At 46.7% G+C, this 144,179-nt stretch overlaps 2 protein-coding genes across 2 annotated transcripts; one reads left to right on the plus strand and one right to left on the minus strand.

The window, feature by feature from the left end:
- The first annotated feature begins 18,321 nt into the window (after window positions 1-18,321).
- LOC142586129 (uncharacterized) lies at window positions 18,322-24,634 on the plus strand. The gene is given in 5 exon segments (XM_075697382.1): window positions 18,322-18,376; window positions 18,379-18,612; window positions 18,877-19,043; window positions 19,759-19,893; window positions 24,524-24,634. Coding segments are annotated over 5 exon segments (702 nt in total).
- Window positions 24,635-25,927: 1,293 nt separating this feature from the next.
- Window positions 25,928-87,450, minus strand: LOC142584162 (uncharacterized). Its single transcript, XM_075694331.1, has 5 exons — window positions 87,277-87,450; window positions 56,167-56,318; window positions 48,869-48,936; window positions 42,458-42,541; window positions 25,928-26,152 (listed from the first exon to the last, which is right to left on the minus strand). Exons 1-5 carry the CDS (start codon window positions 87,370-87,372, stop codon window positions 26,025-26,027), a joined length of 528 nt encoding a protein of 175 aa, XP_075550446.1. The 5' UTR covers window positions 87,373-87,450; the 3' UTR covers window positions 25,928-26,024.
- Window positions 87,451-144,179: the final 56,729 nt, after the last annotated feature.

Raw genomic sequence — 144,179 nt, forward strand, 5'->3', positions numbered from 1 at the left:
GCAACGCAGCCATGTTTACGCACTAACTTCACTCGAGGAGCGATTCAAGGTAGCTGCGAGGCTACCTTGAGATTCTCGAGTGAAGCGCTCGAGCTTTCCCTCACTCAAGGCGCGTTTCAAGTGGAGGGCGATTTGTGAAACGAGAAACCACCCTCAAGGAGCATTTGGAACGAAGGGTCAAGTGAAGGTGCGTTTGTGAATACGGGGGTCGGTCTCTGTATAAAGTGGCCCGATTCACTTATGTATGCGTAGTCGCAATCTGCGCAGGATATCTTGAAGACTATGCCAGGAAACGATTCTCTCGGAAGCCTGTCCTCACCGCCAACGAGTGCTTGGCTCAGCCTACACACAGGCACGTGCACCATTTCTACGTCATAATTGTGCAGAACGCGAGAGAAGGTTTCGCTTATCCCAGGAACGTAGGTATGACGCACGTTTTCTTGGCCGGGGAGTACCCGGTCGGACAGAATTGGACAGGCGGCGTTCCAATGCACTCAAAAAACATGTGGTATAGCCGCTTTTAATCAGCTTGTTAGTAAACGGGAACCAAACGGTGTTGGCGTACTCTAGAACCGGTCTTATAAGTGTTTTATATGCGAGTAACTTTGTTTCAGATGATGCTAGTTTAAGGCGTCTGTTAATTAAGGATGGCTGTCTTATTGCGGTTGATGCGATATTATCAACGGGAGAATCCCACCTGAAGTCAGATGTTAGTGTCACACCAACGTACTTATGCTCATGAACAGATGCAAGAGGAATGTTGTTAAGGGTGTACTGGAAGACTTATGTATGTTTTTTTCTGGTTATAGATAATAGAACGGACTTTTTTAGATTGATATCCATCTGCCAGTCCTTGCACCACTGGGAAACTGCTGGTATGGCGTTATTTAAAGTGCTATGGTCATCAAAGCAGTTAATATCCTTGAAAAGAACGCAGTCATCTGCAAAAAGTTTGATATTTTGTGAAGCTTATGCTGGTAAGTCATTAATAAAGATTAGGAATAATACTGGGGCTAAGATACTTTTTTGGAGTTGTCCTGATGTAACGTTAGTTGTCGCGGATCTCTCGTTCTTAATTTCAACATATTGTGTGCGATTACTAAGATAGCTTTTAATCCAATCAAGTATAGGGCCACTTCCCAAAGTTAGTTCTAGTTTTGCAAGAAGTTTAGTGTGTGACACGCGGTCAAATGCCTTCGAAATGTCTAACAATGCGAGCTCTATGTCTTTCTGGCTATCAATGCTCTTGGATATGTCATGTGTTAATTCAATTGGTCTCCCGAGGTACGCGAACACTGAACGATTACTTGAGCTAGGTATATACAATACCCTAGACGAACTCGTGGAGGCCCATAAAACAGCCCAACGTGAACGACTCTCCAGCACCGCAACTGGCAGGGTCATTCTAAGTAAACTCGGGCCGAATCTCGTTATGAATTCAGCAGGAAGAACAACAGTACTCCGTGCGGTCAAACGCCGTTTGGTTATAAAACAGTTACACATGAACATGCTCCCTGGGAGACACGACAAGAGGCGGTCTGCCAGAGCCAAGGCCCTTCAAGAAAGGTACAAAACCAACCAGCACACCGCTTATGTCGGTGCAGCAAAGCAAAATCACCAAACTTACGTAGTGAGCGTCGTGACAGGAGCGGGAAGTATCCTCAACGCCGCGACCATAAGAACAGTGTCCACCGTGGAAGCGGAAGAGACTGCCATTGCTTTGGCCATCATGAATCCCTCCGTGCAAACTATCATAAGCGACTCAAAAAGGGCAATAGTCAACTTTTCGAGAGGCAGAATAGGCGTCTGTGCAGCGCGACTCCTACGGGACTTTACAAATGAAAATACTGTAGAACTCGTATGGGTCCCTGCCCATTCGGGGAATCAAGGGAATGAGGAGGCGCACTGGGTAGCCCGAAGTCTAATCAACCGGGAGGTGTGCCCCTCAGACTCGGATGCCATGGATGAGGCACCGACGACATACCACGAGATAACAAACTACTACAAGCAAAAGAGGCGAATCTACCCGCCTCCAAACTCGAGCCTCACGCGAGAGGAAGCCTCAATCGTGCTTCGAATCCAAACTAAGTCTTTCCCCAGCCCACATTGGCTGGCCCTAATTACCGACGGGGAATGGGACCCAATATGTCAAAATTGCACAAATCAAGCATTGGCTACCCAGAATCTCATTCTTTGGGGGTGCGAGGGCTTATCCCCTCCCAGGTCGCTCCTGCCAGCTCCCTCACAACAGAGGTGGGAGTAGCTGCTCAGATGAAAAACGACAAAAAGCCCTCGTTGCCTGGGCCGAAAGGGTCGCTCCTCGTGAGGGGCCATCCTAGGACTCGGGCCTGCCAGATAACTGAGCAGAATCTCAATAAAGTTGTTACCACCACCACCACCGTTACGAAAGCCGTGCTGACAAGGGGTTAAGATATCATTTACTTTTAGATAAACATTTACATGTTTTAAATAATATGTTCTAATAACTTTCATACTGTGCTGGTTAATGATATGGGTCTGCAGTTTGAAGGATCAGATTTAGTTCCTAATTTGTGTATTGGTGTTATTTTGGCAGTTTTCCATTCTGTAGGAAGGGTGCAGGTGGATACGATTTGTTAAAAAGGAGGATTAGGAATTTTGCCATCCACTCGGCATATCAATGAAGGAATATGTTAGGGATGTTATCTGGCCCTGGTCCTTTTTTTGTCGAGATTTAGTAAAAGATTGAATGCTACTGTTTCTGTTATAATTAATACTTCCATCTTCACACAAGCGCCGCAGGTTACTCCTGGTAGTTATGCGTTATCAGATGTAAAAACGGTGCAGAAATAATTATTCAAAGAAGTCGCACCGTTTCTGTTATCCGCAGGACATGTCGGTCTTTCATCTTGTTTTTTTTTGTTTAAGTATCGCCAGAATTTTTCTGCAGCATTCTTTATAAAGTTGGGAAGTGTTTTTGTAAAATAGTGTGATTTGGCCTTCTTAATTTTTGTTTACAAATCGTCCATGATGCAAGTTATTTGTTGAGCAGTTCGTTGTGAGGGATGGGATTTTTTGTTTTTCTGCTTCGGCAAACTTTCCTTTTAGCATGAATAACGGTCCGAGTTATCCAGGGGTTATGTTTATGAGTTTTCCAAGTTTTCAAGGGGACGTAGTTACTGATGCAATATGACACACCGGACTTAAACTTGTGCCATAAAATTTCTGTCTGTGTTTCCATCATATGCGTGTTGAAGAATCACAACAGTTGAAACGACAGTGTATCAATGATGCTTGTATCATCAGCTCTGCTGTAGTCTCTATACGTTTTTGTTGGTTGTGAAGAGGGTTGCGAATCTTGATACGGCACCTCACACAATACTAGTTTGTGATCTGACAAGCCGGTTGACACTTCGAATTTAGCGTTATGGGTGGGGAAATGATTGATTAAAAATACTAGGTCTAAAATGTTAGAACTGGATCCTAGTACACGAGTGGGTTGAGTTATTATCAGGGTTAGGTTAAAGGAAGGCATCATATTAAAAAGAATACCTGCGCAAGGTGAACGTTGACGCAGTATGTGCGAGTTGATATCAGGGAGATTAAAGTCGCATAGTAATATGAGCTTGGTCCTCTTCACATGCTGCTGCATATGCACGTGCAATGCTTGCAGTACATTCAGATCAGTAGGACTACGGTAAATGCATCCAACAATGAAGGTGGTATTGGCAAAGCCAAGTTTGCAAAATACACTTTCAACCCCCTCAACTTAACGTACGGAATTTCCCTTTTTATCAAAATAGCAACGCCACCGCCTCGTGTTGGCGGATCTTTGCGAATAATGATGCAGTTTGGGGGATTAATTTTGAAGTCTTTGATGTCTTTGGTTAGCCAAGTCTCTGTTAATTTCTATAAATTCTGGTTCGAAAGCTATCAACATTGATTCGAGGGGCCAGAGCTTACTACTAAGACTTATTACTACTTATTGACGTAATATCAGCTGTGATGTACCAGATTTACTGCTAATTGCCCCTCGCGATCACCGTTCTACTGTTCTTGTTGAGCTCCACGACGCACCCGCTGCTGAATACCTTGGCTCGTCCCGCACTTACGGCAGAGTTCCACGTCACTTCTTCCGGTCAAACCTTTACCACTTTCTGCATCGTTACGCTGCGGCTTACAACCCCTTCCAGCCTCGAAAGAGGCCATGGCCGCAACCTGCTGGCCACCTTCATCCAATTGATGTCCCCACGAAGCCTTTCTTCCGTGTCGGCATGGACTTTCTTGGCCCCTTCCCCACATCCATAAAATCAAACAAATGAATAGCCGTTGCCGCAGGCTATGCGACGCGCTATGGCATTACACGTACCCTGTGCACCAGCTGTGCTGCAGATGTAGCAGGGTATTTACTTCACGACGTGATTCTTCACAGTGGCACGATATGGCAGCTTCTGAGAAATCGTGGCGGCTATTAGATGTCCCAGGTTGTCGAATACATACTTCGTTCCTGCTCCACCAAACACAAGAGCTCAACCGCATATTATCCACAAGCGCCTCAACGATTGAATCGCACCCTTACAGATATTATGTCGACATACGTTTCAGCAGATAATCACGGTTGGGACCGCACTTTGCCCTACTTCACATCTGCGTAATGTTCATCATGTCCAACACCATCTGTTTCTCGTCTTTCTACCTCTTGTTTGGACGCCATCCCTCTCTCTCTATTGACACCTTGCTACCGTCGGTGCCGCGACATGCCACTGAATACGCCCCTGACGCCATTGGTTGCGGTCGTGATTGCCTGTGATCAACTTACAGCGGCTTAGGCATCACAAAAAAACTCTATACGACAGTCGTCATCGCAGCCTTCATTTTCCTCCCGGGAATCTCTTTTTTCTGTAGACTTCAAGTCACCATTTTAGCCGGTGCAAAAAACAGCTGCCGCGCTATACCGAACCCTACCGAACATTGCGACGATTAGGTCAATAATATTACGAAATCACCCCTGGTGAAGACACGGCCGGAAGCTACGAGCTGACGTCGCCCACGTGTCCCGTTTAAAACTCCTCTGTTCATCTAGTTCGCTATCTTAACAAGCGCCGGAATGGCGCTCCTCTGTGGTTATGTTACGGGGGTTTGTTAAGTGCGCGCGAGAGGAAGACGAAGAGGAAGTCGTTGACTGTCTACCGGAACTGTGACCTATGCACCAGTCTGCGCTATTACCACTAACGCTTAGCTGTGAAATAGTTATACAAACATTTGTGCAAAAGCGTTCCCCGTCGTAGCAATACAATTTCTCCTTTCTCACTCCATTGTCAATGTGTCAGCGTCACACAGTCGTCGTCATGGCTCAATGCTCATGGGCGAGCTCTTCAAGTGAATGCCATAACAGAATGGGACGATATGGAAGTGTGTGGGACATAGCCGAATCAATGAAGTCTGAGAATCGCCACTACATGTGTGCAGGAGGCATTGGTCCATTGACATTCGCATTACCGCCGACATTCATCGTGAGATGAGTTGTGCTGCAATTTTTGTGCTGCAATTAAATGAAAAATACTTCTAACAGCGCTATCCACTTCTTCACTTTTGTGGTGGGTTTTTTGTTGTTATTCGCACTGCGTCAAGGGTGTCCGGACAAGAAGCATTAATCAGCGATGTGATGCGTTCTATGCATACTGTTGTCCGCCCTAAGTTATCTAAAACGCGGCTCTACATGGTAGCATGGCGGAGGTTTCGGGCTTAAGTAAACACTCTCTCAAGTTGGGAAAATGAAAACCAAGCGGTTTACTGGTTCTTGAACAAAACTTATTTTCACCTTTCATAAGCAAAAAGAGGAATAGGTCAAGAGTTTCCCAACGAGCGTCTGTATGATTCTCGTTTCCATTGCCCAGAGCACCTACGTTTCTCCGCACCGTCATTATACCAGCTCACTTTAAACCCACCCTTCTGGCGCCAGCCAGCCACACACAGGTCACACTCCACAAGGACGACAGCCAATCAAGACGCATAAACGACACTGTCGCAGACAGAATATTGGCCCGGTGATCCCCACCAAGTTCTAGCGGGCGAACAGGCGGCCATGAGGATGTGAGAGGAGATCTTTTACTTCCAACTGGTCTTTTCCGCTGCTTCTCAGTATAGGGCAGGAACCAGTACGCGGTGACTTTCTTCCGGGAAACCTCCATGAGCACTTCGCGTCCGATCCGCCCCCATCGGCGTGGCAGCTCTTTGTTCCATTTGTGGCAATTTTTCTCTGACGAGGGCAGCTCGCTGTGGGAGAATTAGAAGCGCTCAGTATTGTGCGGGAAATGTCCTCCGACTATCTTCCTAGCGTAGTTATTTCCTTCTACTCTTGCGCGCGACAAGCAGCATGTTGCCAACTGCAGTCATAACTGCTACCTCCCCCACCGAAATAGTGACGTAGGGTAGAAGTCACCGCTGCTACACGGAGAGACGACTTCCATTTCTGTGGTTGAACGCCAGAAACTCAGCGTCGGTTGCCACATTTTCCGGTATGCCGTCGGCTAGATCCTTCGAGCTGTCTCTGAAACTCTAACACGTGCGCAAGCAAGCACTCAGCCCCATTTGAACAAACTAGACCAAAAGAGGGATGACAATCAATATTTCTTCAGTAGCTGTTAGCGAAATACACAAACTCAAAACCATTTGGACTCGCTACTGCTAATAGACCGGACATGCTACCTTATGCACTTAAGCACCCATTCTCTTAGAAAAATAAAATGCAGTGCCCTTCCACTGTGAGAAAAAGATGACCAACGCAGCTGTGAATGTGGACTCCTTAAAGGGGCACTAAAGCGAAACAATAAATCTGTTTCGACGAATCAAGCATTGCTTGAGAACCCTGCAGGCAGTTATTTCAAAAACATGATGATGATGATAATAATAATAATAATAATAATAATAATAATAATAATAATAATAATAATAATAATAATAATAATAATAATAATAATAATTATAATCAGCCTGGTTACGCCCACTGCAGGGCAAAGGCCTCTCCCATACTTCTCCAACAAACCCGGTCATGTACTTATTGTGGCCATGTCGTCCCTGCAAACTTCGTAATCTCATCCGCCCACCTAACTTTCTGCCGCCCCCTGCTACGCTTCCCTTCCCTTGTAATCCACTCCGTAACCCTTAATGACCATCGGTTATCTTCCCTCCTCATTCATGTCCTGCCCACCCATGCCCATTTCTTTCTCTTGATTTGAACTAAGATGTCATTAACTCACGTTTGCTCCCTCACCCAATCTGCTCTTTTCTTATCCCTTAACGTTACACCTATCATTCTTCTTTCCATAGCTCGTTGCGTCATCCTCAATTTGAGTATAACCTTTTTCGCAAGTCTCCAGGTTTCTGCGCCGTTTGTGACTACTGGTAAGACACAGCTATTATACACTTTTCTCTTGAGGGATAATGGCAACGTGCTGTTCATGATCTGAGAATGCCTGCCAAACGCACCCCAGCCCATTCTTATTCTTCTGATTATTTCCGTCTCATGATCCGGATCCGCCATCACTACCTGCCCTAAATAGATTTATTCCCTTACCACTTCCAGTGCCTCGCTACCTATTGCAAATTGCTGTTCTCTTCCGAGGCTGTGAAACATTATTTTTGTTTTCTGCAGAATAATTTTCAGGCCCACTTTTCTGCTTTGCCTCTCCAGGTCAGTGAGCATGCATTGCAAATGGTCCCCTGAGTTACTAAACAAGGCAATATCATCAGCAAATCGCAAGTTACTAAGGTATTCTCCATTACCTTTTATCCCCAATTCTTCCCAATCCAGGTCTCTGAATACCTCCTGTAAACACGCTGTGAATAGCATTGGAGAGATCGTATCTCCCTGCCTGACGCCTTTCTTTATTGGGATTTTGTTGCTTTCTTTATGGAGGACTACGCTGGCTGCGGAGCCGCTATAGATATTATTCAGTATGTTTACATATGGCTCGTCTACACCCTGGTTCCGTAATGGCTCCATGATTGCTGAGGTTTCGACAGAATCAAATGCTTTCGCCATTCAATGAAAGCTATATATAAGGGTTGGTTATATTCCGCACATTTCTCTATCACCTGATTGGTAGTGTGAATATGGTCTATTGTTGAGTAGCCTTTACGGAATCCTGCCTGGTCCTTTACTTGAGAGAAGTCTAAGGTGTTGCTGATTCTATTTGCTATTACCTTAGTAAATAGTTTGTAGGCAACTGACAGTAAGCTGATCGGTCTATAATTTTTCAAGTCTTTGGCGTCCCGTTTCTTATGGATTAGGATTATGTTAGCGTTCTTCCAAGATTCCTTTACGCTCGAGGTCATGAGGCATTGCGTATACAGGGTGGCCAGTTGCTCTAGAACAATCTGTCCACCATTCATCAACAAATCTGCTGTTACCTGATCCTCCCCAGCTGCCTTCCCCCTATGCATATCTCCCAAGGCTTTCTTTACTTCTTGCGACGTTACCTGTGGGATTTCGAATTCCTCTAGACTATTTTCTATTTCATTATCGTCGTGGGTGCCACTGGTACTGTATAAATCTCTATAGAACTCCTCAGCCACTTGAACTTTCTCATCCATATTAGTATTGATATTGCCGGCTTTGTCTCTTAACGCATACCTCTGATTGTTGCCAATTCCTAGTTTCTTCTTCACTGCTTTTAGGCTTCCTTCTGTTCTGTTCAATTCTGTCCATATTATGCTTCCTTATGTCAGCTGCCTTACGCTTGTTAATTAACTTCGAAAGTTCTGCCAGTTCTATTCAAGCTGTAGGGTTAGAGGCGTTCTTACATTGGCGTTCCTTTATCAGATGTTTCGTCTCCTGCGACAGTTTACCGGTATCCTGCCTACTAATACTGAAACTATCATGGTCATATTCCAAGGCAAAATCATCCCTTTCTATGTCAACTACGACGGCTGTTCACATCGATGCCGCCCCTTCAGGCAGAAGGTAGAAGCCTGCACCCAGTGCCGCGGGATTGGTGATCGCCAGGACGTCTGCACTAATGCCACCGATACACTCTGCCCCAAGCGTGGAATGAAAGACGCACCCATGGACCACGAATGTGACTCGATATGTGTTGTGTGCAACGAACACCATCAAACCGGCTCCTCGCTGTGCAAACAAAGGTTCAAACCGCGCCCTACACGACCCAGGCATAAACAAGACACTCCACCCACCAATCAAACTCCAAGTCTCGACAGCACTCGCGACTCAAGCCGGCGGAGAAGTCGCAGCGAAAGCAAGGACCGCGAGCGTGGCTATGCAACCCAAGACGTCACCTGGCGAGCTCTATCAAAAAGCCCTACTCTCGCCAACTCCTCAAGCAACCCACCCTAGGTAAACTGGGCTAAGGTAGCCGCTTCCAGCTGCTCCTCAAACCAGATTGCTAATAATGAATCCTTTCATAAAGAAAATACAATTCTAAAAGCCGAAATTCAAAGACTTAAACTAGAACTCCAATGTCGTCACACCTCAACTTCAATCTATGAAGCCCCTCTCTCTAACACTACCCTTTCCACTCATCATCCATCAGCCCTACCTGAAACCTCTGCACACCGCCCCATGGACACTTGCGCCTCCACTGAACGGGAACCGCTTAACACTTAGCAAACGTAAAACTCCGAGCACTCCGCGATCAGAGGACACCCTGCACGAGGCATTCTTAAATTATAACGACAGGCTAACCGCTTTCGAGACTAAATTCCATAATATACTCACTTCAATTGAAAAGATCAATACAGATTACACAGCCAGGAATGAAAAACTCGACCAATTTATTGAATTCTTACAAGCATACATCCAACAAACTACAAGTTGGATAGCTGGAATCCCCGCGAATCATCCTAACATCCTGCTCGATCCGTCTCCCCACCAGCTCCGCCTAACAATGACCAATAACCCGAGAGGCTCCGAGTTTGAAGTGTGGCAGTGCAACTGTAGGTGTTTTGAAAAAAAAGAAAGCACACATCCACCAGTTTCTAGCCTCCTCTTCTAATCTCCACCCGCCATGGTTGCTCAGTGGCTATGGTGTTGGGCTGCTGAGCACGAGGTCGCGGGATCGAATCCCGGCCACGGCGGCCGCATTTCGATGGGGGCGAAATGCGAAAACACCCGTGTGCTTAGATTTAGGTGCACGTTAAAGAACCCCAGGTGGTCAAAATTTCCGGAGTCCTCCACTACGGCGTGCCTCATAATCAGAAGGTGGTTTTGGCACGTAAAACCCCAAATATCATCATCATCTTCTTCTAATCTCCCAGCTGTCATTGCGCTTCAGGAAACTCACGGACCAATCAGCTGCCCAGGTTATAATAGCTATCATACCAATAACATCTCCCGGCCCGATACGACAATCCTTATGCAAAACCACCTCACTGTCAATCACTCCCGATTCGACAGCGTCGATATAGAGCACGATTTCCTAGGAATTATTCCTCGCAAAAATAATGCATCTGGCCTCTACATTCCCTATATCTGTAGTCGTGTACAAGACAAACATCACTGCTTTGACTTCCTTTTCGCTCAAGCTATTGCGGCTGCCACCAACCAACCCTCCTAATTTTGGCAGATTTCAGCGCACCCAACCATTTTTGGGGTCCATCCATTTCTACTCCTAAGGGCAGAGCCCTAAGTATCCACATACAAGACCACAGACTCACATTACATAACGACAGTGATGCACCAACCAGGCTAGGCCGCAGCGTAGCTAAGGACAGCTACCCCGATCTTATGCTTACACACAGAATCTGACATGTCACATGGCACAACTCACAAGTTAACCTCGGTAGCGACCATTACATCATTAACATCGCACTACAAACACAAACCCTTTGCACCCAAACGCCTCAGCCTCACCAATTGGGACAGTTTTCGAGAGGCCCGCCAGATATCAGCTCCCACAAGCATTCAAGACATTACAGAATAGGTTCAGCAACTACACTCAGACGCCCAGATGCACCCTACCACCCTGCCCCCCGAAAGCGCTCTCACTACGGTTGATTGCAAGCTTCTAAACATGTGGGAAGCGAAACAGTCTCTTCTCAAGCGGTGGAAGAGGCAACGCTTCAACCGAAAACTAAGACTCAGAATTGCCAAATTAGTCCTCCAGAGCCAGGATTACGCCACACATCTGTCCTGCCAGCAGTGGGGCCAGGTATGTGAAAGCATGCATGCCAACTTCGACAACAAGCGCACATGACAGCTCTTGCGACACATATTAGACCCAACCACATCGCGCACACACACCAACCCCAGCATTAACAAACTGCTACATGCACACAAAAACAATCTCAATGAATTCTTCGACGAACTCCGCCAAAAACATCTGCCTCCCGCTCAGTAGTATGCCATGCCAAATTATAATGGCGAACCCAAGGAGCTACTTAGCGCCACTATCACGGAAGCAGAGGTTCGCCATGCCCTCGCCACCCTGCGCACAATGTCAGCACCAGGCCCCGACCTTATTAACAATAAAATACTCCACAATCTAGACGAAAACTCTGTCACAGCCATCACGGCGTACTTCAATCATTGCTTTGACAGTGGCACCCTCCCTCGTTCGTGGAAAGATGCCAGGGTAATTTTTATCCCAAAGCCAAACAAACCACCCAACACTTCTAAGCTCAGGCCTATATCACTAACCTCTTGTCTAGGTAAAATATTCGAACACGTCATCTTTAACCGACTCAGTAAATACATGGAAGACAACAATCTTTATCCATCACAAATGGTAGGTTTCCGAAAATCTCTCTCATGCCAAGATATCATGCTTCTAATGAAGCATGACATCATTACACCCAATAGTAGTCTAGATACGCAAGCAATTCTCAGTCTGGACCACCAAGGAGCCTTCAATAAGGTTTCACATTTCGCCATCCTCCTAGAGCTTAATCTCATTGGGGTTAGCCGAAAGACATAAGACTACATATGTACCTTCTTATCCAACCGTACCGAAACCACACGCATAGGCACAGATCAATCGCTTTCGTACACTTTAGGTAGCTACGGCATGCCCCAAGGCTCAGTGCTGTCCCCTTTTCTTTTTAATCTTTCTATGATGCCGATGTCGCAAGCATTGCGGTCTACTCCCGATCTCAAGTTTTCACTCTACGCCGATGAAATCACTCTTCGCTCCGATGGCGAGATTCAAGACACTCTACAGGCCGCAGCAGACGCCGTCGTGGCTCATGCTGGGGCTATGAATGTACTCCATACTCGCCTCAAAAATCTGAGCTGCTACTTCTGCCATCCCACCGGGAGCCGGAAAACACATGTCTAGTATACAGGTCATCCTAAACCACATCCCCGTTACTAGAGTGGACAGGCTCCAGGTGCTCGGTTTACACATTCAAAGCAACCGGCTCGACACATATACCCTCAAATACTCCACACAACAATCGATCACACCCTGCGCCTTCTAGGGCGAGTCTCCAATAAACATGGCGGATTAAAGGAGGCCGAACTTCTCTGCTTGATCCAGGCCTTCGTTATCAGTAAGATTACATTCGCAACACCATATCTACATTTGCTTAAATCGGAATCAGATAAAATCAACACTTTTAGGCAAAATATATAAATTCGCTCTGGGGATCCCCATACGTACCTCCACTGAAAGGCTAATGCTTACTAGAACTTTCAACACACTTACAGAACTCATAGAAGCCCACCTCACATCCAAATATAGCAGACTTTCTAACACCGCAACAGGTCGACACATTCTACAAACTCTGTCCATCATTCCTGCGCCCATCATCAAGACTAAATACACCATTCCACATCACACACACGAGAACCTCTGCAACCCCCTCCCCTTCCTAAAAACATACACCCTCAGCACCACAAACAGCGCAGGAGGCAGCGAGCAAAGGCTTTCCAAAATCATTTCTCCACCTAAAAAGACGTGATCTATGTTCACGCCGCCGAATATGGGAACAGAAATCATTACGCAATATCAGTCATTAACTCTCACGGCCAGATCGCTGCGGCCACCTCCATTCCTGGCTCTTCCTCGGAGGAGGCGGAGGAAGCAGCCATAGCCCTGGCCCTCACAATCCCAAATTCATCAGTTATCGTTAGCGACTCCAAAGCAGCCATACATAACTTCGGAGCGGGTAGGGTCTCTAAGCCAGCCCTTTCTCTCCTCTTGGCCCATCCTTTCCATCAAACTGTGGCATTACTCTGGACTCTCGCGCATGCGCGCCTTGCTGGAAACGAGGAGGCTCACGCCAGTGCCAGAGGATTTACAGTCCGGGCTCAGGCATCATATGTGTCGGACCTCTTCACTGAGGAGGCGCCGTTTACAGCGCGGGATCGACTTACCACGACATCTGCACACTACCGATTAGACCGCTTAAACTTTCCGCCACTCATGGGCAAATCCCCGCGTAGGTGTCGTAGGTGTGAAGTTCTGTGGCGACCGCTGCAGACTCACACTTTTCCGTCCCCTTACCTTCTCCACCACATTCATCCCGCCATTTACCTTTCTCCCTCTTGAAAATTCTGTGTCCCTCCCAAAGCAGACTTAAACCACATCATGTGGGGTGCCCTAAGCACCCCCTTCCCCATTTCCTCAGGCATTTATTATCTAGTGAGGAGCAGTGGGAGGCTGCCTTGCACAGCTCCAGGATCGATCTTCAGGAAGCCATCCTGGAGTGGGCTGACAGGATAAAGGAGGACTACTTCAAGCAGTTCCTCCCCCCACCCTCTATTCCATTGCCCCCTTCCCTTTAAAGAGGGATAAATAAAGATTTCATCATCATCATCATCTCACGAAAGCCTAGGTTTCGTCTTAGATAACGAACGGGATGTTAGTTACGGACGTCATCCTTCTGGCAGAGAACGGAACCTAGTCCTTGATCACTCATTTCATATTGTACTGAATTGCCGGTCAAAATCGGGAGCTCGCAATGCCCGGCGGCTAATCAATACAGCCTTCAGCCTAAAGAAGCCGTCTTCTTTCTTTTCATCCCAGACTGCATTTGTCAGTTCTGTCCCGCGGAGACCATCCGTAAGGGGGCTTGCCAAAGTTGAATAATCCCGGATGTATTCATTATATAATAGCCCGTGAGCCCCCAAAAAGCCCGAATGTCCGTCTTCGTTTTCATTCGAGGATAGTCTGCTACCGCTGATACTTTTCGACCTCACTAGGCTTTCCAAAATCTTAAGCTATAGGGTGACCTAGGTAGTCCACTGTCGCTCTTACAAGACAACACTTCTCGCTTTTTACTGTTAACCGAACTTGACGCTAGCGGCTGCGCACCGATCTAAGATGCACCAAAAGGTTCATTTATGAAGCATAAAACTTCGATGTCATCTCAGTAGTGCAAAGCAAGATGCTTCACAATCCTTTAGAACTCTATCTACGATGCGTCAGCAACAAAATGGAGCATTTTTGAGTCGGAAGGTCCTCGTCGTCGGTTTATACCCGCCTGTTGGTGTGATGAATAGCGCGTGTCTACTGGCTCGCTCAGGACCGGAACTTGTCGGTACCCTCGAGTAAGGTCAAGGGTAGTCATATATGCGGCTTGGCTCACCGGTTCCACCCTGTCCTCCATATCTGGAATTATATAGACTTGACCCTTGGTGAGAGCATTTAATTTCCGATAGTCTAATACGTATCTTGGGTCTACCTGCAGCATCCACAAATACCATAGGTGAAGCGTATTCGCTCTCAGAGGCCTCAATTACTGCTATATTGGAGCATGCGCTCAAATTTCCTGTCAGGGATTTCTGTCCTACTAGGATAGAATCGATAACACTTTAGTTACACGGGTTCCTCGTAAGGCAGCTCAATATTGAGCTGAGTCAAACCATTTCTACCCGGTCTGTCAGTGAAGCATCCATCAAACCCTGGTATAATTTCGCCTTTCGCCAAGATCAGACAACTGCAACCCCTTAAGCGCCTCTCTCTGCTCAGTTTTCTTCAGGAGTTTTTGAGCGCTGCTTCTCCCTCCTCTCAGACAAACCAGGTCAGCCTCCATCAATTCAGGATGACATACTGTCATATGCACCACTGCATCTATTTGCACGTACGGATTCATTAGGTTGCAATGACAAAGGTGCACCTCTTTATATTTCCTAGCGGTTTTCGCCACTTAGTTGGTGCCAGAGAGCTTTGCAACCACTTCCCCAAAGCCTTCGCAGTGTTCTTCGAGCCTGTTTTGCATTGATATTGTTAGTAACGTTACCTTGTCACCGATACGGAACGTCCTCTGACGGGCGGTTTGAGACTTTTGATCGAGCCTGAGTTGACTTCATGCTCGCTTCCACAAGTTCTTTTTTAGGTTTGGGGCGAAATGAGAAAACACCCGTGTACTTAGATTTAGGTGCACGTTAAAGAACCCCAGGTGGTCGAAATTTCCGGAGTCCTCCACTACGGCGTGCCTCATAATCAGAAAATGGTTTTGGCACGTAAGACCCAATAATTTAATTTAGTTTTTTAGGGTGATCCAGACGCAGCACCAGTGTAGGGTCTTCACTGCGCCCTTCCCGCGTTTCCCGTACCATTCTCAAAGGTGAGCGCAGTGGCCGTGCGTAGACCAACTCGGCGGTGCTGAAACCAGCGGATTCATGTGGTACCGTCAGGAAAGCGAAAAGTGCTGATGATAGGCAAGCGTCCCAGTCGCGCTTATTTTCATAGCGCAGCCATCTGAAGATGCGCTTGAAGATGGAATGCCACCTTTCTACTTTGTTACTCTGTGGAGGATGAACTGATCTGCGTGCTATTTTTATGGCGCTTCGCCCTAGGAATGACGTGGCGAGGATACCTGTGAACACGCTGCCTCGATCACATTGGATCTCAGAAGAGAATACAACTCGGGAAAAGATCAAAAGCGAATCAACAACACTTTTAGACGTGGCCTGATACAGCGCAAGCGCCATTGAAAACATCGCGGTCGGGATAACCTGGTTTGAATGTACAGGTACCCTGTCTCTGTCACAGAAAGTTGGCTAAGCACATCTATCACCAACCGCTGAAACTGCTGCGTAATAATCGGTACTGGCACCGTCAGTGCTTTCCACTTTTCCTGCATTTTTCCGCCTGCTGGACGTGTCGCATGACCTCACAAATTTCTCCACGTCCTTAAAATATCCAGACCATTAATACTCTAGTAACAGCCACTGTTCTGTTTTACTTTTTCCTGTGTGATAAGATAGCTCGCCAGCTTAGGCAGCGTAGCAGTTATAGCGCCGCCAGGGCACTCGCGATGCGATCTATAAAAGCCACTGCTTCCTTATAATAAATGTTCTTTGGTTGTTGCTTGTCGAAGGTGAAAGACGTACAGTTCTTTGCGTCTGTTCGTGACGCATACATCGTGTCAGAAATGGCGCCCGCTGGTCTGAAGAACCACGGCTCTCAGACATCAGACTAGCCCTGAAACGAGGACGCCGCGGACCCACTAAACAGTGCCAGACGCCGGACACGCCAACAGGTACCTTACAAGGAAAGACAAAGTAAGATGACTGTTTCAAATTGCTCTACCCGAGCCCTTCAGCTTCGCCACACGCAATGACTGGTCTCCCTGGAAACAGCCATGTCTTCGCTTCCGAACTGCGTCTGGACTAGACAGGAAGCCAGAAGAGAGTCAAGTAGATGCATTGGCGTATTTAATGGGACCTCAAGCCGAGGATATCTTCAAAACGTTCAAGCTTGAGCCTGGCGACCTGAAGTTTGAGGTCGTACTGCAAGAGTACGAGGGCTACTTTTTTCCTCGAAGGAACATCATTTATGAAAGGGTCAAGTTTAACATCCGAACGCAACAAGACGGCGAATCCGTCGAGGATTTTGTTACTGCACTGCACGCGCTTGTATCCACGTGCGGCACGGGGAGCTGCGGGAGGATTTAATTCGAGATCGTCTCGTGGTGGGTCTCCAGGACCGTAAGATCTCGAGAGCTCTGCAACTCAATCCGGACCTAAAACTACAGAAAGCATTGTTGGTGGCACTACAGCATGAGACCGTAAACCAACAGCAGGCAGAGATTCACCGCGTACAAGGACAGGAAGTTCACCAAATACAATCCTAGAGGAGTACGCGACAAGTTGCGAAGAACCCGCCTCCGCCTGAAAGTGGAAACAACGTTCCCAAACTACGCAGCTGGTGCGAAAGAAACAGTCACAGACTAGCGTGCTGTCCAGCGAAAGATGCAGTCTGCAGAAAGGGCGACGAAAGAGGAGACTTTGAGGCGGTTTGCTGATCCACCAGAGATGTCAGGAACGTCGGGAACCGGGCGCCGAAGAATCAGGCTTCCTCGGAGTCATATCCCATTCATCCCCTTACAGGTGGAGAGTTACCGTTCTTGTTGAATCTTGGAATGTGGTACTTAAAATATATACTGGCGCGGACGAAACGGTCATTCTAGCGGAGCTCTTCACTCGCATCTTTCTCGCGATAAAACTTCAGCCAGCGAAGCGCCGGCTTCATGGACCTGATGGTAAAGTCATTGCCATATCTGGTATGGCTGCCATGAATATGTTTGCGGGAACGAGCAGCCGCGAGGATGTGTACGTACTTCAAGGCCTCCGAACCCCTCTTCTTGAGAAACCACCGATAGAAAGGCGCTGCGTATTACCACAAATCAACGTAGTGAATAAACTGGACCCCGAATCTGATTTTCCACAAGTGTTCCACGGACTGGGGATCTTAAAAGAAGAGTATGACCTCAAGCTGAATCCGGAAGCAAAGACTTTCGCGCCGTCGTCCCCACGTAGAGTCCCCCTGCCTTTATTCGAAAAAACAAGACAAGAGCTCGAGTGGATGCAAGCACTAGCTGTTATTTCTCCTGTCACCGAGCTTACTACATGATGCGCACCTATGACTGTCGTTCTTAAACCCTCGGGTGCTGTTCTAATCTGTGTTGGCTTCACGGAACTCAACAGATACGTTCAATGTGAATGGTCTCCCATTCCGGCCGTCGAGTACACCATCGGAATGCTACCGCGAGCCGGCACGTTTTCGAAACTCGACGCGAACTCGGGTTTCTGGCAGATGCCGCTGAGTGAAGGGAGCAGAGAAAACATAACGTTTATTTCAACCGACTTCCGTTCGGAATTTCGTCGGCCCCCGAACATTTTCGAAGAATAATGGGACAGGTTCATTCCGGGAAGGAGGCAGTCGTCTGCCACATGGACGATGTGCTTATTTGGGGTGTCACGCAGACGCAGCATGACGAGCGGCTTCGGGCCGTGATGGACCACCTCCGCATAGCGGGCATTTCCTTGGACACAGATAAGTGCGAATTCAGAGTTACGCAGAGTTCATTTTTCGACATACGATCGGGAACAATGCAAAGCGTCCCGATAAGCAAAAACTTGACGCGGTGACAGAAATGCCAAACCCGACATCCAGGACAGAGTTATGACGCGGGATGGGCATGGCAAATTATCTGCCCGCTTTGTGCCCCGCATGGCGGAAGTCCTTCAGCCTCGGTCGTCCCTGATGAGCTCAAGACAGGATCTTGTGTGGGGTGCCGCGCAGGAAGCCGCCTTCAAGAAATGGAAGACTCTTGTTTCATCAGACCATGTTCTGGGAATCTACGATTCAAACATGGAAGCAGTGGTCACAGCAGACGCCTCATCAAACGGTCTTGGAGCTGTCCTGCGCCAAAGGCAAAAAGACGGTGAATTCAAAGTGAATTGTTATGCTTGCAGAACTCTTACAACCACCGAGCGGCGATACACACGAATGGAAAAAGGACTTGCCCTCGTGTGGCCTAGTGAAAAGTTCCCTGATAATCTCGTAGGAAAGCGCTTTAGCCTCGAGACAGATCACAAACCACTCCTACCTGTGTTTGCATCAAAAGGAATTGACGAACTAAATCCGAGGCTACAAAGAATGCGCATACGTCTGATGCGCTACACGTATGACATTGTGTATGTTCCAGGCCGGGACTTGACGGTGGCGGACGCGCTTTCTCGGTCCCCTCTTCCACAAACGGCATCCCTGGAACTGGAGGACGAGATCCAAGGATATCTGCTATTGGTGACTTCGTCAGTACCGGTAACATCGCCGAGTTTACAGCTTATCGCCCACGAGCAAGAGCAAGACTTGGTATGTCAAGGTCTTATCAACCTGTGTACAAAAGGTTGGATAAGCCGTAGAGACGTTGGGTTTGACCTGAAGCCTTACTGGAATGTAAGGCGAAGCACTGCCCTTGTTGAAAACCTGCTCATGTGCGGCTCTCGGATAGTGATCCCATCGGCACTAATCAGCCCGTCCTTAATATAATTTACGAGGGACACTTAGGCATTGAGGATTGCCGGGCACGTTCCAAGAGCTCAGTTTGGTGGCCAAGTATTGACGTGGACATTGAAGAACTTGTTAACTGCCACAGCTGCCTCAAGCTGAGCGCCAACCGAAAGATGCTTCTGCAACAGACTAAGTTTCCAGATAGGCCATGGCAGCGCATTGCGATGGATTTATTCTTCCTAGAGGGAAAATAGTGGCTGGTCATTACGGATTCTTCTTCACGATACCCGGATTCGTACCGCTGAATAACCTAACTTCATCAGCAATAATAAAACACTGCAAATCCATTTTAGCCAGACGCGGGATTCCGGAAGTTGTTCTTTCTGATAATGGGCCACAATTCTGAAGAGCCTTCGGCGCTGAATTTTCAAAGTTTGCATCAGAGTACAACTTTCAACACGTGACGTCAAGCCCTCATTATGATCAGAGCAACGGAATTGCAGAGTCCGCCGTGAAAATTATCAAGGGCTCCTTAAAGAAAACTGCTGGCGCTTATAAAACTCTTCTGGCCTACCAGGACAAGCCCACTGAAAAACGGGCACAGCCCCGCCGAGCTGCTCATAGGGAGACGACTTCGCATGGCCCTGCCCACGTCCAGCGAAAGCCTCCAGCCTCGGACACCAGACTTCCAAGAAATGGTAGCTTTCTAGAGGTCGCAGCTTCAGAGCCAGAAGAGAGACTACGACCGACGCCATGGAGTGCGCGATCTGTCCGAAGGAACAGACGTATGGATCGTAGACCTCCCAAGAGAAGGAGTCGCTCGAGAAAGCACCGACAAGCCCAGATTGTACTGGGTCGACTGCGGGAAAACTTCTCTACTCAGAAATCGCACTCGTCTCCTCCAGCTACCTCTGACTTCTTTAGAAGACAGCCGAGGAACAACGCAACTGACAGCGGAATCACCAGAAATAGACAATGATGAAAGAAGTAGCGCGCAACACTGTAACGATCCCTGTCACAATCACACACGAAGCGGAAGGTGTGTGGTTCCATAGGAAGAATTTGAAGCTTCGTAACAAAAGTGGCTTCATTAAAAAAACAAGAGAGGAAGATCTGCGATAAGATAGCTCGCCAGCTTAGGCAGCGTCAGCACTTACAGCGCCGCTGGGGCACTCCCGATGCAGTCTATGAAAGCCGCTGCTTCCTGATAATAAAGGTTCTTTGGTTGTTGCTTGTTGAAGGTGAAAGACTCACACTTCTTTGCGTCTTTTCGCGACGCAAACATTTCCAAGGCGGCACGACCACGAACTGCCATGGGAAATGCGCAACAAGCCTGCTCGATACTTCTGGGGAAGGGCTTGATCTCGCTCCACTCCCCGCTTATCCATGTATCAGTGATGCAGTCCACCGCTTCTCAACTCGAAAGCAATATTGTTGCTGCAACAGTGCTCTTATGCATCCTGATGTCCTCAATAGTGAGTCGCTCCACCTGTTCAGTAGCCGACTCTTCTCTATTCCCAATTAGGAGTGTAATGAAACAACTTGGAACTGGCGGAAATAGCACATTCTTAAATATCTTCTCGTTCTGCGGTTCGCGAGACTGATTCTCTTGCTGAGTGGTCTCGGGTGTCTCGTTATCGCGGTGGTCTGCAGTGAGTTCATACGTTTCCACCAAAGTCTTATCGGGTGTTTCCTGTATAATCCAACTCTCGGAAGTTAGTTGAGTTGTCGATACTCGTGTCTTTGAAGGGGTATATGCCTGTACAAACCGGTCGCCGATAATAATGCCCATCTCTCTAATTAACAGATGTAATCTGTTTGAGAACAAAAAAGGATAGCATTTACAGATATTTCCTGAAACCGCAACTTTGGTTTTTAGCTCAGTGAAAGGGCCCTCGATGGTTCAGACGCGATTGACAAGTACATGCTCTGTTCCTCCACCACATGGCCGATCCATGCACATTGAAATGAGTTGTCGGATGGTGACACATACGCTGAATGGTCAATATTCGTTGTTGCCACTTAGTCGGACAGTGCTCTGCACGGTTTACCATTTACTACCTGGTCATCCACGTAAGGCCCCAAAAACTTGATGTTTTCTTCACCGTCATCGATATACGAAAACGCAACCCTTGCCTTTACCGCTATGCGACCTTGTTTATCACTATGCTACTCGGCATATGACACATGAGCGCGTTGCTAGTCTCGAAAGCGTTTTTCGCCTTTTGTGCGTGAGTCAATTTTTGACTCTGTTCACTGTAAGCTTTTCTTTCATTTCTACCAAAGAGGACAATTTATTCTCAACACGTGGGCTTGAAAGGTGCTTCACATAATGGTTATTGGCACTTGTTTTGCAATTGTTGGCCATATCAACACCTAGGCTTTTGCTCAGCTGTTGGCATGGGACACACTCCTCGACGTTGCTTTCGTCGCCGAAACTACGTCACTCCGGTCGTGTCACCTATTCCTTTAGTCTTTGGGGATACAGTTGTAAAACTCATCTAACAGAATCTTTTCCACTAAAGCATCCCGGTCACTGTAGTACCCAGTAGCATTTCACAATTCCGTTAACCTTACCCTTAAGTAGTATAGAAACTCCGGATAGCTCTCGTCACTCGATCTTTGGCGCAGTGAAATCATTGTCTAAACACTTGTGCGCAAAGTCTACGCTTCCTGAAAGGGCTAGCCTTGACGTTCTCATAGTTGTCCGCGTCCTCCTTGCTGGGCCGCGCAACAACTTCTGCTGCCTCGCAAGACAAAACCTTCAAGCCTCTGAGACCATGTGTCTCGTTCAGACTGCAGTTTCTCGCACGTTACTTCAAAATTTGCAAGACACAGAGCGATATTCCTTGACACCGCATATGACTACATGTACCTAGGCATTTTCAGCTATGCCGCCTTCTTGAGGTGATGTACCACTCACTAGGGACAATTGCCCGAGAACTCAAGCTCCAACTTGCCGATCTTATTAACGCATAAAGTTGGGCTAGTTGGTGTCGATGCATTTGTTGCGACATAGAAGCGCCAACGAGACTCAGTTGGGACAGGACGCCGAGCTAGTACTCTCTGCTTCTTGCTTCATGCTCCTGTCCTTTTTCTCCCTTTCTAGCTCTAGCTGCTTCCTTTCTTTCTCCCTTTCCCACTCGCGCTGCTATTTGAGCTAATCTTCCATTTTTTCTTCGATGAGCCTCTATGGTTCACGGAGCTCCTCATCATCGACCACCAAATCAATGATTGCCTGACTAATCATAGGTTTTCGTGGCAAACCCTTTGAATCAATCCCGGATTGCACACGCAACAGAAACACGTCCAGCTTCTGCAGCCCCTGCAAGTCCATGATCCTTTCGAGGGCCGGCTACTTCTAAAACAACAAGGCCAAAGTACGTCACTTCTAGGCTTTCATCAAATTTATCTACCAGTGGCAGAATCAACTCTCTTTCAGAACTGGTTGACATCAAAGGAAAAGCCAGGCGTTTACCCACACGTTCTATCTAGCTGATCTATGGCTGGCCGACCGTTCTTGCCACTTGTGGCTACATATCTCACCGCTGATCGCAAGTTGTTGCGGCACTAGGTTATCTCGAACCCAGCTTGATACGGCAGCGTGGCGGAGGCTTCGGGTTGAAGAAATCAGAAGGTCGGGATTTAGGAAAACTAAAACCAGCAGGTTTACTGGCACTTGCACAAAACTTATTTGCGTAGTTCAATAGGAAGAACCGAAAAAAAAGGTCAAGATTTTAGCATGGAGCATCTCAATGAGCCCCATTTCCATTACCCATAGAACTTTCTCTATCCAGACCATCATTTAGCACCTTTCTTCTAACGCTCTCTCGTGGCGGTAACCAAACACATACAGGTCAAAATCCACCAGGACGACGGCCAATCAAGAATCAGAAACACCACTGTCGCAGAGAGAATATCGGACCGCCGACGCGATCCAGGTCTAGCGGATGCTAAGGCGGAGAGAGAGTCTTGCCTTGGGAATGGGAGAGATCTTTTACCCCCAAATGATCTTTGCTGCTTCTCTTTATAAGGTAGGCACCAATTCATTGTAGCGTTCTTCGGGGAAACGTCCATGAGCACTTCGAATCGTGTCTGCCTCCCCTGGAGTGGCAAGTCTTTCTTCCGTTTGTGGCATTTCTTCTCGGACGAGGGGAGCTCGTTAGAAGAAAATAATCAGCGTCCCGCATCGCCTTGGAACGGTCCTCTGACTATCTTCCCAGCGTAGTCCTCGCAATCTGCTCTTGTGCGTGGCAAACAGCGTGTTGTCTACTGCAGTCATAACAATACGTATGTGTGCTGTGCCCGAAGGCGGCCGGCCATATACTCACGCTTTTCTTAGATATGTGTCTTAACAAACACCTCGAGTGTTGCGCATTGTTGATGAAATATGCAGTTGAATATTTCTGGAGCGTTGCATTTTACATTGTATTGACACGTGTATGGGTTTATCTTTCACCGGTGGCCGCTTTTCAGCGTCTAAGACATGTTATCGGTCAGCGCACCGGCATGTATGGGAATTTCCTGGAGTGCTCTCGATGCTTCTATCCGCTGTCTGTTGCCACTAAAACGTGTTTATTATCATTGCTTGTATGCGCGATGTGAATTCTGTATAACTTTCTGCAATACACGCGTGCACCAGCGATTATCCTGGAACCTTCGATGGCTCATGGATAAAGATGACGTGCTTGGCCCGCAGATCAGGTTTTCAACGATCGCCGACTCTGTTCACGGCTTTCGCAGAGCTTTGAGTGTAGCCTGTTTATCTGGCCACAGGTTCGCCCAATAAAGTTACTTTCGTCATTCACAGTTTCGTTACTGTATCCTTGACCGTCACATGACATCTGGCGGGAGAGCTTTGCGTTGATATACTGGGCGCCTTTGACAAGCCGTGATCCAAGCACCGTCCTCGTAGACCGCACGAATGTTGTCCAGGAACATCGAGCAAGCGGCAGGATACACCTGCCCTCGAAGCGCGAACTTCTACCGGAGAAGACTAGGAAGTGCATGGCCATGACATGAGCCACGATGACAGCTACAGTTCCACCTAAAATAATCGTGTTGCAGCAGCCAATTGAACCAATGACCTTCCGCGGATCGTCATTTGAAGGCAAAGAAAGCTGTATGCAAAAGTGTAAAAGAGTCAATACATTCAACAACAGGAACTACGACAACGAGCTGCGCCATGTTAACGTGTGCTTGGAAGGCGCCGCCAGGACGTGGCTAGAGAACGAAAAGCCTACCCTTACAACGTGGGTCAACTTCCTCAGCAGCTTTTCGAACACCTTCACGATGTCGCCCGCAAAGACAGTGCTGAGGCAATACTCGAACCCTGTGCGCAGCTACCAAACAAGAGAATCGCCATCTACAATGAAACAACGGCTCGCCTGTTCCACCAAGCCCACCCAGACATGTTTGAGGAAAAGGAAGTGGCTTCCCGATGCGTTGCGTGAAGCAAGATCATTTCGCTAGACGGAGTTTCAGAGAGTTTCAGAGAAGTACATTTCAGATAGTTGCGGTGAAACTACAATGCGCCCAACGCAGCAGCAGCTGTACGTGGATCGCCGCTTGCGTGACAAAAGAGTAAAATAAGGGGGCTCTCATGCACTCCACATCCCCGGAACTAGATTATTTTGAACATGAATATTTTATAAGTAGCGACACCATATTGGTATCTCTGTGGAAGTCGCATACGTTTTATTCAGGGGGAGAAATTGCATCTAGCCTGTGTGTGCGCGACATATCAGCCCTAAGTGCAATTTCATATGTCTCATTACCTGGCAGAGTTGACCATAATTCACCAAGTTGCTGCGTGACTTCGTAATAGGCTGCAGTTCTTCTCATTTCTGGGTTTTTCTCATTTCTCATTTGCATTTTCGTTGTGGCAGCTTTTCCTAAAATGAGATCTTTTTTAATTTTTTATTGAATTAGGCAGTTCTGTCTCGCTTTTTGCAATAAATATATCTAGTATTCACGCGCTGCGTTCTTTTTACACTCCAGAGTTGGATTTCACCATTTTTCACTCCTTTGCAGCACCTACCACTTTTCCGCACCAGTCCAGCGCTCTAGCATCAAGCGCTACACTGAACTCGTAATCCGACATGACACTGGAACCCTGTGGTACGTGGTTTTGTAATAGGGAATTATTTGATCAAAACGTGTAGCCGTGCTAAAATGAAATAAGAAAAATTACGCTTTTGATTTCTAATCTTCCCTGAAACGTGGCTGCCATATTCTCTTTAATAACATTCATTTTGCAAGCACAAGTGTGTCTGCTGTCATCCGCTAAACACTAAGGGCATAGCACATTAGGTTTTGTTTTTCTGAATCCAGTATATGATAACTAGCATAGAAAATACATTCTGCTATGTGGCCATACAGAGAAGCACATATGTTGTGCATGCAGCAACGCTTTTGTTTTATTGAAGCTGGCGCACTACAATTGTGCCGAAGCTTCAATGCTATTCTCCGCGCTTTCCTCCCTTTTCTTTAGTGCGGTCAACATGACTGTCCTTTAGCATGTTCAGTTAAGGAATATTTACATCAACATGGTCATGCAAATAAATTCTGTGGTTGAATGAATTGCAGTTTTACTCCGACCTATATTCGGCTACTAGTGCGGTTTCTTTGGCAGATATCTCAGTTTTGAAAACAGCAAACTGACTATAATTACCGATACTTTTGTACACATCACGGCATTTGCATGCATGGCGCTTTTAGCGTTTATTAGTTTTTCACTAAGTTGCGCTTGTCCAAAAATATGTTTATTTCAAACTTTGCTGCTTAACATGTCACATAGCGCAACACTGTCTTCAATAACACTTTTTCTTTTTCCCTCGTGATCTACGCGTCTTCTCCACATACATCATTCCAATTAGATGAAGAGGTGACACCGCAGATTTCTTCGAAGTTCTTCCTACATTCCGGTGGCACATCATTAGCAACATCCTTGGAGATGTAGAGTATGCAACCTGGAAGAATGAAATGTACACATTGGAAAATAAAGAGAAAACAAAACAAATACTCAATTTCAAAAAGATACTGTGGCTGTGGTTTTCTTGGAATTTACTTTATTCACAATCCACAAATGCATTAATCCTTCAGGGAAGTTCCCCGGTAACACCAGTAGTTGGTTGTTACCGCAGGTAACAACCAACTACTGGCGTTACCGGATTGGATTTGGAAAACGTTTATTGAGCCTGCAGTAAAGCGCGCAGGCGCGGTTCGGACGTGTCCTACGTCGTCATCTTGGCGGGTGCTCTGCGAGGATCCCCTCTCGCCGTTGCCCGCTCGCGAGGCTCCTGCCGAAAGTCAATTTTGGTAAATGCATTCCGAAAGTCTAACTCGAGCACTTTTTAGATGTTTTGTCTCATGTGCATAGAATGCCAGCAACATGTTAAAATTACGGAGACTGTATGCGTTAACGAACAAAAGACGCGACGGATAATATGACCTCATAAGAAGCAACATATTATGCTGGCGTGAATGTTGAACAACTTCCCACCGGAACTTCAAGAATCAAGGCTATGTTAGCGTTTTCAACGCAGGGCGCGCACACGACGCTTCGCACCCATTTCTCCATGCTCCCGCAGCAGCGCCTGACATCAAGAGCGACACGCCGGTGTCACAATAATCGCTGCACCGTGATTACCGTTATGATTGAAGCGGTGTCAGTGATAGCCACCGTGCTGTGACGCCCTCGACAGTAGTCAAGTAAGCAGGTTCTAAATTTGTCAGGCATCTCTCTGCATGCTGATAACACTGGGAGCCTGAAAGCCTGAAAAAAATCTTGTCACCGGCGCACGCGATGTCTCCTTCTTGGGTTCGGTTAAGTACGCCGTTCTCAGTCGTTCTGTATACTTATGGGATATTAACCGGCATCACTTAGCTGCGCCGACGCTGTTTGCCGTGTGTTTTGCGTCAGTGCTTCGTGACATTGGCTGTATTGTGTGTTTTCCCAGCCGGCTCACTACCACAATGGCAGAATTTGCGTTCGCCGCCTTCGACGTCTGGTACGTCGCACGTACGGGTAGAACTTTTATCTTCAAGTGAAACGTTTTGCACTTATGTGTTCCTCAACAACGTATCGATTTTTTCAAGTGACAGCTACGGCAATTATGGATTGTGGCAATCTTGTGTGCTGCCGGATTTTGTTATCTTTATTTTGAATATGAGGCTTTTGCGTGCTTATTGTTTTTGGGCTTAACGTAACAAGAAACCACCGAAGGGAAGGCATTTAAAGACGACACGATGGCTGGAAGCAAAGTGAACTCGTCGTATTTTTCATCATTTCGATCTTGGATAAATTACAGTTATGCGTGCTTGCGCGCTCACGAGTGTGTAACCATACAGGTTGCAGCGTTCCCGCTTCATAGCAAAGCAGAAAGATTGCTCCAGTGCTTCGGCGTTTCGTAACAAGTAAGGAATAGCACTGGTGCTTTGGTCCCTGTGAATAGCAAAACTTGTAGCCTAGGAGGTTCTTCATCTAGACTGAAGTCACGACTGATTGTTCTTAATTATTGGATGATTGTGGTTCACCTCATTTGTAACTGCAAATCAGCCTTTGAACTGACATGCTCTCTTTTTTCTCCTTTTCACTGCATAGATGGATGGCCAACGTCCTTGGCCCTGAGGGCTAGCTGAATGACTGGACCTCATCATTATGATTTGTGTACGCCTATGCATTGTACCCTCTCTCGTCCTCGCAGTCAATAGGTTGAGACAAGAGGTCACTTCGCGGTAAAGCAGCTCGTTTGTCTCTTACAAATGGAAAATTTCTTGCACTGATACAAAATAAGCCGCCACTTCTACTTCTGGGCGGTCTGCACCAGCCTACACACTTTAGAGACCAGAATCGATTTGTCAGTTTAACAAATCCTTACAGAACGTAATAAGTGTAGGTAGCCACACTATCCTAAGAACTCACAACGAACACTGTTGTGTCATCACTTATCAGTATTTCATACATGAGTAAATTTTGCTGTAGCAGTGTATGGTGCAGTTTACACGCCTTCTTGAATACATTTATCCATATAGAAACCAATAATTTCTGTATTTTAAATGTTTTCTGTGGGATTTAGTTTCTTTACAATAACTCTATAGCATCAGCATGGAGTCTAATCTTAGATTTGTGTGTGGTGCACAGGTGTACTCTGCTGCTACGACTGATAAAACTTGAGGCAAGGCTTCCATAAAAGAACAATCTTCAACTTTGCTCTACCACCATCAGCACTTGGCTGCCACATGACAAGAAATTCCGCCAGGTAGCTTGAAGAGATTGTCAGGTAGCTGAGATAGTGATTGCGTTATGTCGCATGTGCGAGTAGAACATGCATGACTCTGCGGGTTCAAGCAGTATGCAGATGTGCTTTGCAAGATTTTTCCAAAACTCTTATATTACCTGTGCTATTTTTGAAATCTATTACAATAATATCAATGAGAGGTGTTACCAGATTTTAGCAACTCGTTTGATTTCCCTATCCTATATTCAGCCGCCTTTGACCTTATTCTGGGTGGAATTATTCAGCATGGGTCCTTACCTTAATACAGTTTCTTCTGTATAGTGGCTTCTAGGGGCTAGGTAATATTTCAAAAGAGTGGTACGTACAGAAGTTTGATAATTTGTACTGAAAACTACTATCTTTTTTCTGTTGATAGTCAGCGCTTGTCTGTATTTCTCTTCTGCTTTATTGGTGTCGTTTTGTCTCTATCAATACTTTTCAGTGATGAATGTAGACATTCAGAATTAATGTAGGATCTAGAGGCACTGATGAATACGAAACCTCTAGAAACCACTTTGCAATTTCTGGCACCACCAGTATGCTCATACTTACAGGAGATGCGTAAAATTCTTCTTTCATTACCTTATGAGCTACTTTCAATTGTGTATAACGTGTCAGCCAAGGTGACGCGCTACTGGCGAGAAGTATTGCCCTAACCAATTAAGGTGAACTGAAAATATGTCTACAAAATTCGTTTACCCTGCCCCAAAGCATTTCCCTTGTGGAATGTGATCGGCAGGCCCTTGTATGTTAGCTGCTGCCTGTATGAAAAAAGTATGAATAAAGGTTACAGCTAGACTATAAAATTCCGAGCTTGCTTTTGGTTTAACAATATAAAGGGGGACAACATCATAATAAAAAGAGCACGTAATTTACATCCAAAAGTTAATTGTATAAAGTTATTACATTTGCAGAGAACGTCTCAAAAATACCATATTGGTGAAAGAACATCTCTGTGTTCTTCACTCTATTTTAGTGACTATACGACAGGAAATGTGCCAATATTTCTAAACCTTATCTAATACATTCTATGAGCCCAGTTTTCGAGAGAAAGGAGTACCTAAACTTATTTTTAATGTGAGACAAACTTCTCGCTTGCCACACGTTGCAAATTGAACTTCCAATTTGCGCATTCGCATTCTCTCTCGCGTTTTTTGCACTTTGGTGCACATTATGCTCTCCTGTGTCTACAAGAACTTTCACACGTGACCTGCAACAGCAAGATTTTCTGGGTAGCCAGATCTCTCCTACGAAGGCTGGCCTCCTCTAGCTGCCTCAACAATTATTTTCGAGGCCCATGCATAACCACCTGTGCTGATATTTGCTATTGCTATTAATTATACTTTATGCGTATTTTATCATTTATTAGCTAATAAAATTTGACTATCTGTAAGCAGATGGCTTGCGGCATTTTAGCCTGCAGTCATGCTTTGTGCACTGCAATGCGTCAAGTACTTCTCTGTACAGTTTGTGTATAAAAAAAATGAGCGCATTCTCTTGTATCTTTCAGTCCCGGTGACATAGAATAAGTAAGGAATTCATTAATTGGTGGTAGGCCGAAGCACTGGCAAATCAAAGGTTGTTATTGGTGCTGGTTAGCGAGTACCATCAAGAGCCCCGACATTCTGTGATAGCATGGACGATTGTTTATGCATCATTACTAAGCATCTGTAAGCCCACTCGTTTTTCAACATGAAATAATGTATGGTAATAAATTGTGTAATTACATACTTATTCGTGCACATTGCTCGGTAAAATGTACTCTTTGTGTATTTAATTACTTCATAATGTTTAATTATTTTTACAGGTATGATAATATTACTAGTTCTTTCCATATATATTTTTGTTCCCTGCACTGTAAACTGCTACAACTAATCCTGTATTTTTTACTCTTGCAATGTACTCTCGTCCATCCCCTCTGCAACGTGCAAGTTTGGTACCTTGGGAATCTCAACAATAAATAAACGAACGAATGCATGAATGAACGTTATCCATGAATACAAGTTATGTGTGACGCTATACGAACATATTGCGATAGTTCTCAACGGGCGCTCAGAAAGTAAGTTACAATTAACTTTTAAATGTGGCACGGACATCACAACATAAATTTTATATTGGAGGATAGAATTGTAGGCCGTGGGCTTTTGCCTGTGAGAATAATCTTTTAATTTTTTAGGAATTTCTTGTAACACATCATTCTGTTGTTTACAATGTTGTCATGCTATCCTATAGCCTGTGTACGAAACTAAAATTTCAGTTCAGCCTTAAACGGCCGCTCAACAGAGCCCATAGCCAACTTCGCTTATATGCTGGAAGCTGTCGCGTATCCTCCAGGGAGAGCTCTGCCGAAAAAATTTTTCAAATCGGCTCCAATCACAGCCGAGGTAGAAATATTTCAGTGCCGCGAACCCATGATTTCAAAGGCGAGCTGCACTGCATAGTTCTCCACTCACCCTGTCTAGCCTCCGTAAGCGAAATTCCTTCCCTGCGTTTTCCAATACCGGACCTCGGGAATTGCGTGAAGCATACGTCACGGGCCCCACCTTACATTTTTTTCTATTCGCTTTTGTTTTTATGGGGCGCTGCACACTTGCGCTGACGGCGTTGCGCGCGAGTGCTTGGGTGTCTCGTTTCGCGCAGCGAACGATTTTTGCGCTGCTTACAAAGACACATGACTAGCGGTATAATTCAGTGCTACACAAATAATGAGGGAGAACAAGCGGATCGCAGAGCATGATCACGTGCTGGAACACGACAGAAAATGGCATAGTTTCGATACGTGCGCACGCGACTTCATGACCGCAGGAACAAGCAGATGAAGTAGAAGTGCATATCTCTTATTCCGGTGCGAAGTAAAACAAAAAACACGCAGACATTCTGTTTGTGTGTTTTATTATTTCTCGAAAGCTCAATTTGGGAATTCAAGCAACAGTTCACACAAATATCAGAGGCTGCCTTGAAGAATTCTCGAAGTCACGAGTCACCATGAGGGACGTCCCACTTCGGACACGACTGTGTAGGCGCAGGGGCATGACTACGTCACCGTCCGGTTTGGAGCGCGGTCACCGCGAGGGAAACGGAAAAAATTGCTTCGGATTGAAATTTCAGACCATTCCGCGGCGCGTAGCGATGTAACTATTTGCAAGCACGATCCCTAGCACGCATTGTATGCTCTGCGCTTGTTCGCTAAGCAAAGCCAGACCTGGTGACGGGCCTTTTAAGGAGCATCCCTGAAAAAATGTTTATCTGCTAGAAATATTTTCTGTTTGCAGGCCAGCCAGCCGGGATACATTTGGTCAACAGTGAAGTTTTTCTTGCATTTCATACTTGTTTTGGGGAATGGGACACATTGGCATGACATCAGCATACAATACAGACATTTCTTATTCACAATATGATGGCAATAGGTGGCATTGCATTGATTGTTCTAAGAAAAATGCGCTAGTCAATTAATCAGTCTATTCTACACTATCGCCATTGTTCACGTCTGGAAAAACTACTTGTGCATCACGAAACGCCCGGCCATATTATTTTTTTTCTTCCTCATGCCCATGCTTCCTTCCTTGCTCCTTCTTATTCCGGCAGTGATGAGGCTAAGATGAATTGTAAGTGTGCACACACCACGTGTTTCTGTAAGCACTGGCACAAAAATTTGAAGAAATGTCTAATAAATGTATTCAATTCTTCTTGTCAAGATGTCTCTTCACTTTTACCCTCACGTTAGCGACGCTACTGAAGTACTTGTGGAAGTCCACGCAAACAAAATTTCTCAATCAAGTCGGCTCCTATACTTTGAAGTGTCCGTTCGAGACATATTGTATTTGATAACAGGGAAGTAGACAGAACGGCAAGCCATCCTGTCTACTTCCGAAATTTACCTAATGTACCTTAAAAGCCATAATTTACTTTGTTTACAAGAACCTCCTTGAGAAATTTGGCGTTAATCCAAGAATGTTTTGACGTATTTTTACTCTTTGCCGTCATCCATCTTTGGTGCCATCATTTGGTCACGCCGCTGACTGCAACGCCAAATTTTCGCTTAGTGAGGCATACAAGAGTTTTGCATTATTAAGCATACAGTGGGTACCGTTCTCTTCATCTGTGTGATTGCAGCTGTTGTTCAATTTTCCCTCTCTCTGCGATGTGCTATCCTCCAGGATACTTCCAGTGATAAAGCGACTACCACGGAAAGAAGTTTATTCTCGAAACGAAACCTAAGATTTAACACGCTTGAAATATATTGATACCCAAAGGGTGAGCCAGTAAGACGAGCAACTATTCATAGGGTATATTTACAACAGCGGTTGCAGCGCTGACCAGTTAGATTCACAGCGCGAGCCCAGTTCGTTCTTCCTCCTCTTTTCTCGAGTGTTGGCACCCACGCGCCTCGTTCAAACAATCAATACCACATCACGTAGTATAATTCCTCAGCCGAGCAGATAGGATTTGCTCCGCCGGAGAATTATGCTACACGCGTGTGGTATTTGATTGTTTGAACGAGGCGCGTGGGCGCCGTCACTCGAGAAAAGACGAGGAAGAAGGAACTGGGCTCGCGCTGTGAATCAAGGTGCTGTTAGCAAAGTGCTCCTGTGCGTCAGAAAGCACCTTTCATCTTATCAAATTCAGACCAGTGATTCAGATTTCCTGGAATTCATCGCATGTAAAGTATCCTTTGGAAAGTTCCGAATAACAGTGATTATTTATATCTAAAACCTTCAAACCGGATTTCAGTAGAAGTGCTAGTGGATATCTTCAAGATAGCTCATTCTACTGTATTTATATGTGGCGACTTCAATGCACACAACGTCATCTGGGGCAGTGATTATTGTGATGCACGTGGTAACGTTATTGAGTGTGCCATATATCATTGCAACTTGACTGTTTTAAACGACTGCTCGCCAATAATTCTTCATGGATATAATTATTCAAGCTGCATAGATGTTACCCTATGTTCACATGGCCTAGTGAATGGTGTGGCATGGGCAACAGACACGGAAACGCGCGGAAGTGATCATTTTCCCATCCTTGTAAATCACCCTAGCATGCAATATGATATCAGGCGTTACAGCAGACTAACCAACTGGCAAGCTTTTCGGTACCGCCTAACAAATCAAATTATCAACATGCAACGTTGGAAACATTTACCGAATTTTTTCAGGATAGTATGAGCACATGCACAAAGAAGGTCTCAATTCCAAGATATTATGCTGCAGTTGACGGAAAGTATGAACACCTAAGAGCCATCAGACGCCGATACGAAAGAGCGTACCGAAGGAGCGGAAGTTTAGAAGCACGTAAGAACACTCAGAAAATACACAATGCAATTCGCAGACGCATGGAAAAGTTGGGCAAACGGAGCTGGCGCGATTTCTGCGGCACGCTGTCTCCTCACAGATCTGTCCCACGAATTTTTCTAGTAATTCTTTCCTTAAGCGATCCTGTAACACAGAGCTTCCCATTTCGGGCTCTCATTGTAGCTCGGGACACGTATGAAATAATATATGCAGGTGAATTTTGTTACCTTATTACCAGACCTGCTTTTTCATCGCAATGTGCCAAATTTGATATTTCAGTAATGTCAGCTAAACAGAAAATTAGTGCTTGCGACTGGGCCCAACATCCTCAATTAGATCATACATTCACATTAAGGGAGATTCAATGTGCGATTGCATCATGTCGCCAAAAGTTCGCGGTTGGGCCGGACAGCATTACGTACAATATACTAAGAAACCTCATACCGACAGGTATAAATGCTCTCTTAGATGTCTGTAATAATTTTTGGATAGAAGAAACTGTACCTGACTCTTAGAAAGTCGCTCGAATCTTACCAATATAAAACCAGTAAGACGCATTTGTGCCTTGAATCCTCCCGCCCATTTAGTTTGACAAGCTGTTAATACAAAATAATTGAGAAAATGATTGATGCGCGACTTCAGTGGTGGTGTAATGAAACGAAGGTGTTGTCCAACTGCTTACTAGGTTTCAGAAAACATAGATGCACAATGGATGCAATATTAGATATAGTAACCTGTGTGGAACACAAGCGTGCACGTGGAAACGTGACGATAGCAGTATTCCTAGACATCAAGAGAGCATTTGACACTGTCAATCACGTTCATGTTCTTCTAAGTATGTTGGAACTTAGACTGTCTGGCAGTTTCTTGCGATGGATTTCTAAATTTTATCAGGTCCTAAAATATTTGTTCAGACACGTGAAGGTGTAGCGGCAGCAGCATCGGCGTTGCTCGAGAGATGACGTTGACGCTCGCGTCTAGACGAGGCACGAGCGGCTGGCACGCTCCGGCACGGGCTAGCGTTCCGAAGGAGATTAAAAAGAATGCTACGCTAAGAGATCGAGTGTCGGTTCTTCCTCTCCTGCGAGAGCCCGAGACTTGACCGGTCTACGTGGTCGCTCGTCGCCACAGTTTGGTCACTCCGGATGTGATACTGGCATACGCTCTTGTGGTAGAGACGACCATGGACCAGACCGACTTTACGAGAGCTCAAGGACAGAACCCTTCCGAGGAACGCGGTGAGCTCTCCTGTTCCGCCATCGCTGTCCGCCTCGCACAGTACTGGGACCAGCATCATTCGGCATGGTTTCTTCAGGCCGAAGCGCAATTTCAAGTCGCTGGTATCCGGTCTCAAGCCTCGAAGTTCCATTACGCCGTCGCAGCGCTCTCGCCCGCCGCCATTGACGACGTAGCAGATTTGTTGAACTCCCCATTGTCTGCCGCCACCTACGACGATCTCAAGGCAGCACTGCTACAGCGCACAGCAGCTTCACAGCGTTCTCGCATCCAGCAACTTCTGTCCGCTGAAGAACTTGGCGACCGGCGCCCTAGTCAACTTCTTCGCCGAATGAGCCAGCTGCTCGGAAACAACGCGAGATCCATCGACGACACGCTGTTGCGCGAATTGTTTTTGCAACCACTCCCGGCAAATGTGCAGATGGTCCTGGCGACAGCCTCTACCATGGACCTTGCCGGACTTGCCCCTTTGGCCGACAAAGTCATGGAAGTAGCCACCCCAACCTTCGCAGCCACGGCACCGTCTCCGGGTGACAATACAACCGCTCTGCAAACTCTTCCATGCTCTTCCGCAGTGCAATCTCCACTCGAGTCCTTGTGTGAGCGCCTGGAACGCATCATCTGTGGAGCGGAACATCGCCGCACATCTCGTCGCCCACGCAGCCGTAGTTCCAGCAGATCAAGACGCACGGGCACCCAAAATGAAACCTCAACTACAACACCTGGCGTTTGCTACTACCACCGCCATTTTCGAAACGACGCTCGTCACTATCGGCGTCCCTGCTCTTGGCAGGGAAACAGGCCGGCAGACCTCTAATGGCGACGAGTGGTCCGGCCCAGCACACAAGTCGCCTTTCTACGTGACGGGCACAGTTACGGGTCAACGATTCTTAGTCGACACAGGTGCTGACGTCAGCATTCTTCCCGCAAAGCACTCCTACCGAAAAGCGACACCTGTCTCGTTTTTGCAAGCCGTCCACGGCACCAGGATTCCAGTTTTCTCGTCAAGCTCCGTCATGCTAAACGTTGGACTTCGACGAGCGTTCCGCTGGATTTTCCTGGTGGCAGACGTCCGTCATGCAGTCATTGGAGCAGACTTCTTGCGTAACTACGGACTCCTTGTGGACGTCCGACGACGCCGTCTAATCGACTGCGTGACTCGGCTATCCGATCCCGGCGTCCCATCATCAGGCACATCGCCCATAGCGCCTATTTCTGCCATGTTGGACGAACCTTTCGCCACGCTCCTACGCAAGTTTCCCACTATGACGCGCCTGCCGGACTGGACGCAACCGGTACAACAAGATGAGCCATCACATCGTCACCTCCGGCCCACCGGTCTATTTCCGACCCCGGCGTTTGTCCCCGGAGAAACTTAAGATCGCTCGCGCGGAGTTCGAACACATGCTGCAACTTGGCATCATCCGCCCTTCCTCCAGTAACTGGGCATCACCACTTCACATGGTGCCTAAGAAGACGGGAGACTGGCGCCCATGCGGCGATTACCGGGCACTAAACAACGTCACAGTTCCTGATCGCTACCCTCTACCGAACATTCAGGACTTCACGGTAGCGTTGCACGGTGCGACGATCTTTTCTAAGATCGATCTCATTCGCGCCTACCATCAACTACCGGTCGCTGAGGAAGCCAATCGCAAGACAGCCACCACCACACCCTTCAGTCTTTTCGAATTTCTCCGCATGCCTTTCGGTTTACGGAACGCGGGCCAATCCTTTCAGCGTTTCATCGATTCCGACACCCGAGGTTTCCCTTTCGTTTTTGCATACACTGACGACCATCTCGTCGCAAGCTCTTCGGCAGAAGAACATCTTCACCACTTGCGGTTGTTGTTTCCACGCCTTACCAGTAAAGGAATTGTCATCAACGCCGCCAAGAGTGAATTCGGTCAACGCGAACTCGAGTTCCTCGGTCATATCGTCGACGCTAACGGAATTCGACCTCTGCCGTCCAAGATTCGCGTCATCGAAAACCTTCCCCGACCGACCACACTCACCATGCTCCGCCAATTTTTCGGATTCGTCAATTTCTACCGCCGATTCATTCCCGAGTGCGCACGACTTATGGCTCCGCTAGACGCTCTCCTTGTAAACAAACGCAAACAAGTGCTTCAGTGGACTGAAGAGGCGACCGACGCTTTCACAAGAGTCAAGTCTGCCCTCGGCGACGCCACGCTGCTTAGACACCCAAAGCCAGACGCACTCACTGCCAACATGACCGATGCTTCAAACACCGCTGTTGGTGCCGTTCTGTAGCAATTCATCGACAATGCGTGCCATCCACTCGCTTTTTTCTCCAAGAAAGTGAAGCCTGCGCAGTCCCGCTACAGCGTGTTCGGCCGTGAATTACCCGCTGTTTACCTGGCTATCAAGCATTTTCGCCATTTTCTAGAAGGCCGTGCATTCACTGTCTTGACTGACCACAAGCCCCTTGTGCACGCAACGAATCGTTCGGCGTCCTGTTACTCGCCCCGCGAGATGCGACACCTTTCCTACATCTCCGAATTTACAACAACGTCCAGCCACATCAAGGGCACCGTCAACGTTCCAGCTGACGTTCTGAGTCGTATCAATGTCATTTCCACGTTGACATCGGAAGCTTTCATCATCGAGGACGACTTACTCGCCAGTCAACAGCGTGACGACACTGAACTTCGTACACTCCGGAATTCGTCAACGTCCCTGAAACAGGAAGACGTCATTGTGGCCCCAGATGGTACGTCCGTCGTCTGTGACACTTCTAACGACTCACCTAGACCATACGTTCCGGCATCCCTTCGCAGACGTCTGTTCGAAACCGTGCACAATCTGTCGCACCCTGGCATACGCGCGACACAGAAGCTTCTTTCCAGTCGTTTCGTTTGGCCTCGGCTAAACACGCAAGTTCGCGATTGGGTTCGCTGCTGTTTGTCGTGTCAGCGTTCGAAGATCAGCGTCACCCTCTTCCGCCTGCCAAGTCTTTTCTTCCACCGGATGCTCGTTTTGACACCGTACACCTGTACCTCGTCGGCCTTCTCCCACCTTCGAAACGGTACTGCTACATACTGACATGCATCGACCGTTATACACGGTGACCAGAAGCTACACCTATATCTGACATCTTAGCACCCACTGTTGCAGCAGCTTGCGTGTCTACGTGGATCGCAAGGTTCGGCTGCCCATCCACAATAATCACAGATCGCGGTCGACCGTTTGACTCAGCACTCTTCAACGAGCTACTCAAACTACTCGGAACGACATGTTTTCGCACAACTGCTTACCACCCGCAGTCCAATGGACTAGTTGAACGTTTTCACCGGCATCTCAAGGCCTCCCTTATGGCACATGAATCGCCGGATAAGTGGGTCTTACATTTGCCTCTCGTTTTACTTGGCATCAGAGCCGCACTCAAGAGCGACCTAGGTTGCTCCTGTGCTGAGCTAGTTTACGGCATTCACCTACGCCTTCAGTGCGATTTCTCTGTCGCCACCACCAAAATCCCTATGCCATCACCTGCCGACTATGTGGCCGAACTGCAAGCTTTCTTCAGCCAGATACGCCCCGTGCCTACACGTTCACAAGAAGCAAGGTCCCCGTACGTTTCTCCCGCACTCACCTCTGCTACCCACGTTTTTGTGCGTAACTGTGCCGTGCGGAAGCCTTTGCAACCACACTACTCCGGGCCATATTGTGTTCTAGAGCGTCGTCCGACGACGTTTATTGTGAATGTCAATGGCCGATCAGACAATATTGCCCTGGAACGTCTCAAACCCGCCTACAGCGAAGCACCCGCGCCATTAGCTCCACCAGTATGCGACGCGACCCTGCTGCATCCTTCGTCGACGCCTGCGCACGTGACACCCGAGACCAACGCCAAGACAGGCCGCGTCACGTGGACTTTCAATCGTTCGTCGAACTTTCCTCCTCTCTAGGGGGGGAGCCCTTTGTAGTGGCAGCAGCGTCGGCGTCGCACGAGAGATGACGTAGACGCTCGCGTCTACACGAGGCACGAGCGGCTGGCACGCTCCGGCACGGGCGAGCGTTCCGAAGGAGATTAAAAAGAATGCTACGCTAAGAGATCGAGTGTCGGTTCTTCCTCTCCTGCGAGAGCCCGAGACTTTACCGGTCTACGTGGTCGCTCGTCGCCACAAAGGAATTAGTGCTGAGCATGTCGAACAGGGAGTACCAAAGAGAATCGTACTGAGCCACTTTCTTTTTTAACTGCATCATGGCTGATTTACTACGTGGACTGCCATCACAGTTAAAGTTTTCACTGTATACAGATGATGTGTGTATTTGGACATCTAGGTCTAATGCTCAACTACTTTAGATGGCATTGCAAGGCGGCATAAATATAATTAATCAATTTTTGAGAGAGAGAGGGATGATTCTACCACACGCAAAGACCACTGTATTGCGCTTCTCTAGGGGGCATTAAAAGTTTTCCCTTTTAATCTGGAAGTACAGCCGCTAATGATTGTCGCACACCACCGATTTCTTGGCATAATACTTGATATGCAGCGATCGTGGGCACCCCACATAAAAAAACTCAAAAACGATATCAATGCCATAGTGACTGTACTTCGCAGACTTGCAGGCACATCATGGGGCGGATCAGTATCGCCCATGCTGACTGTTTACAATACATTAAAGCGACAAAAATTGCGTATTCCGCGCCAATCTTACACGGACTTTCACACACGACAGAAGAGCGGCTTCACAGACTTTTAGCTAGAGGACTACGCGTATGTCTAGGAGTTCCACGAGCGACTTCTAGCTCTCCTGTAATAGCTGAGGCTCGCCAATCACCATTTCCAGTTATTCGAGCTACAGAAACGTGCAGACATTATTTCCGTCTTCAAACACAGCATAAAAGCCATCCATTGGCTCTAGACATAATGAAACGAGATAGAAGTTATGTTCTTATTGAAATTCGAGAAAATGTTCACATATTGCCAAAAAGTCAATTTTGGAACTTAGAAGTCGAATATCCTCCATGGCTGCTTACACTTCCAAAAATCGAATTGTCAGTAGACGGGATATTCAGAAAAAGAGACATATTTATTCAAGCTGCTGAACAGCTAGCACTTTACCAGATATATATGCGGTATTCAGAATGCACACGCATCTACACAGATGGCCCCAGTACAGCAACCTCTTCAACTTCATCATTCATTATGCCCCACCTCAACAAACAAGAATCCTTTAAGTCATCTCGTGCGACTAAGTCCACAACGGCGGAACTGTTAACAAACCTATGTGCGATAAAATTTATATTGTCAGTAAGAAATGCGCACCATTGTCGACGATTGACGCTGTGGCACCATGAAGACAATCAAAAGCGGCGTCGATTCGTGGTAAAGGGCAAACGTCCTTTTTTAGTAATTTGGTTTGGGTGGCGGTAATCAACGCAGAAACGCCACGTGCCATCTTTCTTTTTGACGAGCACGACCGGCGACGCCCAAACACTCGACGAGGGCTCAACAACGCTTCTGAAGAGCATCTTTACTTCCTGCTGAATAACTTGCCGCTCTGCCATGCACACGTGATAGGTCGGCGGTTAATGGGAACAGCGTCACCAGTGTTTATTAGATGCTTAACAAGGGACGTCTGGCCAAGGACGTCTGACGATTGTCAGTGTCATATGTGTCTCGGTGGGAAAGAAAAAGGCGATATAGGGCGGCTGCTTCGTCAGGCGCGAGCTCCGGAGCGACCATGGAACATTATGTGCCGTCGAGGTTCAAGGCATCCTACGGGTAACAGGAGGACCTGGAGACACGTAGGCTGGAAAAGCAGTGACGTGACTGCCTGTCACAGACCGGAGCGCGGCCAACGCTATGCCTCTAGGTAGCACTCGCTTCGTTAAGCCAAAATTGATAATGGGAAGACACATCCGTTTTGCGGCAAGGGTCAGAACGGAGTGTGGCACAGTTTCACACGCTATCGCCAGAAAGTCGTCTTTTTCAGAGCGCAGTTGCTTGGCTGGGAATTTGTCTTTAATGCATTAATAGCTACAAACTACCTATTTTTGCGAAGCAGGTCGTTTATTTGTTAAATGAGATTCAGTTTAGAGACATGACGGCAAGCGCCGTACTGTGTCGTGATATGGTGCACCTCCTACCCGCTGGCTGCGCCGTCGCGTGCCCAACGACGCACGCACTAGACCATACGTTTAGCCAATCAGATGGTTACGGCGTAAGGTGCACAATGACGGATCCTCTAGGGGCACATTTAGTAAAACAGGACCGCGGAGACACGGTGGCGTCAGGGAAGCGTGCTCGTCTACATCCTGAAGGGGCGGGCTAACTTCCCACCCAGACCAAAATTTACCTAATGTACCTTTCAAAGCCATAATTTACTTTGTTTACAAGAACCTCCTTGAAAAATTTGGCGTTAATCTGAGTATGTTTCGGCGTGTTTTTACTCGCCGTCATTCTTCGTTGGTGCCATCATTTGGTCATTTGGTCATGGGACGTAATGGGCCGTTGAGGTTGATAGCATCGTGCGGGTAACGAGGAGGATCTGAAGACGCATCGGCTGCAAAAGCAGTGACATGTTTGTCTTTCACTAACCAGAGCGTGGTTGACCGCTATGCCTTCAGGTAACACATGCTTCGTCAAGCGAAAATTGACAATCGGAAGACACATCTAGTTAGCTGCGAGGGTTACGACGCAATGTGGCACAGTTCACACGCTATCGCAAGAAAGTCTTGCTTTTTAGAGCGAAGCTGCTTGGCTGGGAATTTGTCTTTAATAAAATAATAGCTACAAACTACGTATTTGTGCCAAGCAGGTCGTTTATTGATTAAGTGAGATACAGTTTAAAATACACACTTACTACAACGTAGGATTACGTTGTAAAGTGCGTTGAAAAAAGCCGAACTTGATCAGTTTGTCTTCCTCTACAAAGAGAAGTAAAACCGTTCGCCTCTACATTGAAGAAACCTTCATATTGCCAAGTGTTGCGTAGCGCGATTGATCAGTTTTACCGCAGTGATTTGTTTCAGATTTGTAGCATGCGTTAAACGTAATATTTGACAAAATGAACATGCTGGTAACATCGCGATCGTCACTTCACACTGCTTACAGAATCACGATGCATAGATAACATGATACAGCACAACGTACAGTTAGACAGTAATACAAAAGGGATTTGTTTTCTAGAAGCGGCCTCCCATACAGCCTGGGTTAAGCTTCTGAGCCATAATGAGCAGGCCATAAGTATTTTCGTCGTGGGGTTGGTTATGTTTGTCTTCTCTGTTAAGTCTATGACCTTTTAACACAATTGTCATGATCATTGCAAAACTCTGATAAAGTTGTTCAAGCTTCAGTGGCTCTATGAATTAAGGTATGGCGAATATTTGAAAACAAATGCCTCTTGGTTGATTAAAGTTGGCTTCACACATCAAGGGAAAAAAAGAAAGTTATATCCTCCCCATTGCAATCATCCACTATACAAGGGGCCTTACGTCGTTCGTAGTATTTGCCTTGAGCAACGGCACAGTTCTTGAAATTAGTGTACGCGACTTTAGTTGTTTCGCTGTAGCTTGGATCTGCAATACAAGGAAGATACGAACGTTATTAGGCGGGACAAAAAAACACTGCTATCCACTTAATATCACATGCACGCATTCGAAACGTGAAAGAGTGCCTTCCGCGAGAGCAGGTCCAGATATAATCTTAAGAGCTTTGTCGATAATTCAAATTTTATGCATGCATATCTTTTCATCTGGCGAAGAGGAAAGGGCGCGCCGCGAGCATTTGCTCCTCTCTGGCTTGTGCAAGCCGGCGAGGCGACGCTTGAAAGTGTTGCCGTAGAGTGCTACCGAACAATTTCGACATGTTTGACCTCGCGCTTAGGGTAATTTACGTGACGTCAGTTCATACGGGTTCGCCGAAGGACCACTGTGTCGCCATTGGTGTAATGGTAACTACGATATACAGACATTTTTATTGAATGCGCAATAATGCAACCTGCATCATCAGCCGTGGTTCGTTTCTGTGTTGCGAACTTATGTGGCTGCATCTGTTTTCGCTTATCTAAAAAAAAGCAGCGTCTGTGAATTGCCAGCTTCAATTTCAAAACCTTCAGGCTATATCATCCTTTGGCGCGTGAAATAAAACACGATCTTGAGCTGCTGTGTGGCGAACGTAGAGAAACCATGAAACAACCAAGCGACAATCCTTAAAATAAGTTTGCATCAGCCAGCGGAAGCCTTCTCACGCAAGTCAAGACTAGTAGACTGAAATAACTGTGCTATCTTGACGTTAGGTTCACCTAGGAGGTCGATTTCGTCGCTCAACACAGCAAGCCCTTCGTTTTGTAAACTCGCAGGGTACTTCCAAGGTTTGTGCTTCGTCCTGGTTTTTTACTCTGTGACGCAGTAGTACCTCAAAGGAAAAGCATAAAAAGGATCCGACAGCTGTTTGGACAACTTGAGCGAGACGGGTCAGTGTGTCGTAGAGGTATCGATGAACAAAAGCGATCCAAAAAATGTTTTCTTCTTCCTCCATCGCCAAAAAGAAGACAAAAAGAAAACGTGGGATGACGCCGCAATAACACCTCGCGTGTTCGCGTCGCATGCTTGGGCTATAAGCCAACATAGAACACGAAAATCTAAAACTCACCATCTACAACTGCTTTGGACTTTCGTACTGCCTTCAGCCTATCACTTGACCATAAGACAAGTGTGGTTTACACTGTGTGAGAGGCTGGTATTTCCAACCTAAGTGATTTCATTCGTGGGCGGGAGCATGTATTCACAAACGAAACAGTCGCGCAGTCCATCTACAGATAACAATTTGAATGCTTGTAACAGCATAGAGAGCATGGCTTATCACCGCAACAGAATGGTACAACATCTAAACTACAAATAAAAACTGCAGTGAGAATGGTGCATTCAGGTCCCATCAGTGAAACAAATATTCAGAAATTCAAAACTGATTTTCAAGACTGAGAACAGGACAAATCACGCGCCTACGCATTGCGATGGGTGCTACTACATCCACCTCAACGCCAGCAGAAACACCGGCCATCTTGATCTAAATCACTATAATATGTTCACAGAACTTTTTATCCCATAGATACGTCACGAGTACGTCTCACAGAACAGGCTCTCACATAGGACACGCCACGTCATGTTAAGTAGACTACACGAGTTCAAAAATTAGGAACTGAAACTGCCGTCGAGTTTACGCCTGGAGTACCGCACGTCGCATGTCGACTGTCCATAGATCGTGCCACTTCGTACACAATATGACTTTTACGGCGTGGGGATGTTTGTAGCGGATGGACGTGCTTTTCCAATGCCCCTTGGCAGCGACGAAACATAGGTTCTTGTGCATGCTTTGAGCTTACTTCTGTTTTTGTTTTGCTGATTCTTCAGCCTTCAAGAACTACATCGCGGCCATCACCAGTTCATCTGCATTCACGGAAGAAATGTCAGCGAAACTACTATTGCTTTAACTATTGTTGTAATCCCATTCCTTATGTTAACTAATGATAACTTGAAAGAAATGGTCATTGACGAGGAACGATATAGCAGAATAGGGAGTGACCATAAACGAATCATTTTGAAAATGGTGTCTGTAGTTGCGAAAGAGAGCAATGAGCACAACATAGTCAATACAAATATGAATGCTGAGCAAATAACAAATAGAGTGACAATAGTCGAGGAAGAAATTCGCGAATGGCCAATCATAGAGTGGTGGTACTATGGTGAGCTTCTAAGTGTAATAATGCCAGAAATACGGAAAGATAAGCAACATGCTCGTTGGAAACTAAAAAAGAAACCGAAAAGATTACGGAACCGGGAGATACGAAAAGCAATCGCCCAACGATAGAAGGCCTCCCGCGAGCACAACCAGAGAAGAAACTACACTTGCCGCTAGGTGAAGTAGCCAGAGGATGAGAAATACACCGGGAGAAGGAAATGTGTTGTTCAAATACTGGTGCAGGCAAAATGAAAAGGTGAACTTGAACGTTGGTTGTCAGAAATACGTGAGAAAAAGAAGGCCACGTCCAGAATTTTTCAAAGAAATCAAAGGAAAGCCGTAAGCTTATTTTACTCAAAATTTTTACTGTTGTATTCACCGTGTGAGCTAATGAAAAATAACAGTATCCAAATCCTTGAAACAAGGAGAAAGAACATGCGTCGATAATTGCTTACCTTGCATATGATTAAAAAAAATGGCACTTGATCCCGCATCCTATGTATAGTTTCTAACCACATGCCGCAAGCGTCAACATCAACCCGGTTCACCAACCCGTTATTTTTCCGACACAATAAATGACTACCCATTGTGACGCTGCGTCTTTTTTCTTTCTTTTTTTGTTGTTCTTTTTACTTGTACCTTTTACCCTATGTTATAAATTTCTGTATTTGATCTGCTTGGATCAGTAACATAATCTACAGAATCAAATAAATAAAAATTTTGCAACGACATAAACTTGTTAGGCAGGAAGTCGGGAACTACAAAATACATCCTAGACGAAGATGGAAACAAACCAGAAGAGGCCGCGGCCTTAACTTAGATCCGAAAAATACCAGCTGAATTTTTCCAATGCAGTGACGAGGTTTCATTTGAGGAAAAAAAGAAGAGTAGGAAAGAGAACCACGCGGGAAAGGAGCTGGTCCTGAGGAATTTCAGCTGGAAGAAATTCTAAGAGAAAATTCTGAAAGAAGAGAAACTAGGACAAAAAAGTAAGAAAGCTCTGTTGAAAGCAGTAGAATAAAACTTAATAGCTAGGTGCGTACCAGACAGTTCGTGACAAAGTAGAATGAATTTATTTATAAAAGAAAAGAGGAGAAAGATACAATTCACTCACAGAGACGCTTGATAATTTCGTCAGTAATATACAGGATAGCAAATCAAGCGATTAAATTAAAGCTGCACACATAGGCAGAGAATAATAAAGTTCTGGGAGAACTTTAGAATGGCTTCAGAATAGGTAGGCGTCTCGATGATAATTTACTTGTCCTTACTCAGACTATTGAAATATCCAGAGTAGAATGGAGACCGTAATATATCGCCTTCATGGACATCAAAGGAGCGTATGACAACGTAGACCGCAACATTCTGTGGAATATTCTAGAAGGGGAAGGCTGGTGGGGCGATTGTATACAGCTTCTGTGAAAGATTTACCTAGAAACTATCGATTGCATTGAATAGGAAAGTATGAGGAGCGAAGAGAAAGCTCACATCAACAAGAGGCTGAAGCAGGGTTGCCCCTTATCGCCACTACTGTTTATGATGGGCATGGTGAGGTTTCAAAGGGTGCTAGAAAGTAATACCGGGTTAATTCTATCAACCAAACAGGCGGGTACCGTAATAGAGCTGGAACTTCCAGGTTTGCCTTATGGGAACGACATTGTGTTGCTAGCAAATAAGCAAAGTGATATACACCATCTGGGTAATATCTGTGGACAGGAAGGCGAGAATTCAGGTCTGAAATTTAGCGTTAAAAATCAGCTGGTATGGTATTCAATGAAAAAAGTGGATGGGGTCAGTTCAGGGCCAGAAATACCTCGGCTAAAATAATATAAATACCTTGTTATATGGATAAACGAAGGCGATATGTATCTGCAAACACGTGTATAAAGCAATAATAGCAAAGGGCAAGAGAAATGCAGCCATAATAAAGCACAGAGCGCTATGGGGATACAATAGGTACTAGGTGCTCCGGGGTATGTGGAATAGTGCAATGCTTCCAAGACTTACATTTGGAAATACCGTTGTTTGGTTTAAATCAGGGGTACAATGTGGACTTGAAGGCAACAAAAGGTCAGTGGAACGGCTTGCAATGGGCGCTCTCGGGAAGACTACAAGGGAAGCTGTGCAGGGTGAAATGGGCTGTACTATTTTTGAAGTGAGGGAAGCTCGCAGTAAAATTGATTATGGAGAACGACTCAGGGATATGGAAGAAAGTAAAGGGCCTGGGGAAGTGTAAATAATTAATTATTCTTCTAGATTTTGAAAAGCGCTTACTGAGGGACGAGCTTGCGTCTGTTGAATTAGCAACTACACGAATGCTCACAGCATTATCTTCTTCAAAGTGAGCTACCTTCAGTCCGGCAATGAAAATAACTGACTCAGTGGACACCGGTCACCGTCCACACGTGAGCACAGTCTTCTACAACTTCAAGTGAGCGAGGAACTAGTACATTCTTCTTAGAGGGTTGACGTATTCCAGGTTCAATTAGCCCACAGCAAAAATCAGCACGGGACCGCAGCGAGGTTCCTGGAATGAAGATTGCCGTCTGCAGAGGAACGCGTTTATAATTCTATGCACACTTCTTTACGATTTCATGCAACGTCGTCAAGTGCTGATGGTCTCACAATGCTGCTGAGCGAAGGTTCACCAGCCCTGCCATCTAATGTTGCTTTAGACTCCCATAAAAAGTAAATAACAGGAATTACGTTCTGCGTGGCGCGTGTAAGTACAGTAAATTCTGTTCGAAATGCCTTTCCGCAACGGTTATCGCAACTGAACATACTGCCAAAGGACGTAGGAGATCACTGCTAACTGCCCGAAACGTGTTGTTTACGCCGTCGAGGCACGCACATTGCTGTTTAACATGGCGATCGGCAGAGGCATTTGAAGAAGTGAGTGTCCCGCGAAGTCACCACTATAGGTCGCACCAGCTGCTTTCCTAGCACCCCGCACCTCCACAAACATACTTACTGATGGAATAGATTCAATTACAACATGATATATGGTTAACGTAGCGCAAGGTACAGAGTGTTCATGCAAGGCCAACAGGCAGCGGCCAGGTCCTCGCGCACACCTCTACTTTTCCTGCATAAGGATGTGTCATGCAGCGTGACAGTATCATAATCTTGTAAAAAAAAGCGGCTAAGCACTGCTCTCTCATAAAAACGTCGTACGCACCCACAAGTTCGGCAATATCAGCCTAAATTACCGGAAATGGCTTATTTCACATTGTCATAGTACTGTTTTATTCTCTCGTTTCGGCACCGGTCAATTTGCTCTACATATGTCTTAAACTAGGCTCACTTGAGACCGAACCGGGGATGGTGCGTTCACATGAGGAATATTATAAGCAGTACGAAACGCAGAGGTAGAGGAAACACGAAGATGCTCGCATTGGGCCCAGGCAGCATCCAGCCCTTTCTTTAAAGTCACCTCGTTTACTATACCGCAAAAAGCGGCATTATATCCGGCCGCACCTGCTCAGTGGTTGAATGTGCACTGTTGCCCAATTTTTCTTCGCCCTATCAGCCTTGGCAATTCCAGTCACATTTGTGCAACATTGGCGGATTTGCCAAACAAATACAGAATAAAATGCATGACGAGAAACTACAAAATAACAGAGACCTCTACTTGTAAAGCTCGTTAATCGTGCTTTTCTTGCTTTAAGTACATCGGATAGGTCGCAATGGCAGCTACCGCCCTTCTACTCCGGCAGTAATGCAGCACGTTAAGTAGACTACGTAACTGTCGCTAAGCGTTTTTAAATTTATTAAAGGTGTTCTTCTAGGGCCTCCGCCCCACCCCCGTTATCGTGGTGTTCAGTGAATGCCGGAGAAGTCAATTTTTGCAATTGATGTTCTGATTTTGTTAAGCTAGGGACTCAGACTGCGGAGCCTCACTATTTGTTAGCGTTTTATGCTGATGTGTATAGAGCGGAGCTGTTGCAAATAGGTTTCACAAACCAATGTGTGATTTGGTAGTTGCCGTAATTACCAGAAAAGGGAGAGGGGCCACGAACAGAGACGTTTTCTTTATAGTTGTTTCATATTGTTCATTATCTACCTGACAGCTCGTGTAGATATTTTGTCATAATGACAATGCTGCTCACGCTGCTTAGGTTTGACTGCACTGTGCTATAATTATCTTGCGAATTTGTCGAACTTACCATCTTCTGGGGTGTAAATGAAGGTGTCCGTCGTTGGTCCAGCAACTAAGTGGAAGGGCACAACTTTCCTGCATATGTAAAATACGATGTCCTTTGCAGAATAACTACACCAATTGCGTATTTACCCTGAATATCCATCACTATATGTCTACACAGTCTCATTGAGTAACGATACATTATAGAACGCTGAGATAGACATTTTATTTAGAAAAAAGGCCGACAGGTTGGCCAGAAAAAGTGCATTTTAGCCTGCTATTCTTTATGTAGCAGCATTTCAATTACGCTTTTAGGAAATATGCACATACACATATGCGGACAAAAGCTCCATAATTGCTGCTTGAACAGGTAGCCTTCACGGAAATTACTGAAATAAAGTTTTTAAAGCAGGATAGCAGCAGAGAGAAAGGTGAAGTCGTAATGCATGTTGAGGAATTTCAATGCACTTTGTACACCTGACATTCAATGTGGTATCATTCACAGCATTGAGAAATGAGGAAGTTTACATATTTAACACCACTTCTGAGTTATGTAAACGAACGCTCGGCTATTTAGTTGAAGTATTTACCTTATAGACTAAGCTTCCTGGACGTGCACGAATGCGGAACGTAGACACATACGGTTAAATGGAAAATACTGAAGGTAATATATATATATATATATATATATATATATATATATATATATATATATATATATATATATATCCATATCATGAGAAGCCAACAAACACTGACACCAAGGACAACATACGGGAAATTCCTTGTGCCTAATAAGTGGAATGAAGAACCGATAAATTAAAGGACATTGAAGTGGATGAAAAAACAACTTGCCGCAGGTGGGAACCGAACCCACAATTTTCGCATATCGCGTGCGATGCTCTACCAATTGAGCTACAGCGGCGGCGTTTGCCCATCCACTTTCTTGGGTATTTATGTGCCCTATAGTAGAACCCTGGGAATGTTAGCCAGCGGCACCACTCACAGACCTTGGCGGCGGACGTGGAACGTCCTTGTTGCCGCAGGCTTTGCGAGAACGTGATCTTTTTGGGTGAAGGCAACTGGTCGATAAACCCACATATGCTACCTGAAGGCATCAATGTTGCCGGATTCGAGACCCTCGTTATGTAATAAAGGAGGAGAAAGAGGGTTAACCGAGGGGCCCGATTTTTATTAGCCATACCATGAGAAGCCGACAAGCACTGACACCAAGGACAACATAGGGGCAATTACTTGTGCATCATAAGTGGAATGAAGAAACGATAAATTAAAGGAAATTGAAGTGGATGGAAAAACAACTAGCCGCCGGTGGGAACCGAACCCACAACCTTCGCATCAGGTAGCCTGTGTGGGTTTATTGACCAGTTGCCGTCACCCAAAAAGATCACGCTCTCGTGACGCCTGCGGCAACAAGGACGTTCCACGTCCGCCGCCAAGGTCTGTGAGTGGTGGCGCTGGCTAACACTCCCAGGGTTCTACTAGTACCCATAAATACCTAAGAAAGCGGTTGGGGAAACAGCGCCGCGGTAGCTCAATTGGTAGAGCATCGCACGCGAAATGCGAAGGTTGTGGGTTCGGTTCCCACCTGCAGCAAGTTGTTTTTTATCCACTTCAATTTCCTTTAATTTATCGTTTCTTCATTCTACTTAATAAGCACAAGTAATTTCCCCTATGTTGTCCTTCGTGTCAGTGTTTGTTGGCTTCTCATGATATGGCTAAATAAAAATCGGGCCCCCTGGTTAACCCCCCTTCTTCTCGTTTATGTATATATATATATATATATATATATATATATAATGTGGTGGTCCTTGGAAAAATGGAGAAAGCAGGAATTCTTTTGGATAAGTGACACTTCGGGAAATTAGCAATGACGCTACTTAACCCGGACAGCCGCAGCCACAACAAATAGTGCGATTGTCTCGTATACGAGTCAATTGACATAGGTCTGTGGTAGCCGAAGATGATGTGGCACGTAAGAGAAAGCTGGTGGTCGAAGTGGAACAGGAGAGGGTCGGTGAGGTAATGCCGTCCGGAGGGTGTCCTGGTGGCATCCTCGACATAAGTCCGCGGAGTAGTCATTGAAACTTGCGGTTTATTAACATGTTGGATTACGAAGTAACATGTCTTTAGCAATATGGAAGAACGCCGTCTTTAGAAACGACGTGCCTTAGTATTGCGTGCCTGGGAGCCATAGGGGGGGGAGGCGACATGTCGTGAAATTGTGTTGAAGGCCATCAAGCAAGGTTCAAGATTTCATATATGCGGACGAAACAGCTTTCGCAAACAACATAAAGCATGATATTATCCATGTGATGGAGGCAAATTTTTCATTTCAGACTGGCCATTACCTTGTCCAACCTGCTCTCAAGTATAGTCGGTAGGTTGCAAAGAACGAAAGGCAGTGTATTGTGCTGTATTGTGAAAGGCAATGTATAGCGGGCCAAAATCGCTGTTTTCAGTGATAAGAAGTAATGATGAGGCTTGCGAGCAACCAGATTACAAGTGAAGAGAAGAAATGATTTCAGAGGCCTTGCAAACAGTTCATAGCATCGTCTACACGGAGCAGAGGGTGAACATCCTTGCGATTGATATTGTACAAGCCATCTTAATCGACGTGAACTAGATTGTGTCGTCTTTATTTTTACGAGGACTACCCGCGGAGACTAAAGAGGGGAAGATGGCTGAATGATGGCTCTCTGCAGCATGTTCTTTTCCTTGTCATTGATTACATCTCATTCAGCCGTGTAGAAGCGGTAGAGGCGCTGCAATAGAGGTGCATGAGACCCAGTGTAGATACAGTACGTTAATGTGGTTGTGTGAACTAACAAACTTGGTTGAGTGTGAAATCAGGCACGGAATAGTTGGGGAAAAATGTAAATCTGTTCAGAGTGCATAGAGTCTAGCTCATTGCCAATAGCGTCCTGAAATGCATGTAATTTTCGGAAGCCGAGTGAAATGGATCAAGGATTTAGTGTGCTGAGTGGCAGGTAGAGCTGCACACCTTGCAGGAAGTTAGAAGCTTTGAGGCATAAGATAAGACGACGTCCAGAGGGTAACTATGATGAAGAGTTTGGAGACGAGGTACATTTCAAGTGCGACTAGAAATGAATTGATGACACCACCACTTTCGACTTGGATGACAGCATAAGGCAATAAAGGGCTACTATACGGCACGAGAACAGGAGCGCAGCATTGCTGACAGAGGCGCAAGGAAAAGGGCACAGGATCAGCATAGCCGGGTGTTATGTCAGTGTCTTAAGCGACAAGTGCTTTATTGGCCGTCTTGCATGGCCTTGTATAAGGCAACTAGAAGCACAATGCGGCGAATATCCCCTCAGCTCGGGTCTAATTCATAACGGCATGATGACGTGAACCAAGATCTAGACCGAGGATGATTTCTTGAGAGCAAAGACGGAGCACAATAAGCTCGATGACGTATGGCACACTCTGAATTAGGGCACTAGCTGTCCGTGGTGCCAAGAGGCTCAATCTATGGGTGCTAACGTTTCGAAGGCATAATCCAGGGGACGTCGCATTAACCATACGAATAGCGCTGCGAAGTTTTCTGTCAATAGCAGAGACAGCGCTAGCAGTTCGCACCAGATCTAGGGTTCTAGTACCCTGAACAAAGACAACAAATAGGATTGTGGCGCAAATGCAAAGACTTTCAATGTTCGAATGTTCAACGACGACGCAGTTCGTGCCTCTTAAACTGTGGCGCCTTGATTTCCGCTTCTGTAGGGCGAGCGCGACACCACAAAGCTGAGATAGAGAAAGTAAGAACTTAGTGAAGGTGAGCAACGCTGGATGAAGGGCTAGGTTTTTGCAAAAAAGGAGTGGCAAGTTCGCTGAGATGGCGCATTGAATCGTCCACTTTTGGGGGCACTCCCTCGAGTGCCACGAATGTTTGCCGGAAGCCGAGATTGTCGGGCACATGCTCCATGTCGCGGATAACTGCAACCACAACAACTGCTGGTGTTGTCTTTCGTGCACCTCAATTCACATAGGCTGCAGCGGCGCGGTAAGGAGGAATCGGTGGTAGTTGAAAATGAAATGGCACGGTCAACACCTCCTTTTTAAGAGGTGGTAGGAAGTATCCTGTAAAAAATCAAAGCAATTTCGTCCGCGTACATTAATGCTTTTGACCTCTGCAGGGCTTCTCGGACATAATTTATATAAAGAGAGAACAATATAGGGCCTAAACTCTGCAGGGCTTTTCGGATATTATTAATATAAAGAGAACGATATAGAGGTTAAAACTGACACCGTGGACGGAGAAGTAATGCCGTCAGGGGGGGTTGATGTGGCGATGTTCTATAGAAAAGTCCGCAGAGTGCTCAGGGCAACCGGCGGCATCAAAAGCATGTTGGATTACAAGCAGAATGGTTAGAGCTGTATGTTTTGCCGGCACCTGCACATGTTCTGGCACCTTTGACAAAGAGGAAGCTGCGCTACCACTCCTTTTGTGGGTGAGGAAAGAGTTCTGGTCAGTGGCAATACTGAACGCTACGATAGAGTTGTTGTGATCGGGCATTGCTTTTGTAACTTGTCAAAACGTGGGCATGGATTGAAAACTTCAGCAGCGGTTTTGGGGCTTTTGCAAGCTACATCAGGCTAGTATCATAATGAATTTCCTGAAATACTTGTTCTCACTGGTCTGTTTCCGTCATCAATGGGTTCACCTGCTTGAATAAATTGACCACGTCTTCCGTATAGCTAACAAGCTTTCGCCCTGCTATTACACCCGGCCATGAAGACGCTGTTCTGCACCAAGTTTGCACAGTGTGTGGCGGCCAACGACTTCCACGAAGCTCCAAATAATTGCGGACTAGGTGGTCATGTCAGCTTTGTGGTAGCGGAACCCAAGATTGGCTTCGCCCGTCGAGCAGACGATTTCATTACAAAGCCTTGTTCCGTCTTTCCACTCATTGCATGCATTCACCCACTTGTACAATGCCAACCAGTGATCGAGGTCTTAGTCATCATTGCCGCTAAAAGTCGGAGCTTCACGCTAATGCATTATGGAGGAAAGTATAATGACCGGATGCTGAAAAGCACCTTCTCCCTCGGCTTGTTAATGCAGTGCGGACGCGATAGGCAACGTACATCTTCGAGGTTCCCGTTTAGGACCCAGGACCTCCATCATACTGATGGGAATTTATTGATGGCTACCATAAGCCAGTGGACGTACTTCAGAGAAAGTGGCGTAATCAAACTAACACAAAGGATCTATCGATGGCGGCGCAGAAGGACGGACTTTGCCTTCTGTGCAAATTCTTTGTCATACAAGTTAAAGAAATTGGCAGAACACCTAGCGCAGAGAGACATCAAGGGATTTCACACTGCATATTCCAGTAATGAGTCAATGCAAGCCACTGTGCATGTTTTGAGAGAAGCAACGGGTTATTCGGGTCTGAAGCCATACGAACAATTCGTGACTAGAATAGACAGTCTTGAGCTTGTTGATTTGTGTCCTACTGTATAGACGTTTCTCCGCAAGAGATAGCTACTGAAAGATTGATGTTATGATGTATTGGAAGTTCTGCGGATGTCGATGAATGAGAGTGATAAACAACGTTGTAATGTGAATTTTTCGTTCTTTGAAATGAACTAAATTTTGCCGATGAAAGCAGACCAATTCACTACGTGAAATCTTTAATATTGATATTCTCGCCAAGTCAATCATGCGTTAGGTGACTTAAGTTGCTGAGGCTGCATCGGTGCCTCGTAAATAATGGCAATATACAGTCTTGTATGATTGAATAACCATACGTCATAGCGATTCGTCGACACATTAAGGAAGTTTCTCATATGATCAGAATTATTCCCTAGGTAAGAAACGCTGAAATTCGTGAAGCAACAATTTATGGCTCGAAGAATGTGGGAAATTTTATATGAAGATTGTAACGCGATGTTCAAAGTCGTAATTTTTATGCTGGGAGCCGGAAACGATGACAATAAAGAGAGCACTTTCTGAGTTCGGGAAGAGCGCATGACAAAGAAACAACAGGCAGCGTATTACAATATGAGCCGAATGGTATTCCTGAATATTAAGCTATATATTCCCTTCTGACCCGCCGTGGTTGCTCAGTAGCTATGGTGTTGGGCTGCTGAGCACGAGGTCGCGGGATCGAATCCCGGCCACGGCGGCCGCATTTCGATGGGGGCGAAATGCGAAAACACCCGTGTGCTTAGATTTAGGTGCACGTTAAAGAACCCCAGGTGGTCAAAATTTCCGGAGTCCTCCACTACGGCGTGCCTCATAATCAGAAAGTGGTTTTGGCACGTAAAACCACAAATAATATTATTATTATTATATTCCCTTCTGGTAAAACCGTTCTTTGCAATATTTTGTGCTAACGCGCCGGTCTTTTAGTTAAATGCTGAGGGTAACCTTCACCGACCAGGCGACGGAGCATGCCACTATTTTTTATGTTTTAATAGCCAGATAATCGGTGCAGTGATTTAGGCGAGTTCTAACGTGCGCTCCGACGGACAAACCTTCGACTTCGCCTGGCTCCTTCGGATGTACATGCCAGTACACGTACGAGACTGAGGCACGTGATGCCAGAATTGATACAAGCCATCATGAAAGCGTTGCCATTACGTTTCGTAAAACGAGTCGTCTTCAATAAGAAACCCCCAAAGCTTTCGCATTCAGCAATGTAGGGAGACCAAAGGGCTTTTGACTTTCCATATGCATGTAAACGGACTCAACTGTGCTCTTTTCTGCAAATTTATAATCAAAACGGTCATTAGTTTTCGTCAGAGTAAAGTGTATGGCCCTAGCTGAGTCGAATGTACCGCCCTAGTGGAATGTGAGGTCGTTTTCCAGTGTACAAAAGGCTCATAAACAAATTCGATACAATGCCGCAACAATTCATTCAGCACTTATTTTGCGTCAGCTGCATAGTTGGGTGCACAGTGAGCCATGTACCTAGGCTAATTACCAAAACTCAATGCGAGCTCACTGAAACGCCTTTTAATATTTATTGTCGCGTTTAATACAACTGCCAGTATTATTCTGCTGGTATCACTGCAGAAGTGAAATACTTTTAGAAATGGAACATGGTGTAGGGATGAAGGGATCCACTATGTGTGTTACGGTATTGTAGCTTGAAGACCGGTAGCCACATTTCGGAAAGCGGCTTTCGGTTCTCAAAAAGAAGATTTGCATTCTTGCAGCATCGTTTAATTAGACCGTGCTTGAAAGATTGTATTGTTAAGAATGGTCTGGTTGATCATAAGCACTGCACACAAACAAACAAAAATTGTACTGCCTGCTAAATGAAACATACGTACGCCTTGGTACCGTGCTGGCCTTTGAATGTAAGTATGAAGGTAGCTTCGTTTTTTTCAGTATTCAATTCTGTTCGCTCAGCGGTCAGGCATTCGAAGACGCCATCGTTGTTAGAGTCTCCAAGCGCCAGAAACTCTGGTATACTTGCAATCAACTGCAAAATGAATAAAACGAGAATTATCGACTTGGCAAAATAGTGAGAAACAACGAACATCCAAGTCACAAGAGAACTCTTAGGAACCAGCTGCAAAGATACGGCGAAAACGAAAGGGACTGCCTGTACTGCATCATGACAAAAATATGTTCTGAGAACTCAGATACCTAGGAGAAACAGTGTGACGGTGCATGTAACCATGTCACCGTAATTGAACAGTCTTCTGAACAGCCTTGACAGATGACTTGGAGGGGCGAAGCTTTAGTAGCTGCAGCAAATGAGGCTTGAGCTCCCATTTTGTCCGTTACAATAAATACTATTCATCGCAGCTGTATCAATGGAAAGCGAAATCCAGACGGAACGAGATTGTCACCGGCACCATAATCGAATAAAAACCCAATGCCAACAAATGATATTCTCACTGAAATCTAAACCAAGAAGGTCAATTCTAAATGTCATGTAAGAGGATGATAGAAGGACAAACCAATGAAGCTATCAGACCAATACCTCAGGTACTCCGACTCTGAGACTATTGCTGCTTCGCAGTTCAAATCGGGTGAGTTACATGCAGTACCGTCGAAATAGCATATTTTTTTACTGCTAAGATGAGTCATCAGAGCTAGGAATCTGGGTAGTTGTATTCGTTTATCAGAACCTCTAAAGAGCCGCTGCTGAACCCGGTGTAATGAGGGCATCATATTTGGTGCCGAACCAATGCTCCTTTTCTCTATTCCGAACAATATGACGGTATCAACTGGGTGATCCTTCTCTTTGTAATATTCAGCTACGCTTACAAGCACAAGGCGAGTCTTATCCCGTGAGCGCCTTTGGTCGTGTGGTCAGTGTTGCCGCTTTTACAATTTTGTCACTGTACTGAGCAACTTTCCTGTATGTTTACAGACAATATTTCCTATTAGATGCCGATCAGTCTTGTAGCGACGGGACAGAAGAATTTGTGACATTCTAGAAAACCCGAAGTCTGAAAAGTTATTTCCAATAAAGCTTCCTCAAACACACTTTCATTATTCAAAAGTGTATTTATTATTGAAAGCGACCATAGTTGTCACTATGGCGCATGACTCTGTGATGCACCATGTTCCACAGCATATTGGCATTCAACGGACTCCCAGTGTGCCCAAAAAAGCGCACGTTCCTGACTTAATTTATTATTTACCAATTCAATTTCAATGCACCTAACCCTCCAAGCACTGCACTTTGCGTAAATAGGTTCCATTGGTAGACATTTGCAGCAATTTCCAAAAAAACATTTAAAAGAATAACCGAAACGTATTGCACTACACTTGATGGTGCAATTTGAGCACCTCATTTTATTAAGACAGTTTAACTGCAGAAAAGGTTGTATGTTAGAGTGGCTGCACTTGTTCACGCGAATATAATGCCTTTTGAAAACAAAAGGCAATGCTATGTGATGCTTTCACACGGCAGACCAGCAGTAGCTGCCCAGTGACGGCGGAATCGCGCTATCCAGTACCAGGCACGGCTGCCACATCTTGATAGGGGCGGAATGCAAAAACACCCGAATTCTGTGCATATGCTCACGTTAAGTAGCGCGAACTCATCAGTATTACTACAATGTTCCTCACTACGGCGTGCCTTCAATTCAGGCCATGGTCTTGGCAAATAAAATACCTGAATTTAGTTTTCATAGGCGGGGTGGAAGCATAGAATTTACTTGTAAAACATGGTGTAATTGTCATCGCATTGCTAAAATGAAGCCATGTGTTAGTCGCAGATTTCAGCACTCTTTTGACGTGAGCAGAGAAATAGCAAATTTACGGGTGTACTATTGCGACTATGCCAATTTGCGTGTAGGAAGGTCAGATTACTAATAATCTTTTGAATCGCGCTCCATTGTAACCTCATTTTCAGAACGTAAATGCCCAAATTGGTTATATAAGTATATTAGTAAAGTAATTGCCCCGTGGAAACTTCAGCTAAACCTACTGTTCATTCCTTAGCCTCCGCACGACCCTTAACAAACGTGAAAGTATCGGCATATTATATAAGTCACATTAGCTAATATTAGCCACATTTGTCACGTATTTTGTGGTTGCGAAACCTCTACGGTCTGTGAAATTCACCAAAATGTTATAGCGACAATTTTAGCGACCTTGCAGGCAAGCTTAACCAGTTTACCGACTGCGTATCTCAATGCAGTGTCACGCTTAAAGAAGCTGGCAACACTGCTTGCCACCCATCAACTTTGTCTAGCGTAACTGCCATGATCTTGTCCAGAGGGGAGTACGTTCGTTCTAAAGAAGTCAGGAGGTGGGGGCAGGGGGGAGCTGGAAGCCTCGAAGAACACAGCAGAAATGAGCACGCGAACACACGAGAGACCACCATTCGAGCCTCAGACTTGTGTATTGCCTTTAACCTGGCAACAGAAGTTCGTATTACTGAACCTCTTTGTCTCACTAGTTTACCTGCTTTTATAACTACAGGCAAGGTAAACCTCTAGCTCTGAATCGCTGTCTGCAGCCAATATGATAATATTTGTCTTAACGTCACAAAACTGGTATTGCAGCAGTTTTCTGTAAGGAACAATTCGTTTGATTTGATAAATGCTAAGCCGGGAACAGGTTTCAGTTTCATTTGGTAGAAAAGTGAAGCACGTACACCCACTATCGTGGATTATCCCGGAATCTGTTGGTCGTTTGGAGGAGAGGCGCGCTATCGCGCGTGTCTGGCAGGTGTGGCATGTCAATAAACGCCAATGCGGTGTGTTTGCGTCTCTTGCCGCATGCAAGGTGCATGCTTTATCAGACTCAAACATAGCTTTATTGCCGCCTAATATTCTAGTAAGTTCGAGTAGTTCTTCCTCTCAACCTAGTATCTTTCGAATTTTTACAAGTAGGGCTGCACTTTTTCAAGATTCCGTCCGGCTCTAATGTTATCCAGGAGTGAGGCGTTCATAATGGTGGTTTGGAGATGAGGGGCTAAACTAGAGATCGCAATCTGTGATTGTTTGAAGCGTAAATATAATATTTGATTAGGTGGTACGTGCTAGATATTTTGTCAGGCAAGGTTCTCGTTAATTATCACTTCATTTAACAATTGCCGTATGGCCACATGTATTATTAAGATATTACCAATGCAAATTTTCTTGTGCAAAATATAGGCTACTTGCAAGACCCAGATTGCGCTTGTGTCAACGTCGCCAACATACGTACGTGCCAGTCGCATGCCTTGGACTACTACCTGAGAAGACGCATACGCCCCGTGAAATCATAACCCTTTTTGGTCTCGTATAACCTAATGTGGGAGATGCAAAACAAATGTGCTCAATACTCATCTACGAAAGGACGCGCGAAATGAACTATAAAATGTTTGGCTGAGGACACTTATTGAAGAAAGAAAAGCCCACTTAAGAAAGTACTGAACCCTGCGTGACTACAAGAGACTTGCCGTACAATCTACGCTATTTCTGTGAGAAGACATCATACTCTTATAACCAAAGCGTTCTACTAGTACCACCAGAACTAACATAGTAACCACGCGTGAAGAGGCTGCAATTTCAGACCACTTTAGTAAGACCTAAAAAAAAAAGCCAGAAATAGAGTTTTGAGCCAAAGCTGACTTCTCCACAGCGCCTTGGGTTTCTCCACAGAACAGAAAAAGATAAAGAAGGCCGCCCTGAACCTGCTTCAAGACTTGCACCTAGACTCATTACGGCATCTTGTTAACAAGACTGATGCAAAATTTCTTGTTGTTTTCGACACTTGCAGAATGCACAACCCTGATTATTCTTTTAGGGCTATTGTGACCGGGTAGTCGTGGCAGTGCAATGTAGGAAAACTTGTACAAAGACCTCTGAACAAGTTGCAGGTAAATCACCCTTTTCTGGTAAGACGTTTCGAAGAGGTTATCATGGCAAATGCTCAAGAACGCGAAATTGCGCTAGCGGCATTTTCAATAGATGTAGAGAATTTAGTCTGTGCCGCGTTATGCTTTCACGTGAACTGTACCTGGAAGGATAGAAGATTTGCGTGAAGCGAACTTTTCGAATTTCGCGGGCCTTACCAGGGAAAATTTTGAGCGCTTTTTGGTTATCTTCATTTTACCGCCATTAATTAGGATGGCCAGTTCTACAAACAACATACAGTCATCTGTATAGGCTTAGCGATATTGCTGTTGTTGCGCGAAAATTTTGATCCACTGATGACAACCTAATATCTGCTAAGTTGGTTGACATGCCGGTAATGTAAGTGTCTAGAGAGGTTGAAGCCTACTTATTTGTTATGTAAAAAAGTTGTGTATGCATTTTTATGATGCAGTGTTAGGCATTTTGGGCCTCTCATCAACTCAACTGTGAGACATAAGCTCACGTATGAATTGCTGACTAACAATTGCATTCAGTTTCTTAACAATAATCTCGGTTTTCCTTTGGTGAGCATTTGCACTGGGCATGCCATCCCATATCGAAGAAAGCTTTGTCGCTCTACAAAAGCGCACACTCAAAATAGATTTGGAGGGGCACCGCGAATACAAGCATCAAAACAGCAATGGGTAAGTCATGTGCGCACGAGTGTGCACGAAGTTTATTAAATCAGAGTGAACGATTACAGTACGCAGGTTTCCCCTTCCTGTTACCATATTCATATGCGAAGCCATCTTGCAGAAAGAAAGAAGAATAAGTTTGGAACCAGCACAAAAAGAAAAGGAAAATTCGGCGGAGGCACTCACGACTGCTTACGTGTGGGAATGCGAAAGCGTGATAGGGCCCTTAGGCAAATGCTTCGTTTTTCGCGCCTGTTTCTTATGCGCTAAAGCTCTCACGGGCATTCTCATTGCGCATTGGTAAGACCAAATAAGAATGCGCCAAACGACTCAACGTGTTCGCTTGCCCGAGTGCCACGGGGCGTATGCATAATGCACGTGTTAGGCATACCTTCAGTCATCCAGAACCATGGAGCAGCCATGTTGTTGGGAAGCGAGTTCATCTTGGTTTCATGCCCACCACAAAAGAAATTTGGTGAATTTTCTTTTCAAACGCATTATTGCTTTCGTATCTTGTCCACAGGAACCTCCTAAAGAAATATGACATCGGTCCGATCATCTTTAAAGCATTTTTTTTTCACGCTCTGCAACGTCGGTCATCTTTTGCGGCATTTTTCGGTCACGCCAACAGATTTTCGCACAATGGGAGATATATTGATTTCGCATTACTATAGATAAGTGACCTTTAAAGTGGTTCCGTACTTGCGCAAGTTGCAGCGCACTCAAAATGTGATGGCGTTAATTCACTTTTCTGTTGCCTGTGCAAGTTTTCGTGTTCATACAATGGCATGAAAACGCTTGAAAGGCCCCTGTGCACCACCAATCATAACACTTGTTTGATTGATTGCAGGCGCAACGTCATCTGTCAGATACTATTGGACAAATGGCACAGCCTTTCGACGATAGAGCTCGTCATAACTGCAGTAACGTACAGAATGGACATGGAAATTATTTAACGTGACGTGGTAACAGGTGCGCATGCAATTCCATGTTTGAAAATTCTAAGTTCATGGAAAAAAAAACGTAAGAAGGAAAGGGAAATAATAGAGGCGTGTAATAGTCGAAAGGAAGGTGAAAAATATGTAGGCGCTCCTTCTCTTGCTTTGTTTGAAACAGAAATTGCATTTTGCAGAAAATATTATGAACGTGCTGATTTGCCTGAAGTATATCTGACTGGCGTCTGCATGCATGTTCTGGGAAAGCTACAGAATTGGCTGGTACGCTTCAATTTGATTTCCACTTGGCAGTCAGTGCTTCTGTGTGGTATTTGTTTCTTCATGTCCTTGTTTTATTCGCGCAGTAAACCTCAATTCTTAATATCAACCAATTAGCCCTTCTCAAGATGTTATTATTCTAATACTCAATGGGAGTCTCGGTTTTCAAGCACTGCTCAAAAGAACTCGTGAGTGTTAGAATAAGCAGCACACTATGTTTCTCGACTAACGGCCAACGCTTTTAGAATGAATCAGCATGTGCGTGGAAAAGAACCACAATATACACTCACCCGACATGCAGACAAATTAGTTAAATTCACAGCTACTTTCTAGATCCCGTAGTAAATACCCGATAATTTTCTCTCAATGCAGTTGGAGAAAAGGGCTCAATGTTTCAGCATGCATCGTTTTCTTCTTACGTCGGGAATGCTTGATCAAGTGTAGGCAAAGTAGCTGACATGCAACGAAACACAAACCGTCGTGTTTGTTTATTGGTTATGGTGTTGGGCTGCTGAGCATGAGGTCGCGGGATTGAATTCCGACCACGACGGCCGCATTTTGATGGGGTCGACATATCCAGCTTTAGTGGACACGTACCAACTAGCGCCCCAAGCGGCCCCGGCACGAAGCTAGCGCGTTTTCAGTGGAACGAGCGGGTTTTTCGCGAATAACAAAAGCTGCAGGTCGATTATCGAAAAAGGCAGGTGACAGACGTGTTCTGGAAGGCAATCCACACGTGCCAAATGCAGTGATCACTCTATGGCACGTAAGAATTCTGTTCCCACAGCAGTTAAAGATTTAGCAACGGAAGCCTATGGCAACGACGAAAATTTCTACTCGATTTTCGAGGTATTAACGGTGCCTGCGATTAGAACGCGACGTCTATCGTAATACCCAGTGCAGCGTATGTAGTCCGGAGACTCGGCTTTCGATTGATGCCTATCTTGACTCTCCACACATGGCGTAACACTGTTCCCAAAAGCGTTTTTTGTAACACTGTCGTGAAAATTCACGTGGTATATATAAAAACGTGAGCGTACCTGTGGGCGAAGCCTCGAAAGCCGTGGCGGAGTGGTAGAATCGCGTGCACTTTTAGTTGGGCATTGCGGTGGCCGCGGTTCGATTCCCGCTTCACCCCCCCCCCTTTTCTATTAAAGCCGCATAAGACCTAGTTTTGTAGTCTCCCACCAGATGGCAGAAACACAAAACTCATGGTTTGCTTTCGGTTCGGGTTTCCAGTGGTTCTCTTGAAATATTATGTTTTCTATTTTTCCTTCCTAAAACATTGCAGTGTCGTGTTCATTTGTTAAGCCATTGCATTTATGAAGATTTTATTCATTGGACATCATAACTAGAAACTTGTGCATAGATTTGTGTTATGCAAAAAAAAAAAACTTTCGTGCTTTGTAGGGTGGAACCCGGGAGAACAAAATGGCTATTGTTCTTGCGTTCTTCTGGAAAGTCCATTTTCTTCGACTTTCACCTGTACTTAATGGCACATACTCCGAGAGAATCAGGTCCACCTGGGCCACAATGCCACCCGGTGGCCAGTGCGATTCCTATGCAACATTCGTGCGGAACGAAGGGTCTGCTAAGCTGAGTCGCTGCCAGAACGTTAATCATTTCTAAAGGTTCATCAAAATAAGAAATACACCAACTAGGAGATGTGCAGCGTGTGGATTCATAGCTACTGTTATTGTGTTCCCTACAGACAAGTGGTAAGAATCCGTAGGTGTGGCCGTAAAAGAACCATTTGGATAAATGTCCCGTGCTGTGTCTGCCCCGGTCGCTCTACAGAGAAGCTAGCTTGGCTAGCCGTCAGTATTTAGGATCAACATATGGCGTCGCTCATTCGGTGCAGTTGCTTTTAATGGGCAGCATTCTTCGGCAAGTACTCCAGCAATTTGGTAGCAAAATCGTGCAAAATCGTGTCTGTAACGCTCAAAACTTGACGCATTTCCCACATGAATACATAGGTCTTTATAAAAAAGGTTGGGGTGGCCAACTTGAGATTGGAAGTGGCATCGGCATAAATTTGGGCGTGATACAGGGATGGACCAAGTTGAATTTGGTAGTGATATGAGAGTGGCCCAACCTAAATTTGGCGTGAAATGGTAATGAGCCAAGCTGAATTTGAGGCTGGTATGGGGGTGGCCCAACCTAAATTTGATGTGATTTAGGGGTGGGTAAGCCTAAGTTTCGGGCAATATGGGGGGTGGGCCAGGCTAGATTTGGGGATGATACGGGGGTGGGAGAACCTAAATATGTGGGGCGGGATATAGGGGTGGTCCATCCGAACCATGGCGGTGATATGGGGCTGGGCGAGGCTGAATCGGGGGTGATAGGGAATGGGCTAACCTAAATGTGGCATTGATTTGCGGTGGGCCATCCTAAATTGGAGGTGATAGAGAGGCGGGCCAGGCTAAGTTTGGGGCTGATATGGGGTGGCCCAATCTAAATTTGGGGGTGACATAGGGACGGGCTAACCTAACCATGGTGGGGTAACGCGCGGCAGTGCCAAGCTGAATTGGGGGGTGATATATGGGCGGACTAACTTAATTGGTGGGTGATTTGCGGTGGGCCATCCTAAATTTTAGGGGATCGAGGGGTGGGCCACCGTTAGTTTGGGGAGGATATGGGGGTGGGCCAACCTCGATTTGCAGGCGGTAATAGGTGGTATTGGAGTGGACCAACCTAAATTTGGGGCTGTTGTGGAGGCGGGCCACTCTGTATTTGGGGGTGATATGGGGTTGGTCCTACCTAAATTCGGGGGCAATCTCGGGGTCGGCCAATCTGAATTTGGGGGCGATATGGGGGGGGGGGGGGCGGGCAACCTAAGTTTTGGGGTGCGCGGACTCGAAATTTGGAGGACGATTTAGGAAAATTCGTGCGTGGACCAACTTTAAAATTAGGGGTGGCCCAATTGAATTTTGGGATTGGGCCAACTTGAAGTTTAAGCTGGGCGAAAAGAAAATCGGGCGTGGTCAACTTTAAATTTGGGGAGTGCCAAATTTAATTTTGGGGGTGGGCCTACCTAATGTTTGGGGTGGGCCAACTGCAATTTGGGGGCCTGTTTACGAATAGTTAGACAACACTAGTGGTGTGTGTGTGTGTGCAAACTTTTATTGTAATGAGGTCCGGAGGCTTGACTTCTCAAGCCAGGCACCTGTGCACCACTAATCATAAAACTCGTTTCACTGAGTGCAGGCGCAATGGCATCTATCGAATACCGCTCAGCTGTGGGAAATATTATATAGGTCAAACGGGACAGTGCTTCAATGAAAGAGCTCGTCAGCAAAGCACCAACCTAAAGAATGGCTATGGGAGTCATTTAGCTGGACACTGTAACAAGTGTCAACGCTACCCCATATTTTAAAAGACAAAATTCATAGGGAAAGGAAATAGTAAGAAGGAAAGGGAAATAGTAGAGGTCTTTCATATAAGAAAAGAAGGCGATAAATGTGTAAGCACTCCGTCTGTTGCCTTGTCGGGAAAAGAAATCACATTTTTGGAAGAAAGATTAAAATGTCAATTTGCAGATGTTTTTGCGACTTATGTGCGCATGCCTATGCTGAAGAAGGTATATGTGTCCGGTAAATTAGAAAAAAACTAACAACTGGCAGTCAGCGCATGTCTGTGGTATTTGTTTGCTTGTGTCCTCATCTTTTTCGCGCTGCTTCACCTCAGTTCTAACCATAACCCTTGTTCACAACGTAACGACTTCACGTAAGATATAAAACGGCATATTGGATTTGTCCGCTTTGAATTGTCTCAAGGATGCTGTTTACAGAACCGCGATATCTGTTCTTGATGCGGAGTTATGCGTTTCAAAACTTCGCGTTTCTGAATTTTCGCACTTTCGAATCTTTGAAAATCTTTTACCAGAATTCAAGCTCTAATTACAAATTCCCCTTTCAATTGTCACTAGAATTTACCTTTCTCTCCCGAATCCAGCAAATTTCACTAAAATCGGCACAGGGGTTATCTCAGAAAAGAGTTTCGGCGTTTTACATCTATTTGAATAGGCCGCGTCGGAGTTGGGCCATAGTTAAAGCTTACTCTTAACGACTTCGTTGTAAAAATGAGGAATAGAAGAAAAAAAGTCTGAGCTGTCAATATCGCCACCCCAGATTTCGTCATGATGGCACCGCCACCATCGGCACGGCTTTCGTTATCTTCCTTCCCACGGCGGCAGCGGATTGTCTTGATGCCAGCGACGCACTAAATCTGTACCATCATTCCGTCATGCATCGCTTCTGCAACCAAGCAAGCTTTCGGCGGCGCACGTTTACTGCCGTATTAACACCAAAACTTTAATATGCTTGCCTTAGAGAAAGCAGCATGAATAAAAATGGAACGCGACTATGTGGCCATGGGGAAGATCAAACGGGGCCATACTATTGATGGCAGCATCACAAAAGGCTAGATGTGGTCAGGTTGATTTTACAGGTTTGGAAGGAATGACTGACGGGCTAGTTGCTTCATTATCACATAAAAAACAGCGCTTAAAGTTATCGCAGTGTGTGTGTGGTTCCTCCTTTGTATTCCGTCGTGAAGTGCTGTTCTTTCTGTGACCTTACAGATGTTCGTTTTCTGTTTTAGTTACGTCTTCCAAGAGTGTTTACGTGCAAAATTTTTGTTCGCATGGCTCTTACAGAAGCATGTTTAGTCGCAATATTTTCGCTCGTCTGCAGAATTTCGAGGACGGGCTCCAAACTGCTCATTTTCTTCAGCCACGTAAGAACCTTTACTTAAAGTTTAATTAACGTAGCTTTGGTAATTCCGCAAACAACCTCCCAACTTACTCCGCATCTAGAGGTTACCAATCTGAACACTCGAATGATAAAAGGATGTTAACATTGTTTGTATTGTTTCAATAGTTTTGTTTTGTGCAGTTAAAAGCAGCCGGCATATTGATGGCGCTGTAAACTTCTTATAAAGTAAGTGTGAAAGCTTGGATAGGTTATCTTGACACAAATCAACTTCATAAGCTTAAGCACATGGCCCAACCTTGCACGTCTGTCTTTACAACTGATTCTCATACATTATGCAAGAAGCACCTCAGAGATATGGTGCATCCCACAAGGTGTGCGAGAACATTGTGCGCGCTCCCGATTAGGTTTCTGAGTGTTGGTGGCATCAGGTTGGGTTTGCTGGCATCATAAGGAATAAAAACAGCTTCCTGGAGGAAAGCATTGGGTACATTTTGAGTACTTGGTAATATATGGATCAGCACGGATATGTACGTTAGAACGAAAGGTACTGAAATATTAAGGTGAGGGTTTCGCTGGATGTATTTTAGGTGTCTAATGATAAGATCTAAAGAAAAAAATGTTGTGATTTTGTGACAATTAATGCTGACATGAAATAAGAGCTCTGACACAGTACCCGTGGTGCAACTGGCCCTTGGACTACAGGGCTACATTGAACCACGATATGCTGGTTTGATAAATACCAGTAATTGGAAAGTGGTTCGGTCTTGAATTTCCTGTATGTAGGCGCCGCTGTGCAGTGTCGGGGGCCCTTTTTAAACCACAAGCTCTATGTTTCAGCTAATACTGAAAGCAACTGTATTCTTTTTCTTAAGGCGGGGGGGGGGGGCGTTTTTAGCGTCTAACCCCAGTTCCAAAGTTCTCAGTTAGCTCAATATGCACCTGCATGGGTTTCTAATATCCAGTATGTTGTCACGGATCCAATAGCGAAAGAGCGTTATCTTATCAGATTGCGTGCGTGAAGCGAATACTGGCGTACATTCTCCATCACATTTGATAACCCGAGATTGCGCTGCAATGTACGATCACTCCAATATGACGTACCGACGCCTTAGTCCATAGATCGGAATCAGAGGAAGCACTTTGCTCTCAGCCATCCTTATGTTTGAGTGTTATTTTCTTTTCCAGCGCAAGCTCATCTTATAATTAGTAACATTCGTGTCGGACTCTTTTGGAAGTGTTTGGTTCTTGACATTACTACAACTTGAGTGTATAGAGGTGCTCCATCTTCATTGAGTGAATACTGGGAAACGGGACTAGGCCTTTCGTTGCGCCTGCGTTTACACATTTACCGCACGAATTTATTTTTCATAACTTGCTTTTTAATTTAGGGGGCTGTAAAGCACAGCAACCTTTTATTAACGGGATGTTTTAATAACACAGAAAATTTAAATGCTTATTAGTGGGCTTTCACCTCATGGTATGGAATTTCAATAAACATATACTTATGATAATTAAAAGCCTATGCGTTTGACAACGTTTCATCTGAGTTCCCCTTTGCAAGGCGATACAGATTTGCAGCTGGTTCGTATCGGGGACCCCCACATATGTCCAACCGCCAAACAAAGGGCTATTCCGAATGTTTCATTTCAGGAAGGCGTGTTACCCTCCTGTCTTTTATTCCCGTTCGCAAACACGCATAAGACGAAATGTCTGCGTGAAGACCGTCGTTAGTGCAAGCAAACGAGCTACCTTAACTCACCTTGCCTATATCACTGTTATTTAGGCTTAGATAAGAAATATACATATTTAATCGACGCATTAAGAATCCAAAAATAGCTGCCCGCGACCAGCGCAGCTAGGTTTCTTTCATTTTGTACTTTGTCGTAGCGGCTAATAGTAGCTCACGAAGCAGAGCACTGAGCGTGGATATGTCAGAGAAGGTGTTCTATATACTGTCTCCTCTCCCACTGAAAATTGTCCGCCGTGCTACTGGCCATTCCTAGAAAATCGTATATGTGACGCCCAGCCATTTGGAACACAGCAACATTGTTTTCCGATGACCGAGTCCAGGTGAGAGACAGGGTGGTTATGGAGATACAGACACGCTATTTTCTGCAGTAACTTATCAATGCATGAATGAATGCCTTCATTTATTGAGAAAAGGAGGAGCAAGCATCAGTGGAAGCACGTCTCAGCAGATTGGGAAAGAAGCGGCGGACAAAGAGGAAAAACTGGGGCCCGGGTGGCAGGCGAAGTCGCAGCTTTGGGGCGAGAGAATATAAGCAAGAGTTGGCGAAACCAGTTGAATTCCAGTGTAGATGTTTGATGTGCCCAGTAAATTATTGGAGTCACCGCCCAGTATCCGTCCTTTGCGGCAGTATAAGCTCCCGCCGTTCTTCGTAACAAACCTTTACTGAAAATCAATCTTCGGAATTACTTATTCATCAGCCATGCCTAGCCACGTATTCCTTAGTGGCAGGGTCTGTGGATTACATCTACGCTGTCCCGACAAGTTACGACCATAACGTGACGCTTGCGGTTACAGATGCCATACTCGTGACGCTTACTATACTACTACTATACTGCGCAAATACTATAAACATGAGTTTACTGCACAAGTTAGGGAACATGCAGACATTTTAGAAACGAGTTTTTCGCCTTACACACGCTCAACGCAAGCACCATTGCAGCATGTTACGGTGCGCATCCCTTCAAGACAGAGACGTGAACTTAAACATAAGAATGCGTTAGAAGACAGGGTTTTGGGCCTCTTGCCAAACATATCCAAGCCAACAATATGTTAACAATTATGCCGTCGTTTCTATGCAACTAATTTATGTATTTAAACTTCTGGAGTGACAGTCCAATCCACCACCTACTGGAGCGCGTGAAGCCGCCCGGGGCCACGTTGTTAAAGGAAAAGGAGCGCGACCACAGTACGCGTGGCTGCGGCATATGCGCGACGCAACCTGTGCTTGCGGTTCTGCGATGAAACAATAAAATAAAACCCCTTTAGGAATTATATCAGTCCACCATTGTGTGTCGCTGTTGTCAAAAATAAAATGTCATGGTGGTGGGTGCCTTGTGTTCTGTTTACAATATGTTGCAAGAACTGAAAAGCAGTCGTTTCCTGTTTTCTTCATTCAGTAACTTGCCGCGTGCATCGGCACTCTGCAGCCCTTTCGTCGATACGTGGTGCCGGCCCCTACTGACACAACGACTTGACCTCGAAATATACTATCCTTATGCCATTTCTTTAAAAAATCGCTATTTGTGTAAATGAGCGTATTTTGTTTTAAACCTAGAAAACAAGAAAAAAAATATTCAACGGCGGGTCTCATTTTTGTGCGGCATTTCAGTTCTAGCTGAAGAGAGTCGGTGAAAGCAAATTTACAATAAAGCTAAGGCGACCCACAGTCTGCACGCAACCGCAAGCCTACTTGCGCTCCAATGAGAATAACCTGCCAAAGTTAAGGTCGTGTCAGCTAGCGGTTCAAGCAATCTTTACTTTTTTTGTTTCCGCATCTGTTCTGCCTGCGTCTGCAGCAAAAACGTGGAGTGGGAAGGCAGATAAACAGATATTGGTGGAGGCAGGTGGTAGCGTGATGGTTAGCAGGCCCATCTCCCAAATGCATGATGGTGCATTTGGGAGATGGGCTGGAATTCCGGTGGTTTGTTTGTGAAGACAGCTTTGTCTGGTCTCGGGTGACTGCGAAGCTCAGAATGAGGTGGCAGCCTGGCGAGAACGGTCGCCGTCAACGTAACAGAATTAACGGGCGTGCAAAGTCGCACCTAAAGCCGAAAGCACATTCAGAGGAAATTTACTATGCCCTCGTCGACAAAAAAAAAAAAAACGTGATGGGTAACGAGCGGTGTTGTTGAGAGAGACTGTAAACGGACGTCACCATAGACTGGACCACGCTCCAATCACGGTGCTCAGCGGAAATATACATCGACAGCGTGTCAACTAGCGTGTAACTGATACTTCATTAAGGTCGTTGCGTGTTTGGCTGTGTATAGCGCGAACGAGTAGTGTAAGCGATGACACTGGAGAGGAGGCGGTGAGCGAAGTCCGCGAAAAGTAATTGAGGGTAGCCATATTGAACATCGACGCCATGTTGAATAACGCCTGCGACTTCAGTTGCTCAGCCGCCAGAAAGTCTTGAGTGGTAGCTTACCGCTAGGTGTATTTCGTAACCACAGCGATAAACACGCACCTTGCGGAAGTAAACAAAGGAAAGGGACGCAGTGAATTGGCAGCCCTTTTCGAGCTCTGGCATAGTTTGAAAAAGGAATGTGGCGAAGTATGACGCACAAAATAGTGTATGTCAACCTTAATGAATCAGCGTGGTCATACTTGCGCGACACGCCATGGTGACCTGCCACCAGGACATTATGAAGTTGCAGCGATGAGAGTTTTCGTTGGGTACTTGAGAATAAAAACGAGCACATCAGAGATGTCCGAGGGACCTTTCTAGGGCAGAAGAGCACATCGCCCCCCCCCCCAAAAAAAAACATCACGAATATAAGCTTAAAAAATTATTGGGATTTCCTTGCCAAAAACACTTTCTGATTATAAGGCACGCCGTAGTGGAGGACTCCAAAACCTTCGACCACCTGGGGTTCTTTAACGTGCACTAAATATGAGCACACGGGTGCTTTCGCCCCCACGAAATGCGGCTGCCATGGCCGGGATTCGATCCCGCGACTTCGTGCTCAGCAACCAAACACCATAGCCACTGAGCAACCACGGCGAGTGCGAATATAAGTTTAAGAATAGGGACATCATAAGATCGAGCACTAGAGCGCTTGTTGATCTTGTTTAGGATGACGTTAGCATTTCATTCAGCGTTTATTTCTGAGAACATGAGTTGAACTTCCGTTTATTTGCATCACTATGGCAGGCGTAATCAGGCAAAAATTGACGGCATTTCATTAGGGAGTGCCTGTCTAATAATAATAATAATAATATTTGGGGTTTTACGTGCCAAAACCACTTTCTGATTATGAGCCACGCCGTAGTGGAGGACTCCGGAAATTTTTGACCACCTGGGGTTCTTTAACGTGCACCTAAATCTAAGCACACGGGTGTTTTCGCATTTCGCCCCCATCGAAATGCGGCCGCCGTGGCCGGGAGTCGATCCCGCGACCTCGTGCTCAGCAGCCCAACACCATAGCCACTGAGCAACCACGGCGGGTGAGTGCCTGTCTACTCTGTGGAGATTACGTATGGCAATGACAAGAAACACAGAAAGCTTTGCTTACATCGATTCGCACGTACATGGGATTCGCATAATTTTTTGACTGCCAATTTAAATGCTTGAGAATGGCGCTCATTATCACAATGTTTCCATTCACAGTGAGCAAAAGCGGCTGTCGTATCCACGGTAGATTTGATTTAAATGGCTTTTATCCCACGGACATCATATCGTTGCCAACTTCCGTGGGATTTGAGTCGTCACAATGGGAATCAGATAACAGGGAAATCAGGAGGTTGGTGAACGGCAAGAAGGCAGAAGCTTGCACGAGACCTCAGGGATATAAAATGACTTTTTGAGCAGCTTGGTCAGGTGGCCACGCAATGGTTTCAACGTCTATTAAAATCCTCCAAAATATGAACAGAGGCCGACAAAAATGCGGGCATTTTGGGAAAGTTAAAACCACTGGAAATTCAGGACCCAGCATTAGCCTAAATATAAAAGATGACTTAAAAATAAGAAACGATAAGGATGACAGGGCGGCCAAATTTTGGCACAGATAAATTGGCTGTTGAAGCAGTTTAGCTGAAACGCAATGCTGCAAAAGAAGGCGAGAATATCGGCAAGTGTTGAACAAAGGTCAAGTAGGTCCTGTGGCCGACGCCAGCGCTCGGCAGCTGCCAAGCGACTGCACGTATTAGCGAGATGCCTGGTCGTCAGTAGTTACTGTATAATTCGGGTCTGAAATATTGGACGCGGACTGCATCTCATTGAATACAGTGCATTCTACGTTGTCATTCTTCGACAGATGGTACCGATTCTCGCGGAATGAGGATGGGAACAAATTGTCTCACGTGCCGGCTGTCACCTTCCTCATACTGCCTACATTCCTTCCCCTCGGTAGTTGCTTAGCTTTTATTGGGTTCGGCTGCTAATCGCGATGTCTCGGGATAGAATCCCAACCACGGCAGGCGTATTTAAATGGGTGTGAACTGCGAAAACCCGCGTACTTAAGGTTAGGCGCACGTTAAAAAATTCCAAGTGGTCTAAATTATTCCCGAATCCTCCACTACGGCGTGCCTCATAATGAAATCGTCGTTTTTGCAAGTAAAAGCTCATAATATGTTATGTAACATTCGTTAAGGATGTCCAGGGCAGTCGCACAACTTTTTAATGCAAATAAGTGTCAGGAGTTGTGCGCGAGGTCATTGAGTATGTGGATATAGCCTTTATGGCGTACGATAGCTGCAATTCTACATTGCGGCTATATAATAAAGGCGGAACAGCAACATGGTAGAGAATGTGGAGAACGTACAAATCCCGCATATATTACTGCAAAATAATTTTAAATAGCGTTCTTGCTTCACGCACGTGGATAACCGCCATAAGAGATTACTTTGGAAACTAACTGCAAGTACTGTATATGTCGTACCCAAGGGTGTACCTGGCCTGGTGGCCAGTAAATAGTGACGTAATATTGCGAGCAGCTTCGGCCATAGCAGGCTAACGGACGACGACACAGACTGAAATGACAAGCGGAAGAGTGGACAGGGGACACTACAACGTTACAAGGACAAGCGCGCAGTTGGAAGTTTGCGCTTATCCTTGTCACCTCTTTAGTGTCCCGTGTCCACTCTTGCGCTAGTCACTTTAGCATGAAATACCAACTAGCCCGGTCTCACACCCTGCGACGACACAGGGACAGTTTGCTCAACTCTGGTGTCGTGACTTTTGTGTCACGGTGAACAACCTACATATCCATATATATGTCTTAATACTTAAGCACATCTAGATTTGCAACTGCGGCGGTAGCCCATGAGAGCGCATTGCAGAGTTGCTAGCGAAATAATTGGGGGCACCTTAATGAAAGCGATAGGTCAAAATCAAATCCATCCACGACGGCTTCTCTAGTAGACACTATGCCATGTTCGGACGTTAACAATGTGTGCCGACTGAAGAAAGGCTGCCCCGAAGTGGTTCTGACGGTTAGGCTAGCTTCTTTACTCCGTAGAATGAAAAAAAAGAAAGAAAAAGAAAGGAAAATCGCATCAAAAGCCCAGAATCAACCCTTGCTCATCGCGACTAAACGCTCTTAGGATGACGAGTAATTTCCAGGCGACGAGCGAATACGCTTTATGAAGAGCACTGATAACGCCGGCGGCACAAGCATTGTGGCGAATTTCAATGCGCAGGGATAGCTTTTATTTTTTTTTCATTTATTGCTTGGTTGACGTCATCGCGCGTCACCACGGGAAGCTTGAAAAGTTTAAGTCCAGTACACCACGTGGTGGCACTCACGCGAACTAAACCCCTTGTGTCCTGAAAAGCTGGATACGAATGCAAAAACACCCGTGTACTTAGATTTAGTTTCATGTTAAAGAACCCCAGGTTGTCGAAATTTCCGGAGTCCTGCACTACGGCGTGCCTCATAATCAGAAAGTGCTTTTGGCACGTAAAACCCTATAATTTAATTTTTTAACGAAACCCAGCCTTCGAAGATGCGTGCAAAAGAGGAGAGAAAAGACAACCGCACACGTGGGTTGAACGCGTTATTTGCCAAATTAATAGTATGCGTCATTGACTCATGTTCTTTTAAATTGCTTTTTAATGTATTTATGACTGCCTGGTTTTGTATGGCGCATGCGCTTGTTGATTTTCTTTTCTTTTAGACCCAAGTGTTCCATTAAATAAACTCTCTTGCGAGTTAAAAAGAAATGTGCGTGTGTTTGTATTTTTTCTCCTCTTTTGTACGCGTCTTCGAAGGCTAAGTTTCGTTGTTTGTCAAGCTATGTGCCAAAATGCCCAGCAACAGACTCTTATCAGTTGCAAGTAATGATAACAACAGAAAACTTCACGCGCGTCATAAGCAGAATGTGAATTAGGACATACCTAGGCATCGTTTTTCTTAAATGAAAAAAAAAATACATATTCATTGCTAAACTTCCATTGTACTGCCCAATTTAATTGCAGCTTATATGAATTTTTAATTGCCTTACACGCAATTATTCCCACATAAATATGAAAAATAAATTATGGGGATTTACGTGCCAAAACAACTTTCTGATTATGGGGCACGCCGTAGTGGAGGACTCTGGAAATTTCGACCACCTGTGTTTCTTTAACCTGCACCTAAATCCAAGTACACGGGTCTTTTCGCATTTCGCCCCCATCGAAATGCGGCGCCGTGGCCGAGATTCGATCCCGCGAACTCGTGCTCAGCAGCACAACACCATAGCCACTGAGCAACCACGGCGGGTACCACATAAATATTGCACGATATCCTTTTCTAATGGTACAGCAAACCGTATTTCCTTATGTGGAATTGTTTCCTCGTAAACGCAGTAAAACGGAAGCTAGCACACGGTTTTTGGCTCTTCCTGTATTTTTGTGTGGTCTGGTAACGCCTCATTCAAGGTGTTATTTGAAACGCAAAAAGTAAGCGTTCTTATGCAATATAGCTCACATCTTCCTAATGGGGGCTGAAATTACAGTGCGTTCGCGAACATTGTCAAATATTCGGAGTTCGCACCGCTGGAATAAGGGCTGCCAGCTTTGGCTACTTTGAGCCGAACTGCATATATTAATGCACGTGGAGGAAAATTTTCGGGCTGGCTACTCGGCGATTTTTGGGTTACTTTCAAAATCAATATTCTTCTTTAGGAACTGAAGACTTGGATGCGGACCTGATTCACAAAGACAAGCGTGCGCCTCGCTACCCAACCCCGTACACCACTCCGGTTTGTGCCTGTGGTATACACTACGAGGCCAGGAGCGCAACTTGCCTCGCCACCGCACCTAGATGCACTTTTCGCATCGTCCGGAGTGTTGCCGCGGCGTCGTTTCCCCGCGTTGCCGTACCCAACCTGCACATCACGACCTTTCCTGGGAGGCGGTGCGAATATCAAAGCTTTTGGGACCAGTACCAGACAAACATTCGTAGCAATGACCTGCTATCCAAGATAGACAAATTTAAATATCTGCTTAAATACTTGTCCGGCTGAGCTAAGACAGCAATTCAGGGTATCCGACTCACCGAGGCCAACTTCGATGTCGCCATCAAGGTACTGTCCAACAGGTTCGGCCTTCGCAAGATTCTGGTCGATGACCATCTAGACCATCTACACGCAGTCACAGCTATTCGTAGTTCAGCAGATTATGCGAAGCTTCGAAATCTCTACGGTAAGATACTTTTCCGTACCAGAGCACCGGAGGGTCTTGGTCTTTCATTAGACCTGTGTGCTGCTATACTGCGACGCGTCATCATTAGGGCTTTCCCACCTGAATTTAGTATCCCATACCGTCAGCCACTGAGGGAGGCTTCTTCGTCACTGGTACTGGTTACAGAGGACAAGTCCCTGCAAGTGAAGCATCTTATGACGTTCCTGTGAATTCGGAAAGCTGTCTTGAGCAACCCAGATCATATTGTCAAGTGGTAGTGACGGTTAAGAAGGCAGCAAAACTGGGATTGTAGAAACTAGCGTTTTATTGGGTTAACTTATGCCCTCATAAGCAGCCTACTCTCAAAAGGACAACGGTAGTGGCGAACACACTCGGCGATCGTCGAAAATCTGATCAGCGGGTCAAGCGCGTCGGCTTTTATACAGCAGTCGTCGCAGGTTCCAGACTAATCGTCGTTCGGACGCGCGTGTCTTCCACAAAGTTCGACACCATTCGCATCACGTGATGAAATCAGATAACACAAGGTGCGGCGACAACACACAGCGGATAGAAGCGTCGATATCATTCCAAAAACTTCAGATACATGCAGGTGCCTCCCGCGCGGTGCGGTAACATTCGTTAGGTGGCGAAACGTGGTCGCCCGATAAAGATAGGCAAGTGCACGTGTCAATACACCTTCTAAAGAAAAGCATCGACTCGATGTTGCAAACAAATAAAATTAATAAAGAAAAACACCCGTGGCCAAAAAACAACAAAACAAGGAAGTTCGACAGCGTGCATAAAATGGTTTAAGACGCACCACGTGGACAACTTCAGGTCGTGCGCGGCGCCGCTGTGACTGCGAGATGCCGTCTGGCACGACCTGGTAGTCCAGTGCGCCAATACTTCGAATGACTTTGTAGGGTCCGAAATAGCGTACGCAGTAGTTTCTCACTGAGTCCTCGTTGGCGTATCGGGGTCCAAACCCAAGCACGGTCAGCGGGATGGTACTCGAAGAAGCGTCGCCGTAGGTTGTAGTATCAGCTATCGGTACGCTGCTGGTTCTTGATCCGTAGGCGGGCAACCTGTCGGGCATCTTCAGAGCGCCGCAGATAGCTGGCGACGTCAACATTCTCTTCTTCAGTGACGTGGGGCAGCATGGCATTGAGCGTCGTCGTCGGGTTCGTGCCGTAAACCAGCTTAAACGGCGTGATCTCTCTTGTTTCTTGCACCACCGTGTTGTAAGGAATGGTTACGTACAGCAGGAAGGCCTCCCACGTCTTAAGCTCGGTGAGGGTCTTGTTCAGGCGCTCCGTGAGACCAGCCGCCGGCGTGTGGTAGGCAGATGTCCACCTGTGGCTTGTATGGCTGTATCGTAGAATGGTGTGGGTGAGCTCTGCTGTAAGGCTGTTCTGTCGGTGATGAGAACTTCTGGGACACCATGTCTCAGCAGGATGTTCTCGACTAAATCTTAGCCACTTCGGCTGCGCTGGCTTTCGGTAGAGCTTTAGTTTTAGCGAAGCGGGTGAGATAGTCCATCACCACGACGATCCACTTATTTACGGATATTGACACCGGAAATCGTCCCAAGAAGTCCATCCTGATCTGCTGAAGTGGTCGGCAAGGAGGTTTGATCGGCTGTAGTAATCCTGCTGGCCTTATTGGTGGTGTCTTGCGTCGCTGACAGTCTCGGCATGTCTTGACGTAACGGGCGACGTCGGTGGTCATACGCTGCCAGTAATACCTTTCCTGTATCCTCGACAGCGTTCGGGAGAATCCGAGGTGCCTAGCGGTTGGATCCTCATGTAGGGTGTGCAGTACTTCTGGACGCAGCGCTGACGGAACAAGGAGGTAGCTGGCGCGTACTGGTGAGAAGTTCTTCTATACGAGCAGATTGTTTTGTAACGTGAACGAAGACAATGCGCGCTTAAATACCCTAGGGACTATGTCGGTGTTCCCTTCCAAATACTCGACGAGGCCTTTTAGCTCCTGCTCTGGTCGTTGCTGTTTAGTGAAGTCTTCCGCGCTTAATATACCGAGGAAGGCGTCGTCGTCCTCATCGTCTTGCGGCGGGGATAGATGGGGGCGCGTGATAGGCCGTCGGCGTCAGAGTGTTTTCGTCCGGACTTGTAGATTACCCTGACGTCATATTCTTGCAGTCTGTAGCTCCGCCTCACTAGCGGTCCTGAAGGCTCCTTTAAGTTGCCAACACAACGCGTGATGGACGCTGACCACTTTGAATGGCCTGCCATATATGTAAGGGCGGAATTTTCCTTCAGGCGAAATGATGGCAAGGCATTTGTTTTCAGTCGTAGAATAATTGCCTTCCGATTTTGACTGCCGAGATACGTCTTCGTCGAAATGTGCAAGTACCGGCGGCGACTGCATGCGTCGTTTTGGTTCTTGAAATGCGTCGGCCTGCGGCGTTTGCCACTTGAACTCGAGATTAGATTTGGTTAGATGCGTTAGCGGCTCAGCGATGCGTGAAAAGTCCTTGACAAAGCGCCTGTAGTAGGCACACATGCCAAATAATCTACGCACTGCCTTCTTTTCGATGGCAGCTGTTTTCTGCTGGTGGGTGCGCACTCCGAATTTGCTGATGACGTAGCCTAGGAACAGAAGCTCATCGTAAGCGAAGCGGCACTTTTCCGGCTTCAGAGTGAGCACTGATGATTTGATGGCCTCTGATACTGTGGCAAGCCACCTATGGTGGCCGTCAAAATTCCCGGCGAAGACAACGATGTCATCAAAGTAAACAAAACAGGTCTGCCACTTCAATCCTGCTAACACCGTGTCCATGATGGACCGAAATGTTGCCGGCGCTGAGCACAGTGGCATGTCCTTGAACTCGTACAGGCCGTCTTGCGTGATGAAAGCGGTCTTTTCGCGATCTCTCTCGTCGACTTCTATTTGCCAGTAGCCAGACTTAAGGTCCATCGACGAGAAGTAATTAGCGTTGCAGAGTTGATCCAATGCGTTGACTATCCGTGGAAGGGGGTATAAGTCCTGCTTTGTGATCTTGTTCAGCCGACGATAATTGACGCAGAAACATAGGGTTCCGTTGTTTCCTTCACCAGGACAATAGGAGATGCCCACGGGCTTTTGGACGGGTGGATGATCTCGTCGCGGAGAATTTTGTCGACTTGTTGCCGAATAGCTTCACGTTGTCGTGTCGAAACTCGGTAATGGCTCTGGCGGAGTGCTTGAACGCAATCTTCGGTTATTATGCAATGATTTGAAAATGGTGTTTCTCGAATCGTCGATGACGTCGAAAAGCAGTCTTTGTGTCGTCTCTGAAGACTTCCGAGTGGTTTCTACTTGCTCATGGGGAGAGGTGCATTGACGTCGAGGTCTGCTTCGGGGACTATGGTCGGTTGGGTAGATGAGGCAGAATCTGAGAGGACAAACGCATTGCTCCTTTCCACAATTTCCTCGATGTACGCGATTGTCGTGGCCTTGCTTATGTGCTTGAACTCTTGGCTGAAGTTGGTTAGCAGCATTTCCGCCTTCCCTCCGTGGCATCTATGGAGCCCTCTTGCGACGCTAATTTAACACTCGAGTAGTCGATGCTGGTCACCCTCGATGACGCCCTCTACGTCAGCGGGTGTTTCGGTGCCGATGGAAATAACGGTGCTGGAGCACTGGAGCACTGGAGATTTGATCTTTGAACACACAGAAGCTATGGTGACCACGAGAGCTCACCAGTGGTATCGTTTGATCTTCCGACAGCGTTATCGATTTCGACTTGAGGTCGCTGATTGCGCCCATGTCGGTTCAGGAAGTCAATGCCAAGATTGACGCCTCGTGAACACTGTTGGAGGATAACGAAGGTGGCAGGGTAAGTCCGGTCGCGAACGGTAATTCTTGTCGTGCAGATTCCAGTCGGCTTAATGAGGTGTCCTCCAGCGGTCCGAATTTGAGGGCCATCTCTTGCAGTCTTAGCCTCCTTCAATTGGACGACGACGTGTCCACACATGATGCAGTAATCGACCCCTGTATCGACTAAGACAGTGACAGCGTGACCGTAAAGAAACGCGTCGAGGTTAGTGGTTCTTTGCCTTGCGTTACAGTTGGGTCTTGCCGTCGGATAACGGTTGCGTCGCGTTGATCTGTGGCTGGAACCTCGCATCGTCAGGTTGTCTTTCGTCAGCGTGCTCTTTGTCGGCGATTTGTCGTCATTTTTATGTCGTCAATATAGTCTATTCGGCGTCTTCTTCGGTGGCGGAGGATCTTCGTCAGTTCGACGAACGGCAACCGCACTTCCATCGGTTGGTTCTCTTAGTTTTCCGGATATGAGCTGACGAACCGGCTAGGTCAGCGTATGGTCGTCGTTGAGGGGACAGGTAGCGGCCTGGTGACGGCGAATGGGACGGTCGTCGAGAGTTCCACTGAGTGGGGGCTGGGTAGGCGGCGATATTACGTAGGCGCTCCCCAAGCTATGGACGCGGCGCGTTGGCGGCAAACCCTCTCAGTCCCAAGTCGCGGTAAGGCATTGGCGCTACACCTGCCCGGTTTCTCCGCAGTGATAGCAGAGTGGGCGGTCGTCGTGGGCTCGCCAAATGTCCGTCTTCCTCGAGTAGGGGCGCTGGACGACGGGTAGACGTTCTGGCGGCGGCGGACGACGGAATTGCGGCGCTACAGGGCCCTGGCGCGTTCGCGGAGGGGGTCCTTCACGGCGCGCGACGGCGGCGTATGTCATCGCTTCTGGATGGGGCTGCGTTATATGAACTTGCACCTCAGGAACTCCAAGCGATTGCTGAACCTCATCTTTCACGATGTAGGCAATCGAGGTCACTTGAAGCCTCGACGAAGGCAGGACCTTGCGCTGTTCTTCGCGCACAATGGCCCTGATAGTGTCTTGCAGGTCGTCGGCACCCAGTTCTTGGGTGGCGTACTGCGGCGTGAGCACCTGGTGGTTATATGGCGTGGTGCGCATTACCAGAGTTTTGTCGGTCGTCGTTGCCTCTGCGCAAAACACAGCTACGGTCTTCGGCGGGCTACGAATGAGTCCGGTGAATAGTTCTTGCTTGACGTCCCGCATCAGGAAGCGAACTTTTTTCTCCTCCGACATTTCCGGGTTGGTGTACCGGAAACGACGGGCCATCTCCTCCGTGAAGATCGCGATCATCTCATTTGGGAGCTGCATTCTGGTTTCTACTAGAGCTTGGGCTCGCTATTTTCGCACGACACTTGAAAATGTTTGCAAAAAGCCGCTTCGGAAGAGCTCCCACGTCAATAAAGTGGTTTCTCGATTCTCGAACCAGGTCCTGGCGGCATCTTCCAATACGATATAGACGTGTCACAGCTTGTCGTTGCTGTCCCAGCTGTTAAACGTAGCAACCCTCTCATACGTCTCCAGCCAGTTTTCCGGATCCTCAAATGTGGAACCGCGGAACGTTCGGGGTCCCTGGGCTACTGCAGAAATATTGGGGCAGCTACGGCTCCCAATGGAGCTGTCTTGCTGGTTGTCCCTGGGCGATCTTATCTGACGTTCTTCTTGGTTTTCTCTGGTAGAATTCCATGTTCCGCGGGCAGCTGTGTAGGCGCGGCTTGCTCGATGTCCCGCGATGACGTTGGTTTTGTCTTTGCGGTCCGGGCTTGGATTGCGGCTTGTCGGCGGCGTCCGGTACATAAAGCACCTCCGACAGATGTCACGTAGTAGCAATGGTGAAGAAGGTAGCGCTGTGGTTATAGAAACTAGCGTTTTATTGGGCGAATTTGCGCCCTCCGAAACTGGCTACACTCAGAAGAACAATGATAGCGGTGAACGCACTCGGTGACCTCCGAAAGTCTGATCAGCGGGTCAAGCACGTCGGCTTTTATACAGCAGTCGTCGAATGTTCCAGACTAATCGCTACGACGCGCGTGTCTTGCACATAGTTCTCTGCCATTGGTGTCACGCGGTGAAATCAGAAAACACAAGGTTCGGCGACAACAGACAGCGGATAAAAGCATCGATAACATTCCACAAATATCCGATAGATACAGGCGCGTCCCGTGTTGTGCGATAACATTTGTTAGGTGGCAAAACGTGTTCGGCCGATAAAGATAGCCAATTGCACGTGTCAATATGCAAGCCAGCGCCATCTTAAGCGTGAATCGCGAGCTCTGGATCTAAACCCGCCCTCTGCTGCGGCTCTATCAACTGAGGTAAGATCGCCGTGCGTCCCTGCGTCCTGTACAAACCATCAGACCATACAGTTCAGGAATACTCCACGTAGCTCACTTCAAAAGAGACGCAGGAAGCTTCAAGCACGCAGGCATTGCTTCAGCTGTTCCAAAGACAACCACATCGCCAGTGAAGACCGAAGCGCCAGAAAACAGCAATGTGCACGCTGCTCTGGCCAAGAATTGACTTAGCTGTGCAACGTATGCTCTCCGACTCGCAACCAAGCAAAGGTGCCGGCCGTGCAACGCGCAAGCCGGCCGGGATTCGTCGACATACCCCTGTGCAACTTTTGTGTGAACGAGTCGTGCCGCACTCATGCCCGTATTCCGACAGACGGGCAGAGTTTGGGTTGGCGCACCAGGAACAACAATATTGCTGCTGTTCCTTCTAAATATGGGCAGTCAGTGCACTTTGATTCGGCAGCAAGTTGCTCGAGAACTACATTATCCTGTTCAAGGCTTTGAGCCCCTCAACCTATACGTCTTCGGGAAAGGGCATCGCCCTGTGAACCTTACATGCAGCTGAGTCTTGATCACACTCCGAATGGAGAACAGTACCAGCGGGATCCTTTTAGATGCCCTCGAAGTGCCGGAAATCTTTGCGGTAACCAGCCCACCAGCGAATGGCGCGATCGGTACTGTGTTGACGCACAATGGTCTTGTTCTCGATGATGCTCGCTCCGAGGCGACGACATTGGGGGGAGGGGACAAGATCAGCATCCTCATAAGTTCTGACAGCTACTGGGACGTCGTAATCGGCCAGATAACACCACTAGGGGCACAGGTCGCGGCAGTGGAAACCCTTTTTAGCTGGACAGTGCAGAGAGCGCTCCACGACTTATCCAAAGATTCAGCTGCACAAGCCGCATCACTACTCCATGCTGTGGGAGAGCCTGCGGTAAATGACGTCTTACTAGACGTCGACATCTCTTCCATGTGGAGCCTCGACACCTTGGGGTGTGGGATAATCCGGAATCTAGAGGGGACGCCCACATGGCCCTTCATGTGTAAAGGAGGGCCCTACCTTCAAAAAATAGCGCCCTACGAGGTTCCTTGCCCTATTAGGCAGGGGCTCTTGATGGAGCTTCGACGCTCCAAGGGGCAACCACATCTTTCACCACTATGATATGAATGGGATGCCAAACGAGTTTCCGGCCAAGACATGTCCTTCCAGTCTAACACTTCGCACATGCCGCATCATGAAGAAATTCGACGGGACGCAATTGGTACCAAGCTTCCAGCTCATTTCGAAGCATCGATTCATGCTTCGGTCATCTATCCCTGAGAAGCGGGCTTATAAAGGTGCCAAAAATGGACGCTTAATTACTGAAACTCCTGGTCAACTTCAATTTCTATCTGGTCATTATGGCGGCTGACAAAGAATGCGTGCCTGCAGATCAGATTCGGCCCAAGGAGGGAGATGTACTCCGATTCTTGTGGATCACCCTCTCCCAGCAGAGTGCGAATTATTGCCGCCATTTGTACAGTGGCGAATGACCCGCGTTCCCTGCGGCGCCACGTCCAACCCGTTTCTGTTAGCGGCAACGCTGCATCATTACTTTCCCGTCTCTAAAAGCTAATTTCCTGACACAGTAGCCTGCATTAGAGAATCGTTTTATGTAGCTAATTTGATAGTAGGTGCACAGAGCGTTCAGGAGGCACTGCAAATAATGCGGCGGCAATGACCTTTCGTTTACCCGAAAGGTCATTGTTTACCCGAAAAGGCAAGGTTCGTCTACCCGAAAAAACACCAGGCCGCCAGAATACATAGTTGCAGTCACGAAGTGGCACGTTTTTGCACACGCCAGTCTGCGCTCGTACCGTGTTATGAACGGCTGTTACGAGTCGACACCCTCACCAACGCGTAGTACACATCTTTTACTGAGCTAGGGACGAATCGCGCCGTTAAAACCCATGTCGCTTCCTCGGTTAGAGCTTCTAGCCTACTCAACTGCTGCCCGCCTCTACAACTACACAAGGAGGACACATTGTTTCAAGGCAGCAAGACTGTTCTTCTGGGCGGAACCTGAGATAGCCATTCATTGGATGTCACAAGCTCACGAGTATACCGACTTGTATATCAAAAATTGGGTCGCAGAAACACAGTGACTCACCGCTGGCAACAAGTGGACCTATTGCACAAGAAAAGAATACCCGGTAGTCTTACTCACGAGAGGTATCGAGGAGGTGAACCCCCCGCATTCGTCGCTTTGGTGGTAAGGCCCCACTTGACTTTCTCTTCCCATGCTCACATGGGATGCCGACGGAACATGCTCCATCCATTTACCCGCTAAGGACTTTACTCCTAAGACCGCATGTATCTTCGCCGGCGAGCAACCACAAGCATTGCTCCAGGTCGCGAACTATAGCCAGTACTCACGCCCTCCTTGTGTTATTGCATGGGTCTACCTCTTCGTGAACGACGAGCCCCTACGTCCGGACTACAGACTGCTCAAGAAACCGCACGAGCCGAGCATTACTGAATGGAATGAGTTCAGCGTGCGCCCTTTCCTTGCGATGTAGAAAAAATTTCCGTCAGTGAACAGGTGCCAGCTCAATCTCACCTGCTGCTTTCAGCTTCGTTCCTCTATGACAATGGGTTTATCCGCATTAGAACGCGTCTCAAGCTTTTGACAGGCCTTCGGTTACAGCTGCTGATTCGTTCCACCCACGAACGGATGCTTCTCTCAAGAGTCGAACAGACACTCACTGACCTACGCGGATGGTACTGGCTGCTAAATAGTGCGCCAACTGGTAAAGTCGGCCCTCAAAGGCTGTTTGATTTGCAGAAGACGCGAGCTGACACCACAGTCTGCACCCAAAACACCACTGCCACAAGATCGGATTTCACAAGCGACCCCATTTACAGTTTTTGGGGCTGATTTCTGCGGATCCCGTTTTTCTTGTTCAGCACAGCAAACTCACCCCAAAGACTACATCGCCGTCCTCTCATGTGCGGTAATGCGAACTCTTCAGCCACTAGCTTTCAAGCCACATTTCTACATTTCATCTCTCTTCAAGACATTTCTTCTACTATTTATTCGGACAACGCCCTCACCTTTCATAACTGATCTCAGTAACCCGGAAATCGTACCGCGCCCAGTTGGGCAGGTTTCTGCGATGCACGCCGTATCGAATAGAAGTTCAGCGTCGAGTGAGCGCCTTGATGAGTAAGATCGTGGAAAGGACTGGGCCTCATTGCCAAGCACACCTTGATGTGCGTCCTAGGTCGCAATTAAATATACCAATATAACAATTGTTCTGTGTGAGGTAGAGGCGAACATCATCAGGTGTCATTTAACCTATTTTTCTGTAGACCCTGACGAACTACGCCCATTGACGACTTCACACGCCCTACTTGGAAAACACGAAACGGTGTTGGCTCAAGAGCAGGGCGCATTGCTACCCCAGTGAACAAGCATCCATCTTCGCGTTGAAACACACATCGACAAGCTTTAACAGATGTATCTGCAAGCGCTGGAGGAAAATGTACTTGACACTCAGTGCTCTGCACACGAGGCGATACGGCAGCTGCCACCACCACTTCAAGTTGGAGACGTCCTCCGCGTGGACAAAGACTATTCGCCGCTTTTGCTGTGGAAGCTGGCCGGGGTGACGGAACTGCTTCATGTTCGCGACGTCGTCGTTCGAGCGTGCCGCCTGATGTCGACGTTTAGCTCCGTGATAAGACGATCGCGTGCAGGAAGTTTGCCTCCTTGAAGCCGGGAGCCTTTACCAATTTTGTGGGTCGCTGGAGGGTGTAGCAAACAAAGAAGAATGTAGACTGAGCCGGAGCAACGGCCATGGGCGGTGCTCACGCCTGGTCTGATTCCCGTCGTTGCTTGCTACAGCATCTACAGTAGCTTTTAAATATAGGTAAACTTGGATACCTTGCGGTAATATTAATACTTAGGCGGGCTCGCTATTACTACGTATGTTTGCCATGAAATAAACTTGTTATAATAATATATTATTATCATTAATTTTCAGATCACCTGCGATGAAGCCCACCGTGAGTTTCCAACGCCGTAGAATGCTGTCTTCAATCATACGAATGCAGCATCTTGGCAGGTGTGCGGATCATGCTTTTTAATCGGATCGTTGTAGATATGCGACATTCGTTACTGCGTGCCATTTTCACATGCATACCAATCGAGACTTCGACGAAGCTTCAGTTTTGAAGAGTACAACAAGCTATAACTTCCATGTACTGATACAGTGGCAATCTCAGTGAAGGATTTGTACGGCTTTTCGAAAAGAAACCATGGTGGTCCAGATCAACAATACAACATGACTTCGCTGGAACCGATATTCAGGATACAAAAAGTTTTTGTAAGACAGTGTTTACTAAGACGACGGAATAATGGACACGTTAAAGAATGTAGGCCCCTTTAAGGATGGAAATAAAGATGGCGCCCTCCTTGATTCCTTCTTACTGTTATTCGACTGTAGTCTAAACCGGTCAGTTAACTGTTTTCTGGTTCTGTGGTCAGGCATGTAAACGACTCTATTACAGATGATTCGGCAGTGAAAAAAAGACAGTATTTTTAGTACCGCTATAAGAAGTTTCACAGACATGACGCTCGAAATAAAAAGAATTACACGCATTAAATATCATAGTTATCTTTTCTGATCACATTCCATGAAAAACTTTCTTTACCAGTCCTTTATATAGCTAGAATTTAGTACATTTGGTAGCATTACTGCCAGGTTTCGAAACATTTTCTCAGCAAATATTACATGAAACTATTGTTCTGTGGCATGCAGGATAGACACGTAAGCACGGAAATATCTCTTGCAACACATTTGCAGTCCATTATTAGATAACATAATAAGAACTTGCAAGAGACGGTGATAACGAATATATTTTCGAGCGCAGGGTTGGTAGGGACCATGCGCTTTCACATCCAACATTATGCCACTGGGACAAATAGGTCAAGTTATGTCATTTACAAAGCACAACTACGAAACAGATGAAGTGACTCGCCTCAAAAGCGTTAGGAGTGCGGGGCTGGCCATCCTGTCCATTTGTGCCTACCACGAGAACGTTTACTATGAAAAATAACAAAGCAGGGGATGCCATTGCTGTTGCTGCCTCAGTGGAGGTACGCGCTCTCTGAGAACACGATTGTCGTTGCGTAAAACTTCCTCTGCAGAGTACAGACACAGGTTAAATACAGCAGTTGCGTCCACGCTTCCTTCAAATTCAGGTTATCAAATTGCATTGAAAAAAAAACAGACAGAACACTCAAACACTATGTGTGACTACGCCCAGAACCATATCATTAGTATGGCGGCTTCATTACAAAAATTTTGAATCCGATGTCCAGATGATTTAAAAGTCACAGTTGCAATCTATATCACAGTGGGCTGCGTGAAATGCGTGACATTATCAAAGGCAGACGTACGTTACAAACATTGTGAAGCCGATGTCCATATAATGGAAAAGTCGCAGTTGCAATCTCCATCGCAGTGGCATAAGTGAATTACAGATGCCTGACGTTATCCAAGGCAGACAGAGACGAACGGCCGAAGCTATGCATTTCGCTTTGATGTTACATGATGTTACTTGTTACATGCTGAATATAGTGTTATATGCGCCGCTTCTTTTACGTCATCCCACCAAGTCATAGTGTATGACACATACACTGAACGCGTAGACCCATTTCAAATTATCTTTTTTTACGTATCACTGTTTCAGACGAGCTGGTATGCTTGTCAGAAACAATAATAACCCGCCGTGGGCGGCTTATACGCAATAATTGCGTTAGGGCGCCTGACAGACAGCCTCCCTGCCACTTCTGGCAATTACTGGTAAATGAAATAAACCAAAAGCCCACTTCCACGGTGGTGTTTACGTTGACGATGTTTCCTGGTTGTTGGGGCTGCGGCTGTGCTGAAGATCAGTTCTATAATTTTTTTGTCTATCGAAGAGGAGCTGCACTATTTAGGCAAATCGAAAATCTGTAGCACTCGACCGTGTCACCTTGAGGTAACATCATTTGCAGTAGCAACGGCAATGGCCTATCAAGACGCACCATGCCATCTAGTATTCGTCATTGCAGACCATGTATTATAGTGACACGTGTACTTGTCTCATCGGACGACACGTTCGACACCTAACAAATGTAATCCCACAGGGAAGGACGCACTTGCATGTGTCGGAAGTTTCTGGAATATTATCGGTGGTTCCATCCATTGTCTGTGACCCAACTTTGTGTAATCTGATTGCATGTGTGCGCGACGCGAATAATGTAGAACTTCTTGGAAGGCGCGCTCCTCCCAGCAATTAGTCTGGAACATTCGGCGAGTGATGTATAAAAGTCCACGCGCTTGGCCCGTTCATCAGATTTTCGACGACCACCGATCGCGTTCACCGCTACCCTTTTTCTTTGAGTGTAGCCTGTTTTTAGGGCACAAGTTCTCCCAATAAAACGCTCGTTTCATGAATTAGTTTTGCTGCCTTCTTAACCGTCACTACCAGGTGACAACATTAGCAGCAGAAAATATTTTTGATAGTGCCACAGGCGACACAGTACTACAGTTATTTGTTCACTACCTCAAATCTACATTCGCGGAATATTATAGGGTGATTGGACATAGGAGGTCGCGGTCAGTGCAAGAATAATTGAAATTGATAATTGTTTACATCACAGGCAAAAAAACCCTACTTGGAATGACAATATTGCATGAACACTATGCGGGTGATTAGGGCAATTCATGCGAAATAAAATTTGTCATCCAGTATGGAAGGATAATCGTCGAAAAATATTCACATTTCTACGTATATATTCCAACATATGACCTGAAAGAACGCCTACACCGATGCTAACGTGGGCTTACAGTATCATTTGTTTCCTTGAAACTCTTTTAGTCAACGATTGATATCCGGGAGCAATATATGTGCAACAGTTACACGATTTCGTTTGAAGATCGCGCCGGCTCTGCTGAAGAAAACTGAACTTGATAAGTTGATGCTTTGCATTTTTGTGGTGAAGTAGTAATTACAGAGTAACTAAATTTCAATGCCGTGCGAAGGCATTCAGTGAAAAAGATTCAAATACTTCTTTATAACGAATATACAAGTTACTTATTTCATTCAGTAATTTTGAGAAAGATAAATCTACGCACTCAATATTGTGAAAGAACAACATGCATTGAAGACCCTGTTCAACATTGTAGCGCCTCTAAAACAGTGTTCGTGCGTAGCGATGCTTGCCACTTTGAAGTTGCGAGCAGTTAAATTGGCTAAGCGGAGTATTCAAATGACATGAAACGTAATATGCGTGGCACCCGCCGTGGTTGCTCAGTGTCTATGGTGTTGGGCGGCTGAGCACGAGGTCGCGGGATCGAATCCCGGCCACGGCGGCCGCATTTCGATGGGGGCGAAATGCGAAAACACCCGTGTGCTTAGATTTAAGTGCACGGTAAAGAACCCCAGGTGGTCAAAATTTCCGGAGTCCTCCACTACGGCGTGCCTCATAATCAGAAAGTGGTTTTGGCACGTAAAACCCCAAATATTATTATTAGTAGTAATATGCGTGGCTTTTATTGTGTTCAGTACGACAAATGTCTTAAGAGTGCATGATACTATCCGAAAGTTCCCCACTTGCTCGACCTTCCTGCGGCAACTCAGTGTAATACTGCAATTGCAACACGGCCTTTAAATCTCCTATGCATATTGTAAATTACCGATTTTATTTATGTAAAGAACAGGCACACACGGCTTCTCAACCGTCCGCGGCACCCGAACGACACGTGCTGTTCGCTGAGACGCTCACAGCTCTTAAGTGCTTATTTCATAAAGCGCGTCTCCACTAAAAAAAAAACATTCCTGGTACACGCAACTGAAATGTTAAGCCTGCTCACAAAATTACTATATTTTTTTATAAGTAAATATATTTTAGTTTTTACCATCATTGTTTTTCTTTATTTTGACCTATGTCCATGCGTCACATCTCCCCATCAGACCAAAACTACGACGAAGTCGTCGAGGAATCTAAGGGCTAGCACAGGGGACAGCTTACAATAAAATTTAGGATAGCCTTACATATCAGCGTATTTTTATATTTCATGCACTGTTGGAAGCGGAAGAGTGAGATATGTCATTTGTCCCCCGCCCCTTACCACTTTTGAAAGTGTGCGCTTTCGGCTGTATGTTGGAAAATCAAACAAAATCAATCAAACAATAAAAAAAAGCAAACAGAACAAACACGTCTGTTGCGAACGACGCAACTTTATTAGGAATGCCCGCAGAACCATTAGCCTTTTCGTGTAAGGGAGGCGTCACCGTGACGCAACCATGGCGTCTTCCCGGAATGTGGCGCCTCTACTCCGGCCGTGGCCGCACTACTCCCCTTGTTCGACCGCGCCTTCCCCCTCCTTTGGAGTGGCAGCCTCCCTCCAGTTTCGCTCGGTCGTTGCCTTTCGAGGGCCGCCGAGATCTTTTGGATGGCCTGGGCTTGGACCTCTTCATCGTAGCAACTCGTTGCTGCCTCGAGCCGCGGCGGGGTCGCTGTCATCGGCGTAGCTTCGGCTCTTCATTATTAGGTATGCCCTGTTTGGGCAGCGAGGATTTCCTTTCGTGCCTCGTCGCTAAGAGCTGCAGCAAACGACCAATGAGGCAGTGCATATGGCGTGCACAATACACGCTGGCATAGTGGAAAGGCTGCGCCGGGTGGTTCTCATCACAATAAATTTCACGTTGCGCTTCTGGCATCGTGCAAAGCTTTTGGGACCCACGTATTCCTATTATAAAACACAAAATTGTCTTGCCGTGTTTAACCCAATAACGAGGCGAGAGGGGGGGGGCGGTGGTGGGGTCTGGATAAATTATTGCAATCAGCCGCTACTAAAGATGGTTTCCCATACGGAATGAAATTGTAAGCATAATAAATACCAGAACTTTTCAATTATTGCCGTACGAAGCCAAAAAAACAATGTCACCAATGATGGCATAGGGGAAATTACATGTAGCTGCTAACTGAATCAAAGAAATTAAAAACAAGTGAACATGAAAGTGGACAAAAAAACGATGGACTGCAGGTGCGATACAAACCCACGTCGCATAACGCATGCGACTTTCTTCACCGTAGCGCCATTTCCACATCACTTTTCCTGTGTTAATATGTTTAACTACCTGAATTATACCAAACCCTGCCAGTATATATATATATATATATATATATATATATATATATATATATATATATATATATATATATATATATATATATATATATATATATATATTGTGAAGATGAACTTAACTTCGGGGGCGCTCGAACTGCAAGCTGGGTGGTAAAGGGGAGACGACGAGGGAGGAAAATAGAGCAGCCGTCCGGCCCAGGCAACGATTGTTATCTCTGTTTCTCCTTTACAATGGCGCAGTCTACAGCCCACCTGCCGTAAGGCGTTCCACCTTGAAGTCTTTCGTCACTGTCGAGTCCCTCCTGCTCAAAAATGGCGTCCACACTTTCTCGGTTGTGGAGCCCGCCACCGCCGCAAGCACCCACCGCGCAGTCCGGAGATGGCGTCCAAGCTTCCTCGGTGGCTCTAGGGCAGCGCTATGCCGGTAACCTCGTGCAAGCCATCGCCCAGCTGACACAAGAGGTCCAGGTTATAACGAGGGCCTTGGCATTCATCAGTGGTTGCGTCCTGCCGGCGTACGCCGTACACGCTGGCCTTGGCGAGGATGTTCTCTCAGGCACTACTTCGAACTCCCAGCCACCAAGGTGTGCCGCCGATCCTTCTTTGGTGGTAGAACCAGCTGCTCTGACTTATATAACAACCGCACTCTTTCTGGACACCGCCCCTGGTTCCTCCGGCAGCTGGACAGGCAGCCGAGAGAAGACGAGGGGCTGCGCCTACCAGCAACCGGCTTTCGTTGACATAGCGGCGTTTCGTGGCTTTTTAAGACCATATCAACCTTTAGGTTCACAATATCAATGACTTGGGTGATCGTCATGACTGGCTAGTCCAGAAATGAGAGCTGGTTGCAGCAAGAAGACTTTGCGGTGCCACCAAGGCGTGAGACAATTACGATGGCATCAAACAGCGGTACCTGCCGGGATCGAGTGCAGCTCTCATGGCTACTTTAGGCCGGCTTGCTTATGCCGGCGATTAGTCCGAGCAGCGTCATTGGGCGCACAGCGCTTCCGGGAGCTACAGCTTCGATGCTGTGGCAAGTGTTCCTTGCAGCCAACCGATTGCGAGGTAAGTCGCAGACGCCCTGCGATGCCGCCTTTAGTGGTTGCTGGTCCTGTCACTCTGTGTAGGTTACTGACACCACAGATACGTGACCAATGGTCAATACCACTTGCCGTCCAGACCAGTCGGTGACGTGACCTCCAAGTTCGCTATCTGATGAGCAAATCAAAGCGCTGTCTCTCCGGGCGACGCCGTGGGCGCCATCTGCATTAAAGAAAAACGCCTACCGCACTATTGTTTCCATAGTATCCCGCTTCCGCTACAACCATCAAGTGCTCCGGCCTCAAACTTGGACAGCTCAATTGAAGATAAAGGGTCATGCAGGATGGAAGATTGAGAATTAGCATTTCAGGACCACGCCGATATCTCACGGTTCGTCAGAACAATTTACGTCTGAACCATAATAATAATCATCATCATCATCATCATCGTCGTCGTCGTCGTCGTCGTCATCATCATAATCATCATCATCATCAGCCTGGTTACGCTCACTGCAGGTCAAAGGCTTCCCCCATACTTCTCCAACTACCCCGGTCATGTACTAATTGTGGCCATGCCGGCCATGACGTCTGAACCAGTTGGACCCAAATCTATCCATTTCATAGCAGTGATTAGCAGAATGCGAAGGTGTTCATGCTTCACTTTACGATGTGTCGCTAAAGGAAGCTGGGCAGACCAAGGTTCAGGCCATCGTCATCGAAAACCGCCCATTCGCGAAAAACGCTCAAGAGGCCTCAAGAGGCAAGAGGGACCATCCAAGATGCCACAGAAAGAGGCAGCAAGAAACTCCCAAGAGACGTATGGCCGAATTCAGGAAGCATTTGGTTCGTAAATGCTGTTTTTATTGGATGGTTCCATTCGCTAGTCATATGTCCAACATCACAATTGGCTGGTACGAACGCTTTTAGTGCAAGAATGTTTTGTAAATACCGGCCCACATGCGCAAGCAAGTATCGGTTTCAAAGCGGACGACCCTTATTCCACATTCGTATAAGGACGAATCAGCAGCAGGCGGTTTTTCGTCGAGCTCAGCCCATTCGAGCACATCGGCGAGACTTTATAAGTCAGTGGCAACGCTGAAATGACACAGGCGACACCCTAGCCGAGCACCTGTTCATTGTACAGAATCTCATACCGTGCTTGCATCCCTTCGACGGTATAATCGTCGGAGAGGCACGCGACCAGGGAGTAATAGTCCGTGTCGTCCGCCGGTGAAGCTGATTGGCGCGGGACAGCTCACCTACGACGACCTCACTGTCGGTGGACAAGTTGCCTCGATATTAGGTTGCGGAGCTTCAAAGGCACTGGAAACTTGCAGCGTTACAGAGTGTGAAGATGAATTCAACTTCATATCGGGCGCTCGTACTGCGGGTGTGGGGTAAAAACGAAGATGACGAGAACGGCGGGCGAGGAGACCAGGTGTTGTCCGCGTTTTATAGCTGCCTTCCACTTTTATCTGCTACCTGCTTTCTACACTTTCACTGCTTTCAGCCGGTCATGCGCGTTGGTTCTTATACACTAGTCATGGAAGGTTCTAGAAAAATTGTTGTGCCCGCATGTCTTTAGAAAGCTCCACAGTACAGAATTCGCAACGCGCATGCACTCAGATTACACAAGCTTCGCTGACAACAGAACCAACGGTACATTCGAGAAACTTCTGATAAGTGATGGCGCGTACCGTCATGTCATTTGCGAGACTGGGAAAAGTGTTCACCTCAACAAGATAAAGATGCCAACAGGTTTACACACATACACACACACACACACACACACACACACGCACATGTATATATATATATATATATATATATATATATATATATATATATATATATATATATATATATATATATATATATATAGGTAAAGAAACGAAGGAGCACGCCAACAAGTGCATTTTTAATGTTTTACGGTTTCGTCTGTGGCACGGCCTTTGTGAGAATAAAGAACGATACAATTGCGCACCCGCTTTTATTGGCATGCGCACGTGTTCATAATCATCAGTACATGCACCTGTACACTTAAGATAATAACAGAAGTGCAGCAGTAAGTATAACTTATACATGATAAATGTGTATGAAATATCATTATCGCATTACGATGATTTTACATGGACTTGCAGAATGATATCAACTTACGACTTGCCACAGCTAGGAAAAAATTAGTTTGGCATGGTTTGTTAATTCTGTACAAGAACATACGCATAAGATATGGCAGAAAGGCACGACATTTTTCCTATGCTCTCGTTGATACCGGATGACGCTGCCTTAAATTTATGAATGAGAAACGATTCTCGTACTTCTGGATCATGGTGCGATTTGAAACCTGATTCCATTTCTGTTACATTGATGTTGCTAAACGTATGACCTGGCAGTCGAATATGTTTAGATAATGAAAGGTGCGACGAGCTGTTAACTTGTGCTTCGTGGTTGTTGAAACTAATACGAAAAGATGTTTAGGTGTGACCAAGACAATGCATATGACACACGGAACATTCAAGCAAATAGATCATGTTAGTACTGTCGCAAGTGAAGTCGCCGTTGATCTTAACAGAAAAATTGGATGCTGTGCTTCTAGCAGTCTTTAATGCGGTCATATGTGCGCAAACTTTACAACGGGGCTTATTGTAGCGATGACAACCAGCAGGAGCAATCGCTTTAGTCTTGGAAGAGGTTACTAAGTGAAGCAGATACCTAGAACGACGATAGACCACTCTTGACGATTCCGTAGAAATATTTTTAAGATGGTCGCTCTGTATCAGTAAGTTTTAATGCTTCCTGAAACGGTGCGACACGTTAGTAATAGATGCAGAGTGTGTTAGGATAAAGTTAGTTCGTGAAATTCGCGCCGATCGCTTGTCCGTGCGGATCAATTCTTTCCGGTCGAGATGGTCGGCCAGTTTAAGGGCATCGTCAATTATTTGTGAAGGGTATTTCTGTACGTTTAGTGCGTTATGAAGCTGATTACTGCTGCGAGTGAAATCACTGTAGTCCGAACAAATTCTTCTGAACGGGATAGCTTGGCTGTAGGGAATGCTCGTCTTGCAATGTTTGACATGGCTATTTTTGAAATGTAGATATCGCTGTCAGTCAGTGGGCTTTCAGTAAAGATTTGTCATTAAAATAGCATTGCACAGAGATACCGAGACGTCAAGGAAGGTTATGTTGAGTGAGAGATAGGAATGGGAAAAGGAAACTGATGGTGCGGAGTTGGTAAAGTCAATAATGAAGGAATGAAATGCAGCTTTGCCATGATGCAAAATTAAGAAGATCTCATCGATGAAGTGTTTGTAATAGAATGATTTACGGTCACGAGTAACGAGGAAACCCTTTTTTAGCATGCCCATAAGAATGTTAGCGTAAATTTGTACTATTTTTGTGCCCATGGAGGTACCACCTGTTTGAACATGATGTTCGCTATCGAATTCAAAGATGTTAAGTTCAAGGATCAGTGTTAAAACTATCCCAAGGGTAGAATCGCCGATGAATTTGTCATGTACGGAGTCGTTATATGCCCGGTGTACAGAATGAATCACATCTGTGTGGGGAGTGTTCGTGTACAGCGACGCCACGTCTAGTGTGACTAGAAGATCATCGCTTTGAACATGCAAGTCAGCGATATGAGACAGGCAGATATTCGTATCTTCGATATAGGAAGAAAATTTAGGAGGAATTAAACTGATAAGGTTATCTACATAGCGGAACAAATTCTCTGTGACGGTACCTATCCCTGAAGCTATCGGTCACCCTGGGTTGTTTTCCTTATTGATTTTAGGAAGGAGATAAAAACTACCAGTTACCGAGCTTAGGGGTACTAATGACTCAACTATAGGTTTTAAAATCTTGTTTTCTTTTGCGAAATTGTCTAAAGTTTCCTTTACCGTGGTTTTCAACTGTTTGGTCAGGTCGTAACTCAGTGCCTGTAGAATGACTTATAATTAAGTTGTCTGTGAGCCTCACTTAGGTAACTGGCTTTGTCCATAATGATGACTGCACCACCTTTATCAGCAGGTTTAATAATGATGTCACGGTTAGCCAATGTTTCAATTGCATCCCTTTCTTTAGCGCTAAGATTGCGACAGAATGTTAATTGCATTTGGTACGCTTCAAGTACATCTCGCTGCACAGTTCTGATTTATATATCGAGGCATTTATCTCTTTGAGGAGGAGTCCAGTGCTTATTCGAAAGTAATGATGTCATATTAGAATTGCGCCGATTGTGGTATACCCGCGTAACCTCATGTTTCTTTAAAAATTCTGCAAATCATAAATTAGCTGAAATTCATTTTATCCGAAACTTGCGAGACATAGGTTCAGATCCTGTGATAGGACACTATATTCTTCCCTCGAAAACGTGCTTCAGGAAATGTTCACTATATTTCCCGTTTCTGCGGAGCTCGAATGTGTCGAAGGCGTTGCATCTGCAGGGGTGCTGACACTTGTGCAAAACTTGTCACGTAAGAACCTCTTATATATCGTCTAGTTATGTTCACGCGTTTTGTCTTGCCTGTAATTATCCAGCAATGCCCTCTCTTCGGTAGTGAAGTTATGAGTCTCAAAAAGATGCTTCACTTTGTTGACTGTTTCGCGGTTGACTCATAATGTTTAATAACACTACGCGTTAGGTCCAGTGAAGCTTGTTTGAGGGCGTTGTCCCACCTCGATAAGTTGCTATGAAACATTTCAGACGTGGTAGGTCTTAAAATGAGGCGTAAACGTTTAGGTACAGTAGATGCAGCAATGTACGTTTTTGAAATGGAAGCATGACGGTTACACTGATCGCGTTTTTGAACTACATTTCTAAACTTAAAAAAATGCACAGAGGCATCACCGAAGGGTGTCTTACCCAGACAAGATGTTGTTAGTCAATTGGTCCCATTGACTGGATCAGACCGCGTGCATCTGAGCTCGTACTTTGGCTGAGGCGACGTGGCATAGCGCGTGGGTGAAGCTGCCGATGGGCTGGCTGTTGCCTTGTGACTCACTGGATTGTCCACAGAATCACTACAAGTCGTTCTGTTGTCGTCCTTGTCTATTTGCTTCTTTTCATTCGATCCGTAATTGCGTTTGGTGTAGGTGTGCTATTTTTTGGTCCCTTGCTATTTGATATGTTTTTTGTCGCTGCCTTGCCTCTTGATGTCTTATTTGCGGATGCATCACTCGCCGATGTCTTGCTTCTCAAGGCATCACTTGTAGCCGCCTTGGTTGTCAATGCCACAATTGTGCCGCTCCTCGCTGACTGGCTTTGATTGCCTTGTCTGCGCGTTACTGGTACTGTTACAGTGAATTAACGCGCAACTGTAACTAGCTTTGTAACGCACTAATCGTACAGAAATACAATTCACAAATATTTGACGATGCCCTTAAACGGGCCGACTGTCTCCACCGGAAAGAACTGATCTGCACGGACAAGCGATTGGCGCAGTTTCATGCATCTTATTCTAACACGCTCTGCATCTACTGCTAACGTGTCGCACATTCTCAAAAAGCATTATAGCCTACTGATGCAGAGCAACCGTCTTAAAAAACAATATCACGGAATCACCAAGTGGGGTCTATCGTCGCTCTGGGAGTCTGTGTTACCTTGTAACCTCTTCGAAGACTAAAACGATTGCTCCTGCTGCTTGTCATCCTTGCAATAAGCCCCATTGTAAAGTTTGTACGCCCATGACCACATCAAAGGCAGAAAGAAGCTCAGCATCCAATTTTTCTATCAAAATCAACGGCGACATCACTTGCGGCCTACCTGCCTGAGCGTTCAGTGTGTTACATGCAGTCTATAAGTCAGACCGGAACATCTTTTCGTATCAGACTCAACAACCGAAAATCACATGTGAGCAGCTTGCTGCACCTGCCATTATCTCAACATATTCGACTGCCAGGTCATTCGTTTAACAATATCAAAATAACAGTCATGCAATCAGGTTTCAAATCGCACCATGATCGAGAAGTACGAGAATTATTTTCATTGATAACTTTAAGACTGTGTCATCCGGTATCGACGAGGGCGTAGGAAAAATGTCGTGCCTTTCTGCCATATCTTGATGTGTATGTTCTTTCACACAATTGACAAGCCGTGCCAAATCAATTTGTTCCTAGTTTTGCCATGTCGAAATTGATGCCATTTTTAACGTCATGTACAGTCATCGTGATACCACAATGATATTTCATCCATATCATCTATTGTGCCTAAGTTCCGCTAACTGCTGCACTTCTGTTAATATTTGTAAGTGCACACGAGCATGTACTGGTGGTTATGCCCAAGTGCAGATGCCCGTAAAAGCGGGCGCGCACTTGTATCTGTGTTTATTCGAACGAAGGCTGTGCCACGGCCGATAAGGTAAACCATTGAAAATGTTACATTCGTAAGTATGTTCCTTCGTTTCTTCCACGACATAAGCTCTGGCCCTACAGAACTTCTCCTTAATATATATATTTATATATATATATATATATATATATATATATATATATATATATATATATATATATATATATATATATATATATATGCCGACCACGCGCACAGCACGGATCACACTCAAGACCAAGCCTCACAAGCGACGATGCAGAAGAACCCCATATGAACCCCACATGATAATGATCACGTACAGATGACAAAGAATAGCTTATAAATGCCAACACTAATGTCTCCTCTCGCGTGAGCTGCCATCCTGGCCGCAATTCAAAGGGGCGGCGAACACCTCGTGAAAGGCTTCATACGGGAAAGGTGGTCGACATCAGCAGCGCGGCAGCGGTGGTCATTTGGAACAATCACTGGTGCCATGCGATAGTTAACAGGCGAGGTCTGCTCGAAGACTCTGTAGGGGCCGATGAACCGAAGCTGAAACTTGTCCCAAAATCCAGGAGTAGGAACTAGTGTCCAGAGTAGCACTTCTTCGCCATGATGGAAGCACACGACGCGATGAGGGGCCTCGTAATGCTGCTTCCGGTCCTGTTGCCGTGCTTCAGTGTTGATGTTGGCGAGCTGGCGACAACGCAGAATGCGGGACACATATTCTTCGCAGCAGGATGAACAACGTTTAACAGTTGGCGCGAAGAAAGAGACGACAAGGCAGGAAGAGGGCGAATGACGATAGACAAGGTAGAATTGCGAGTAACCGGTCGTGCGTTGGACGGCGGTATTATACTCAAAAGTCAGGAATGGCAAAATTGCGTCCCAGTTTCTGTGATCTGGTTCGATGTGCATGGCTAGCATGTCTGACAGCGTGCGATAAAATCGCTCTGTTAGGCCGCTGGTTTGCGAATGGTAACTGGAGGTAGTCTTGTGTGTGGTTCCGCAGGCTCTGAGTACTTCGCCTACTAGTTGCGAGAGGAATGCTTTTCCACCGTCGCTCAGGAGGACGCGAGAAGCACCGTGACACAGTATTAAGGCTTGAAGTATGAATTCAGCAACTTCAGAGCTGAGGATGAACTCACACAAGATGTTTCTATATAGCGTCTCAAGTGGTCAACGGCTGTGACAATCCATCGTTTACCGGTGAGAGTCATAGGAAGAGGACCATACAGGTCAATGCCAACGGCTTCAAATGGTTGCGACGTACACGGAACTGGTTGCAGTTGTCCGTTTGTTGCTGATGTGGGGAGCTTTCGGCGCTGACATAGGGCACAGGAAGCGACATGCATCGCTACACTGGCGTACAAGCCAGGACAGTAGAAGATACCTTTGATGCGGCCGTAGGTTTTCTGAAAACCAAGGTTACCAGCAGTCATGTCTTCGTGAGAAGCCTGCAGGACAAGAGCCCGTAGAGAGCGTGGCAGGATAGGAACCCAGCGTTGACCGTCACAGTGATGCACACGACGGTCAACGCGGTTGTCAATCCTAAATTGCGTCAGCTGTCGACGAAGGCTGGCGTTAGGCGGACGCGAAGCTCCTTGAAGGCGCGTCGACAGTAAGAATCGGCAAGTTCATGAGGTTGGAAGAATCTGTTGTCGTGTAGAGGCATCTCGTCGACAGTAGCCAACAAGAAAGCATGTGAAGAGGGATCGTGCGAAAGCGTGTCACGGATGATAGTTGGAGCTCCATTGCATGGTGTCGTAGGAAGCGGACGCCGAGAAAGAGTGTCTGCATCCTCGTGTTTTTTCCGCACATGTACGTAATACTAAAGTCGTATTCTTGCGGACGAAGAATCCGCCCCCCAAGTCGTCCAGACAAGTTCTTCAGCGTTAAAACCCAGCATAATGCGTGATAGTCTGTAACAATGTTAAATGGCGGCCGTGAAGACTAGGTCTAAACTTCTGCACAGACCAAACGATAGCTCGGCATTCCTGCTCCGTCATGGTGTAATTCTTTTCGGCGTTTGTCAGAACGCGACTTGCGTACGCGACGACCCTTTCACCTAAAATGTCTTCTCGCTTTAGGAGAATGCCACCAATGCCGCGACCACTAGCATCCGTATGCAGAAGGGTAGGAGCAGATACATCAACATGGCGAAGTACTGGTTCAGGTGTGAGAGCGCGCTTCAGATGAACGAACAGTGATTCACATTCGCGCGACCACACAAAGAGAACATCAGAACCTAGTAATTTATGTAGAGGTGATGCTATTGAGGGGAAGCCTCGTAAGAATCGGCGAAAATAGGAAGCGAGGCTTAGGAAACTACGCAAATCTTTGGAGGTTTAGAGAGAAGGGAAATGCTGAACTGCCGAAACCTTGCCAGGATCAAGACGAACGCCGTCATTGCTCACAATGTGCCCTAATACCTTGATCATCTTACTCACAAAATGACATTCCTTGGTGTTTACTTGAAGTCCAGCGTTGGCAAGGCAAGTGAGAAATTCACCCTGACGTTGCAGGTGCTAAGAGAAGGTTCACGAGAAAACAACAATATCGTCCAGATAGCACCAGCAAGTCTTCCAATACGGTCCACGCACAACGGTGTCAATCATGCGCTCGAACGTTGCGGGCGCATTGCAGGGGCCGAATGTCATGACATTAAACTCGTAGAGCCCATCTGGGGTTGAAAAAGCTGTTTTCTCTTTATTGTCCTGGTTTTTAAACCGTGCGGTTGATTTCACGAACTGGGGAGCTTGCAAACAGCAGCTCCGCCAAATCTTCGACACACCGGCTGTTTGTTCCGCCCTGGCAAAAAAGATGCCCGACAAACGCAAGCAACAATTCGAGGAATCTTACACGTCGTATATCGTGGATGTGCTTGCTCTTTGTCGACGCGTGAACACGGCCATGACGGAATCAGACATGGTTCCCCACATCCTCAAAGGCATCGGTGCTATTGCTTTCAATGCTCTGGCCATCAATAAACCCGCTACCGTCGCTCATATCGTCGCTACTTGCCAGCGCCTTGAAGAACTCGAATCAGTACAGTTGCAACCAGACACCACTGTAAACACTACCGCCGACGACCCCATGTTACGATCAATGATCTGCGCAACAATTCGAGAAGAGCTACAGTATCTTGGCTTCGCGGCAGGGCCTATGCCTTCTCATGCCTCGAGTACAAATCTGCGAGACATTGTCAAGGAGGAATTGGCCACAATGGCTGGTGCAGCGAACAAGGACCATCTAACCCCTAGGGCCTCACCAACGTGCACGCAAGTAGCCGTAGTTACTCCAGCCATCGTTCCATAGATAACTCCAAAACCAACGCCGGCCCACATGGCTTCCATGATTACCAGCGCGCCAACCCAATCCAGTTATCCACAGTGGCGTCGTCCTCGTCTAATCTGCTACTACTGGGGTTATAGTGGCCACATAGCATGTTTTTGCCGCAAGTGCCAGCAAGACGAGCGTCGCGGACATGACGTATACGTACGGGATGACTTTTCGCCCGGAGCGGCTTTCCAACGTCAGGAAGCCTCCATGACCAGCGCTGTCCTCATGCTGCACCGCACGGCTTTCTCCATCGCCTACTGTAGCATCCGAGGCGGCTCCGACGTACCATCCTGCGAGGCGCCGCTTCTGAATTCGCCGAGCATGGTCCGCAAAACTGAATTATGCGGCTTTTGGAGGAAAAGCTGCATCGAACGACATAACAGAAATTCCTCCAACGCGTCCGTGCAATATGATACTGGTTTTAGTAGAAAGTGTACAAGTAGAAGCTTTGATAGACACTGGTGCTAGTGTTTCAGTTATTCACATTGAGTTGTGTTCGCGACTACGGAAAGTTACGATACTCTATGATGGGCCTGCGCTACTCGCTGCTCAAGGGGCCGCTATTCGACCTACCGCCATGTGCACTGCTCGTATTTCCATCGATGGACTTCCACATTACGTACAATTTGCAGTGATAAGTTCTTGCACCCAGCACCTCCACCACCTGTGACGCAGCAGTTATCATCACGTTTATTCCGCGTCAAACATGCGGCGAACCGACCACGCCCACATAACGGATCACACTCAAGAGCGAGCCCCACAAGCGACGCTGAAGCCATATGAATATGATCATGTACAGATGACAGAGAATAACTTATAAATGCCAATATTATATATATATATATATATATATATATATATATATATATATATATATATATATATATATATATATATATATATATATATATATATATATTGTCAGGAGGTTTATTGGACGAGTCTAACGAACAGGCGGTAGCTCGGATCAGTAGGTCGGGAGAACAAGATGGTGGTGTTCGAGAGCAGATCTCGTGCCCTCCGCTCTTGATGATGATCGGGATGTCATTATCTTCATTCTTCATTACAATTGCCCCCGTCGAGGAAGGTGGAGCCATCCTGGCGATCTAACAGGTGGGGTCAAGGGGGTCGAAGTACGGCTTGAGGTGGTCTACGTGAACAACATCCCGTCCACGTCGACGACGGTAGCCGTGCAGCGTAAGAGGTTCAATGACGTAGTTTACGGGCGAAGTACGCTCAACGACGCCGTAGGGACCATGATAATTTGAGAGTAGCTTGGACGACAAGCCAGGGGCGCAGGGTGGTACAAGCAGCCACACAAGTGCTCCAAGAGCGAATGTTGCGGCAGGAGAGTGGTTATCATCGCGGGAGTTTTTCTGGCGCTGTTGGTCGGCTGTAGTAAAGCGCTTCGCTAGTTGTCGGCAATCTTCAGCGTAACGGGCGGCTTCGGACACGGGCGTGCACTCTCAGGCATCTGGTGCGTATGGCAGCAACGTGTGGGTGGTGTGCGTCGGCTGGCGACCGTACAGAAGGCAGAAGGAGGAATACCCGGATGTCACTTGCGTAGCGGTGTTGTACGCATACGTCGCAAATGGAAGAACCAGGTCCCAGTTTGACTGATCAGATGCAACATGTGTCGCAAGCATGTCGCCCAGTGTCCGATCAAACCGCTCATTGAGACCGTTCATCTGAGCGTGGTAGACAGTACAAGTCAGTTGTACAATGTTGGACTGGTGGAGAAGTGCTTGGATTACATCGGACGGAAATACGCGGCCACGGTCACTGAGGAGTTCGCGAGGAGGACCGTGTCGAAGAACAAAACGCTGGAGGATGAAAGAGGCGACGTCCTGTGCTGTCGCCGTGGGAAGAGCAGCGGTTTCGGCGTGTTGTGTAAGGTGGTCGACAGCCATGATAACCCATCGGTTTCCCGCCGTGGTCAAAGGTAGATGTCCATAAAGGTACATTCCAACGTCGTCGAATGGGTGGTCTGGGCATGGAAGGGGCTGTAATGAACGAACCTGCGGCAGGATGCGGTGGCTTTTTTCGTGGCTGACACTCATGGCAGCCGCGAGTGAACTTGCGGACAAAGCAACACACTCCGCGCTAGTAGTAGCTTTTGCGTAAGCGTTCATAGGTTTTGAAGACACCGACGTGAGCACACTGCGGGTCGCAGTGAAAGGACGCGCAGATTGTAGAGCGCAGCTTTCTGGGGATAACTAGGAGCCACTTCCTACCATCTGGCGAGCAGTTGCGCCTGTAGAAGAGGCCATCACGGATGCTGAAGGGCCAAGCTTGGCGTCGCAGTGTTCGAGTGGTCGAAAGGGTGGGTCCCTCGGATAAAACGTCTAGAAGCGAAGCGATCCAGCGATCGTGGAGCTGTGCAGAGGTGATGGTGGCGAGGTCAGGAGCTTACAATGAGTGGTCAATAGTGGATACGGACGCAGTTACGGTGGATAGTGGTGACCGCGACAGTGCATCAGCGTCGGCATGCTTCCGTCCGGATCGATATATAACGCGAATGTCAAACTCTTGAAGTCGAAGTCCCCAGAGGGCAAGGCGACCTGACGGATCCTTCAACGAAGACAACCACCATAAGGCATGATGGTCCGTAACTACATCAAACGTGCGGCCATATAAGTAAGAGCGGAACTTGGCAAGCGCCTAAGCATTCTTTCCGATGACGCTATAGTTTGACTCAGCATTGGTAAGCGTTCTGCTGGCGTATGCGACGACATGCTCTGCGAACCCAGGTTTCATTGTGCGAGAACAGCACCGAGACCGACACGCCTGGCGTCGGTGTGCACCTAAGTTGCGGCGGAAGGATCGTATTGGCGCAGTATAGGTGGTGACGTCAGGAGACGGCGAAGGGTGGAAAAGGCTTGGTCACACTCAGAAGACCATGACGAAAATTGGAGGCGCTGCTTAAAAGTTGGGTCAAAGGCGCAATTATTGAGGCGAAGTTGCACACGAGCCGACGAAAGTAGGAGCATAACCCTTTGAAACTTCGTAACTGCTTTAGAGTCGTCGATTTGGGGAAGTCGGTCAGAGCACGTAGTTTAGCCGGGTCCGGAAGCACACCGTCCTTCGATACGACGTGACCGAGAATTGTAAGTTTTCGCGCAGCAAAGTGGCACTTCTTGAGATTAAGTTGCAGCTGAGCGGTCTTCAGACACGTCAGGACCTGGTTGAGCCGCTTCAGATGGGTTGTGAAATTTGGCGCGAAGACAACAATGTCGTCGAGGTGGCAGAGACACATGTGCCACTTCAAACCCCGCGGAACCGAGTCCTTCGTGCGCTCGAAGGTGGCAGGCGCATTGTAGAGGCCGAAAGGCATGACATTCAATTCATATACACCGTCAGGCGTGACGAAGGCTGTCTTTGAACGGTGGGCCTCTGCTAAAGGCACCTGTCAATACCCGGAACGCAAATTTAACGATGAAAAAAGTCGGCATCTTGTAGGAAATCAAGGGCATCTTCAATTCTGGGTAACGGGTACACGTCTTTTCGAGTGAACTTGTTTAGGCGCCGGTAATCCACGCAGAAGCGAATTGATCCATCGTTTTTTTTAACAACGACCACAGGTGATGCCCACGGACTTTGTGAATGGCGAATAACATCGCGTTTGAGCATATCATCAACCTGGTCAGTAATAACTTGACGTTCCGCGGTGGAGACACGGTAAGGGCGTTGTCGCACTGGCGAGTTGGAACCGGTGTCTTTGTAGGGAACAATGGTAGAAGTTCGGCCAAGGGCACATTGGGCAACATCAAAAGAGTCGCGGAACTGGTAGAGCAGCTGGAGAAAAGCAGAGCGTTTGAATGGTGACAGTCAGTCTGCGATCGACGAATCGAATAGTTCGGCAGCTGTTACATCAGAAGGAATAAGAGCACTGACGACGTCGAGGTCGCGTCGAGCTGAATCTTGCTGCACGGAAAAAATTTGGCCGATATCCATGGCTTGCACGCATCCAAGGGATTCACCATTAAGCAGTTTGATGGGATACGGAAGAGGATTTGTGAGGCAGAGTGCGCTTGTTCCACTCGAAATAGAGAGGGTCGAAGAAGGCAGAAGTGGCTTCCGACTTAGAAGGAGGCGTGATGGTTCAAAGAATGCAGCTTCATCACATATGCTATTACAGAACATGGGGAGCAAAACAACTGCTGTATGAGGAATTTCTGTGTCTTCTGTTACGATTGGTTTGTGTGCGGCTTGATGAGCGGGGTTGTAGGACTGGTCACGCAATGGGAAGAGCTCAAGTTCATATCTGGCACAATCAATAACTGCGTGATTATACGATAGTAAGTCCCAGCCAAGTATGATGTCGTGCGAGCAGCATGAAAGAACGATAAACTCAACAATGTAGTGGTCTTTAGCGATAATAAGTCGAGCAGTGCAGGCAGCTATAGGCCGAACATTCGCTGTACGTAAGTGCATTATCTCAAGAGGCGTGGTCACCTTCCGAAGCTTGTGGCAAAGTGTGGCGTCTATAACAGAAACGGCAGCACCGGTATCGAAAAGAACATAAGCACGGGTGCCTTCCACAAAAACTTCGACAATATTCGACGGCAAAGGTCGAGGACTTGAGCATTTCGACAGCGCAGTTCTTGCCTCACGAACTGCGGCGGCCAGTTTCCCTCATTTTCAGGGGCTGGTCGACGACGCATGGACGACAAGTATTGGCGACGGGGTGAAGGTGAGCGACGAGACGTGGGTTGCGGATAGTCACGTGAAGACGTGCTTGTTTGGGGACCCGACTTTCATAACGAGAGCGAGGACGATCCATGCAGTTCTGCGAATGGGCGTCCGAGAATACTGGCGCGCGACTGCGGCAGAATCAAGCGATATGCCCAGAGCCACCACACGCAAAACAGATCGGCCGGTTGTCGCGCGTTCGCCAGGGATTTGCAGTGATGGGAGCAGCCGATGTCACGGATGGCTGAATCAGGACTGCAGCATACGACACACCATAGGACGGTGAGGGCTGATGAAGCTGCTGCCGGTTTACTACCTCAGAGTAGCTAAGAGGCGTGGCGACCAGTTGCTGCTGAATGGGTACGGGCTTGGCCTCGGAAATCTGTTCTTGGATGACGTGTCGAAGCACGGGAGCCAACGGCATTGGTCGCTGCAGTTGCTGCTGCTGTGGGAGCTCCTGACGCTGAGCGAACGGCAGGAGAGACAACTGACGGGCCACCTCCTTGCGCACAAATTCTTTCGTTTGTGCTAGAAGGTATGACTGGTCAGGCATGATGTCCAGTGCAGCGAGTGGTTGATTGTGTGTCTGAGATGAACGTCGGGTGAGAGCCCGCGCCTTCTCAACTCGTCATAGCTATGGTACAGATTTACAGCTTCAGACACAGTGCCAGGAGACTTCGCAAGAAGCATTTGAAAGACATCGTCGTCGACACCCTTCATAATATGCTGTATTTGGCACTTTCGCGCATTGAGGCATCAGCGCACCTGCAGAGATCGATTATGTGCTCAATATAGGCGGTAAAAGTTTCATTCGGTTCCTGTGCCCGTGTGCGCCGCCGTTGCTCGGCGCGTAACTTCCGCACGGTAGGGAGACCGAAAACGATAGATATTGCCCCCTTGAAAGCGGACCAGTTCTCAAATTCCGATTCGTGGTTCGTATACCACAGCTTCGCCTCGCGAGCCAGGTAAAAGTTCGCGGTACTCAGCTTAGCAGCTTAGCATCCCACTTGTTGAGTCCACTAACTTTTTCGTAGGCCGACAGCCAGTCCTCAACGTACTGGTCTTCCGTACCCGAAAACACCGGGGGTCTCGCTGGTGAACCGGGCCGGGGCAAACGGTGGCCGGGAGAGATGGCGGCGGTTGGGCAGCGTTAACATCCATGGTCGAGTGCAACGTACGGGATCGGAGTTCCAGGGTGCTGGCGATGTGCGTACCTAGCACGATCTACCAAATGTAAGGAGGTTTAATGGACGAGTCCAACAAACAGGCGGTAGCTTGGAGCAGTAGGTCAGGAGAACAAGATGGTGCTGTTCGAGCACCGATGTCGTGCCCTCCGCTCTTGATGATGTTCGGGCCGTCATTAACTTCCTTTCTTCATTAAAATTTATATATATTGTTACGAGGAGTTGCGGAGGAATGGTTTTATTTACAGGAGAATTGGACGATGATGGTAGCATGATCGTAGCGCAGCCCGGCCTCTCAAACTCCTCGTTCTCTTCGTCTTCGCTTCCTTCTCTTCTTGTCCGTGCCTTTCGTATCTGTTACATTTCCCCGCAAGCAGACGAAGCCCGTGGGGCGAGTCAGGATGGACAAGGAGGGTAGAAAGGCTTCAGGCGAGCAATATGATTCAGCTGAGTTCGGCTTGATCGCCGACCATTGCACAGTAGGCGAGCTATGACGTAAGAGTTCGCTCAGGCGGTGCACAACTACTTATGGGCCCGAATATTGTGACAGGAACTTTTGGCACAATCCACGCTTGCGTTGCGGTGTCCAAAGAAGGACTAAGTCACCTTTTTGCAGCGATACTTGTACGTGACGATCGTCGTATTGCTCTTTCGAACGACTTTGCGAGGCCAGAGTACGAATACGAGCTATTCGACGCGCTTCTTCGGCGAGACACAAAGTCTCCGATACAGAATCATCACTGAGCAGAACGAAGGGTAAGAAAGTGTCCAGAGGGCTTCGCGGTAACCTTACATACAGGAGATAAAATGGGCTATAATTCGTGGTTTCGTGCTTCGCCGTGTTGTACGCAAAGGTGATGAAAGGCAGCACGTCGTCCCAGTTCTTATGATTGGAGGAGACGTACATGGCAAGCATGTTAGTCAGCGTTCTGCTTGTCCTTTCAACGAGGCCATTGGTTTGTGGATGATACGGCGTGGAATGACGAAACTGTGAAGTGCACAAACGAAGCAACTCTTCAATGGCATCAGCCGTGAACTGGCGACCACGGTCGCTGATGATGACACGTGGTGGGCCATGACGAAGGACCACGGAACGGAGCAGGAACACCGCCACGCAAGCAGCAGTGGAAGACGGTATGGCTGCAGTTTCTGCATACCGTGTAAGATGGTCTACGCAGACAATTATCCAGCGGTTCTTGTTGTTGGATAACGGGAATGGACCCACCCGCCGTGGTTGCTCAGTGGCTATGGTGTTAGGCTGCTGAGCACGAGGTCGCGGGATCGAATCCCGGCCACGGCGGCCGCATTTCGATGGGGGCGAAATGCGAAAACACCCGTGTACTTAGATTTAGGTGCACGTTAAAGAACCCCAGGTGGTCTAAATTTCCGGAGTCCTCCACTACGGCGTGCCTCATAATCAGAAAGTGGTTTTGGCACGTAAAACCCCATATATTATTATATTATTAACGGCAATGGACCCAAAAGGTCAATGCGTACTTGCTCGAACGGCGTACTGGGCGGTGTCACTGGCCGAAGGGGACCCGGGGCTGCGGTGGTCGGTCGCTTGTGACGTTGGCACGTTTCACAACTAGCGACATAGCGCTTGGTTGTTCCGTACATCTTGGGCCAGTAAAAGCGCTCCTGCGTGCGGTGCAGCATTCGTACGAAGCCGAAATGGCCGGATGTCACATCGTCATGCATGGCGCGTAGAACGTCGGAACGGAGACTCTCGGGGACAACCAGCAGAAAACGCGCTCCATGCCCGGAGTAATTAGTTTTGCACAGCAATTTATCACGGACAGTAAAGCGACCGCTGCCTTTAGAAGTACGGGCGGCGACAAAAAGCGGATCAAGGGTCACATTATCCCGTTGTTCTCGCTCAAAGTCTGCCTCGTCAGGGAACGTAGGAGTAACAGCAGCGAGACAGTCGTCAAAATTCTCAGCATCGCAGTCGGTAGTCGCAAGAGGAATCCGAGAGAGGCAGTCTGCGTCAGCGTGACGACGGCCACTCTTGTACGATACCACGAAGTCGTATTCCTGGAGGCGCAGTGCCCAACGTGCGAGGCGACCAGAGGGATCACGCAAACCGACCAGCCAGCATAAAGAATGATGGTCGGTGATAATCTTGAATGGTCTACCGTAGAGATAACATCGAAACTTTTGTACGGCAAAGACGGCTGCCAGGCATTCCTGCTCCGTGACCGTATAATTGCGTTCAGATTTGCTCAGACAACGGCTGGCATATGCGACAACATGTTCGGCGCCACTGTGACGTTGTACAAGCACCGCTCCTATCCCGATTCCACTAGCATGAGTGTGAACTTCAGTCGGGCAAGATGGGTCGAAGTGACGCAAGAGGGGTGCTGACGTTAGTATAAACTTCAGTTGAGAGAATGATGCGTCACAGTCTGGTGTCCAATTGAAGGATGCATTTTGTCGCAAAATACTTGTCAACGGATAAACGATGTCAGCAAACCGGGGAACAAAACGACGAAAATACGAACATAGGCCAATGAATGAGCGGAGTTCTCGTGCTGACTGCGGTGGCTTGAAGGAGCTCACTGCTTCAATCTTACGAGGATCGGGTCTGACGCCATCCTTGTCGACTAAGTGTCCCAGGACCAGTGTTTGACGTTCGCCGAACCGACACTTTTTTGAGTTTAGGACCAGTCCAGCTTTCTAAATGCAGTCGAGAACGACGCTGAGGTGTTCGTTATGCTCTTCAAACGTGCGGCCAAAGATTACAACATCATCTAGGTAACACATGCATATCTCCCACTTTAGACCACGTAGTACTGTGTCCATGAATCTTTCAAAGGTGGCAGGAGCATTGCAAAGGCCAAAAGGCATAACATTAAATTCGAATAGGCCATCTGGAGTCACGAAAGCGGTCTTTTCCTTGTCGGCAGGGTCCATAGGTATTTGCCAATACGCCGATCGCAAATCAAGTGTTGAGAAGTTAGAAGCAGCGTGTAAGCAATCAATGACGTCATCTATTCGCGGTAGTGGATAGACATCCTTCTTCGTCACTGCGTTTAGATGTCTGTAATCCACGCAGAATCTCCAGGAGCCATCTTTTTTTTCGGACCACGATTACTGGGGCTGCCCACGGAATAGATGATTCTTGAATGACACCTTTGTTCATCATCTCCTTGACTTGCTCGGCAATAACTTTGCGTTCGGACGATCACACTCGGTAGGGCTTCTGACGGATGGGGTGTGCTGAGCCGGTATCTATTCTGTGACGAGCGCGGGACTACGGTAAATGAAGGGGTGCATCTCCATGCGTGAAGTCAAATGCAGCCATATGCCTGGCAAGGACTTGTACCAGTGCTTGCCGTTCCGATGTACCGAGACCCTTGCTGATCATGTCAAGCATTAGCTCTTCAGAATGGCGATTATCGCAAGGAGAGCAAGCTGTAGAGACGTCCGTAGTTAGTGCCGCTATTGAGCTACATGCGGCTTCATCGAAAAGAGCGATCTTCATACCGCGAGGAAGGACAACCGGCGTGGCGGAACAGTTCAGCGCCCACAATGTGGCGACTCCTTTCGTCATGCACACGACAGAGCAGGGCACAAGTATATTTTTTTAGCACAGTTTATGCGGAGAGGTCTAACTACAAGGTCAACACAATCAGCATCAACAGTAGTTGCCGAAACACGAACGGGCGTCAGGCACCACGATGGTGCAATCACTTCATCAAGAACACTGAGTGTGTCTGCGTCCCTGTCTTCACCACCCGAGCTTTGTTCAGAATGTGCTGATATTATAACTTGTTCAATGATATTTCGCCACAACCACAGTCCACGGAAGCGCCGCACTGTTCAAGAAAATCGATACCAAGAATAACATCGTGCGAACAACGAGAAAGAACAAGGAATTCCGACACAAACACTTTCCCAGCCAACGAAACACTCACTGCACAAGCACCAAGGGGATGAAGCCACTCACCGCCTACTCCACGAAAGGTAGTACCGTCGTTCCAAGAAAACATAACTTTGTGGCCTAGACGGTTTTTGAAAGCGAGGCTCATCACAGACACAGTCGACCCAGTATCCACTAACGCCATGGTCGGTATTCCGTCAATCGAGACATTCACTTTGTTTTGGTACATCACAACAGGCAGAGGTATTTCTTGCAAAGACCGTCCGGCGACCACACCTCCATTTGCCGCGGATGCTAGTTTCCCGGCGGCGGTGAGGAAGAACGGCGCCGAGGGGACGGAGAGCGCCGGAGACGGCTATTTGGTGGCGTCAGATTCCGGTCAGATGCTGGCGAATCGCTGCGTCTTGTCTCGTGTGAGACGTGATCCCTTGGAAGCAAATCGGTCGTCCGCAGGTCATATGAAGTACGGGTTCTGGGTGGCGAGAACATCGATGGTGTCCTACGTGATTGACGGGCTTGGCGACAATACCGAGCTATATGGCCTGTGGAACCGCAGTTGTAGCACACGGGAGGGTCGCGGTTCACAGCGTCTTCCTCGAAACGAATGGTTGACGGCTGCGGGCGGCGAAAAAGTTCGTGGTCATGTGGATAACGTGTCTCTGCTGCTTCCTGAAATCTGGTATATCATTCATAAGTCGCGTCGTGGTAGTAGGGTCGGTGCTGTTCTTGTCGCGGCCTGACAGAAGACGCAGGGCCTCGGGGGTAAAAACGCGGCTGCTCTCGTTGTGGCCGAGCGTCATAAGTAGGGCCTCTGTCGTAGAGACGTGGCTGCGGTCGGGGCGCGAGTTCGTAATCCTCAGTGCCCCTTGCCGCAGGATACGGGGAGAAGGATGCCACGTTTGGCTCAAAATCTGGTGGTAGGCGGAAGCTAGGAGTGCTTGGATGTGTCACTTGCGCGTGCAGGCTGAGCTCTTCCCGAACTATTTGTCGTATCGTTGATGCCAGATCGAGGGGCTGGTTGCTGTCCACGCTTGCAACTGTGGTCACATTGGCTAGCCTGCCAAACTTCGGCGTGATGCGCCTCGTCTTCAGTTGCTCGAAAGTACGACAGTGCCGAATGATGTCAGCGACGGAAGCCAGGCTGTCTTTTGCAATGAGGAAATTGTAAACATCCTCGGCAATTCCTTTTAGGATGTGCCCGACTTTGTCCTCCTCGGACATTACGGAGTCCACCATCCTACACAGTTTGATTACTGCCTCAATGTAGGTCGCGCAGGTTTCGCCTGGTACTTGCGCACGTTGCAGTAGCGTCTGTTCTGCCCTTTTCTTTTTCGTCGCGAAGTCGCCGAATCGCTCTTTGATTTCCGAAACAAATCTTCCCCATGTTGTGAATGTTTCCTCGTGGTTGTCGAACCATACCAACGCAGTATCCGTCAGAAAGAACACGACGTTAGAAAGCTGAGAAGCGCTGTTCCACCTGTTGGCGGCACTCACCCGGTGATAATGGATGAGCCATTCCTCGACGTCTTCGTCCGCTCTTCCGGCGAAGGGACGCGCATCTCTCAGTTGCAGAACAGAACTTGTCGGGGCAGCAGTTGGATGGGCCGTTGTTCGTCTGCGTCGTGGGACATGTTCAGCTCCGGTGAATTCGGTAAGAGTCCAGCAAGGCGACGGCTCCGTCGAAGAACTTGTGGTTCAGCCTCCGTCTTCGGGTGTCCATCACCCCGCACCTTCCACCACAACTGTTACGAGGAGTTGCGGAGGAATGGTTTTATTTACAGGAGAATCGGACGATGATGGTAGCGTGATCGTAGCGCAGCCCGGCCTCTCAAACTCCTCGTTCTCTTCGTCTTCTCTTCCTTCTCTTCTTGTCCGTGCCTTTCGTATCTGTTACAATATATATATATATATATATATATATATATATATTATTGTGAGCATTGTTCATACGCTTCATATTCTCACCTGTACATACCCATCATCATCGATTTGGGGCCTGGTGGTGGGGCTCTCACTCTAGAGAAAAAAGAAGAGGCTGGCTGCCTAAACCTAGTCTCACAAGTGGTGGAGTGTGCTGTCCGGTTCCTTCGACCTCTCGCTCCCGCTCTCTCTCCAGATTCACCTGCGCTACATCTCTGGAGCTCCACTCGAGTCGCCGCCTCTACCAACTGCACTCAACCATGTCGCAAGACCAGCAGACCAATACCACGACATCCACCTTGCCTGCTCCTTTGGGAACCCCTTCTCTGACAGTCACCACCCCTCAGAAGGACCCACTGGTGTTTGCTGGGCTTCCAGGTGACGACGTTCAAGACTGGTAGGAGCCATACAAGCGCGTAAGGGACTTAACCACTGGAACGAATCAGCAAAACTTGCTCACGTCGCCTTCTACCTATCCGGCGTTGCGAAAACATGGTTTTACAATCATGAGCTCGATTTCATTGACAGGAGCATCTTTAAACACCACCTACGCCAGATTTTCGCGAACTCGTCTGTCCACTACGATATCGCCAAGAAGCTTGCTGAGCGTGGTCAGCACTCGGGCGACTCGTACACTTCGTACATAGAGGACGTCCTCGCCCTCTGACGCCGCGTGAACACCTCGATGGCAGAGAGTCCCCGTGTACGCACAGTCACAATACCCTTTAGAGTATTGTGACTGTGGCATTCAATGCTCTTGTAATGCTGAATGCCACTGCTGTCGGTGACGTAACCAGTACGTGTCAGCGTCTCGATGAGCTTCATATGCTCCGCCTACACCATGACACACCTGATTTCAAGGCGCCCAACGACAGCGAGCTGCGTGCCTTGATTTGCTCCATCCTCCGTGAGGAACTGCACGCCCAAGCTTCGTGAAACCCTCCTGAGGTCCATCTGATGCTTCCTGGTGCCGGCCTACGCCATATAGTGAGGGAAGAGGCAGCTGCAGTGACCTGCCCGCAAGCCCCGATCCCGCAGCCTATCCCTACACTAGCATACGCTCAGACTGCCTCTATAGTGCCACCCTCGCAGCAGCCACCGAAGCCCTCAAGCAAGCAGTAACCACCGACCCTGTCCTCTGTCACTTCGACCAGAACGCACCAACTTGTTTGCAAACCGTCGCTAGTGGCCATGGAATTGGTGCTGTCCTTCTACAGTATTATATAACCCCTCTCGAAAGAAAATTGTTGCCTATACCAGCAGCGCATTAATGGCTGCCGAAAAGAACTACTCGATCACAGAGTAGGAATGTCTCGCTGTTGTTTGGGCGATACGAAAATTTCGACCATACTTTTGCGGACGCCATTTCACGGTCATAACCGACACCATGCCTTATGCTGGTTGTCGTCAATCAAAAATTTCTCTGCACGTCTTCGTCGCTGGGTGGTGCGATTACAAGAATACTATTTTGACGTTGTCTACAAGTCTGGGAAAAAGCATAGATGCCGACGTTCTGGCTCGCTGCCCGCTGTCACTATTAACTTCAAGTGCATCTCTCCATTTCTCGCCACTTAATGAGGAGACGAAGTCGCCACTCCCGTCATTACCTCTAGCGATTACTGTCATGTTATCTTCCAATCGCGTCACTCAGCTCGCCTGTTCTGACCCCTACTACAACAGCATTATCCAATGCCTGTTCGCACCTACTACTGCACCAAATGCCAGATTACGGCGACAACTGCGGTTGTTAAGCTCGACAAAGATGTGCGGCGCCGCTAAATTTACAACTCCGATGGACACTGCTGGGTACCTGTTCTTCCTTCTTCGATGGGCACACAAGTACTGAAAGCCTTTCACGACGACCCATCTGCTGGCCATTTCGGTTTCCACAAAACATACCACCGCGTTAGGAGCCGTTTCTTTTGGCCAGGCATGTCTACCTTTATGGCAAGTACGTCGCTTTTAAGGTCCGTTGTCAACGGCGGAAACAAGCGGCTTCGCCTCCTGCTGGGCTTTTACAGCCCATTCCATGTCCCGAGGCACCGTTTGCCATCGCTGGGGTAGACCTAGTTGGCCCTCTGCCCATAACGCCGGCAGGTCAACGATGGATCATGACAGTTGTTCACAAGCTCACACGGTACGCAGAGACCACTCCTCTACGTTCTAGTTCGGCCTCCGAGGTTACCACATTCTTTCTGGTTGCCATTGTGCTGCGTCATGGTTCACCTCGTGTAGTGTTAAGCGACCGCTGCAAGACTTTCATGTCAACAATCATCGCAGAAGTACTCGGAGCTCGTGGCACAGTTCATAAGATGACATCCGCATATCACCCTCAAACAAATGGCTTAACAGAGATATTTCATCGCACACTGATAGATATGATATCAATGTATATCGGGCCAAACTACGACAACTGGGACAAACTTTTACCTTTTGTGACCTTCGCTCATAACACCGCTATACAACGAACCACGGAGTAATCACCTTTCTACCTAGTTTACTGCCGTTCTCCGACAGTTACAATCGACGCCGCTTTCTTCAATGACCCAACTAACACCTCGGCCAGTACAGCCGACCAGTTCGTTTCGAGACTTGAGGAACGGCGTCAACGTGCTCACTTTAACACAGAAGTCAGTCAGCTAGAAGGCAAGCAACGTTGCGACGTCTCTCGTCGCGACGTCTCCTTTCGGCCTGAAGAGGAAGTGCTCCTTTGGACGCCCATTTGTACATTGGGTCTCTGAGAAATTTGAATCCCGCTTCCTTGGACCTACATTATTCATGAACGAACATGCTCCGGGAGCTATCGCGTTACTCCCGTAGACGTTTATTCGGACCATCGTTATCGTGGTTCAGAGATCGTTCACGTCTCCCGCCTCAAACGATTCTTTCGGTGTTTCCCTCCTGGCTAAGTCGCGGGCTGGTGGGCCGCTCGCGTGCGCGGCGAAATTAGTGTGAGCATTATTCATACGCTTCATATTCTCACCTGTACATACTCATCATCACCGTTTTGGGGCCTGGTGGTGGGGCTCTCACTCCAGAGAAAAAGAAGAGGCTGGCTGCCTGAACTTCGCCTCCAAAGATATATATATATATATATATATATATATGTGTGTGTGTGTGTGTGTATGTGTATGTGTGTGTAGTGTGTGTATGTGTGTGTGTGTGTGCATGTGTATTTGTGTGTGTCGAGAGTCTTTCTAACTTCATTGTTTGATCGCCTATCACCACTTAGCCTAAAATCGGTTGGTGAAAGCGACCTTCAAAAATTGTCCACGTCTGGGAGAGTTGGCTGACTGTAATTTGGCCGTTGTCCTCTGCGATGCGTATTTTCTGCCTTTTTGTGTCGTTTTTTGTATTCTTCGTCTAACTTTAAGAAGCAGCCGACATTTTCGAATGTACATAGCCACTACGATAGCAATAAAACATAGCCTTAATTCTTTTTTATGATGTTTCTATATAAGTTTATACTAGCACACGCTTCATGTCAGGAGCAAAAAAATGTAATCTGGCCAACTTAAAGGGTGACGTATACTGAAAGCTTTTAGTCTAAGTTAACCTATGTGTTGGAAAATATTTGCCAAATACCTGCTTTTTTACCACTAATAAGTGTTACTTAAGGCATTTAGTTGCTTTTCCCGGTTTCCTCGGTAAACTATGCCAGGCGCAATTTTTATATTACATCGATGTAGGAACCGTGCGCTGACTGACCAGGAAGTGATCTTTAATCTGTGCGGAATCATTGCAGCCTCTGTAAAAGGCTAGTTATTCACGGGCTCCAAGGTGACCTAGTCTCTTTATTCGAAATGTTTCCCACACTCCTGAAACAACTGCGTGAAGTGCGCACTTTTAGTTCCGTGTAAATAGGAATAATTTCTAGTGTAATCCTTTGAGAAACTATCACGTGCTCCCTTTAAATGTATAACGTTTTAACATTTACTGAGCTCTAGTTCTTGCCTATTTTTTGTTGGTAATATACGGATTTCGCAATATTTTCCTTTGGGCTTGTAGCTGAACTTAAACGATGAACCTCGTTCGTATTTGGGGAAAGTTTGGCCCACCGTATGCGTAACTATTAGGAAACGTTTCAAATAGCCAGCCTAAATGCACCATTTTTGCAATAAGTAACGTATGCAAGTTTTCCAGAACATCATTAGTGTTTTAGGACCAGGGCAAACCTCACACCGCTGTTGTGGCATAATTGCAAATACAAACGAGGTAACATTTTGTGAGCATCATCTTCATCATCATCAGCCTGGTTACGCCCACTGCAGGGCAAAGGCCTCTCCCATACTTCTCCAACTGCCCCGGTCATGTACTGATTGTGGCCATGTTGTCCCTGCCAACTTCTTAATCTCATCCGCCCACCTAACTTTCTGCCGCCCTCTGCTACGCTTCCATTCCCTTGGATTCCATTACGTAACTCTTAATGACCATCGGTTATCTTCCCTCTTCATTACGTGTCCTGCCCATGCCCATTTCTTTTTCATGGTTTAAGCTAAGATATCATTAACTCGCGTTTGTTCCCTCACCCAATCAGCTCTTTTCTTATCCCTTGACGTTACACCTATCATTCTTCTTTGCATAGCTGGTTGCGTCGTCCTCAATTTAAGTAGTACCCTTTTCGTAAGCCTGCAGGTTTCTGCCCCGTACGTGAGTACTGGTAAGACACAGCTGTTATAAACTTTTCTCTTAAGGGATAATGGCAACCTGCTGTTCATGATCTGAGAACGCCTGCCCAACGCGCCCCAGCCCATTCTAATTCTTCTGATTATTTCAGTCTCATGATCCGAATCCGCGGTCACTACCTGTCCTAAGTAGATGTATTCCCTTACCACTTCCAGTGCCTCACTACCTATCGTAAACTGCTGTTCTCTTTCGGAAGCTGTTAAACATTACTTTAGTTTTCTGCAAATTAATTTTAGACCCACCGTTCGGCTCCGCATCTCCTGGTCAGCGAGCATCCATTGCACCTGGTGCGCTGAGTTACTAAGTAAGGCAATATCATCAGTGAATCGCAAGTTACTTAGGTATTCTCGATTAACTCTTATCCCCAATTCTTCCCAATCCAGGTCTTTGAATACCTCCTGTAAACACGCTGTGAATAGCATTGGAGAGATCGTATCTCCCTCCGTGACGCCTTTCTTTATTGGGGTTTTGTTGCTTTCTTTATGGATGACTACGGTGGCTGTGGGGCCGCTATAGATATCTTCCAGTATTTTTACATACGGCTCATCTACACCCTGATTCCGCAATGCCTCCATGACTGCTGAGGTTTCGACTGAATCAAACGCTTTCTCGTAATCAATGAAAGCTACATGTAAATGTTGGTTATATTACGCACATTTTTCTACCACCTGATTGATAGTGTTAATATGGTCTATTGTTGAGTAGCCTATACGGAATCCTGCCTGGTCCTTTGGTTGACGGAAGTCTAAGGTGTCCCTTATTCTATTTGCAATTACGTTAGTAAATACTTTGTAGGCAACGGACAGTAAGCTGATCGGTCTATAATTTTTTCAGTCTTTGGCGTCCCCTTTCTTATGGATTAGAATTATGTTAGCGTTTTTCCAAGATTCCGGTACGCTCGAAGTCATGAGGCATTGCATATACAGGGTTGCCAGTTTCTCTAGAACAATCTGCCCACCATCCTTCAACAAATCTGATGTCACCTGATCCTTCCAAGCTGCCTTCCCCCTTTGCATAGCTCCCAAGGTTTTCTTTACTTCTTCCGGCGTTACCTGTGGGATTTCGAATTCCTCTAGACTATTCTCTCTTCCATTATCGTCATGGGTGCCACTGGTACTGTATAAATCTCTATAGAACTCCTCAGCCACTTGAACTATCTCATCCATATTAGTAATGATATTACCGGCTTTCTCTCTTAACGCATACATCTTATTCTTGCCAATTCCTAGTTTTTTCTTCACTGCTTTTAGGCTTCCTCCGTTCCTGCGAGCATGTTGAATTCTATCCATATTATACTTCCTTATGTCAGCAGTCTTATGCTTGTTGATTAACTTCGAAAGTTCTGCCAGTTATATTCTAGCTGTAGGGTTAGAGGCTTTTATACATTGGCGTTTCTTCATCAGATATTTCGTCTGCTGCGATAGCTTACTGGTATCCTGTCTAACGGAGTTACCACCAACTTCTGTTGCACACTCCCTAATGATGGCCACAAGATTGTCTTTCGTTGCTTCAAGACCAAGGTTCTCTTCCTGAGTCAAAGCCGTATACCAGTTCTGTACCTTGATCTGCAATTCCTCTATTTTCCCTCTTACCGCTAACACATTGATCTGCTTCTTACGTACCAGTTTCTTCCGTCCCCTGCTCAAGTCTAAGCTAATTCGAATTCTTACCATCCTATGGTCACTGCAGCGCACCTTGCCGAGCACGTCCACATCTTGTATGATGCCAGGGTTAGCGCAGAGTATGAAGTCTATTTCATTTCTAGTCTCGCCGTTCGGGCTCCTCCAGGTCCACTTTCGGCTGTCCCGCTTGGGGAAGCAGGTATTCATTATCCTCATATTATTCTGTTCCGCAAACTCTACTAATAACTCTCCCCTGCTATTGCTAGTGCCTATGCCATATTCTCCCGCTGCCTTGTCTCCAGCCTGCTTCTTGCCTGCCTTGGCATTGAAGTCGCCCATCAGTACAGTGTATTTTGTTTTCACTTTACCCATCGCCGATTCCACGTCTTCATGGAAGGTTTCGACGTCCTGGCCATCATGACTGGATGTAGGGGCGTATACCTGTACAACCTTCATTTTGTACCTCTTACTAAGTTTCACAAGACCTGCCACCCTCTCGTTAATGCTATAGAGTTCCTGTATGTTACCAGCTATATTCTTATTAATCAGGAATCCGACTCCTAGTTCTCGCCTCTCCGCTAAGCCCTGCAAGCACAGGACGTGCCCGCTTTTTAGCACTGTATATGCTTCTTTTGGCCTCCTAACTTCACTGAACCCTAATATTTCCTATTTACTGCCCTCTAATTCCTCCAAGGAATTAGAGGGCAGTAAATAGGAAATAATAGGCATTCCTTTTCAGTCATAGAATTGGCTTCCACTTTTGACAGCGACCTGCTAGCATATCACCCAAAGTCCTTCTTTCCTCGGTACTAGGACGGCACCGAGGTGTAGGCTGCTTGCGTCAGTGTGGATTCCGGCATTGGCGTCCTCATCGGAGTGTGCAAGCACCGGCGGCGACTGCATGCGTCGTTTGAGTTCTTGAAATGCGTTGCCCGGCGGCGTTTCCAACTTGAACTCCACATAACATTCGTGTGGATCTGTTAGCGGCTCCGTGATGCGCGAAGTCATTTACAAACCACCTATAGTAGGCACACATTCCAAGGAATATACATACTCCTTGATTGTCGATGGGTTGCGGGAAATTCGTTATGGCAGCAGTATTTTACGGGTCGGGGCGGATTCCGGATTTGCTCATGACGTGGCCTAGGAACAGAAGTTCATAGAAAGTGAAGCGGCACCTTTCCAGGTTCAGAGTGAGCCCTGATGAGTTGATGGCATCTAATACGTCGCAAGCCGCCTAAGATTACCGTCGAGATTTATGGCGAAGACAACGATGGCACCCAAGTAAACAAGACATGCCTGCCACTTCAATCCTGCTAACATCGTGTCCATGACGCTCTCAATCGTTGTTGGCGCCGAGCACAGTCAGAATGGCGTGGCCTTGAACTCGTAGACGCCATCTGGCGTGATGAAGGCGGTCTTTTTGCGATCTCTCTCGTCGACTTCTGCTTGCCAGTAGACAGACTTCAGGGCCATAGATGAGAAATATTTGGCGCTGCAGAGCCGATCCAATGCCTTGTCTATCTTCGGAAGGGGGTGTACGTCCTTCTTCGTGATCTTGTTCAGTCGAAGATAACTGACACAGAAACGTAGGGTTCTGTTCATTTTTCTTTACCAAGACTACAGGAGATGGCCACGGGCTTTTGGCCGGCTGGATGATGTCGCGCAGCGTTTCTTCGACTTTTTGCCTAGTGGCTTCACGTTCCCGCGTCGAAACTCGGTAAGGACTTTGGCGGAGTGGTCAAGCGCACTCTTCATTTATTATGCAATGATTTGAGACTGGTGTTAGTCGAATTCTCGATTACGTCGAAAAACACTCTTTGTATCGTCGGAGAAAACGTCTGATATGTTGCTGCTTGCTCATAGGGAGACTTGGGTTTAAAGCGAAGTCTGGTTGGGGAAGTATGGTCGTCAGGGTAGATGCGGCAGAATCAGAGAGGACAAACGCATTGCTGGTTTTCGCAGTTTCCTTGATGCACGCGATTGCCTTTGATGACGTGCTTAAATCCTGGCTGAAATTTGTCAGCAACACCTTCGTTTTTCCTCCTTGGAGTTCAGCGATCCCTCTTGCGGCACAAATTTCATGGTCGAGTAGTAAACGTTGGTCACCCTCGATGACACCTTCTACGTCAGTGGGTGTTTCGGTGCCAACCGAAATGATAATGCTCGAACGTGGTGGGATGCTCACTTGATCTTCGAGCACGCTCAAGGCGTGGTGACCACGAGAGCTTTCCGGTGGTAACGCTTTATCTTCCTTCAGCGTTATCAATGTCGACTTCAGGTCGATGACAGTGCCGTGTTGGTGCATGATGCCCATGCCGAGAATGACGTCTCGTGAACAGTGTTGGAGGATAACGAAGGTGGCATGGTAAGCGTAGTCATGAAAGGTAATTCTTGCCGTGCAGATCCTAGTCGGTGTTATGAGGTGTCCTCCTGCTGCCCGAATTTGAGGGCCACCCCATGCAGTCATAAGTTTCTTCAACTGGGTCGCGATGGGTCCACTCGTGACGGAGTAATCGGCTCCTGTGTCTACTAAGACGGTGACTGCGTGGCGGGCAAGAAGCGCGTCTAGGTCGATGGTTCTTAGTCCTGCGTTAAAGCTAGGTCTTAGCGTCGAATCCCGGCTGCATCGCGTCGACCTGTGGCCGGAACGTCGTGTCGTGAGGCCGTCTTTCATAGGAGTAATTTATGCTGCTAGACTTGGTCGAGACAGCCGTTTGTCGCCGATGTTATGTCGTCGAGATAGTCTCTTCAGCGTCTTCGTCGGCGGCGGAGGATCTTCGTCAGTTCGAAGAACAGCAACCGCATCTCCATGGGTTACTGCTTTTAGTTTTCTGGAGATGGGGTGACGTACCGGCCCCGGGCTGGGCTAGCTTATGGTTGTCGTTGCGGCGACAGGTAGCGGCCTGTTGATGGCGAACGGGACGGTCGTCGAGAGTTCCACTGAGTTGTTCCACTGAATTGGCGATGTCACGTGGGCGCTCACGAACCGGCGGACGCGGCGCGTTGATGGCGAACCCTGTCAGTCCCAAGTCGGGGTAGGGGCAACGAGGGTACACATGGCTGCAGTGATACTGCAGTGATAGCAGAGTGGGCGCAGGTCGGCGGCTCGCCAAATGTCCGTCTTCCTCGCGTAGATGCGCTGGGCGATGGGTGGACGTGCTGGCGTCGGCGGCGGAAGACAGCAATGCGGCGTTACAGGGCCCTGGCGCGCTCGCGGAGGGTGATGTTGACGGCGTGCTACGGCGGCGTAGGTCATCGCTTGTGGCTGGGGCTGAGGCAATTCAGGTTGCACCTCACGTACTCCAAGTGATCGCTGGACCTCGTCGTTCACGATATCGGCGATCGACGCCACTTGACGCTCAGAAGAAGTCAATACCTGGCACAGTTCTTTGCGCGCAATGGCCCAGAGGGTCTCTTGAAGGTCTCCGTAATCCACTCCTTGGATGGCGCACTGCGGCGTCAGCACCTGTGGGTTATATTGCCGGGTGCGTATTTCCAGAGTTGTCTCTATCACTGATGCCTCTGCAAAAAACTCAGCTATGGTCTTCGGTGGGCTGTGAATCAGTCCGGCGAAAAGTTCTTGCTTGACAACCCGCATAAGGAAGCGGACTTTTTTCTCCTCTCAACTTTGCGGGTCGGCGTTCCGGAAAAGTCGGGCCATCTCCTCTGTGAAGATCGCAATGTTCGCATTGGGAAGCTGTACTCGTGTTTCCAGTTGTGCTTGGACGCGTTCTTTACGCAGGACGCTTGTGAATGTTTGCAGGAAGCCGGTTCGGAACAGGTCCCATATCGTTAAGTTGGCTTCACGATTCTCCAACCACGTCCTGGCCGCATCTTCCATTGTGAAATAGACTTGTCGCAGCTTGTCGCCGCTGTTCCAGCTGTTAAGCGGTGTGAACCTCTCATACGTCTCCAGCCACCTTTTGGGGTCCTTAAATTGGAACCGCGGAACGTCCGTGGTTCAATGGGCTGTTGTAGAATTATTGGGGGCGCTGAGGCTGCCATTGGGGCTGTCTTCTTGGCCGTCTCTGGATGGTCGTCTTGGACGGTCTTCCTGGTCATCTCTGGTAGAAGTCCGCGTTCCGGGTGCAGTTCCTGTAGCCGCCGGCTTGCTCGATGTTCCCGGATGACGTTAGTGTTGTCTTTGCGGTCGGGGCATGTACTACGGCTTGCCGGGGGCGTCCGTTATATGAACGTAGAGCAAACGTTTCAAATAGCCTGGCCAAATTCGCCATTATTGCAATAGATTACGTATGCAAGTTTTCCAGAACATCATTACTGTTTTACGACCGGCGCAAAACTTACACCGCTGTTGTGGCATAATTTCACTTACAAATGAGGTAACATTTTGTAAGCATATAAGAACGTTACGCTATGTTTGTGCGTGGTGTTATATTGTCACGTAGCAGTGATAGTGAAGAAGGCCGCAAAATTGTGTTTTAACGGAACTAGGACTTTATTGGGCGAACTTGTGCCCACAAAAGCAAGTTACACTCGAAGAACAACGATAGCGGCGAACACACTCGACGATCGTCGAAAATCTCATCATCGGGTACAGCGCGTCGGCTTTTGTGCATAAGCCGTCGAATGTTCCAGAGTAATCGCAAAATCGGCGTGTCTTCAACAAAGTTCCACACTACTCGCGTCGCGCGTACGTGCAATCAGATTACACAAGGTTCGGTGACAGTGGATGGAACCATTGATAACATTCTATAAACTTTCAATACATGCAGGCGCGTCCTCCGCTGTGCGATAACCTTGATTGGGCAGTGGCAAACGGTCACCCGGAAAAGACAAAGAAGTACACGTGGCAATTTGCGCGTTAATCAAATACACGTTTTGGTAGTTCTTTTAAATTTTGTAAATCTGAAGCAACGGTTCGAAAGTGTCAAGCTATAGTTATCAACTACGTTTCCAAAAGTTATCGCTGCAGTTGCCTAGGTTTATACCAAAAAGAATGGGCGCAGCTTGTGCGAGATTTCTTGCGAAGTTTTAACGTTTCTGGTTTATTTATAATCGGTAATTATAATCATCAACCACCGTTTTGGTGGTTCATGTACGTGATACGCGTATTAGTTTCCTCTCGTGTACTCGATGAACTGAATGAGGCAGCTTCTTTATGCATTGCGATATGAAGTCCGAGATTATGGGTGATGTGTAGGCTAAGTTCCAATGTGCTAGGTGATTGAGGCTGTGGTAATAAATTATGTAAGCAAGTGCTTTAAATTGTTATGAGTGCTGTCTCGCGAACAAGCTGCATTTAGCGTATTACCGTGGCAGAACTTGAAAAGCCACCGAGGTCAAATTTAGCTAAAATAGGTAGAACACTCACAAAAATCTATCTGCAAAAGTAAATGAGACGGATCAAACATGCCTTTAGCAAGAAAAAAATTCCTGATCAATTTTTAGAATTTGTGAGGGGGACGCCATCACTTGCTTCCCACTGTCCCGACATAGCTGTAGGTTAGACCATGTTTTCATTTTGGGGAAATGGGAGGGCTGGTCAAAGTAAGTGCGACGTCAGACAAACTTGTGCATTCCCTGTCCAGTTAGAAGTGTTGCAAGAAATTTCTGAGCACTCGATCGTCGTCGAACCCTTTCCTACCTATTTCATGCGTAATAAGATGTTCATTATAAGTTTCTCGAAGGTCGTCAGTGAAATAATCAAGGCGGCTGTGGTATCGGATATTATATATTGGGGCGCGTTATGGGTGATATTTACATTTAAGTGATCGGACAGATACATCCTTTGCAATAAAAACCTTTGCAAACGATCCGGAGCCTTATTATTGTGATTTCCTAACAAAGTAGAATTGCCCTTGCTACTTTGCAATAACGGGAACGAAACCATGATCAAAGCTAATAACAATGGGGGGGAGGGTGTGCTATGCTTAATGTTTTGGCAAAGTAAAGTGTATATTGATGTATTACCAGCTTTAAAAAATTACTAACAATAAATATTCTGAAGCCTTAAATGCAGGTAAGGTTTCACCCGGCACCAACATATACCGACACCTTTTAAAGTGTGGTTAGAGAAAACTGACCCTCTTGCTTGAACGGCTCGAAAGAAACAATTTTGTTAAAAGTGGAGCATATGTCTAGTATTATATGCGCTGTAGTGCTGCTACTGAGTAGGATCAGAAATTTTCTTCAGGCAATAATTGCTTTTGTAACTTAACCATGAGGTTTCGCGTAATTTCAGAGAATATATTAACATTACCTTTAGATCCTCCATCGTTCATCATGATAATAACTTATCTAGCTGGAAATTACAAAACTTCTTTGTTTCAAACACCATTTACAGCGCGTGCATAGACAGGAAGAAGAAAAAGGACAAAGACAAGTACTGTCTTCAACAAAATAGAGACTAGCCCGTACCAAAACTGTGCTACAAAACTCCTGATAGCCTCATTTGCGGGCAATTTCTCTAATGAAGTGGTGTTTCAATATATATATATATATATATATATATATATATATATATATATAGAGAGAGAGAGAGAGAGAGAGAGAGCAAGATAGTTGGATGACTTCCGGATACCCCCTCCAATAAATATAGCTGGTACGCCATTGAATGTTGATATCAGCTTCTGCCAAAAGGCAAACACTCTCACCAATCCACTCACAGCGCATGCTCCATAAGCAGCCGATGCCACCATTATTCACTGAAAGACATTATATCCGTTCAAGTGCAATATGCGAAATAGATAGATTTTATTGATAGGAAAGACGTGGACCTGAGCTAGTTCGCTCTATACTCTTGCGCTGCACTCTGAAAGAGGGAATGGGAGTGAAAGTAGTTATATGGACGATGATTATAAAAGAAGTGGTGGGTGCCCGTGAGTACTTATGTAAATTATACGGCGGCCATATAAGAGCCGCTCGCCTAGTTTTCTGTCATGCAGAAACGTAGCGTTTTGTCTTTCGCATTTAAGTTGCAGTGTCAGGCCATGGGCCGAGAATAGCTTCCTTTGGCAGTGGCTGCCAGCCGACGGTGGCTAGGGAAATATACTAACGCCCTTCGCTCCTGCATATATGATGGGCGACTGGGCAACATGGGTTCCAGTGTTTCAGGTGTGAGTCCTCCCATGCCAACTAAGAGCGTTCACTTCTGATATCTGAGTTTTATTTCACTATATTTTCCCACCGTAATGGGATGGAGTAAATATAGCTATATGTATGGAATTCCCGAATTTTATCAATTCGAGATGTTCATTTACGTGTCTGGGAAAGCAGCATGGTTAACACGTTACATACACGCAGAATGATGTTGGTTCTGTAAAGTAGATACGAAACGCCGATAACTCGATGCAAGACAGAGTGACTGATCCAACTGCTGCTATTCAAAAATACACGTATCTGCGCTGCTTTAAGCCTCGTTACCCGTCCTTTCGATGGCCACTGCACTTCTGTGCAAGCTTGGCTGTCCTGGAGCCGTAGTCTGTAAAGATCCGGTTTTCGAAGAATTCGCTTTGGAAGTGCCGTCGCATTTGGGTGCTCCACCAACGCAATCAGAACGAGAGGAAACACTGAAGCCGACCGCCACGCAAGTTCTTTTCTGTCAGGCAGCGTCCGAAACCAAACAAATGTATTCAAAATTAAGAACCCTCTCAGCAAATTTAAAAATAGGTTCTTTACGCTATTGGTGAGGCTTATCTTGTTATTACGAAAAGTGTGCGTGACGTACTGTCGGTGAGTGATTTAGCGTTTTGCTTATTCCAGTCGACCAATTTGTGCACGCGGGGGGTGTGACGTACGTTAACATTTGCTGCGGGACTTACAGTGTATTTTTAGTATGAGTAAGCATAGTTCCATATTGAAGCTTGCCAATCCTAAATTTCAAGTTGGCACACCCTAAAATTTTAGGTTCGTTAGCTCCAATATTAAGTTTGCCCATCCCCATATTTCATTTGGCGGACCCCTACTATACGCTTTCACGTGAATTTTCTATGGAGCCTTGGTATCCCCATGGGAGTACTCGTCAATTTCTTCTCTTTAGATTCTTCCTTATCTCTTATGAAACTACCCATATTCTATATTTACAATATCACATCGATTGAACATCTTAACTTCTCAAGTTCCATATTTTTTGAGTAGATCCAAGGTGCACTTTTCACACTATGCACTAAAACAGGCGTAAAAGGGATCACCATCACCGCTTTTTTTGACCTGAAAGGCGATCTCGCCTGTGACACACGGCACGCACAGGCTCTGCACACCGCAACCTTCGCCTTCGGATCATACCGAAGCACCTCGCTCTACTTCATATAGTACCAGATGAAGGATTTGGTTTCCGAATGATTAATATATGCAAACGCGCCCCGAGGTGATGGCGTGGCCCAGGCGGTGACCAGTCCATTGGCGCAATGCGAATTCTGCGGCAACCGTGTTGGTACAGAACACGGCTCCTCGAGGGCCACGGAAAGTGCTCCATGCTCTGCCGAAGACGGTGCAACGTCGTGTTGTTACGCTTCTCATGAGGTTACATCGCGCTTTACGTGCTACCTACATTTGGGAAAACTTCCGATGATCCAGACTAAACGGAATCCGTTCGTGACATTCACCTAAATGTTTGATAATGGCTAAAAATATGCATTGGAGCATAACAAAAGTCTACGATTACCAAGCGACAATTCAGCTGAACAAGAAGAGAAAAAAAACACAGACCTCCGATGACTTCATATGCAGGAATGAATACGTCGGACCAAGGAAAAAAAAAGCGAAATACTGTATGAGTTCAGTAGCTGGCCCGGATGGCATGTCTAACAGGTTGCTTAAGAATTTGGGCGAGTAATCAATAAAATATCTGACCACATACATTATTGAATTATGCGAACATGGGGTATATCCAGAAGCATGGAGGACGGCCAGTACTAGCTTTATGTCGAAGCCGGGTAAACAACAAAGCATGGATAATCTCAGGCCAATTTTATTAACATCGTGTCTAGGGAAGACAATGGAGCATGTCATATTTATCTGTTTATTTATTTAAAATACTTTCAGGGCCAAAATGCACTACAGGAAGGAGTGGGGAAAAATGGCAAGGCATGTAGCAAACAAAAAGAAATATTACAAGGCGTCTTTTAAAGCCATCTTGAACTTGTGGTCATCAGTTATGCTGGCGATTGTGGGGGGTAGGTGGTTCCTTGCGACACTTGCTCTAGGAACAAAAGAGTCATTACCCAATTTTGTGTGACAAGAAGGTAGAGCCACCTTGAAGCGATGATCGGTCCTTGAAGATATGTAATGAGGTGGATGAAACAGAACGTTCTTCATCGCGTTGTTATAGTAATAGATTTTATGAAAAAGGCTAAGGCGAGATGACTTTCGACGCAACGAAAGGTGAGGCAAGTTTAGGGTTTTCTTCATAGATGTGACACTGGAATGACGTTAATAATTCGATAAGATTAAACGTGTTCTGCGATTCCTAATGGCTTCAAAAGCTTGAGTGAGTGTAGTCTGAGTATAATCCCATATTGCGCATGTGTACTCTAATTTAGAAAGTACCAAGGTTTTTTAAATGATTAATTTTACGGACGATAAGACATCTAAAAATTTTCGACGCAGATAACCAAGCGTGCGATTGGCGTTGTTCGTTACATATTCAATATGCGTATTCCACAATAGATTAGAATAAATGTGAATACCAAGGTATCTATAGCTGTAGTAATTGAATATTATTTAGGCAGTAAGTACGCGGACAATGATTAGTGGTGTGTCGAGAAACCTGCATACTTTTACATTTAGTTGTATTAGGTGTCATGGGCCATTGACTGCACCATTTAAATACACTATCTATATCACGTTGCAGGTTGAGATAATCGGCATGGTTATTATATTCTCTGGTAAACCACGCAGTCATCTGCAAACAGTCGGACAGTTAAAGAAGAAAGGCAAGTAGAAAGATCATTAATATAAATGAAGAATAGCAGAGGGCCCAAAACGGACCCTTGCGGGACGCCAGATGTTACGGCAGAATTACGCGAAGAGAACTTATTCGCCGTCACATACTGACTACGGTTAGAGAGAAATTCCTTAATCCATGCAACTACATTGGGGTCTATGTTAGGTTGATTAAGCTTGATGATAAGTAGATCGCGTGAGGCTCAGTCAAATGCTTTAGCAAAATCTAAATATCTGCAATTGCAATATATTGAACAGGTTAACGAAATATGTAGAGGACAATGACATCCTACCGTACAATCTGATTGGTGTCAGATCATGCTTGTCCACACAAGATGTCATTCTGTTAATCAAACATCAACTGCTATTAGCTAAACCAAATAACACTCGACCTCTCTTGGGGTTGGATGTCGAAAACCTCTGGCATAATTAAGCATAGAGCAATACTTGACGTTATTTCCGTTCAGGGATTGGGCAGAAAACTCTATGAAGTGGTCAAAACCTTTCCTGGCAATCGTTCAGCTCGCCTCAGATTTGGGGACATTAAATTAAAGAAGATGGATCTCAGTGACAGAGTGACGCCACAAAGATCGGTCTTTTCACCTATGCTTTTTAACCTGGCCATATCAAAAGTTGCAAATGGATTAAAAGGGATGGAGTGCATTCACTTTACCATTCATGCAGACGATGTGACTATATGGACCGCTCAAGGAAGTATGGGACAGGCGGAAAGCCGACTTCAGAAGAGCATTTATGAGGTAGAGTCTATTTTAGAAGACATGGGACTCAAATTCTCTACTCATAAGTTTGAACTCCTCGTACTCAATAACAGAAGAAGGGGTACAAAACCGAGGGGATATGTTCCAGAGGAAGAACCTAGGTTGGTACTAACCACGAAGGCAGGCGAATCTATTAAGTAGAATTCATTAGAGTGTTAGGGTTAGTCTGGGAGGCGAACGGGGCAAACGGAAGAACAATACAACACGTCACAAGCAAGACTGAGGACGTAATAAGACGGCTAAGGAATATCACTAACACACACAGAGGGTTGGGAGAGGAGAGCGCCATGAGACTGGTCCACGCTTTCGCCTAGTGTCACTTCTCAAATGTAGCTGGGATGCTCAGTTCAACACAGACAGAGCTGAACAAGTTGAACAGATTAATGAAAAGGCTAGTCAAATCAACCATGGAGATACGCATTAACACAGCAGACAATAAATGAATTAAACTAGGACTCCACAACACAATAGCAGAGATAATTGAAGCTGAGCCAATTGCCCACGGAGAGAGGCTCTCTGGAACAAGGTCAGGTAGAGCAATACTAGAATAGGTAAGGTGGGGCCCAACCGAATCCAAAATTTCAGGTGAAAGCACAGTAGAACTAAAAAATAGCATAAGAGGGATTATCGAGACGATTTCGCTCCCCAGAACTATGCACCCGGTGCACAACCTGGAAACACGAAAAGCAAGGGCCAAAGCTATCCTACAAGAGATAGAACACGACAGAGAACATGCGGCTTTTGTAGGTGCTGCATGGGTAATAATATTGAATTATAGGGGCACAGAGGCTCTTTCAGGCATTTTGCCTTTACCTCTGCCCCATGCAAAGAGAGAATCCGTGAAACAATAAAACAAAAGAAAGCCTTTACGGCAGTAGTTCTGGATGCAGGTGGTCTCACTCGGCATGCTATTACAATCATGAATAAACACACGACAGTCGCGGAACAAGCAGCGATAGGATTGGGTTTAAGGCATAATAGATGAACGAGGATTTGCAGTGACTCTAAAATGACTATTAGAGACTCTACCAATGGCTTTGTAACCAAAAGCGCCGCCCAGCTGATCGGTGAGCTGGACAGTCAAGGGATCGAAATCCCCTGGTTTCCAGCGGACATGGGGTCTGTCGATTCATCTCGGAAGAATTTACACGGCACTGCTAAGGCAGCTGCACAAGGACTTCCCATCCTTGCACTACGTGACCAGGAGCTTAACAATATACAGGAGGAGAACAGGGCCGAATATATGTAATGAAATCACGAGACATTACTTCATGAACAGAATGGAATTCCCACATGCCACACGCTAAGCTCAATATAGCTCAAGCGGTGACTCTGAGATTGTTACAGAGAAGAACTTATACAAGTCCATACAAGATACACCCGGAAAGGGAGGTACAAATCAATTACAAGAAGTGTAGTGACATCATTACTCTGGATCACATGCTTTGGCAGTGTCCTCTGTCTAGTGACGGTGTGTCCCACACAGCGGAGTTCTTTTCGATGAAGTGCAGGCCGCCCGAAGGCCCTCAATATGGCGGTAAGGTTAAACCTTACTGTCCCGACGTGGGAGCCACCTGCGTCAACCTAAAGGTTCATCTTCAGGACAATAATAAAGTTCATCATATCATACGGTACCGACAACGAAAAAAACATTTCTTTGACAAATTGAATCTGCATTTATCCAGACTACAGCGCAGACTCTGAGCCGCAGGGATGGTAGCCTTGCACACACGTGTACACGCGATGATTGCGCTACCGGTTAAAGCCTAAAACCCCTTCTGCCTATTCGCACTCTTGTCATTGTGGACAACGCTCAAGTGTGGCAGCGCGAGTGTCTTGAATATTTTCCGTTAAGAGGTTTTTTTCTTTGAGGGTGTCCCCCTTGTTTGCCATGCCTCTTCCCGACTAGATAGGCTTCCGTGAAACCCAGGATTTCATACATTTGTGAAAGAAAGAAAGAAAGAAAAAAGAAAGGAAGCAGAGATATTTTTTATTTCCGCCCAGTGTAATAAAATATGATTGACAGTATTATCTCAATCCTTAGCCTATGCGCCTAGCTTTGGATCCATATTGTAAAATTGGGAATGTCGATACGTTAAAATTGAGCACGAATTCTTTAAAAATCCGCCAATTCGTTTCCGCAGTACGGTTAGCAAAGTTTGGCTCGTGCTCAGCTAATAAAGTCCCTAGTTCTGCATGCGCGGGTACACCCTTTTGTACGCACGCATGCCGTACAACACACTTGTACAAACAACCTCACACTGCAAAGTAAAGGCACGGTGTCCGCAGCAGCACAGACAACTTTCTGAAATGCAACACCAGTACGCATCCTTTCGTTCGACGCGCCGCCGTTCCGAAACGATAGAATTAGCGCTTACTCAATCCAGATGCTTGTCGTATCTAATTGCTCAAAGAAATGTGGGTATGGTCAACTCTACAGACATACAAGACGCACATTCTTTGAGCACATCGGCCGTTTCGCTGATTTATCCAAAAAGAAGTGTAAAATACAAAAAAGCGAGAGCGAAGCTGCTGCACCCGTCAGTGCGAAACCATATCACGCCGGGTTAGAGGGGCGGCCAGACGCACCTGGCCGTGACTACATGTGGTTAACGGAGCCGCCTCGGCCAGAAGGGAAGGAAGATTGGAATTTTGCACTTTCCGTCACGCCCGACGATCCAGGCTGCATCATGACGTCTCGAACTAGCACATGACCGAACGTCTTGAGAGCGCGCGTTGCTTAAGCTCGCCCTTGTTCTGCCTTTAAGTTTTCTCTCTCAACCTTCCCTTCCAATCTTTCGACTTTCACACCTTTCCTGCGGGAAGCGTAGCCAGTTGCCCCAGTCCAGCTATGCATTGTTCTGAAATTCGTCACCAGACTTCGGAAATATGGTGAAAATGTAGAGCTTCTGGTAGCCAGTCCAGCAAACTACTACCCCAGACAAAATCTGGTGACATCTGGGAAAACCGTTCTATAGAAATTACCGCCTACCGGTGCTGCTCTTGCAAATAATTAACACTAGGTAGCACATGTGGCCACCCTATCCTAAGGAATATATATGTATTTGCATATTTCCTAATTAATCCCTGTGCTGCTGCGCTACCGCTAAGGTACAGTGAAATAAAGCTACTTCACTGTACCTCAGGTTTATGGTACCGCTAGGGTTTATTTGTAACGCAAGTCTAATTAAAAGAAGCTTCATTGGATGACACGTGCTGTTCTAGCGGAGGAATAAGGTTACCGTGGGAAGCGCGGGAAGAGCAACTGAGCAGCGCTGGGCCGCTGGCAACGCGTCAAGTGACCAGCCGACACACGTACGGACGCGCCGCTCGTTTCGGTGCCACAAGAAGCTGTTGCCTGGTATAAAGACATTTAACCTCCATGAAATGAGTGGCCTAAGATGTATTCGGGACTTCGCAGGCAAACCACATTGAGATTTGGTATGTTTGGCGGTAAACATTTGCATGTGTTGCTTTATTCGTAGCGTTTGCCACAAATGTACTGGTTCCTCTTCAAGGCTCAACCGCTTCACGCTGTCGCAATGAGCAGTCAAAGCAAGGGAACTCCGAAGGAAGATGGCGATCCAGACTGTCCCAAGCCAGTAAAGAGAGCCCGTAAGTCTTATGAAAACAACAGGAAGTCGCTCGAATCCTAGGGAAAATATTCCCGTGGCTGCCAAGTACGACATCCGAAGGAACCAAGCTTCCATTCTGCAAGTTGTGTGGAAAATATACTCGACGACGCCATGGCACACTAGTCAAACATGCATAGGAAGCTCAGTACAAAGGATCTGTCATGTCTGCATCAGTTTCTCAAAGGCTGAATTTGCCAAAGAAACCGAACCTATCAGACGACTTCAAACGTGCTTAGTTGGAGATAGTTCTTGCAACCTGCTGCCACTACCCCACTTTAGCGCTAGGCCATTTTGGGGCAGTGATAAAAAATGTCAAAGAAAGATTTCTTGAGCATCTGCGCCTTTACCGTACCAAGTGCACTGCCCCTCTCTCGGGTGAGTAGTATATTATTGATAGTGTATTCGAACTCCGACCTATGTTTTGTGGTTTATAGCTAAAAGGGAAGTTTTTTGAATATTCAGTTCCATCTGGGGGGGGGGCACTTTTTACACCACTTCACTACATCAGCAAGAGCGCTGTTTAAATCAACGTGATCATTCATTAACGTAATTTCACTATAATAGATGCAGTCATCGGCAAAAGTCTTCGTTTTAACGCGGATGTTATAGGGCAAATCAGTATTAAAATACGGAATAAAGCGGGAGCAAGGACGCACGCACACTTGACGCACCCCCGATGTAACTGTTGCAATGGAAGAAATTTCACTGTTAACAACATACTGAAACCGGTTGGTTAAGTAATCTTCAATCCAACTGACAACAGAACCATTGCCTAAAGTTGTTTTCAGTTTGCTGATTAGTTTTTGATGGGTTACACAATCAATCAAATCTAATGCTATTAAATCAACTTGTCTTTGATTATCAATGCTTTGGGATAAGTCATGCGGTAATTGAAGTAATCGGTATATGGTTGAAAGTCCCGGCCGGAAACCACGCTGCAGAGACGATGATACTTGTGCATGCTCTAGATAGGTCGTGATATGCTTTAATATGATATGCTCTAATAATTTTCCTACTGTGAACGTTAGCGATATTGGTCTGTAATTACCGACATCACTTTCGCTTCCTGCTTTAAAAACGGGGATTACTGTCGCTATTTTCCACTCCTTGGTAAGGCTACATGTTGATAAGGATTTCTTATATATTAGATGCAGATATTTCGCGTTGACTTCGGCATATCTTTGAAGAAAAATGTTGGAAATATTGTCCGGGCCGTTTCCTTTTTTGTGTGTGTCTATTGATAGTATAAGTAGAGCACTCCTGACCCAGTTATCCTTGGTCACTTTCACCATATGGTCCGTAGCTTCGGGCGAACTCACCTTCGAGCTGCCTCTCGCTTCAACGCAAACTTGGCGGCGAAAACGCAGCGCTCGCGAAGCTCAACTTGCCACTTCCTGCCGCCCTCGCAGATCGCTTTCAAGACTGGGGCTCGTGCTTCTCCCTTCAACACGAGACTGTCTCCATTGCAGGCGGCTTTGGAAGAAAGGCTCGCGCGATACGGAGCTGCTGAGAGATTATGGTTCGATGCGGATGCATAAGGCGCTTGTTGCATCTGGGTCGCAAGCTCCAAGGGTAGCGTTGGCCTGGCGGCCTGGGGCACAACTGGAAGCATCCGAAGGTCCTGGCAAAGCATGAGTCGACTGCTAACAGAACAACTTGTTTATTCTAGCATCGCAAAAGAGCGGCCGGTCAGGTCGACCAAAGTGGAGAGACGGGAGAGCACGTTACTCGACAGAAGAAATCAGAGCCTCTCCCTTGGCGTCCGGGGGCAGCTACTTTTATACTCTCGGAGTCGAGGGCAAGAAGGAACGCCTCGTCAGAGGCGCACCTGACGGTGGGGCACGGACACGCTGAGAGACACGTTGAGACGAGTGTAGTGACGCATCCGCCGGGCCGACGCCGCTCAGACCTCCTCGCTTCACAATTGGGGAGCTCCTCTCCCCGGCTGCCGCGCGTTGACAAGCGTGGGCACCGACATGCACACACACACACACACACGCACACACGAATACACGTGGCACTGAAACATGCCTGGACGCGCTTTGCGGCGAGGCGTTGCGGCAGCGCTGAACGGGCCAAAATGTCCGCCGCTTTGAATGAAGCCCCGCCATCCGTTGCATCAGCGCCGGCTATACCGCGCGTCGCAGGCGAAACGTAACACGCTAAAGAGCCATAACGACTTATACTGATAGGAACATAATCAGTGTGCCTGCCCCGTATGCCGCCGCCACCTGCAGTAGTTTTCTGCAGTCACGAGTCACGTTGCGCTGGCGTTCGCAGCAGTTCCTATAGCCGAATCGCTCTCGCTTATACTTCTTGGATTAGGATTAATGATGGCACCAGGCTTCGTCGAGATAAGTGGCACAATGCTTACACGTGCCTAGACAACTACCAGAGGAGTTGCGGCGTTACTTCCCTTCTTCGGGTGGGGGGGGGGGAGGGGGCGGCTCTGCTTGCAGGTTTTGAGCCGTCCAACCTGTACTGACAAAAATATCCGGCATGCAACCAATTTTCAAGACACTCAATTAGTACACATGAGTAATTGACTTTGGCATTGAGCGACTTTCCTATACTGGTGCGGAGCACCCGTGTAAGACACAGGTTCACAGATTACGCATGCCACTCTAATTTAAACCTTGCGATTGGGATTAAAAATGCCAGAAACATCGCGTGTTTATTTCCATCGTTAGCATAGACAGTGATTCACATAAGTCCTGATAGGGAATCGTATTGAGCTTTAAAGGAATCATTAGCTCACATACTTTCTTTTGGTCATATACGATAACATGAAAAAACTTGTACTATGACGCCAGAATGAAACATGCTACACGGTTTAGCAGTTGCCAGATAGAAATTGCGATATGTGCCCCATGATCTAACGGACGGGTATTTCTTTGATCTGTGAATTTCGCATAGGTGCAAGCACACGCACGTACAGCTTGTGTGCCTGGTAACACAATGGTCACACACACGCAGTGGTGGGATTCCTGGTACAATTGCTCAAATACGCTACATTCCGTTAAAGCTTCTTAAGGATGAGCCACGCCCCGCAATCTCTGAAGCCATGGCGAAGATAGTTAATGATCGGCGCCAGGTATCGGTCGCCACGGCTAAGTAGTAATGACAAGGCGCAGAAGACCAGGACACAAAAAGAAGAACAAAAACGACAGGACCGGCGCCACTCACAACTAAGTTTACTTTCGCAACAAGCCTGCCTTACGTAGGTTATTCATGCCGAGTCGCGCACAAAACTTTAGAAGTAAAAAACAGCAATCTATCGACCACTCAGGAATCATATCTGGCCCATAATATCGAATGAGCAACGAAGAACCACACGTGGATCAGCACGGGAGGCATTTGATCTAGTGTAGTCTTTTTCCAAGCCAACGGGGACAAAACCAGACATATAAAGTACCGTCTATGCTTCACTACCAAACTATCCACAGCATAAGACACTTCAAACGCCTAAGGCCCAGTCAGTGATAAAACCCGCACGACTGTGGGATTAATGACCAACGAATAACACGGAAAAAACATAAAAAAGGCGTCTAAGTGCAGTGTCTGCGTCAAAGCTAAGACCTCTAATAGTCACTCACCTAAAAAATTGATAAAACATGTGACCGCGCGAAATATGAACCACGTGACAAACAGTGAAATGGACAGAAGTGTTGAACGATAAAGGTCTAACGAGCACCGTCTGCGTCAAAAAGAAGTGCAACAAAAGCCTAAAAGCCACTAGAAAATTGTCAACAAAATAAAAACTAGTTAAATAAAAGGAAGACAGACGGTAAAACCAAATGAAATCACTCTAACATGAGGCCTAAATGAAACTTTCTAAAAAGTCGTCTCCTTGTCACTAAGCATAATGAACGGCCTGCTGACGCATCCGCTTCCCTCTTTTTTGATGAAATAGGCTTCCACAATTTCCCGCTCGAACCTGTCTTTTCCAAAATTCAAAAATTTAATTTTGTAAAACTGAGGGCGGCAATTAGAGCAGTCTCTGCAATGCTCTGCAAGGAAACTCCCTTCCTTGTTGCGCAGATTACGACAATGTTCCATTGCACGCTCATTGAAACATCGACCTGTTTGTCCGATATAGCTGCGACCACAGCTTAGATTGATATGGTAGACTACACGTGTTCGGCATTCAGTGAACTTCCTCTGATGCTGAATTGAACAAGCCGGGCATTTCTCTCCGTTTATGGCACAAAGCTTAGACAGCTTGCAAGGCGCTGAGAAGACAACTGAACGTTATGCCTACTCGCCACTTTCATGATGTTGTGCGATACCTTATGAAAGTACGGAATTACCGCAACAGAACTGCGTGAAACTGGCTCCCTGATAAGAGGCGGGTGCTTTACTTTTACGAGCATCGTTTCGCAGACAGCTGAAATAAGCCTGGCGGGAAGCCTGCCTGTTGTAGTCGTTGTATTTGAGTGCTAAAGCTATTTGACACCAAATGGATACAACTTAGTTAAAGCCATTTACAGAGAATCGGTAGCAATTGCACGCTTTACAATCTTGGAATGGGCGCTCTCAAACGGTAGCAGGCCTTTCAAAGAACGCGGATTGTACATCCAACAAATGCTTTCCTTCGGAAACACTAGCCTGATATCCAAGAACTGGAGTTGACCACAGCTTGGAACTTCCTTAGTAAACCTGAGACCCTGACTGTACTTCGAGAAGGTAGTCATGGTCCTCTCGACGGTAGAAACTAATTCGTGCTCAGGGATGTCCTTGAAGATGACCAAGAAATCATCAACATATCTGTATATCGACACTACATGAGGACCACAAAGATTATTACTGATCTCAGTTCCTACAACAGATAGGAAGATATCGCAAAGGACAGGACCTAGAGAATAACCGATGCATATCCCTTTCTTCTGCACATAAAACTTGCCTTCTAACAATATAGCGGTTAAGTTCTGGTAGAACTCTAATAAGGAAATGAAATTGTCCGCGCTTACAACTGCAGCATTCTGGAAGCGGACTTCACCAGTTGATTGGATCTTGTCCCTTACCGCCGCTAAGAGACCTGGGTGAGGGACCGAATAGAACAGATCTGAAATGTCAATGGAGAAGGCGTTGTATTCACGAGGCGGCAAGTTGTCCAGATCCTTCAGCACCTCCAAAGAACTACGCACCAGGAAAGGGTCGTCGGTCACCACGTTTGCCAGATGTGTCTGAAGGTACCGGCTAACAAAACGTTGCCATGTTCCCCTTTCTGAAACAATGGTGCCCAGCGGACATTCAGGCTTGTGTGTCTTCAGAGTGAAAAAGATCTAAAGAAACCTCCCTTTATCATCCTTTGCCGTCTTCTGCAGGTTTTCTAAATTCATTTCTCCCAAAACTTGAAGAGCCTGACCTTTTTGCTTCCGAACCTTGAACGCCACTAGCTTGAAGTTCTTCTTTATAGCAACCAAGGCCTTCTCACGAAAAACACCAGTCGGCATAACAGCAAAGCCGCCCTGCTTATCAGCCTGTAGAACCACAAGGTCATTGTCCTTCAGATCCTGTGAAATCCTCTGGAGGCGAGCCTTTCTCGGTGGAATGGATGGTGGAGGCATTCTCGGTGGAATAAGGCTAAAGGAGCTGAAGGGTTACTTAGCTAATCTAATGCAGTACCACGTGCCAGTACATGCACGCGCATTTGACGGCACCGCCATTAAGCTCTGTGTGCCATAACAACGCGTTGTGCATCGTTTAGGATGAAATTCTGTCGGGCCAAGTAGTACGTGCTCAGACCATTATGCGTTGGTGGTGCATCGCGCATTCGTACTAAGTACCGCTGACGTGGTCTTGGTGGCAGTGATATGACTGACTCATTGCGCATGTCCACATTTAGCTTCAATTTGTTGAGTGTGCTTTACATGCAAGCGAAATCTGTCGTTAAATAGTTGGTGCTTAATATTCTGGTGAGAATGACAAAAGAAGGCAAATACGTCATGTATGAAAGCCTCTAATCCTACAGCTAGAACAAAACTGGCAGAACTTTCGAAGTTAATCAACAAGCGTAAGACAGCTGACATAAGGAAGTATAATATGGATAGAATTGAACATGCTCTCAGGAACGGAGGAAGACTAAAAGCAGTAAACAAGAAACTAGGAATTGACAAGAATCAGATGTATGCGTTAAGAGACAAAGCCGGCAATATCATTACTAATATGGATGAGATAGTTCAAGTAGCTGAGGAGTTCTATAGATATTTATACAGTACCAGTGGCACCCACGACGATAATGGAAGGGAAAATAGACTAGAGAAATTCGAAATCCCACAGGTAACGTCGCAAGAAGTAAGGAAAGCCTTGGGAAATATGCAAAGGGGGAAGGCAGCTGGGGAGGATCAGGTAACAGCAGATTTGTAGAAGGATTGTGGACAAATTGTACTAGAGAAACTGGCCACCCTGTATACGCAATGCCTCATGTCCTCGAGCGTACCGGAATCTTGGAAGAACGCTAACACAATCCTAATCCATAAGAAAGGGGACGCCAAAGACTTGAAAAATTACAGACCGATCAGCTTACTGTCAGTTGCCTACAAACTATTTACTAAGGTAATCGCAAATAAAATCAGCAACACCTTAGACTTCTGCCAAGTAAAGGACCAGGCAGGATTCCGTAAAGGCTACTAAACAACAGACATATTCACACTATCAATCAGGTGATAGAGAAATGTACGGAATATAACCAACCGTTATATATAGCTTTCATTGAATGGAGAAAGCGTTTGATTCTGTCGAAACCTCAGCAGTCATGGAGCCATTACGGAACTAGGGTGTAGACGAGCCATATGTAAAAATACTGAGATATCTATAGCGGCTCCGCAGCCACCATAGTCCTCCATAAAGAAAGCAACAAAATTCCGATAAAGAAAGGCTTCAGGAAGGAAGATAGATATCTCCAATGCTATTCACAGCGTGTTTACAGGAGGTATTCAGAGACCTGGATTGGGAAGAATTGGGGATAAAAGGTAATGGAGAATACCTTAGTAACTTGCGAATCACTTATGATATTGCCTTCTTTAGTAACTCAGGGCACCAATTGCAATGCATGCTCCCTGACCTCGAGATGCAAAGCAGAAAAGTGGGCCTGAAAATTAATCTGCAGAAAACAAAAATAATGTTTGACAGTCTAGAAAGAGAACAGCAATTAACAATAGGTAGCGAGGCACTGGAAGTGCTAAGGGAATACATCTACTCAGGGCAGGTAGTGACGGTGGATCCGGATCATGAGACGGAAATAATCAGACGAATAAGATAAGGCTTGGGTGCGTTTGGCAGGCATTCTCAGATCATGAAGAGCAGATTGCCATTATCCCTCAAGAGAAAAGTCTATAATAGCTGTGTCTTACCAGTACTCACCTACGGCGCAGAAACCTGGAGGCTTACTAAAAGGGTTCTGCTCAAATTGAGGACGACGCAACGAGCTATGGAAAGAAGAATGATGGGTGTAACGTTAAGGAATAAGAAAAGAGCAGATTGGGTGAAGCAACAAACGCGAGGTAATGACATCTTAGTTGAAATCAAGAAAAAGACATGGGCATGGGCAGGACATGTAATGAGGAGGGAAGATAACCGATGGTCATTAAGGGTTACGGAGTGGATTCCAAGGGAAGGGAAGCGTAGCAGGGGGCGGCAGAAAGTTAGGTGGGCGGATGAGATTAAGAAGTTTGCAGGAACGATATGGCGACCATCAGTGCATGACCGGGGTTGTTGGAGAAGTATGGGAGAGGCCTTTGCCCTGCAGTGGGCGTAACCAGGCTGATGATGATGGTGATGATGATGATGATCATGACCTGGGTAAAGAATTAATAAATATCATGACGACACAAATACACGCATTTGATTTGAATATTATAACAGCGTTAAGACATGCAACTGCGAAACAACAAGGACGTGACACAGGCCCTGACTCTCACCTAAATTTTATGGACGGAAGGCGGACACCTTATGTAATTTAATTTCAGTTATATACCCTGGTTATACATGCTCGAAATTTAAGTAATAAAAAGGACCAGTACGCGCATTTGGTTGAGCACATAAATAAATGCAGAAGTTGCGAGGATCGGTTGGCAGACAGAAAGATTCTCGGTAAGCGTACCGAAACAACGGCGCGCGTCAGTTTGGATGTGTTTCACATAAATAAATATGGCAGCAAGTGCGTGGCACCCCGTCAGTATCGCTATTTACCGAAGAGCTTAAATTTTTAGAAGCAACTTACTGAATTATTTGTCTCTGAGTGTCTCCTGTCTTTTTCTATTTTTTCTGGTTCTGTCTCTGTTGATTGCTGGCACGTACGTTAATCTATGCGCAGTGTCATTCTTTAGTTTGTCTCGCTCCGTTCCATTTCACCTGTGCCCTTCGCCTTATATAATGTTTCTGTCTTCCGTCAAGAAAATTTACTTAACAGCCAGCGCTTGTGTCTCGCCCTTCTTCTTTTGTCGTTGCATGTGTTAGCGCTGTTATAATATTCAAATCAAGTATGCAGCGACTCGCGAAAAAATAAGCTTTAATGCGAACACAAATGCCGCAGATACAGGACACACTTAACAATTTATTTATTTAAAGGCGCAAACAACGTGAGCACACACTATTGGACGCGCCTCCGTATGTTCTCTGAAGTCCTGCTTCGTTATCGAGGCCTAAATGACGTATTTACCTTCTCCTGGCATCCTGGCCTCAATGGTAAGCTCCACCTACTTAGAGGTAGATTTAGCTTACCGGTAACGGCATGCTCAAATAAATTGAGGCTAAATGTGGACATGCGCAATGAGCCAGTCATATCAGTGTTTCATACCGTCACGTTATTATGACCAGGGTAGGTGGAGAAGTATGGGAGAGGCCTTTGGCCCTGCAGTGGGCATAGCCAGGCTGATTTTGATGGTGACGTTATTAAGCTGCCTTTTGCGTGCACTGGTGGGAATGGCCAAGAAGATTGTAGCTAATTTTTTAGCAATCAAGAATAATTTCGGATGGTTATCACCGGGACACCATCTGTCCGCATCAAAAATGGTTCCAGAGTACCGGCGCGCAGCATTGCTTTTATTTTCGAGGAGAGTAATCGACATACACGACCACTCACGAACAAATTACAACCATCCGCGGCAACGCTGAATCAGCCAGACACACAAAAAAGATACTGCGCATCCGGAGCTGTAGACCCAGCCACATAAAGGCACAAACAAAAAGAAACTGGCTGCATAGTCATGTGGAAGGCTAACAGTCAATGGAGCAATTTCACTTTCGTCCTAGGGTGATTCGGCTAGTAAAATGGCCGAGCTGCAAATCCACGGCTATATGCGCACACACGGATAAGTCCAACACAGCAAAGCAGCTAATAGCAAGCCAGCGAGTTTCATTTTGCCGAGTGCACCATGATACAGCTGCCGTGCCGAACGTGCGATGTGTGCGTCGTCGGTTATGGTCCATCCACCAGACGCACTAAATCCGTCTTATCTGCGACGGACGGCGCATCACGTGACCACACGTCACGAATTCATGCGGTCCGCACGTCGTCCGAGACCCCACGGACGGAAAATGCCGAGTTATTTTTCGTATCCGGATTGTGTCGGTCAATTCTATGGATTTAGCCCAGGATGCTCTATAAGTCTGCCAACAATGAACAGACGTGAGGCCTTTGTTGCCTGAAGCGGCGTTGTTTCGCTGTTACTGCTCGCCGCATCACGGTGTCCTGCCTTCTGCCACGATGACACGCGAAATTGACGAAACTGCTCT

The sequence above is a fragment of the Dermacentor variabilis genome, chromosome 6 (assembly GCF_050947875.1).
Source record: "Dermacentor variabilis isolate Ectoservices chromosome 6, ASM5094787v1, whole genome shotgun sequence".
Lineage (NCBI taxonomy): Eukaryota > Metazoa > Arthropoda > Arachnida > Ixodida > Ixodidae > Dermacentor > Dermacentor variabilis.

Excerpts from the sequence above, each read along its gene's own strand:
- LOC142584162 (XM_075694331.1), bottom strand. The coding sequence starts at position 87,372 with ATGGCATCCCCTGCTTTGTTATTTTTCATAGTAAACGTTCTCGTGGTA. Across the intron at positions 48,937-56,166 it reads GGCCAGCACGGTACCAAGGC|GAAAGTTGTGCCCTTCCACT; the intron begins GTACGTATGTTT and ends TTACATATGCAG. Across the intron at positions 42,542-48,868 it reads CATTTACACCCCAGAAGATG|ATCCAAGCTACAGCGAAACA; the intron begins GTAAGTTCGACA and ends CTTGTATTGCAG.